The following is a 144,179-nucleotide window of genomic DNA, read 5'->3' on the forward strand; positions in this document are numbered from 1 at the left end:
AGAAGGAAATCAATGAAAACAAATCCAAATTAGTTGTCATTAAAAGTAATCAGGGCTTCCCTGGTGGCGCAGTGGTTGGGAGTCCGCCTGCTGACGCAGGGGACGCAGGTTCGTGCCCCGGTCTGGGAAGATCCCACATGCCGTGGAGCGGCTGGGCCCGTAAGGCATGGCCACTAAGCCTGCGTGTCTGGATGACTGTGCTCTGCAACTGGAGAGGCCACAACAGTGAAAGGCCCGCATACCACAAAAAAAAAAAAAAAAAAAAAAAAAAAAGTAATCAAAGTTCCTGATCTATTCCTGATGAGTTTAATTTAAAAAAAAAAGAGAATTTATGAAAAAAAAGGTTATGGTTGGAGATCTACTCTTAAATAAATATTCAATGACACTTATTAAAGTGGCCATTCTGATAGTTATAAGGACCGCTGCCATGGGATTTTACAGTGGAGGAGAGAGATGGGGCTCAACCCCTAATATAGCATGGGCAAGTGAGAATTTGCAGGGTAGGGGTCAATGGATGGAAAATTACTCAAAGAAAACAATAGGGCTAAGGGGAGTTTTGGCTACATTGACCTTGCAGGATTCTTGCTGAAAAAGGGCCAGGATGATCAGACATCACCTGGGGAGTGGTGAAGGATGAGGAACCTGATCACATCTTGGAGGGGTGGCAGGGGCGTGGAGTGGTTCTAGTTAGACTGACTTAGCAGGGTTCTTGCTAAAAGCGGATTTTACAAGAAAGTGCACATGTGAGCCTAAGAGAAAGTTTCAGGAGCCTGACCGAAGTCTGGCCAAGCAAAGAAACTTTACTTCGAGTGTTTCCAGTCACATTTGTTTTAAGAGCTTTCCCAGGGCTTTTTCAGACCCGGGATCCATTCTAGAAGAGTCTAGTCAACAGTCCACTAATTTCATAGCAATTCTCCCAAACTGGAAGGCCTAGAGAGGGTACAAGGCTCATGCTTGAAAAATCTTACCCTTCCTGATTTCTTTGTATACAAAACTTAGAATAGGGCTTCCCTGGTGGCACAGTGGATAAGAATCTGCCTGCCAATGCAGGGGACACGGATTCGATGCCTGGTCTGGGAAGATCCCACATGCCGCGGAGCAATTAAGCCCATGCGCCACAGCTACTGAGACTGCACTCTAGAGCCCGCGAGCCACAACTACTGAAGCCCGCGTGCCTAGAGCCCATGCTCTGCAACAAGAGAAGCTACTAAATGAGAAGCCCGTGCACTGCAACAAAGGGTAGACCCCGCTCACCGCAACTAGAGAAAGCCCGCGTGCAGCAACGAAGACCCAACACAGCCCACCCCAAAATAATAATAAATAAATAAATAAAAATTAAAACAAAAACAAAAAACTTAGAAAGCTGAAGGAGAGGACTGCGCGCTCACCCGCTTCCAGGCACTTTACCTCCAGCCTGTCTCTTTTACCCCCGCGAGCAGAGAATGGAAGCCGGGAACCCACGCACTCGCACCTCCCGGGTCCGCAGCTCCTGGCCAGCCCGAGAAACCCGAGGAGGGTGGAGCGGGTCACCTTACTGGTACAGGGAGGGGAGCGAAGGGAGAGGCGCCCAGAGAACGTCGACGCCGCCGGGCTCCTTCAGGTGGCCTCCTTCGCCGCAAGTTCTGAAAGACGGCTCCAGAAAGGGCGTGGAAGGGAGCGGAGCGCTGCGGCGGAGGGTCACGGGTTCAATCGGCCGGAGGAGGGAGGATGCCAAAGGCGGCGGCTCCTGACCACAGGGCTCACGTCGGGCCCCGGGATGAGCTGAGCCTCAGAGGCTTCTAGGGCTGCTCACCGGCCTCGGACAGAAGGCCGCCCCCACGCTCACTAGCCGGCGCCCCGCTTCCCCCTCCGCGCGCTGCGGACGCAGGTGAACCGAGCCCCGAAACGCCCGGAGGCATCAGGTGTCGTGGGAACGGCGCCCGCAGCGCGAAGGGAGAGCCCGCGACGTCTCAAGCCGTCGGTGAGACACGGCGGGAGGGTCGGGCCCCGGACGGCGGCGCCATGGAGGGGACACAGGTGGGAGCGGGGTGCGAGCTGCAGCGGTTCGGCCCCGCGCCCCCTCGGCCGCCCGCCCAAGGTCAGTGGCGGCGCCCCCCCGCCCGGAGTAGCCGGTACTCAAGCTGCGGCGCCGGGAGACCCTGACGCGCCACCATCCCCCCAACCCCGGGAAGCCACCTGTGGGCGGGGCCTCGCCTGGGAGGCCTGGGAAAGGGGCGGCCGTCGGCCTGCGGCCGGGGGCCGCGGGAGGGGGAAGCTCGGAGACACTCTGCAGCTTGCACAGCCAGACTGTGCAAGCCAGACTTGACTCAGTGTCCCTTTATTAGAGGGTAGGGGGAGGATGGACTTGGGGCCCAAAGCCGGCGTCCCTGCGCTGGGCGAAAGTAGCTTCCAGCCGGGCTCGGGTCGTGTAAGGAGCTCGCGTCCCTGTCATCAACTGTGAGGCTTTTACTCTTTACACATATTCCTCGGTTTTCTTTAGTTTTCTGCAGTTCATTCCAGTTAAGCCCCTCCTCGCCGTGAATAAGGAATCTCGGTGTGTTTGTAGATTCTAAGACCGGATATAGTATCGCGGACTTTCCTGACCCGCGTCTCCACCGACCCTGCATCCTGCGCTGCCCCCCGGGTGGGTGTACAGGATTGTTGGGCGACACTGTCAGCGGCTAGGGGTCTGGACAGTCTCAGTTTTTAAAGTGCACCTTCAGAAGGCCTTCTCTGACGGTAAACTAAGGTTTGCAGAGAGTTTAGCGGTCAGTCCTTGTGAATGAAACATCTTACGGTTCGGGACAGCTTGGTGCGATGTGCTAAATAAATTAATTGTGGTTGGTTCTTTTTCTCTTTGTTCCTGTGGGTTACTGTTACACGGCGTGTGGCTAGTTTGTTTACAGTTTAATTTTACCTGTATCAAAATACAAAGCGCTGAATGTGACCTCAAATCTGTCATTCACCAACATGCTGTATTATTAAGAGCTTCATTATTATGTTACTGTTCATATGCGAGTTTCCATGAACTCGCGTGAATCATCTTCCTTATAAATCCCATAGGTAAAGTCTCCTTAAATGCTGGTGAAAAATATACCTTTTTGAAGAAGGCAATAAAATGTTCTTGAGTGAAAATCCTAAGGGATTAACTTTTTTCTCGCCCTATGTCTTTATGAGTTATTGTACTCGGACTTTGACAGGCATTTTAATACCCACGCCAGCCATACCTTAATGAGTTCTATCATAATTATTTCATTCTGAAGGTACTGCATATGCTACTGTAAATATGTTTCATGCTCTATTGACTCAGCAATATCCTTCTTTCTTTCTTTTCTTTTCTTTTTTTTCTTTTTTTTTGTCTGCGAGGCATGCGGGATCTTAGTTCCCCCACCTGGGATCAACTCGAGCCCACTGCAGTGGAAGCACGGAGTCTTAACCACTGGACTGCCAGGGAAGTCCCCTATCCTTATTAACCTTTTCATTCATCAAGAATTTTAAAACCTTCCCCATGGATAGTTTTTATAGCCAATATCTACTTTTGCAGATGTTGGGTTTGCTAAGAATGTTTGATTTCAGAACCAGATGTCGGATTCTAGACTTGGAAAGCACCTAGACAGTGACTTGTTAGATATTGTGTTAGTACAGTTTGAATCCTCCACGCACCCCATCCCAGTCTCTGAGTAGAAGTTATAGTAAAAATATCAAACAGAGCCAGCCTTACTATTCTATAAAAAAGAACTCTCCTCTCCGTGGTGGTGTGGGGTATTTCATTTTGAAAAAGTTTCCATAATATCAATATTAGCCTGAGGGAAAATCCAAGACAGTTTCCAGTTTCTGGAGTAACTTCTTTATCACTTTGGATAAGCTGACTATGAAGACAATAAAACCAACCCTATCCTCTGCAAAGGGATTTAAAAAAAAAAAAAGTATGAAGTGCTTTGAAAAGTAAAATGTGCTACATAACTCTAAGGCCTTCAATAAAAAGCTAATACAAGTGATGTTGCTGATCGGGACTTGGACTTAAATTGAGATTCTGAGTTCTCCTTTTCAGACCTCCTTTGTTAAGTCCCCTGAAGCTCACACTGTCTCTTAAGAACCTTGTTGGCTGTTTAGGAAGCTGCTCTGTCTGCTGGGGCTGTAGGGAAAGTGAGGCTGCTTGTTTAGTGTTAGACCCTATGCAAGGGTTTTATTTGCATTTTCTCACTAGAAACACATGAGGGTAGATATTCTTATTCCCATTTTGCAGAAGAGAAAACTGAGGCTCAGACAGGCTGAGTGACTTGCCTAAGGTCACAGAAGTGTCACATTGTAGAACCAGGATTAGAAACCAAACAGGATCTGGTTCTCTACATCAGCGGTCCCCAACCTTTTTGGCACCAGGGACCAGTTTCGTGGCAGACAATTCTTCCATGGACTGGGGGGAAAGGGGAGATGGTTCAGGCTGTAACGTAAGCAATGGGGAGCAGCAGATGAAGCTTCCATTGCTTGCTCGCCACTCACCTCCTGCTGTGTGGTCCGGGTTCCTAACAGGTCCCCGGAGCTTGGGGACCCCTGCTCTTCATCACATCTTTTACCTTTAACTCAATGGTTTAAAAATTTTTTTTTGATAATCTGATGAAACGGTAAGTATCTCCCCAGGAAAAGTGGCCATATCCATATATCTACAAAATTTTGCGTATAATTTCTGAGTCCAGCCTACTCTCTGACACCTTACCAGTGCTTTCAGGACACCCTGCTCTAACTATACCTGTTACTGAATGAGGCAGAAAGCATATAACATTCTCTATATAGGTACATATAGTCTTTTATTAATAGCAGCCCTTGAATTTGGTAGTTTTCAATTGGATAAAAATTCACTCAGTAACTGAAACCAAAAGAAAAATCACGTGCTATGTTCTAACTGATTTTGTAAGCATCAAAAGCGCAGTTTATTTTTTTGTAATTGTAACCACATTCTTTTTATTTATTTATGTAAACCCCACATTTGTTTATTTATTTATTTTTGTCTATGTTGGGTCTTTGTTTCTGTGCGAGGGCTTTTTCTAGTTGTGGCAAGCGGGGGCCACTCTTCATCGCGGTGTGTGGGCCTCTCACTATTGTGGCCTCTCTTGTTGCGGAGCACAGGCTCCAGACGCGCAGGCTCAGTAGTTGTGGCTCACGGGCCTAGTTGCTCCGCGGCATGTGGGATCTTCCCAGACCAGGGCTCGAACCCATGTCCCCTGCATTAGCAGGCAGATTCTCAACCACTGCGCCACCAGGGAAGCCCCCTCTTTTTATTTTTTATTTAAAAAATTTTTGTTTTATATTGGAGTATAGTTGATTTACAATGTTGTGTTAGTTCCAGGTGCACAGCAAAGTGATTCAGTCATACATATACCTATATCTATTCTTTTTCAAATTCTTTTCCCCTATACGTTATTACAGAATATTGAGTAGAGTTCCCTGTGCTATACAGTAGGTCCTTGTCGATTGTCTATTTTGTATATAGTACTGTGTATATGTTAATCCCAACCTCCTAGTTTCTCTCTCTCTCCCACCTTTCCCCTTTGGTAACCCTAAGTTTGTTTTCTATGTCTGTGAGTCTGTTTCTGTTTTGTAAATAAGTTCATTTTATCTTTTTTTTTAGATTCCACATATAACTGATACCACATGATATTTGTCTTTCTTTGTCTGACTTCATTTAGTATGATAATCTGTAGGTCCATCCATGTTGCTGCAAATGACATTATTTCATTCATTTTTATGACCGAGTAATATTCCATTGTGTATATGTACCACATCTTCTTAATCCATTCATCTGTCAATGGATGTTTAGGTTGCTTCCATGTCTTGGCTATTGTAAACAGCGCTACAGTGAACATTGGGGTGCATGTATCCTTTCTAACCATGTTTTTCTCAGAATATATACCCAGGAGTGGGATTGCTGGATCATATGGTAGCTCTATTTTTAGTTTTTTAAGGAACCTCCATACTGTTCTCCATAGTGGCTGTACCAAATTACATTCCCATCAGCAGTGTAGGAGGGTTCTCTTTTCTCCACAGCCGGCATTTATTGTTTGTAGATTTTTCAATGATGGCCATTCTGACTGATGTGAGATGATATCTCATTATAGTTTTTATTTTCATTTCATTAATAATTAGCAATGTTGAGCATCTTTTCGTGTGCCTCTTGGCCATCTGTATGTCTTTGGAGAAATGTCTATTTAGGTCTTTTGTCCATTTTTTGATTCAGTTGTTTGTTTTTTTAATATTGAGCCACATGAGCTGTTTGTAAATTTTGGAGACTAATCCCTTGTCGGTCACATCGTTTGCAAATATTTTCTCCCAGTCTGTGGGTTGTCTTTTCATCTTGTTTAGGGTTTCCTTTGCTGTGTAAAAGCTTTTGAGTTAAATTAGGTCCCATATGTTTATTTTTGGTTTTATTTCCATTACTCTAGGAGACATTGAAAAAGATGTTGCTGTGAGTTATGTCAAAGAGTGTTCTGCTTATGTTTTCCTCCAAGAATTCTATAGTTTCCAGCCTTACATTTAGGTCTTTAATCCATTTATTTGTGTGTGGTATTAGAGAATGTTCTAATTTCATTCTTTTACATGTAGCTGTCTGGTTTTCGCAGCACCACTTATTGAAGAGACTGTCTTTCCTCCATTGTATATTCTTGCCTCCTTTGTCATAGACTAATTGACCATAGGTGTGTCAGGTTTATTTCTGGGCTTTCTATCCTGTGCCATTGATCTTCAAAGGTGCAGTTTAGAACAATGGTGCTTATTTGAAAGCTGATCTTTTGTCTGGACTTCATCAACTATCCTGCAATAGCAAAGAACATAGATGTTGCCTTCATTTACAGTTTTTTTTTTTTTTCCTCCTAGAGATGGCAAATCCTGAGGCTGTTATAAGTAGCTGCAGCTCTCATGAAGAAGAAAATCGCTGCACTTTTAACCAGCATACATCTCCCTCTGAGGAGCTTCTATTAGAAGACCAGATGAGGCGAAAACTCAAATTTTTTTTCATGAATCCTTGTGAGAAGTTCTGGGCTCGAGGTAGAAAACCGTGGAAACTTGCCATACAAATTCTAAAAATGGCAATGGTAACCATCCAGGTAACGATCTCAGATCATGAGATTAGCGAAGTCTTCTTTTACTAACAAAGAGAATTATGGACAGTTTTATTTTTTATAACTTTTAACTGTATGCATAATAAAGAACAATAATTAAGGAGATATGCAATCTTAAACCCTCCCACTTCAATATTTGTGAAAGAAGACTTTGGTTTTTTTGTTTTCTCTCTTTTCCTTCTCATCTTTCATGAAGTTATAATTTTACTCACATAATGTAATTGGTTTGCAGGAAAAGAAAATTTTAATATTTGGCTTCCAATCAAGAAGCTTAGCTGAAGGTTTCTAAATCAACTATGGAAACTAGCTATTGCCCAACCAGAGGATTCTTTTTTTTCCCCTAGTTAGTTTCCTGAGAATTTCTGTCTCTTCAGAAACTTCAGGATTTTTGTTAAGAGTATTTGGATTCTCACGTCCCTGTGATCATGGGAGCCCTGAGGTGGAAGAATGTGGAGTTGATTAAAAGGAGTAGCATAGGTAGTGAAATATGAGACTTCATTTCAGGAGATGTTGAATCTCATTTCCTTGCCTTCTCTTAACATTTTGGGGGGAAATTATATTTTGTGATTCTTTATATATACTTATGATTTACTCTTGTGAAGGTATGTTTTCCTGCTGGTGAGAGTAACTATCTCTTGTTAAAAGCAAAGGGGCAAAAATAAAAGATTTTAATAGGAAAAATAGATGTGATACGTTTATTTTTATTAATACTTTCTCGTAATTTGGTGAAAAATGCATAAGTACATAAACAACTGGTATTCAAGGAGAATTTTTTTAACTCCGAAATTGCTAATCTTAACTGATAATTGAGAACAAATGCTTAAGGTATTAGAAGCTAAGGCTATTTCTACAGTCATATGAAGTTGGTGAAATTCTTGCCTACGTTTCTGATGCTAGGTGTTGTGTAAAGGAAACTGACATTTGAGTGATTATTTTGTTCCAGGACATTATTTCATTTAATTTCAACAATACTTCTATTGGATAAATACTGGAATCCTTTGGTTTACAGAATAAGGAACTGATATTTATAGAGCCACGTGATTAGTACTGACTAGTACGGCCACTGGCGGAATCAAGACTTTAGAGGCACGTGTTCTCTCCCTCTAACATATCAACATAAAAATGGATGTTCAGTTCTCAGTATATTTGGCAAGCTGGAATTGAAATTCTTAACTTCCAGCTGATAATGTGGTGTGTCACAATAGTGAAAATATTTATCTGTGTTATTTCTGATAAGTTGGAGGGAAAGCCTGTGTCAGTCGAACATGAATATTTTCTACTTAGAACGATAGGTACCACTTGTGTGTTTACTGTGTTTCGGCCTAAACATTTTATATCATCACATTCACTTCTTAAAACAAATCAGAGTTAGGTAGTAGTATCTCCATTACACAGATGAAAACACTGAGGCTTAGTGAAGTAAAATAACCTGTCATAGTCAGGAAACTAGAAGAATAGAACTGAGATTCAAACTCAGATTCTATTCCCTCTAAGACTTATGTTCTTTTTTTTTTTAATTTTTAAACATCTTCATTGGAGTATAATTGCTTTACAATGGTGTGTTAGTTTCTGCTTTACAACAAAGTGAAGCAGTTATACATATACATATGTCCCCATATCTCTTCCCTCTTGTGTCTCCCTCCCTCCCACCCTCCCTATCCCACCCCTCTAGGTGGTCACAAAGTACCGAGCTGATCTCCCTGTGCTATGCGGCTGCTTCCCACTAGCTATCTATTTTACATTTGGTAGTGTATATATGTCCATTCCACTCTCTCACTTTGTCCCAGCTTACCCTTCCACCTCCCCATATCCTCAAGTCCTAAAAGATTTAGGAAGCTCATCTAACTTTCCTGTGTTTCCTAGGGTGGTCAAGAGGAAAATTGACTAACAGTTTAAGATGTTAAGCCTGTTAGTAATAAGCATATAAAAGGCATTTAGGTAAGTTTTTTTAGTAACTGAGGGTTTTTCTTAACTGTGATGTTTCCTTAATCTACATTGGAACAATCAAACAAATATTACATAAAGACTCTGTAATTGAGCAAATGAGGGTGACTTGATGACAGATTTCCTCTTTTCAGGGAAAAGACAGTGGTATTTCTGTTAAGTTGGAGATTTTGTGTCTGCAGCAGCAAAAGAAAGATGACTATGATGATAGGCACCCTACTAAAAGTTTCCTTTTCACACTGCCTGGCTCAGTCTCTGAATTATAGTAGTTCTCTCTGCCAGTGTACTCTTGTCTGCCCCTAGGCCCTTGAGGGCAAGAACTGTGTCTTCTAGCTCGGTGCTGGCTTGTGAAGGTATTCATATATTTGAATGAATCGGTAAAAATATCTTTGGGAATTCTCTGGAGGCTTTTTAATCATCAGCTTCGATAGATGTAAAATCCCTGGAATATGAAGCTATCATCTTACTGAGACTTAAATAGGACACAGCTTAAAGAGGCTCTTTAGAAATGAGAGTCGAGTTAGGTAGAGAGTGATGACATGTGTGGGATACAGGGCATACGTCACAAGGGGAGGTGAGAGGCGAAAAGATTGGTCTACTGTCTCTATTTTTCCCTGATCAGACCCTGGATACTTTGTGTAGCATGAGCTTGGATAGTTAGAGCTTGGATTTAGTCTGTTAGACTTGGGTTAGAATTTTGACTATATACTTGCTACTGATGTGACTTGTAAAAATTATTTAACTTCTCTGAGTCTTCATGTATGCATCTGTAAAATGGGTGTATTAGGAACTATGCTGTGGTATTAGTATGAAGAAATTTCCTGCAATAGTGTATGGAACATAGGTTTTCGGTGGTGTTCCCCTTTTCCATATAAAATATATGTTGCCCCCCTTACTCTGCTATCTAAGTTAAAATATATGTTCTAAACTTACAGCGTGCACACACGTGTGTGTGTGTGTGTGTGTGTGTGTGTGTGTGTGTGTGTGTGTGTGAGAGAGAGAGCAAGAGGACAGCTGAGTTTCATGTAAAACTCTGGGGTCAATCCTGCATGAATGTTAAGGATACGTTACGTTAATACATTTTAATTTAGAGATGAGTTGAAATAATATTTTTATTTTTGGCCTTATTGTCACAGTTTTGGTAGTTAGACCTAGGAATATAGTTTGATTATAGGACTTAAACTTATGTAAGATATTTCTTAGGTTGTATTGTACACCTGCTTCAAGACCTTTTTGTTCTACAGAATTCATTTTGAACTCTTCTATTTGCCATTCAAGCCCCTGCACCATCTGACTCCAGTCTTTCTCTTCACATTTTTTCTCACTATTTCTCTCATTGAATTATGCTGGTGTCCTCAATGTCTCCCCAAAGTGCTAAGTTCAACTCAACCTTCTTGGCCTTTCCCCCGTGTTCCTCAAATGTCCCCTGACCAAGTTATGCACATATTTTAGGGTTTCTATTATTCTTTCTTCCTTAGAGAAACCTTCCAACTTCCTTAGTCAGTTACCTTGCTTCTCTGAGCTAAAGAACTCCTAAAGGGCTTCTCTGAACTCCTAAAGCTTTTGTTGGTAGGGAAAATGTCATAAGTGGGATCATACATGAAAATAAATGTTGAAAGTATGCAAAATCGCTTTCTTTTATTTTAAAACTAGAAACCCACCTTATCTTTAAGGACAAATTAATTCACAGCTGCCAAACTTTTAATTTCTATTGAATATATTCAGGATTAATTAGGCATTGAATCTTGAATAGATGAATTGATCATTTTATGCAGAACTTTTATTTCATTACTTTTTGACCCTCTTACTTTTTCTTTTTTTCTTTTAAGCTGATCTTTTTTGGGCTAAGTAACCAGATGGTGGTAGCTTTCAAGGAAGAGAACACTATAGCATTCAAACACCTCTTCCTAAAAGGATATATAGACCGAATGGATGACACATATGCAGTGTATACACAAAGTGATGTATACGATCAGATCCTCTTCGCAGTGAACCAGGTAAACAAACACATGCATTCTTCACTTGGGAAAAAGATTAGACTGGAAAATTGTTAGCAATGTACATAATAGAAACTGACATTCAGTTGCACAAGGGTGAACATTTTTTAATGAAATATGTAAATGACATGTATAAAACAGTTAAATTTTTTTTAACGTTGCCAACAAACTTTAACAGAACTAGAAGTTGAGAAAAGCTTTTCTTTAGTAACAGAAAGACAGAAACTTTAAAGACTTAATTAAAAGAGTCAGAGCTAGGGCTTGGCATGAGAACCTCAAAGGTTTAAAATGATTAACCATGACCTTGGCTGTAAGTAGTCATTAAGGCTTCAGAGCTTATACTTTCAGGGACCCTTAACAAATAATGAGAATATTAACTTTGCAGAGTGTGTATAGTAACCAAGACCTGAAATTTCATTTAAAAAATAAGTAAGGTCTTTATGTCATACATGACAATGATTTTATTGTAATATTGATTAACTGCCTCAAAAAGGAAGCTTGTTTTTCATACAGATGATTCAAGTTTCTATTCAGAGTTTCTGATCAATTTGTTTTTGCTACAAATAGTACTTTCTCAAGTCCAAAATCTCCTATTTTGTGGGAATCGTTGGAAGCTTTCTTGAAGTCAGTATTGCTAACCTGAGTTAGTCTGTAGATAACATTTCAAAAACATTACAACTCTTCTTCAAAAAATTATTATAGTCCAATTATGGCTCTCCTTATCCTGGAGACAAACTATGCACAGTGAGATAAAATACGTATTTGTGACGCTAAGGCTTTCTGATCGCATTCAGATTACAAAAATTGGCCAGAAATCTATAGTAATAGAAGTAAGCTAAATATGTTGTTAAATAGAAATACGCCCTACAATTTGTAAGGTAAAAAATAGTAAAATGCTGGAGATATTCAGCTTTGACATTCTTGTTTTAAGATTATTAAGTTCATCTAAAGCTACGCTGAACCAAATTGGTAGTTTGGTTTTGGGCGGGTAGAGGCAAGATGTAAACAGTTCATTAAATTCCTCCTAAAATGTTTTTACCTTTTTTATATAGTAAGCCTAAGAGCAGTCTTAAAAATATAATATTTGGCAGTCAGGCCATTCTGTTTATCAGATTTCCGTGTTCTTTACAGAATTGCATGTAGATTCCTTGTGCTAGTATATAGGTAGATAATATTAATTGGGGTGGGGTTTACTTAGGGCAAGTGACTCCCTACCATCTTCTGGGCGCTATCAGGCATTTTATTTTATTTTTTTTGAATTTTATTTTCTTTTATTTTATACAGCAGGTTCTTATTAGTTATCTATTTTATACATATTAGTGTATATATGTCGATCCCAATCTCCCAGTTCATCCCACCACCACCACCCCCAGCCCCACTTTGCCCCCTTAGTGTCCATACATTTGTTCTCTACATCACTATCAGGCATTTTAAACTGAAGGTAAAAAGTATCTTGAGGGCTTCCCTGGTGGCGCAGTGATTGAGTTCTGCCTGCTGATGCAGGGGACATGGGTTCGTGCCCCGGTCCGGGAAGATCCCACATGCCGCAGAGCGGCTGGGCCCGTGAGCCATGGCCGCTGAGCCCGCGTGTCTGGAGCCTGTGCTCCACAATCGGAGAAGCCACAACAGTGAGAGGCCTGCGTACCGCAAAAAAAAAAAAAAAAAAAAAAAAAAAAAGTATCTTGATCACAATATTCATAAATAAAGTTTTAGTTGTTAATGAGGTCAGTTATTCTACACGATTCCAGAGAACTGAATAGAGAAAATATAGACTGATATGAAAGAAAGATCTTTGTTTTCTGTAAGGAAATCTCTTGATAGTTGCGGTGATAGTCACCAAGGAGAATGAACAGATAAGACAGTAGCTTCTCAGTCCTTAGAGCTAGTTCCATGACTAATTAGTTTTCCTGAACAGTAGAGCCCTAAAATGCCATCTAACTGCATAACCTCTAGGGTTCATCCTGATCCAACACAGGTTATAACAGCATCACTTTGGTTTAGTATATATGTTTATGTATTTGAATATCAAAGACCTAGTTATTTTTATACTATGTCCTGGCTCTTAGCAATCAGTCATGTTTGGGCCATCTTTACTGGGTTCCTTCTTTCATCCGCCCCTTCAATTAAGGCAGTCCTCAAAGGTTTGTCCTTTTCCTACAGAATTTCCTCCTCTACACAGCCTCAGCCACTGCCAGGAGAGGTGACCCTGAACCATTTGCTCACACTGCTGCATGCAGACAGCTCACGAGCACTTCAGAACCACTCCGACCAAAACGGGTTCCTGTTCTCTTCCCACCTGCTCCCCAGACATGTTTCTCTTTCTGATTACTTGCTTAGATTTAAAGGTCTCAGGGTCTTGGAACCATTTATTCTTGCAGCTCAGACATAGTCTGTATATCCCTACTTCTGGTTGGCTTCCCTCCTTCCCCTCCCTACCATTTCTTGACTGTTTTCTAAAGGATTCATCTAAAATCACAGATTTGATTGCATAATACTCCTCATTTTATACATATAACAGCGTTAAGTGCCACATATTAATATATTTATTCCGGGAAGGTGGAGGTACATCCCAGGCACTCAGATGTTTGTGAATGAATGAAAGAGCTCAAAAGATTCATGTGTTGAGATCAGGTAATCACAGAGGGGCCACAAAAAATCCATCTATAATCAAGGAGCAATCGGTTTTAATCTGCTTTACTTTGGGTGCCACGTTACTCAGGTAAGGATCTTTAACGTGTTTTTATATTGTCTTCCAAAGGGTGACCTGGGGCCCATGGATCTGCGTGAAAAACTACTTCCCTCAAGGCAGAGCTGCAGAGGCAAGTAGGGTCAGATGTCCAGCCTGATTAATGCCCCACAGAGGCCATAGTCAGTTAGGTGCCCCATCAGTCAGTCCTACAGGTCACCTGCCTTTCAACGATAGTCCCACACCACATTCCGGTCCCAGAGTCCTCTGACTCAGGCTCCAGAGCTGCCCTTTAGCTGGACATGGTCCTGCCACTTGCCCCTGAACTGAAAAAAATGCATAACCTAAAAGCTGAGAACTATGTTTTATTCAAGGACATCGCTGCAGACTACAGCCCGGGAAGACGCCTCTCAGATAGCTCTGAGGGACTGTTCCAAAGAGGGCTTTTGCTGAAACAAAACAAAACAAACAAACAAACAAAAATCCATGTAATGAAACATCAAAAGATTACTGCTAATCATAAAAAAACCCAGATATCTCAAATTAATGATTTTAGTGCCTTTCTATGTATGGGAAGATGCAAGAGCCTGGGCTCATGGCAGTTATTCCTTTGATATGCATCTTAACTATCCAGGACCAGTAATCTGTTTTTCTCCATCCTGAATTCCCCTCAGAGCACACCCGTGATGCCACTGCAGTGGCTGAAGGCTTGATGGCAGGCAACACTTATTGTTTATTGGAGTGGCAGGCAACACTCTTTGCCTACAACATCCATCTCCTGCAGGTGCTCAGACCTCCATGAGGAGCCTTATTAAGATAGCAAGGAAGTCTGGCCGTAGCATCACTTATAACGTTAGCATGTACCTGAAGTCCTGCACTTTGGCTCTTTTGTGTCTCAAGGTCTTACAAGGTTTAAGACACAAGTTTCTAAGGTAGGAGGTTCAGATCTTTAAGTAAGTCCTGTGGGGACTGCCTCACAAGGAGCGGGTGCTCAGAAGGGCTACAGGGCCCCATGTAGGTGCGACTGCTTCATGACCCCTGCTTGCCTTTCTGGCTTTACCTCCCAGTACACATCCCCTATTCCAGGCACCCTGGTACTTTACCACATTCAATATCTTTTACGTCTTTTTTCATTTAATGTACTGTTTACCTCTTACTCCCCGACACCCCGATGTAAAACTACCAGTTTGGCTCAGAGTAACTTTATAAAGATTTAAGACACTTATTTCCTTGTATGGAAAACAAACAGCTCAAAACTGAATATCTCCAGCGTTATACTATTTCCCCCTATATGTAGGACATAATGCTGTTTAATGAGTGATGCAGCTTAATTATATCACTGTAGATTTCTGGCTCATTTTCCCAATCCCAATGCTAGCAGAAAGGTTGGTGCCATAATCACAAATCGTATCCTAGGAACTTACCATCTTGGTGTGCATAGATTAGCTCTAGCGAACAAAGATCCACTATCACAGCGGTCCCTAACCTTTTCGGCACCAGGGACCGGTTTCTTGGAAGACAGTTTTTCTACAGACCGGTGGCGTTGGGGATGGTTCGGGCGGTAATGGGAGCAATGGGGAGCGGCAGATGAAGCTTTGCTCACTTCCTGCTCACCTCCTGCTGTGCAGCCTGATTCCTAACAGGTTGCGGACCGGGGGTTGGGGACCCCTGCACTATCATGTTATAGTGATTTTCACCTCACTGTTAATTTGACTGTGTCTCATACTGTTACCTGAAAACTGGGTTTGCCTCTTGGTGGATGTCACACCAAAAGACACAACCGAGCCAAAGGTCAGGAGAAGGAAGGATTTATTACTTGCAGCAAGTAAGGAGAACACCAGGGATCTTTCCCAAAGCAGTGTCTCCTCAAACAGCAAAATTGGGGAAGTTTTAAGCTAAGGGTACGTGTATAATCATGAAGGAGCTTGGGCGGTCAACAGAGTCCAAGTTTTAGTTGATTGAAGTCACGAGGGTCAGAAAAGGTTAACATCATCATCCCTTAGATTTCAGTTGACCTGGCAGTTAAGTGTTTTGGGCTAATCTTTACCATGGAAACAGAACTGGGAATCTTTACAATTGATGTATTATCTTTGCTGTTGTTACTTCTCTTGCCTGTTTCTGCATTCTATTGTTCCCTTAATATTATTAATTACTGAGACCTGTTCAAGGACCAACATTCGATCACAAAAAGGCTTAGGCCAAAAAATGGCTTCTCTTATATCAAGAAAGCCATGCCTGTTCTCTTTCTCCAGGGACCTCCCCTACCCTATCTGCCTACAATACCGTTCTAAGTGCTGGGGTTAGAGCAGTGGACTTGATAAACTCCTTGCCCTGTGGAACTTACATTCTAATGGAGGAGATGGATTTTAAACAAGTTTAGCCAAAATCAGTTGATTTCCAACAGTGATGAGTGCTATGAAAAAAAAAATTAAGTGGCATAAAATATTAACAATGGACTCAGGATGGTCAGAAAAGACCTCTCTGGGGACTTGAAGTCTGGGGAAGAATATTTCAGGTTGAAGGAGTGACAACAGCAAAGGCCCTAGAGGCTAGAAAACATTTAGTATGTTTAAGGCAAGTGTGCAAAGGAGTAAGGGAAGGGCCAGGGATAAGGCTATAGGTCTCTCAGGGCTTAACAGGCCCTGGAAAAGAGCTGTGAAGTTTATTCTGAGAGAGAAGAAGCCATGGGAGGGCTTTCGGTAAGAGAAAATTGCTATAAAAGTGACCAAGCTGTGTTCTTACAAAGATAAAGATTTAAAAAATACATTATTTTTAGACAAAGTTTTGCTGGTTACCCTGGAACAATTTTATCCCATTTCCTATATTATGGTAAAGCAGAACTCTGACTTTATAGTAAATAGTTCAAAGATAAATAAAATTTATATTCACATTAAATGTAAAAGTCAGTTCCTAAACATAGTTCTTTAAAGGAGGAAAGAACCTGAGAATTTATTTAAGGTTAAATTAAGCCTTTAATTTTGCAGATAAGAAAGCAGCAGCTCATAAAGTCTATGACTTGCTCAAGGTCACAGAAATGAGACCTGAACCCAGAACTCTAATTAATTCAAGAGTGCTCTTTGACCTCTGCAGTCCTGGTGCACAGTAGCATGTTAATTACTCTGCATATTAGCGTGCAAGTCTCCACATGGACAGGAGGTGGGAACCTGCCGTTTCAAAGGCAGGGAGGGAGGGGAATCATGGCTTCACTTCCACCTGTCTGGATGTTCCACTTTTTCTGTTTCTCTTTTTGGTTGAAGTACTTGCAGCTACGCAACATCTCAGTTGGGAATCACGCTTATGAGAACAAGGGCACGGAGCAGTCAGCCATGGCCATCTGTCAGCACTTCTACAAGCAAGGAAACATCTGTCCTGGAAATGATACCTTTGACATTGATCCAGAAATTGAAACTGGTGATGTTCTTCTATAAGCTAGAACTTCCATTTTTAACTCCTTGATTTATACTTATTTATAAATCAATTTATACTTATTTATACTAATTTCATCTCTGAAAACATTGATTTGGCCTGTGCTGTTAGGTCATAGTAAGCACTTTATCAGAGTTGTGTCAGGTACTTCACTATAACTCATGATTCTTAAAACAAACAAACAAACAAAAACCCCCACAAAAACCAACGAGGCAAGTTTATTATTATCCTTGTTTTATAGAAGACTGAAGTGTGGCTCAGAAGGTTAAGTGATCTGCTCATGGTGGAGCTAGTAAGAGGCAGTGCTGAAATTTGACCCAGGCCATGCCCTTAGCCACTTTATTCCACAGCCTCTCTGCTGGATAAGCCAGTTAAACAGACAGATATTGTCCTTATAAAACAGTTTGCTTGCAAATTCTTGATGTATGTAAAACTCTGCTCAACAGCACTTCACTATTCAGTGTCTTTGGGGTAGGCTGGGCCTGGGGGGCCGGGCAGGGAATGAAAACCAGAGCTTAGAATAGCACAGCTTATTCTTATTAGCAAAGTTCTATTTGCAGTTTGTATCTAAAACATTAACTTAGGTCATCGAGTCAAAAAGTAAGTACTTTTAACAATAGCCACTGGGACTTTTTCTTTGAGAAGAATAGTAAAGGGTATAGTACTGACTAGTGAAAACCTTCTAATATGCTATCTTCCTTTTTTAAAACAGTGTTTATTGAGGAAAAATTGTCAACATAATATTTTTTTAAAAAGATCCTTTAAACATAGAAAATTTTATCTTAGACGCTACAGATGCTTCAAACATATGCTTAGGATACAAAAAGGAAGAAGGGCCTCAAAGTTTAGGCTTAAAAAGACAGAAAGGAAGATGGCATTCTGTAGAAGACTAGTTAGATAGAGTTCAGATTTTTCTCTACCCCCATCCACTCCAGAAATGTTATAGTCACGTATTAAAAACAAATAAATCACTGTAACCACGTGGTATGGATGTTTAGCTTTAAAAATCATAATTTACAAAAATACCAGAATCTGAATATCTAGTTTTAAACATATGATCCTTTCAAGATGCAGTTTTCTGTATTTATTTTAGGGGCTATATTATGGTTTGTTCCTTTCTGTGGCAGAATGTTTCTTTGTGGCACCAGATGAACCTTTTCACATTGGAACACTAGAAGAAAAACTCAAGTTACTGCTGGACTTTCACAGGTGAGGGAACAGATGGGAGTGTAACTCATGTTTGTGTGTATACGTTTTCACTGCACTGAAGTCTCCTGTCTTCTAGACTCATAACAGTGGATCTGCAGTTTAAATTGAAGGCCATTAATCTGCAGACTATTCGTCATCACGAGCTCCCGGATTGTTACGACTTTACTCTGACTGTAAGTGTGGGCTGGGCTGAATTTGATTCCTATCTAGAGAAAAATAGTTTTATCTAGTTACAGACTTATTTACTTGTATTAAGGGGTGATCAAATGTATAGGATGTTCCCATCCCACTTGGATGTGCACAGGGGAAGCATTGGTTCAGCTAGCTCTATTTGGTTATGAAGTAGTCCCTTCTTATCTGCGGTTTTGTTTTCTGAGGTAAGTTACCCTAGGTCAACCTCAGTCTGAAAATATTAAGTGGAAAATGCCAGAAATAAATTTTAAATTGCATGTCATTCTGAGTAGCATAATGAAAAATTTCTGACCCTCCCCAGATATGAATCATCCTTCGGTCCAGTGTATCCTACCCATGAGTCACTTAGTAGCTGTCTCAGTTATCAGATTAGTTGTCCCAGTATCACAGTGCTTGTGTTCAAGTAACCCTTATTTTACTCAATAATGGCCCCAAAGGGCAAGAGTAGTGGTGCTGGCAATTCTGATATGCTAAAAGATTCCTTTAAGTGAAAAAGTGAAAGCTCTCAATAAAGAAAGAAAAAAAATGTATGCTAAGGTTGCTAAATCTACAGGAAGAAGAAATCTTCTATCCATGACGTTGTGAAGACAGAAGAAGAAATCCATGCTAGTTTTGCTGTTGCACCCCAAACTGCAAAAATTATGTCCAAAGTGTGTGATAAGTGAGTGGTTAAGATGGAAAAAGGCATTTAATTTGTACAAGATATTTTGAGAGAGAGAGAGAGACCACATTCACATAACTTGTATTATAGTATATGTTATAATTGTTCTATTTTATTATTAGTTATTGTTGTTACTCTCTTACTGTGCCTAGTTTATAAATTAAAACTTTATCATAGGTATGTATGTATAGGAAAAAAACATTGTATATAAGGTTTGGTATTATCTGCGGTTCCAGGCATCCACTAGGGGTCTTGGAATATATCTCCTATGGATAAGGGGTGGCTACTGTACTAACTTGTTTACTTGTTATTTATCTGTCTTCTGTACCTCAGTGTAAGTTCTCCGAGGGCAGGGACCTTGTCTTGTTCACTGCTGTGTCTTTAGTACCAAGGTCAGTGCCTGGCACAGAGTAGGTGTTCAAATACAAAAGGAACAAAGGTTTGTAGGCTCTGTATGGTCAGCTCTCAGCAGTCAGTGGCAGTCTGCTTAAGGTCATTGCCAAGGGTTCTTGCTACCCAGTTTCCTCACTGTGGATGTTTGTAGCCTTTGGGTTTTGCTCACAGTGCCTCCCTTGTGCTGCCTCTAATGCTCTGGTTAGCTTCCTCGCCTTCAGCCTACCCTATCACATCTATGTTCTCTGTCTTCCAGTTGCAGATGGAGCTTTTGATGCTCTCTAGGCAGCACAAGATGCCCCTCATGTGAGTTCATCACTTCACGGGGATCTGAGTCAGTAGTAACACAATGCTGTATCGGCATATGCAGGACAGCATTTGATAACAGCTTGCCTTCATGTGGTCCAAATTTCTATTACTTCAGCAGTAGTTTATATCAAAAGTTATGTCCACGATACTCAACTGATTGGCTGTAAGAAATCAAGTTTTCAGAAATGGAGGTTAAAAATATTTTCAGAATATAGGACGATGTAATAATTATGCATATTACTTAATAAGAAAAAGCACTAATTCTATAAGACTGTTTTTATTTGGGCTACAGATTTTGATCTTAATATTAACCAGCAAGTTATGAATTTTCAAAATTACTTGATTTTTAAAAAATTGAGCTATTATACACAGTCTTCTCTCTTCTCTATCTGTATCTCTGTCTGTCTGTCTGCCTCTCTCTTTCTCTCTGTCTCTCATGGAAAATGATACTTTTCAGAAGTCTTATAATCCTTGAAGGCTTTGGTCAACTGACAGCTCCTTCATGGACCCTTTTGTGATTCCTCAGTTAGCAATACATTCTGTGTTCTGAACTCCCAGATTTTGTTTTCATTTTTATATTTTGTATGTCTTACCACCTTCTCCTTTGTTTTAGAATTTTGTAGGTCTTTATCATCAACTCTACTAGACTGAAAGCTCCCTGAAGGCAGGAACCATTTTATCTTTTCATCCCTCAGAGAACATAGTAGGTGACTCAAATATTTGTTGATTGAGTAAACAAAACACTAGATCCTTTGTCATGACTCACTACATCAGTAAAAGCAACTTGGCCTTTAGCCACATGCAAATGTAATATTTTTGCCATTCTTGTAGAATTATCCCAAGCTATATCTGTGCAGTGTGGATTTAGCAGTGCATCTCCCAGAACTGTGGTGGAACTTATATCCTATCAGGTAGTTTGATAATAAAAGCCATTAGTGCAACTTCATTGCCGTAAGTAAACATGAACTGGGGCAGCATGCCTGATATAAAATGCAAGGTCTTTGGAGTCAGACAAGCCTAGATTTTAATGTCAGCTCACCAGTAAGTAGCTATGTAACTTTAGGCAAATTACTTAATTGGTTTGAGCCTCAGTTTTCTCATTTGTAAAACAGAATTAATGCCTACCTACCTGACAAAATTGTTGTTGCGATAGAAGATAACATATATGAAGGACCTACCAAAGTATATGGTATGTAGTAGATATTTGATTCATTCAACAGCTGTTTATTAAGCCTATCCTGTGTGTGCCCAGTTGGATTTATAATGTAAAAGTAGTGCATTAGCATTCATTCATAGTAGTTTGATAAATTCTTTCATCCTGTATTTTGAAGCTCTTTATTAGGTGTATAAATATCTAGGATTCTGTGTCCACTTGAGCTGACTCTTTTATCATTATGAAGTGGCACTCATTAACCCTAGTCATATTCTTTGCTCAAAAACTTACTTTGTCTGATGTTAATATAGCCATTCCAGCTTTCTTTTGATTAGTGTTAGTATGGCATATCTTTTCCCACCCTTTTAAACTTATTTGTGTCATATTTAAAGTTGGTTTCTTGTTAGGCAGCATATAGTTGAGTCTTGCTTCTTTTGTCCAACCTAAAAATCTCTACCTTTTAATTAAGGTGCTTATTACATCATTTAAATTGCCTGTGATTTTTAATATGATTCTTCTTTTTCTGCCTTCTTTTGGATTGAGTATATTCTAGGATTCCATTCTATCTCATATGTTATCTTATTAACTATAACTCTTTGTTTTATTATTTTAGGGTTTCTAGTACACATATATAACTTATTACAGCCTACCTTCAAGTGATGGTATACCACTACATGTATAGCATAAAAACCTGACAGTATATTTCCATGTCTCCCATCTTGGCCTTTGCGTTATTGTTGTCATACAATTTACTTCCAGATATAAACTGGAACAATACATTGTGATTATTTTCACTTTAAACAGTCAGTTATCTTTTAAAGCAACTTAAATAATTAAAAGTCTTTATATTTGCCCATGTAGTTATCATTTCAAATGCTTCATTCCTTTGTGTAGCTCCAGGTTTCCATCTGGTATCATTTTCCTTCTGCATGAAGGGCTTCCTTTAACATTTCTTATAATGCAGATCTGCTGGTAATAAGTTCTTTCAGCTTCTATATGTCTGAAAAAAGTATTTCACCTTCATTTTTTAAGGATAGTCTCACTAGGTATAGAGCTCTAGTTTGACTGTTTTTTTCCCCAGTACTTTAAAGATGTTGCTCTTTTACAAACTAAAAATACAAACAATACAAACTGCTGTCACTGCTAAGAAATCTGCTGTCTTCTTCATCTTTGTTCTTCTGTATGGGATGTATTTTCTCCCCTCTGGCTTCTTTAAAATTTTTCTCTTCATCTCTGATTTTAACAATTTGATTCTGATATGTCTTGATGTAGTTTTCTTCGTGTTTCTTGTATTTGGGGTTCATTGAGTATCTTGGATCTATGGGTACATAGTTTTCATTATATTTGACATTTACTCAGTGTTATTTCTTCAAATATTTTTCTGTCTCTTTCCCCCCATTCTTCAGAGATTCCAATAATATGTATATTTGGGTACTTCAAGTTGTCCCACAGCTCTCTTTCTTTTTCTTTTTCAGTCTTTTTTTTTCTCTTTCTTTCATTTTGAATAGTTTTATTGCTGTGTTTTCAAATTCACCAATCTTTTTTTTCTGTACTATCTAATTTGTTGTTAATTACACTCAGTATTTTTTCTTCTTCATTTAAAGAATTCAGCTTCTTCTAAACCTTACTTAGATGTGATTGACATTAAGCCAAAATTTATTTAATGAGCACCTACTATTTGTAAGACCCTGAAGCTTTTTCTGTGGGAAAAGCATGGTTTTTCCTTGGCAAGGATTTCTGACTCATTCAAATAATACTGAGCATCTTCCTTATGTGAGGCTGTGGGCTGGTTCCCTCAGCAGCTATGGAGATGGACAGACACTAGCAATGTCCTTGGTTGCTTGTCAAGGGAAGAAACTTACAGTCCAACATGAGGAGAAACAGAGTAACTAAACTTATTAAGTTTATTTGAAATGGTATCTGATTACCGCACATGAAGATTTTCAATAAAACTCATTTAAATGACAGACTTTAAAAGAACTTTTCTTTTTCTTTAGGACTTGAGAGAAGAGGCAGCAAAAACAAAAACAAAACCCCCAAACCAGACTAATTTCCTTAGCTTGCCTTCTTGGTGTATGCAAGGGGAAAGTGGGAGGAGCTAGAAGGGGAAGACAATGGAAGAACTATGAAAGGTGTTCTGGCATGGCTTTGGTGCCTGGTGTCCCAAAATGGTTATCGTTGAAGCCAGACATGCTGTTGGTTCCCTGTGACCACACCTTTTGTAATACATATGGTTCTATAGTGATAAAGAAATCTGGTCCTAGAAGGAAAATCAAAAAAGCTCCATTTGAAATGTTTCAAGACAGAAATAATGAGCATCTGTGTTAGTAAGAATTACAACAACATTAAAAATCTATCCCTAGCTGAGGCCCGGCTGGAAGGCGGAGGAAACATACTTGTACTCGCTCTTGCCCATTGTAAGAGGGAATCTAGAGGTGCTTAGAATGGGAAGGAGGGGGAAATTCTTTTGTTTTATAAGTGGTTCAGGGCTTGAATACTGTCCTGGGAGCAGGATTGTAGAGACTAAATGTTCTCTATGGAAGATCTAGTTCAACTTTCTCAGCTCACAGAGAAATAAAAAGAACTTCCCAAGGTTGAGCAGAGTTAGCGACAGGTCAAAGATGAGAGTCTGGGTCTCCTGTAACTTTGGAAGAATTGTTTCCTAATTAATGCATAGAGGCATCTTGGCTTTAAAAACTATAGGTATGGGCTTCCCTGGTGGCGCAGTGGTTGAGAGTCCGCCTGCCGATGCAGGGGACACGGGTTCGTGCCCTGGTCCGGGAAGATCCCACATGCCACAGAGCGGCTGGGCCCGTGAGCCATGGCCGCTGAGCCTGCGCGCCCGGAGCCTGTGCTCCGCAACGGGAGAGGCCACAACAGTGAGAGGCCCGCGTACCGCAAAAAAAAAAAGAAAAAAGAAAAGCTATAGGCATGTTTTTTACCCTTTTCCTGTTCTTCACAGATAACATTTGACAACAAAGCCCACAGTGGAAGAATTAAGATAAGTTTAGATAATGACATTTCCATCAGAGAATGTAAAGACTGGCACGTATCTGGATCAAGTAAGTGATGAATTTTACTAGTTTTAAAGATGGTTATTAAATAATATTAAATGGCTATTAAATTACTTGTCCCAAGGATGTGTGGAACATTAAATGAAAGAATTGGACCATACCCAAGTCCCTAATTCTCTGCAAGTAGATCAATTCATTGTAGTTGTCTGATGTTCCAAGTAATTCCCAAGTTATTAGTAATCACAATGGCTTTTCCTGCCTTCTCCATGTGCCCTCACTGGCCTATTCCTTACCAAAAAGAAAAAAATGCTTATAATCCCCCCAGCAAAAAGAAAATCACATATACTCAAACCAATATTTATCGAGTGCTTATTGCATAAGTATAATACTTCCACCTACATCTTCCTCACTTCAATATTTTAAAATATCTTTGAGGTAGGTAACATCCCTATCTTTACAGATGAAGAAACTAAGGCTCAGTGAATTTTGGTGTGTATGGGGTCATACAGCCAGGGAGAAGTCAGGTAAAATTTGACCCTGAAGTATCCCACACCTTATAATTATCTTCTATCTAGGTCAAAAAAGTAGACGAAATAAGGAAAGGGTGCATTCCTAGAAATATGGACACAAACTCAGGTATAAACTGAATATCACTGAGAATTTTGGAGCTGAACTGGATAAAACTGACTGGGAAGAATTGATCTAATTTCCTAGTCCCTTATATTGATATGTGGTGGTGTGTTGTGCTAGATTTTAATGATTAGGTCAGAGGGTCTCAGATTCTATTGAAAAGAAGCATCATTCTAAGTACCTGCTAAGATGCAGTTTCTCCAGCTTCATACAAGACAGTCTGTAGATCTGGGGGTGAGACCCAGGAATGTGCAGGGAATCCTTATTCAGACCATACTTGTATAATAATTGCTTTAGGGTTTCCTACTAATGGATTCACGAAGTTCAGATGTAGTAATGAGATAGTATGAGTAAATAAAATAAAATAAAATTTCTTCATTCTTTTCACTAATAGGTAACTTCAAATATATGAAGATCTTGAATCACAAACTTTTATTTCAATCACAAAGTTGTTTGTTTGAAACACAAGCCTGTTTTGTCATCTGTAAACATTGTAATACTTCTCCACAAACTTGAGAATAGGGAAAATGAGAGCATATGAAGGTGCCTGGAACATAGGCTTTCTCTCAAATGTTTGTTTCTTGAATTTTAAGTTTTTCTGAAGTAGATTTAGTCCTTCGTGTGACAATTAGATGCCTCTTGACAAAATTACGGGATGCTTCATTTCAGAATAGTCTTGAGTTCTTTCTATCAGCATAGAGCAGTACAACTTGTTAAGTAAAGACATGCTCTGTAAGAGAGCATGTGACGGCCAGCCCTCTGCCCACCTCTCTTCACCTGGCTCTGCTCATGCTGGGAGGACTGATTCCCAGAATCTCTGCATGGGTGGCTCTGCCTTGTCACTCAGGTCTCAACTAAAACCCACTGCCTCTTTGGTGAGGCCTTCCTTCATTGTGCAGTATAAGTGAACCTTTCTTTTCCCCATTCCCCCACCCAAAGCTCCCTCAGCAATGGTGGTCAAAATTTAGTGTTACCTAGAGAGCTTAGGAAAACACAGTTTCTGATTCACTGGGTCTAGGGTAAGGCAGGAGAATGTGCATTCCTAACAAGTTCCCAAGGGATGCTAAGAGCCACTAACACAGAGTGATGGATGCTGGAGACAGACTGCAAAGGTTTGAATCCTGACTTTGCCACTTACTGGCCGTGGAACCTTGGGCAAGTTCTGTGACCTCTCTGTGCTTCAGTTCTCACCTGCAAAGTGGGATAATCACATCTACCTCGTGGGTGTTGCTGTGAGGTGCAAGTGAGTTAAAACCTATAAAATTCTTAGAACTATGCCCAGCAGGAAATGCACTCAGTACATGTTAGCTATTTGGATTTACTTTATTCATATCTCTTACTCCTCTCAGAAAATAATTAGTTCATTTACTTTTTCACTTTTTTCTCTTATATCGCTGGAGTAGAATAGAAGTTCCACAAGGTCAGGGGCTTCGTCTGTCTTGTTCACCCATTATACTCTCAACATGTAGAAACACACCTGATGCTTAATAAGTATTTTATACCTAGATAAGTATATTTAAATAGGATATGCAGGAACCCTAACGGTATTAAGAACAAAAGACTACAAGTTGATAAATAAAGATCTTTGATGGATGGTTGTGATGATTTTTAAAAGAAGGACTTTTAGTCTTTAAATACTCATGGAAGAATCTGTATCAGAGCCTATTCTCTTTGTTGTCTTTGTGCAAAGAATGCTTGAATTATTTAAATTATTCTAAACATGAGTGTGAAGGATCCGTATAAAACTTGAAAATGCTTCTGAAGGATGCAGAAAGACTTGAATCAATTAAAAGGGACACTATGTTTTTGGACAAGTGATTCAACATGATGAATATGTCAAGTCTTCCTAAATTAATCTATAAATTAATTAATGTAATGTAAATTAATCTATAAAATCCCCCCCAAAATTACCTGTAGGATTTTTATTGGAATTTGACAATCTGACCCTGAAGAATATATGGAAATATAACAAGCAAGACTAGCCAGCAGAAATTCTAGGAAAGAGTAATGAGAGGTATTTTTCTTAGGCGTTATAACACACGAAAACGTCAGAAGGGTAAGATATGGTACTTGAATACAAACGGCCATGTGATACATGGTAAAGACGGCATTTCAAATCATTTGCTCTTTTAACTGGCAAAAATTAAAGAATATGGAGCAGATGTGGAGGTATGTGTAGGTATGTAAACTTTCATGATCTTTTTGGAGAGCAATTTCTTAGATCTTCTTTTAGAAAGATGCATATGCCTTACCCCAACAGTTCCATCTTTGGATATTCATCCACCTAAAGGATCACTTGCACCTGTGCACAAAGAGGACCTGGAGAATGGTTTGTAGCAGGGAAAACCAGATTCCAATCCAAGTGTCTTTACAAATACAGTATTGTACATCTATACTGAAGTATGCAATGCAGCCGTTAAAATAAATGAGGCTAAAAATGAAAAGAAAAATAAGAAGTATATGTCACCATATTAATGTTGCACTGCATAAGCAGGTAATCCACTTTCCTTCCAGTTCAGAAGAACACTCATTACATGATGATCTTTGATGCCTTTGTTATTCTGATATGCCTGGCTTCGTTAATCCTGTGTGTTCGATCTGTGGTGAAAGGACTTCAGCTTCAGCAGGTAGGGATCTCTGCTTTCTAGGAATGTGATGGACATTTTGATTGATAGAGAAATTCACTGTGCCTCCCTTCTTTTCCCGAAAGGAATTTGTCAATTTTTTCCTCCTCCATTATAAGAAGGAAGTTTCTGTTTCTGATCGAATGGAATTCGTCAATGGATGGTATATTATGATTATTATTAGTGACATATTAACCATTACTGGATCAATTCTGAAAATGGAAATCCAAGCTAAGGTAAAATTTTTTCCTATTTATGTCATTGTTAGTATCAGATTTGCATGAACGATCATTTATTTTTTCCAAAACGTTAAGAATTCACAGAGTAAATTATTTCTTTCAAACATTTTATTGAGTAAACCTGAAATAACAGTAACTTGTAAAAATCTAGTCCAGAAATCTTTTAGGCTGAGTTTTCCAAAGTGTGATTCACAGTCCTCTGCATCAGGATCATTTGGGTAGTTGGTAAATACCCCACGTTAGACCTACTGAATGTGAACTCTGGGGGTGGGGCCTGTGAATTCTTACACACACCAAAAGCCATACACACTCCAAGGTAACTAAAGTAAAAGGTGTTTTTTGTTGTTCTTACAAGAAATACCAGAATCTTCAACAAAAAGAGTCGGCTGGGGGTAGGTGGAGGGAAGTGAGGCCAAACTACTATTGTGTGAGTCCTTGCAGTTGTTCCCTTTGTCCATTTAAATGGAGAATATTCCCATTTTCCTACTTTTCCTATTTATGTACTACAAGGTTTTCCATTTTAAGTTAGGACTAATCCAGCCTGGATATCAACCCTCCCCCAAAACAAAAATCAAAAACAAGACAAAACAAAACGAATACTGTTCAAACTAACCTTGTTCAAATTTATATTTTTCTAGCCTGACTACAACTAAATATGAGTATGATCCGTGGGGAGCCTCTTATGGTTCAGATTCCTGGGCAGAGACCCCAAATGCAATGGCTCAGTTAAGACAGGAGTTTATTTCTCCCTCATGTAATAGTCAGGGTGGATTTTACGTGCTGGCAAGTTGCTCAGCTCCACACCATTCAGGAATCCAAGTTTGTCCCATCATTTTCTCTGCCGACCATTAAGGGCTCACCCAGACTGCATGATTGATGCTGGGTTGCCTCACAAACAGATTGCAACCCATGGAAGGGAAAACCTGGTATGGTAGTAGGTCTCTCACAGTCTTATAACCTGGCTCAGAATGGCAGCCTTCATTTCTGTTCAGTCCTACTGGATAGAATTTAGTCACATCTAACGGCAAGGGAACTGGGGGAGATAGCCCAGGCATGTACCTCAGAAAGAGAGAATGGGTTTAGGAGGCCATGGAGCAGCTGTCACTATATGTCAATGTAGTATATATTATTAGAATAGATGTTTAACTGTAGGGACCAAAAAAGGAGGAGTAGGGGGAGATTTGCAGCAAATCTTTATTTTTACCAACCTCACCTACCATTAACTTCAATGAGCCTTTAATGGTGTCCAACAATCTTTCTGGATTTTTCTAAGCTATTCATTTCCCCTGTCTTCTAGCTGATCATTTCATATTTCTTCTCTTTTGAAGCTTGTAATACTCCCTGCCCCATCCTCACTCTCAGCTGATGACCTCACTTCCTATTTCACAAAATAATGGAAACAAAATAGGAATTCCACAAATTCCCACTTCACTTATATACCTGCCAGCATCAGTGCCCATATGCTTTGCTTTTTCTCTGCTACTGTAGATATATTATTTAGGTTACTATCCAAGGCCAACTTCTCCACCTCCTGCCTTTCAGATGCCGTCCCTGCTTGCTTACTCCAGGGCATGGGTCCATCTATTCTTCCTCCTTTTCTCATGCATCCTCAATTTCTCATTCTCTACCATGACATTTCCATCAGCATGTTTTTTTTTTTTCTCCTTTCTAAAAAGGCAAAATCTCAACCTATTCTCCCTGCAGCTACTTCCCCATTTCTCTGCTTCCCTTTATACAGCAAAATACCTCAAAAGGGTATTTAATCCTGTTTCTGACTCTGCGCTTCCCATTCCCTCTTGTATCTGTTCCAGTCAGGCTGCCCTGCCACTCCAGGGCAATGTTCCAATGACCTCTCGTGTTGCTACATTCAATAATCAATTACTTATCCTCACTTTGACCAATCAGCAGCTTTTAGCACTGCAAGCACGCCCTCTTTGTTGATGAACTTTTTCACTGGCTGTCACTTACCTGGTTTTCCTCCTAAATCACTGGCTGGTCTTCTGACTTTCCATTGTTGGTTCCTACTCATCTCACCAACCTATGAAAGTGACAGTATTTCAAGGCACGGTGCTTGGACACCTTCTTTTTCTGCCACTGTCTTGGTGATCTCATCCTGTCCCATTGTGTTAAATAATGTCTATTTTCCAGTGATTTTCAAATCTCTATCTCCAGCTTGGAATTATTCCCTGAACTCCAGTCTCAAATATCCAACTGTCTATTCCACATCTTCACTTGGATGTCTACCTGGCCTCACAAATTTAACATACCTGAAACAGAACTCCTGAAATCTCCACCTCCACAGTCCAAACCTGCTTCTCCATGGCCTTTCTAAGTTCAGTTAATGGCAACTCTTTTCCGTTGCTCAAGACGAAAGCCATAGATTCATCCTCAACTCCTCTCTTTCACTAATCCCCTCTCCTCCATATCTCATCCAAGAGGAAATCCTATTTGTCTCCCTTAAAAAAATCACCTCATCACCTTCACTGTTGCCATCCTGGTCCAAGGCACTGTCAGCTCTCATCTGCATTATTGCAGTAACCGTCTCACTCTTCCAACAATCTGCTCCCAACATATCACTCCTGTTCAGAGCCTCAATCTCCCCAGTCTATTCAGAATAAAAGATAAAGTTTTTAAATTACGCTCGTGAGGCCCTAAACTACCTGCCCTCTCACCTCTGTGACTGCACACTCTCCCCCATAGCTCACTCCAGCCAGACTCACTATCTTGCGAGGCGCCCTCCTGCTTTGGGGCCTCTGCCCTTACAGGTCCCTGTGCCTGGAAATCTTCCACAAGATTTTTGCTTGGCTTGCTCCCTCACTCCCTTCATGTCTTTACTCAAAGGCCACCTGTTCAGTGATCAGTCCATGCTATTTGAAATGCAACATACAGCCTTCCCTTATCCCCTCCCCTGAATTGTCTCCTCAGCACTTACCATCAGCTAATGTACTGAGGGTTTTGCTAATGTATTTCTATCATCTCTCTCTCCACACTAACATATAAACTTCACGAGGGCAGGGAATTTTGTTTGTTCACTGCTTTGTCCTTAGCATCTAGAACAGTGCCGACTCATTGCTACTCAACAAATAATTTTTGCCCCAAATGAATTTCTGCTACATAACTGGTTATTTTTTCCACTCTGTTTTAGAGTCTGACAAGTTATGATGTCTGTAGCATACTTCTTGGTACCTCTACCATGCTCGTGTGGCTAGGAGTCATCCGATACCTTGGTTTCTTTCAGAAATACAATGTAAGGAATTCCACGGTTCTCCAAGCTGCTGGTATTTCTCTTTCAAAGTTATTGCACTGCTTTGTCTAAAGGACAGAGGGATTCTAATGATGTCTCTTACTTTCCCAGCTCCTAATTCTCACCCTTCAGGCAGCACTGCCCAACGTCATCAGGTTCTGCTGCTGTGCAGCTATGATTTATTTAGGCTATTGCTTCTGTGGATGGATTGTGCTGGGGCCTTACCATGATAAGGTACTGATAAACAATTTTTTTTTCTTGTTGTTATTAAGCTCTCAGAGTAGTGCCAGTGGCTTGTTATCCTTTTAAAATAAGCTCCTTTTACTTTGTGGCTCAGCCTTAAAATGTTGTAGGTAATGTACCTATTGCCAAGTTTATAAATTGGTAAGGTAAGACCACCTTGAGAGGATAACTGATTCACTTGACTGCCTCAACTCCTTTTGTGGAATATGTCAGATAATTAAGTCTTTCTTACCATCAGCGAAGTCAAACTTGCCAATCAGATTCATCGATATATACTAGAGTGGGCTATTTAGTTAAGTCTTATTGAAATTTGACTTTATTTTAAAAAGTAGTATAGGGAGAAACTTGAAGAAATATTGAATATTTTGTTCACCAGAGTTATAGTCTTGAGTGTAATGCCATCCTCTTAAATGGCATGAACTTTAAAATGAGAAGCATGAGTATGCATGGTTGGGACCTGTGTTTCTCACAGAAGCATTTCAAGGATCTCTTTCTACCAAGGTAAATGGGAGGGTAAAGCTTGACTCAGAAAAGCACTGAAGGTGCAGACCAGCTCTCCTATCTTCAGTTCAGGCTGCTCCTATTAAGAGGAGCGTCTGAAGGAGCTGCTTGTTCCAAGAAAAACAGTAGGCATGTACATGTTACGTACATCACAAGACAAATGCCTGGAGGAATGACTTCATTTTCCTGGGTGTCTCCAATGTGTACATGTTATCAAACTTTGGTGTGATTTTCTCTTGTTAAAAAAAAATGCTTGTGGTTACCCCAGGTTATTTGTTTGAAGGGGTAACTTGAGATATCTAGTCCCACTATTTTTAATATGGTGTCATGATCAAAGTCTCCAATGGGAAGGAACACCTAGTAAAGTGAACTTTTCTTTTTTGTTTTTCCAGTTCCGTTCTCTGAACATGGTCTCTGAGTGCCTTTTCTCGCTGATAAATGGAGATGATATGTTTGCCACATTTGCAAACATGCAGCAGAAGAGTTACTTGGTCTGGCTCTTTAGCAGGATTTACCTCTACTCATTCATCAGCCTCTTTATATACATGATTTTAAGTCTTTTTATTGCACTGATCACTGATACGTATGAAACAATTAAGGTAGGTTCATCAAGAACAAGGAGGAGCAGCATTTTCCTAGAACTTGCAGAGTGGCAATAAAATACAGTACCTGGGGCTTCCCTGGTGGCGCCCCGGTTGAGAGTCTGCCTGCCGATGCAGGGGACACGGGTTCGTGCCCCGGTCTGGGAAGATCCCACATGCCGCGGAGCGGCTGGGCCCGTGAGCCATGGCCGCTGAGCCTGCGCGTCCGGAGCCTGTGCTCCGCGACGGAAGAGGCCACAACAGTGAGAGGCCCGCGTAACGCAAAAAAAAAAAAAAAAAAAAAAACAGTACCTGAGGGGGAGGGGATCAATGGAATGGTAATTTCTTCAGGGTAGAGAAGAAGGATCTCAATTTTAGATACTAAAAACAGAAATGAAAGAGAAATAGAATTTCTAGAATGTTGAAAGTTTTGTCTCTGAGTAATTGTGCTCTTTCAGACAGGGTTTCAAATAGTTTATTAGAATTATAAGGATCAGTAGATACTGAGTGAGTGAAACAGACAGTCAGAATTTTGTGGGAGCTTTTAAAATCCACTTTTCATAAAGAAAAATTGACCTCTTCATTTGGAATGAACCCCTGCATGGGACTACCCCAGAGGCCTGGTCTCCAGAACAGTCAGGGGATTAATGTGTCAAGTACGAGCCATGTGTGTGTTACACAGTCAGGAACATGATTTGAAAAGCTGTTATCATTCATATTGTCACTCCACATTGAATATTTAAAAATCAGTTTGAGCCCTTTGAAATATGGAAAGGCAGAATAAATATCCATATGTATTTAAATTTCTAATAACATTATACTGTTAGGTATACTATTGGCATAGACACTTCCACTTGGGGACTTTTCTTTCTGAGCATGAGAGGGGTAATGAAACATGATGCCATGCGAATGTAAGGAGAAAGACCATCAGGAGTTGATGGATTATGAATTGATAATTACAAATACCTTGCTCACGAAGCCAGGGTTCTGACTTCATTATTACCGAATCAGATGTCAGGAACCGACTGTCCTCAATACTTGCTTGGCAGACTTGCTTAGAGTCACCAAGGAGACTGGGAAAGAAGGTAGTTGTACCTGTACAAATCCCTTTCCATGGTGCTCTAAAAATTCACTACCTTCAACTCTGCATGCAGAGAGCTATATATATATACTATTAGAGGGTGACATCTGAGGTCTCAAAGAATAACATGAGTTGACAGCTCTGGATGACCCAAGCCTAAAACTCGTAGTTTAGATGTTAACCTGCTTCCATGGTCTCAGAGCACTTGTCAGATGGGCGAGTCCTTTCTGATCCTTGCTGGTCAGGGCCCATTCTAGAGATCTTAGACTCCCAAACTGATATAAATATTAGGCCTTTAAATAAATCTGTCTGTCTGGAAGACAGACTCCATAAGGGTGTGCAGGCTGGATTTTACCTGGAAGGAGCTCTCAGATTCAACATGCCCATCTGGGGTTGAATCAGACCCACAAAAGAGAGCAGGGCACTGCAGGATCCTAGACCCACTTTTCCTTAGCCAAACCTAAGACTGGCTCTAGAGGCTACATCCCCACGAAAATACTTGGAAGCAAGTAAACTATCCCTTTAGAAAAATCCCCACCTGTGTAGCTAAATGATCCACTTTGAATTTGAAATAAAGCTGTTTTCAGGGGACTTATTAATGAAAACTTTTTTTTTTTTTATTCTTCTGTATAGCATTACCAACAAGATGGCTTCCCTGAGACTGAACTTCGTGTATTTATATCAGAGTGCAAAGATCTGCCCAATTCTGGAAAGTACAGATTAGAAGAAGAGCCTGCAGTATCTATATTCTGCTGTTGTAAAAAGTAGCTATTAGGCTAATCTATGCCCTGGAGGGAACTATAATGTGTAGCTGAGTTGGGAGACAAAATGGATATTTTAAGATCAGATGTAGTATGTTTGAAGACTATTATTTTGAGCAAATTGATGGCTGTAATTCATCAAGAACTGTGTTTATATTTTAAAGCAATATTTAATGTCTTTGCAGCTTTAGGCTGGGCTTATTTTTTTTTTTAAACCTAACTTTGATGAGGGAAACTGTTGGATTCTTGTCCTGTTTATTTTTGCCATAGCTTTAGAATGTGTTTTCCATACCCTTCTCTACTCTTGCTTCCAGTTATTCTGACTGTGCTGGCTGTGTCATCAGTGGAAACCATGCCTGAACTGACCTCAGACAACTCACCAACCCTGGCCTGGACCATTCTCAGGGGCTGTCCTTGAGAGAGAGGATGATTGCTGTATATCCAGTAATCATTGCATTTTAAAATCTCTTAAAGGAAAGAATAAGAAAGAAAAAAACATCACCAGCTAACAGTCTTGTATTTGGCTATGAAGGACAACTGTTATTTGATACTGCTTTTAGTTCTGGAGAAGATCAGGTTTTTTAGTGTAAGTTTTCTCTTTTCCTTTAGTGTTAAAGGACAAAGTTGAAGGAGTATTCTATACACCTATGAAAATTAAACTGTACACCAAATGCGTATTCGATCCCACAAGGATTGTTTTATTAGTACTTGCACAGCCTTGTGAAAAGTGCATGATGTGCTGTGCCCCTCCTAGGCACATTCAGTCTCACAGAAAAGGGTAGCATTTTTTTCCTCCACATAAACTTCACTGTGAATATTGTTCTTGTCTGCCTATCCCAGAAAATTGTTGCATTTTTACTATTAGCCTGTCTCATGTTTTCTAGACTACTTTAAAAAATCCCCTTCAACATCGTAAATCAGTGAAAGTTTTATATGAAGGCAACCTGCTAGAGAAGTTCAAGAAAGAGGTTTGTAAGTTTAAACTTCCATGTTAGAGTACATTATTGAGCAAAAGATTCTTCTGTTGTTTGGTTATTGGTCATTATAAATGTGAATCAGGGTACAGAACTCTTTGTACTGTCATATACAGAACAGAACATAGACATTTGAAAGGAACAGAGCACAGCACAAAACAATGACTATTACCACCCAGTGAGAAATGAGCCAGGATCTTTGCCATAAACAAATGATTTTTTGAAAGTGAAAAACATAATACCTATTGTGAATTAATTTACTAATTTAGAATTGTTAGATTTGGTGCCTAGAAACTATAATTCATATCTTAGTATGTGTGATATTCACAAATTTCAACGATCTGACTTCAACTATCCTTAAGTTTCATACTCCTCCCCTCTTCCCCATCCCCAGTTCCCTCAAACATGCAGGTGAAATCATTCCTAGAGCCTTGCTATTTAAAGAGTGGTGAGTGGACCAGCAGTACCGGCAACATCTTCTAGTTAGAAATGCAAGCCCTCAAGTCCCATTCCAGACCCACTGAATCAGAGTCCGTTTCAATACCATCCCCTGGCGTTTCATGTGCACATTCACATCTGAGATACTTGGAGCTGCCTTTTACAACTATTTCTCCCTCTATAGTGTTTTATAAGAACTTACCTACGGTTTATTTTTTAAATGATACTTTTATGTCTATCAATAATATATGCATCACCAATTACAGTTATTTATGTACATGTATCTCTTCTCTACTTTGCGAAACTAGTTGTAGATTATTACAGATGTGAAACTGTTTACAGAAACTGCTCCAAATTAGGAGAGCTACTGAAGTGTAGCAGTGGTTAGTCATGCCTTAGCAGTGTAGTGGTGTGGTGAGAATAAAGGTTTAGGAGACTGAAAGATTGAATACAAATCTAGGACCTACTACATATTCTATGGGTGACCTCAGGGAAGTAACTTAAACCTCTCTGAACCCATGTCCTCATTTTGATAGGGAGATGACAGTACACAGAATGCTGAGCATTCAGTGAGATAACGTATGAATCAACCTTGGTACCTACTGGGGCTCAGGGTTTCTTCTGGCCCCTTTGAAGCACAGGGCCCTTGTACATGGTAGATGTTCTTAATAAATGCAACGTTGACAATGGATTTTCCTTTTAACTACCCACTGGTAAGTTATTCAGTAGAATTGCCCTGCCTTTAAAAAACACTTATAACAAGAAGTTTGCTGATACAAAAAGATGTTATCCCAGTTTACAACCCCCTTCTAAAGGGACTGTGGTCCCTAGTGGAGTCCTAGTATTTTGAAGTTAAGGGTTGTCCCTTTATAGTGGCTTTTCTTTGAATTAAAAAGGCTTAAAAATTCTTTAGAATAAAAATTGTATATATAGATATTATATATAATATATATAGTATCTATATATACTATATGTATAAATATAATATTTCTTATACTTCCTCCAACACTCTCCAATGAAGTCACAGTTTGTCTCTTTACACCAGAGTCCACATCCTTCCCACAAGAACAGTGCTGTAACATTTCCTCTCCTTTTCTTCTAAAAAGGAGTCATGCCACCGTGGCACCCACCTGCAGGGACTGAGACTACACAAACGGGAACTTCCAAGCCTGTCTGTACCCAGTGGGCATCTCTGATGAAACGGACTCTAAAATAAGGCATTTGCCTAATAGCCTACTGGAAGTGACTTTCAAAAGGGGGCGTAAAGAAAAAATATGTTGGGACTTTCCACGTGGTCCAGTGGGTAAGGCTCCGCGCTTCCAATGCAGGGGGCCAGGGTTTGATTGTTGGTCAGGGAACTAGATCCCGCATGCATGCAACTAAGAAGTCCACATGCCGCAACTAAAAAGATCCTGCATGTGGCAACGAAGACCCAGCACAGCCAAAATAAATAAATTAATTAAAAAAAATAAATCTTAAAAAAAGAAAAGAAAAAAATGTTGCCTGCCATTTCAGTTTTACAAGGATCAAGCCATTAGCCACTACAGTTGCCCATGGACAGTGCCCCCTGAGGGGAATTCAGGATGGAGAAAACTAGGGAGCATTCTGGGCTTTGTATACACCTAGATAGTTAAGATGCATATCTAAGGGAAAATTTCAGTGACCCCAGATTCTTTTCATACATAGAAAAGCACTAAAATCATTAACTTGAGATGTCTGTTCTTTGTGATTAGCAGTAATCTTTGGATGTTCCAGGACATGTTTTTGTTTTGTTTTGTTTTTTCCCACAGCAAAAAAATTCAGGCATATCCTGGCTCCTCCCTTACCTCGCATCAGCTACTCGGAGCTATCTGATGGACTGTTTGCAGGGCTATAGTCTTTGAATAAAACTTAACTCACAACTTTTGAGTCGTGTGTTTGTCTTTCAGTGGACAGGCGTGTCAGTTATGTATGCTTTTATATACCTTACGTATTTCCAACTGCTTCTACCTGGAGATGCATATTAAAATAATTACCTGGCAGAATATTCTTTGCCTTGTTAAACCCAGAGATCTTTTAAACATTTGCTGATTAAAACAGCCTGGAACTCGCGGACTTTGCTGCTGCTGCTGCCACCAATAGGAATAGGCCTCCCTGGAAAAGAGGCTATTGGCTCGTCGGAACTTCCAAGTCAACATCACCCACAGCTGAAAGTGGCATTTGGGTAAGTGACCGCGACCCTCATCTCTAAGATTCATGTCCCGTTTCCGACAGGCGTCTTCCTTTGAAGTTCCGGGAGGGAAGAGCAGCAGTGGCTGCAGACCAGCACGTGGGCTTACCGAGTCCCAAGGCTCGGGTCTTGCAGGTCTGCGCCGTCCCTCTGTGCCCGCCCCGGCCACGTGGACACTCACTCCCCGCGCAGGAGGCCAGCTTCCCCGCGCAAGCTAACAGCGATTCGTTTCTCTTTCCCTTGTGCGCCCGTAGCACTTTTAACATCTCCGAAGCATGACCCTTGTCACAGAGTTTTGTGATCGTGCACTTCAGAATAAAAACACGTCAAAATGGATGAACTTTTCATTTAACGTGAAGTCCTGGAGGGAAAGGATCTGGTCTTTCTTATCTCGGTGCCCACAGTACTCAGCCCTAGGCTTGGCATTCAGTGAATATGGCCTGTGTCTTGAACGCATCAAAATACAAATGACTTTTAAAATGGGCAAAGGAATGGATGTAGGAAACAAGAAAAGAATGCCGAAATCAAGGAAAGAATGTAGAGTCAGGAGCCCCGCAGGGCAGGGAGTGCACAGCCCGGCCGCCCGGGGGCGGTGTGGAGGGCGCACCGGCAGCCCAGTGTTCCACCGCGTGGGCCCCTTTTGAAGGCGCTTCTACCCGGCCCTACAGCCCGGCCGCCACCCAGGAGGCCTCCTTCCCCCGTCGCTCCGGGCAGCACCATGGCTCGTGGCGTGGAGGCGCTGGACCTGCAGGTGTGGAGCAGAGCCTCAGGTCCGTCCCGGGGGCCTCAGTGCAGGTCAGTACCCCAGGAGCGATCGCCGTGGGGCCCCCCTCCATCCCACGGCCGTTCCTCTGGCGCCCACCGCCACCCCCTTCCCGGGCTGCTTTCCTCCACGGGTCTCCTGACGCGCGCACCTCTGCTCTATCTCCCACCGCCCGCCGCCTTCCACCTGCCTCCCGGGGCTCACAGAGGCCAGCTCGCTGACTCGAGGAAAAAGTGCCCCAGGGCACCAAGTTGAGACGCTCTCCTCAGGCTGCTCAGCCCGGGCGGGAGGCGACTGGGGGGAGGTGGGGACTCGGGGCGGGGCGGGAACGCCCGGCCACGAGCCCCTTCCTCGCCGGCGCGCAACGACCTGCCCGGCAGCCCGCCGCCACCGCCGCCCGAGGGGGGCCAGCCGCCCCCGCGACTCGCCGCGCCTGGCAGAGGGTCGGGGTCTGCGCGCCCCGGGCGGCTGGTAGGAAGGGTAAGAGAGAGGCGCTAAGAGGAGGGGGGCCCGCCTAGGAGGGATCCGACTTCAGGGGAGGCGTTCCCGGCAAGGCTGAAACGCGTGCAGTGAACGGTTTCTCCTGCTCCGAATCCCGAGAGCCGTGGAAAGTTTTGAAGGCGCAGGCCTGGCCCGGCAGCCCCGTCCTTTTCCCCAGGCCAGGAAGCAGAGGAAAGACCAGGTGATTTCAGGTTAACTGTCAGATGAGGCGCCTGAGCTGTGTCTTTCTGGGTATTGGACTCTGGAGAAACCCTCATCAAGTGGATGGCTTTCCTGTTCTAGACTAGAGCTTTCTTGCTGCCTTGCTTATAGTAACTGCTTGCAGTTAGTTAAATCAGGCTGGGCTTTGCCTTCCGGAACAAAGAGGCCTTTTCCTCAGGTGGGAGGGTGATAGCGTGTTTAACCCCAATTCCTCTGCCTTTATGAAAAGGCGTACAGTTCAGCCCGGTGGCGCTGCCCGTGGGCCCCAACTTCTTGGTCAAAGCTCCAACCACCCAGCCGTGCAGCTGAGCCGGGGGTGGGCAGTGCGTACAAACAGGCCTTCGCTCCCCTCTTAAAGCTCGCAAAACAAATACAGTGGTGGGTGGTTAAACTTTCTTAAAATAGCGTGGAGACTTTCCTGCATAGCGCTCTCGGTATTAAATACAAATGAACTTAACGCTAGCAAGGAAAGCCAGAATTCAAGAGGAGGATTTATTTGATCTCTGATCACTGTCCAGATAAGTATTTAACGAATACTTATATGTTTTTTGTGGTATATGTTTTTTAGACTTTTGACAGACCAATTTTGAATTAGAAGACAAAACTTTGGTGCAGCTTTTTTGGACAACTGGATACCTGTGAATGTCACCTCAAAATGACTGGGTATCGTGTAATTTATAAAGCATCTCTCTTAATGCTAAGTGTTTATTTTTAATAGAGCAGAGGGGTAGAAGTTATACACTGCTTCCATCTACTGTAGCCCTAAAATCACTGTCCTAAAAGGTAGGGAGCAAATTGACCCTGGGTTTATTTACTATCTTTTGCTTGGACTGATAAACAGGCTTGTGCTTCTGGTAGGTATGGTGTGTATAAACTTTTTTTTTTTTTAACTTGAATTTAGGTTTTTTCTTAGCACATTTCCTCAGGACTTAAACGGTTTTATCATGTCCAGTGAGTATCTTCAGAAGCTACCATTCTTAGAGTAGAGGAAACACACTTGGGTGTGCACATAAGTAGGTTTTGAAAGATTCTAATTTTAAATATACATATGTCCGGTTGTACAGTACCAGTGGGAGACAGGATTTTGTTTCGTCACACACTGAGAATGGAATAAGTCCATAAGAAAGAGGTAGGAGAGGTTGCCTATGGATGTTAGGATGCAAATTCTGATACGTAACGTTGAGGGAATCAACTATATGGTTCTCCCAGACATGGGATGTGGACTTCACACTTCAGGACCCGCTCACCATCTCTGTGTCCCAGACGTGGGATGTGGACTTCACACTTCAGGACCCGCTCACCATCTCTGTGATGCACTAACCACACAGCACAAGTTTGGGGGATTCTGGTAGCTTCTTCCTGTTGAGTCAACATTCTCAAGATTTTAGCTCATCTTCCTCTAAATACTTTAAGGTGAGTTAAACTCCCATTACTGTGAACTCTCCCTTCTTCTTTAGCAAACCTTCTGTAAAGCAGGTTCTGTGGCTTGGATCCTTTAAAAACATGCACATTTCCCACACGTCTCCTGACCATTTCCATGCAGAGGCCATCGTAATAGTGCCAATTGTATTTAGTCTCCTGCACATAAAAACGGGTAAATCCTGATGAAGTGTTTGAGGGGGCCATGTTCTTTTCTCCCAAGGAGGAGCATATAAAATGTGTTGTTTTTAACAATAAAATAGTGCATATAACATGTCTTAATGAAGCAAGTAGGAAGAGTAGGGAGACAAATTTTATACAGAATGGCAGAGAATACAGAACTGAAAGTCAGGGATGATTGTATATGGCAGCTAATCACTTTGGCTAGGTCTCAGTGAAGTGAAACCCAGACTAAGACAATTTTTGAAACTTAATGAAAAAACAGGTGTCTTCCTGTGGCTACAGTTTTTAAAGTGGCCAAAATTGTGGCCAAAGAAAGCCTTTTTGGCTATGAAAATTAAATGTGGAGTCTTCTCTGAGGCTGAGCTGTTCTCTCTAGCTGAGGCCTGGAGTCCAAGCCCCACCTGTCAGTTCCCAGGAATGAGATCACCCTTCAGTGAGCTCTTACATCATGTGTTCTGGGCTTCATAGAGAAAAGTAATCTTATTTCCAGGCCTCATTTTCTTTATCAAACTGCAATATTCTTTTCAGTATCAAATGCGTAAAGCCATGTTTTGGTCTGTTTACGTATTTGTTTGCTTTGGCAATCTTCTGGGGCTTTTCCTTCCCACTTTCCTCAGCCTAACCCTAGCTGAGCTTTCTACTCTGTTTTGAGCTTGGACCCCATTTTCTCTTCCCTGGTGTGAGGAGAGAGCTTTCGGGGTATGTTGCCCATAGATATTTCTTTCCCCTCAGTTGGGGGGACCGCTTCCTTTTTTCTCCTTTGAAGGTTGTATTTTGTTATCTCCCCTTGAATACATCTAGTGGTTTCAGCTTAAAAAATCCTGTCAGGCAAGAATTGGTGACTAGTGAGGCTAAAGATTCTGGAAAATTGTCCTTGGTACAATTCCAGAAGACCCACAATTTAAGGGGTGAGCTTTAAAAAAATCCTGTCACCTATAGCAACTAGAGGGAATTGCTAGAGATAGTGTGCATCTAGGGGTTCCCCAACTGGCCATGAGGTGGGCTTGTCCAAAGATAAGTTAAACTCATCCAATGGTTTGAGGAAAAATGATTAATTATAACTTTATTTATCATTTTATAACTTTTTTTATGTTCCAATAAACCTTGTTTACAAAAGCAGTCTACTGGCTACATTTGGCCCTTGGTCCATAGGCTTTATACCTTCTCTTAATTTTACTTTTCCTTAGGGAGAGTCATCAGTATTATTGAAAAATTGAGCACTTATTGAAATTGAGCACTTACTGAAAGTGTTAGAGAAAGCATGCCGTAATTCCAGTCATCTTCTCCAGATTTAACTGCATTTGGAATCCTGTATTGCTTAGAAATGGAGTTTTGCTTTACTTTCCTCTCTGATTCAGGGAGCTGATGCTTCAGGATATGTTTTCATAGGAGGTATGGCTTGTTCAGAACGAGCACTTTTAAGAGGTCAAGTCCTAGTTCTGCTTTCCTGCTGGCCTGAGGCAGCAAAGTGCTGATGAGAGATGATTTTATAGGAACTTGGTGGCACAGTTGTCTTTAGGGAAATTCCTGAAAGTTGTAGCATGCTCATCTTTTAAGGGTGGCTCCACAGGAAAATGAAAAGCCCCTACAGTCTTTTTTCTGGGTATTTCTCAGAGTTAGAATGACCATGTCATTTATGTTCTGAGAGCTGTGCTGAGAAGGTAACTAAGGTTTCTTTCTTTGACCTTTTTTTTTCTTCTCTTTAACTTCCTTTAACTGGGGCCCAACTACCCAGAGCCTGAGCTATCTGAACATTTTTCTCTCTCTCATGAGATTAGCAAACCATGAGAAAATCAGTTCATTGTAGGAACTGGAGTGAAAAGAAAAAACAAAGAAAAAACCCATGTGGGAGTTTGGGATTGGGCTAAAATCTTCCATCCGCCAGATTGCCCTGGGACGTTCACCCTACATGATCATTGCTGTAGAAACACCGAATTTTAGTCTCTGAATTTACTTCCCCTGACTCTTCACTTCCCATCCACCACACACAAACTAAGGACAAGGAAATATTTGATTACCTGATATGTATTATTAGACTCTGTGAAATAGCTTATTTTAACTCATAATGATAACTCAAGAATTCATGTTAATCATCCAAAATCAAGAAAATATGGAAAACTTGAAGAAGAAAATTAAGATTACCTATGATACTACTTCACAGAGATTACCAAAAAATTTTTTTCTGGATTATGTACTTCTAGACTTTTAAAATTTCTACATATAGAAATCAATGTCCACATTTTTGGAAAAATGAGATCTCAAGGTGTTTATTTTGTAACTTTGAAAAAATTTAACAATATATCATAGACATGTTTGAGTCAACACAGAGTTACAAATAGGTTTGCAATGAACATTTTTGTAACCATCCTTTTGACTGGTTATTTAAACACTTGTAAGATAAATCCATAGATGTTTGATTCCTAGATCACAGATACTTTTCTGGTCTCATTCTCTTCTACTGCCAAGTGCCCTTCAAAAATTTACATTTCCCTTCAATAGAGGTTTTTTTTTTTTTTTTGCGTTATTGATAAATAAAATTTAAGATAGGTAGATTTTCACCATTCTGACTGTTAGTAAATTTGTTGTTAAACGTTCATTGGCCTGTTTGGGTCCTTTGTATATAACAGGATAAATATTCAGTTGACTTTCTCTTATTAATAATTTGGAACTCTCTACAGGTAATGGATAGTAAACTTTTCCCTGCTTAAATATATTGTAGACATTTTTTCCCAGTCTGTCTTTTAACTTTTTGAAGTCTTAATTTTTGTTAAGGTCTGTCAGTTATTTTCATTGGCTTCTGAATTTTCTCATGCTTAGAAAGGCATGTTAAATTATATTTTTAAAAATTCTAAATCCTATGCGTCTATCAATTTTATTTTTTAAATGTGTCTAAGTTTTATTTTTGCATTTGTTTTCAAGGAGGGCTCTAACTTGCTCTCTCCCCAGTGGATTGCAAGTTTTCATAACAATTCATTGAATAATTCATTCTTTGGAAAGACTTCAGGAATATTAATTGAAACAAAATAGGGTTTTTATCAGCAAACCAAGCAACTAAATTACCTAAAACCCTCTAATGTATCTTGGCTAAGCAAGACTTTTCAGTATATTTTTAACATAATTTTTCATGTCAATTATTTTAGATTTTCTATTGTTTTGTTGTTTTTATTATATTTGTTGTTTTATTATTATAATTTGATCTCAATGGGTACCGGCTAAGGAAAAGTTCACATAGTTAGGGTCGTCATCTTTTTCACTGACTCATTTCTTTTTTCAAAAAAAATTATTCACTGAACACCTATTATGTGTTAGGTAGTCTGCTTTATGCTGGGGATATAGTCATAAGTGAGACCAGGCCTTCATGGAGTTCCCTTGTAGGGAAGACCGGCAAAGATTGCAGTCTCAGTTATGAAGGAAATTGATGAGAGAGGCTGTGGGAAAGGCCTCTTTTAATAGAGTGATCAAGGAGCCTGCTCTAAAGAGGTGCCACTTGAGCTGAGACGTGACGGTGAGAAGGATCCGGACATGCAGAGCTGGGGGAGTAGCAGTGGGGTAGATGAAACAGCAAGTGCACATGCTCAGAGCCAGGAAGGAGGTGTAGTGGGGTAGTGAGGAGGGAGAAGAGAGGGTATGGGAAGGAGTGGGCAGGAAACTTTCAGGCCATGGTAAGAGGATTGGATTTTAGTCTAAGAGCAGGGGGAAGCCATACGGGGTAGGGAAGTGATGTCTGTCTTAACACTTTTAGAATTACCCCTCCGGCTACTATGTGGAGAATTGGGAAACTGTTGCAGTTGTCTGGTGAGAGTTGATGCTGCTGCTGGGACCAAGAAGGCTGCAGATGTAGAGAGAAGGGGACCACTTCATGTTGTGTTTTGGAGGAAGACTTGATTGAGTGGGTGTGAGGGTTGAGGAGAAGGGGAAATCAAAGCATGACTCTGGAGCAAAAGTTCCTGTACTTTGCTGCACATTAGAATCACCTGGAAAACTTATCAAAATCTCAATGCTCAGGGCTTCCCTGGTGGCGCAGTGGTTGGGAGTCCGCCTGCCGATGCAGGCGACATGGGTTCGTGCCCCGGTCCTGGAGGATCCCACATGCCGTGGAGCGGCTGGGCCGGTGAGCCATGGCCGCTGAGCCTGCGCGTCCGGAGCCTGTGCTCCGCAACGGAAAAAAAATCTCAATGCCCAGCTTATACCTAGGCATCAATTAAATCAGAATGTCTAGGGTTGGAAGCCAGACACTGAAACCTTTAAAAAATTCCCGGGTGACGACTATGCAGCCAATGTGGAGGACCATTGACAGAATGAGGGATTGCAGCTGAAACATGTAGATAAGAGTGTGTGATCAGGCATTGAGCAGATGTGCAGAGAAGAGGGTGGAGGGTTGGTATGAGAAACCTATTAGTCATGTGGGTGGAGTTTCAAAGAAGAGGTCAGATAAGGGAGTCTGTTCAAGAGAGAGATTTGCCAGAGGTGCAAATGTGAAAGTCCACATCCTGTGGATAGTATTTAAAGCCACAGGACTCCATGAACTCTTCTAGAAGGGAGGATAGAGGATACAAGTGCCCTGGACAGTCCTGAGGCACTCTGGCATCTGGAAGTCAGATGGAAGAGGAGCGAGTAAAGGAGAGCCAGAGAAGCCCAGTGAGGCAGGAAGCAAACTAGGTGAGTGGGATATCCTAGAAGTGGAGAGATGAGGTTGTTCCAGGGACGTGGTGGGTAGCTGGATCAAGTGCTACGAAGCCACCAAGCCGAGACCTGAGAAATGGCCGCTGGAATCTGCAGCCGGCGATGGTTCCCTCTGAGCGGGCTTAGAATGGAAACCCAGTGTTTGCTGTGGAGAATCTGAAGAACAACAGTACCTCGAGGAAGTTAAATGCTGGATTCATTCCATCATGGCTTTACTTGCTTTTTCCTTTTCCTTTCAGTAACATTTAGAAGTCTCCTGAATTTACGGACTAGGATGCTGTGGTCTGCCAAAGTATCACACTGTTTTAAATAAGAGAAATTATGTTGGAAACATTTGTTTATTTGAATGTAACATTTTTTTCCTTCATTCGTGACCATCTTACAGGCCAATGCCCTTTAAGAAATATTAATTCAGGGATCAGAAGGAACACTGGACAAGGATTCTTATTGGATTCTTGGATCCAATTCTTATTCTAAATTGGATCCTTATGGTTGGGGCAAGTCGCAACCTCAGGGCACCTTAGTTGCCTCGTTTGTAAAATGAGGAGATAGGAACAAGTAATGTCTAAGGTAAGGATTTCAAACTGGATGCACGTTAGAATCACCTGGGGAGCTTTTAAAATACCCTCATGCCCAGGCTGTGCCCATACCAATCAGGCCAGAATCTCTGAGGGGAGAAGCAGGGCATCAGTACTTTTTTGAGGCGCCCCCGGTGACTTGGTGTGCAATCAGGTGTGAAAACAATGATCTGAGTTCTTGTCTAGCTCTAATACTTTGAGTTATTCTGTCCTGGGTATAAATACGTTCCTGGGGCTTCCTTGGTGGCGCAGTGGTTGAGAGTCCGCCTGCCGATGCAGGGGACACGGGTTCGTGCCCCGGTCCGGGAAGATCCCACATGCCGCGGAGCGGCTAGGCCCGTGAGCCATGGCCACTGAGCCTGCACGTCCGGAGCCAGTGCTCCGCAACGGGAGAGGCCACAACAGTGAGAGGCCCGCGCACCGCAAAAAAAAAAAAAAAAAAAAAAAAGTACGTTCCTGCCTTAGACAAAATCAGGAAGAAGGGAGGAATGAATAGACACTGGGTGGCAGCTAGCAGTGTCTGTCATGGGAGGTCTCAAAATTTACCTTTCAGACTTCCTCTCACAGGAAGGGATTGAAGGATACTCTCCACAAAAATGAGGGAGTAAAAAAAGAGGTGGAAATGGGATCCAGGAAATGCTTCTACTTCTAGGGCTGCTACATCAATACATGATACCTATATGGGCCTGATAGGAGAATGCAGAATCCAATTTAGGAAGGAGGTGAAGGGAATTCCCAAACTGATGGCCTTGAATAAGGATTAGAAAGCAACCCATGTAGTTGGAACAGGAGGCTGAGGGCTCCAGGAATGATGTCCCTAGGAGAAGGGAGTTGACAGGATGCCCAGCTTGGTTGACTGTACTGAAAGGAGCTGGCAGATTCAGCTGGAGTTTCGTGATAAAGTCCTGGTTGGTATATGGAAAACCAAGCAAATGGAGAAAAAGGCAATTAACTCCAGAAAAAAATTTTTATAAGAGAGAATATAAAATCATAGTGTACTGGGGGCTTCCCTGATGGCACAGTGATTAAGAATCCGCCTGCCAATGCAGGAGACACGGGTTCGAGCCCTGGTCCAGGAAGATCCCACATGGCGCAGAGCAACTAAGCCCGTGCGCCACAACTACTGAGCCTGTGCTCTAGAGACCGTGAGCCACAACTACTGAGCCCGCGTGCCACGACTGCTGAAGTCTGTGCGCCTAGAGCCCATGCTCCGCAACAAGGGAGGCCATCGTAGTGAGAGGCCCGTGCACAGCAACAAAGACCCAATGCAGCCAAAAATAAATAAATGAAATAAATTTATTAAAAAAATATATATATATAAATAAAAATAAAATCATAGTTGTACTAATAGCTCAACTCTGAAGAGTATTTGCATGTTCACTTCATAAGTTCTGAATGTTAATTTATCTGAATATTTATTATCAAATTTTTATTAAAACTTTGTTGGGACAATGAGTGGGGAGGTGAAATGTGTGTGTTGGCTGGGGAGGGCAGCTATAAGAGCTACATCCCTATGTTCCATAGGAGGATATAAATTGATAATATACTAAAGAGGAAAAAATAGTGAAATGGTATTATTTAGAAATGTTAAATAACAACATCAACAAAACAGATAAAAGTGGTTGCCCCTAAGGGGCAGAAATCAGAAGAGGGGTTCATTATAGTCCATTTCAAATGAAGTACACACTTGAGTTTGGGGGGGAAATGACAGTGGGACCAGGTCATGCAGAGCTACACAGATGTCGGTTCCGAGAAGGCAGCCTGGTGGTACTATTCACTGTGATGAGGATGCAGGAAGAAGAACAGATGTGGGAACTGGTTCACCCTGCTTCCCCTGCCCCATCCTCTGTGACTAGGAAGTGCTAGTTGTGGATTAGAAAAAACATTCTACTTCTAGTGCTACTACATCGGTACATGATACCTATACAGGCCTGATAGGAGAAGGGTTGCCTATCAAGATTATTTTCCATTTATTTGTTGGAGCTGGGGGAACAGACACCAATTTCTCTCTAGCTAAGGAGTTTATAATATCAGCTGGGATAACAAAAGAGAAACCACATCTCAGGTGTGGCTGCAGTTCTGAAACACCAGAGAATTAGTCCCAAATATTTTTGATAACTTATCCCCACCAGTTAAAAGAACATCTACTCTCTCTGAATGGATATTTATTTGTATACTGTATGTAAAACCATATATACAATAGAACAGGTAAAATGAACATTTTAAGGGCTGAGATAGATGAGGATGTTAAGAAAAAAATGCTAAATGCAGTGACTTCATAATATCATTATGACTTCACAGTATCATTACCTAATATCTTAGGTGCAATATATACACTTAGGGCAAGGTTCAACAGTAGTAGATTTAGTCAATACTATACGTACTTTCTTGATAAATCTGGGTTTTTTTCTTTTCGGTTCAGATTTGCTTTTCATTTCTTTTTAACTCATGGCCAACAAAGGTTGTATTAGGGTAGTATTAGCTCTCCCATTTTCTTGATGTTAATTTAGGCTTATGTTAGTTCTACAAGGAGTCTAACGATTTGCGAGAATCTTTATGTCCATTTTGTGAGGGTTAGCTAAAGTGGATAATATACTCTAACAAATGCTTAAATGGGCCTATGTAAACCCTAAGTGATGGGAATCTGCTGAAAAGCAATGAGGGCACCATACTTCGGGAACTTGCACTCTTCCCCCAGATTGCCTTGTGCACCTAATCGAAATACAGGCATCTGGCTTTCTGACCACATGAGGGTATGTTAGGTGTATAATTCATACATTGAAGCTTGTAAATCTTAACTTACTTTTGCTTGGTTAATAGAATTAGAAGCCCTAGCCCTGTCTTCTCACATCCCATTGGATGGTCTTGCATACCCGACTTGTGTGTACGCACCCCACTTTGGAGGCCACTGCAGTAGAAAACAAACTTTCATCCCTCTTTTTGAGTAGGGTAAGGGTCATACAAGCTGAAAATCAGTAGCAGTCTGAGTTGGTTAGCTTATTTGCTAAGTAGATCGTGCTAATGGGAACAAGGTACCATCACTGAAACTGATGTGTGCATTTTTCTGAGGCAAAGGTCAAAAACCTTCACAAGTTCCTTGAGGTTAAGAATTTTCAGTAATTTGTTCAGTTTTGCTTTTTTTCAAAACTTCAAGCTTCCATAGACTCTTTTGGTCATTGATTTGATAAAGCTGGAGTTGCCCTTTGGTCATATGATAGGCAAAGAGTAGATTTTCTTAATAACTGATGGTAGCTCTGATGGGCTTCCTTCCTGACTTCTCCCCACAGTACTAGTGTCAGGCTTCCTTCCTACGTCCAGCTTCTCTAGCTTTTATTTAGCCCACTGTGTGGATGACTTTCCATTCTATTCCAGATCTTGCTTTTACTCTTACAAATACTGTGTTTTTTTTCCTTTGATATTTGGGTATTTGTGCCATTTATTAAGCTGATACAAATCTATGTTTCCTATGGTTTCGTGAAACAAAAATAATCCATAAGAGTCGTGATTGCTCTTATTTATTTCCTGCAGTTTCAGTTGCGTGACTACCCTGCAATTGATGGATCAGCGTAACTTAGATCTTCATGGATTTCTGTTCCTTAACTGTTTTTATGGTGTAGTCACTTCTCCTGGTTGTGTTCCCACCACTTAGCAACTCTCTGTCCTTTTCTAAACCTGTTGGTGATTTTCATCGTTTTTGATGGAAGTTGCAATATTCCTCCTGCTGATCTAATTCTTGCTTACCAAGTTGTGATTGCAGCTTTCAAGCCTCCTGTACCAAACATCCAGCCTGGTGCTCAGCCCTAGAGGGTGTTGGATAAGTATGTGTCAAATGCAGGAATGTTTTAATGTTTTAGTCTTATGATATTGTCCTGTCTCTCTTTTGTTTTTCAGTGTCCCCTCTTTTCACTTGGCACTTTTTTTTTTTTCCGGCACTGTTGTATTTTTGATATAGTGATAAGATGTGTGGTTGTGTGTGCACCTGTGCATGCCCATGTTTAATACCCTTCATCTACTGGAGAACTAGGGAAAACCCACAAATTGAGAAGAGTGGGGCAGTAAAGTGCCTTCAGAAATGTAGAGTTTAGAAAGCTTACACATTTGCATTTTCCTTGAGATACCAGAATTTTTGAACCAAAATATCATTAATATTTTTTCTGTATTTTTATCGTTGTATCATCAGTTGATCACATGTGACTAGTACCATCCTATATTTCAGCTATTGGCTCCTGCACGCTTGAGGGGAAAGGTTTTCATGCTAGCTTTTTCATTTTTCTTTTTATTCTCCACAGTGGTATGAGTACTGCAGCTGTTCTCTAAACACCTAAGTGAAAAACTTTGGGAGGTTTTTAAATAATTAGTGTAAATAATTTAATACAGTGAGTGATCCCCATGTGCGTTATCTGCTACTTTGCCTTTTTTTTTCTTGGTCGAGACTTACCTTCCTAATCAAGTTTCTTAGGGTAATATTAAGAGCAGTTATCATTTCCTGATCATGGAGTGGCCATGTTAGTTGAGGAAACCAGCAGCTGGAAGAATTACTTGAAGCCTCTTGGAGCAATTGGGCTGCATCAATTCCCTTCTCTCTGTTCCAGGGCCCTCAAAGCATACTTCAATTATATCACTTGACACATTTTATTATAGTTTTATCTCTTCACATCTCTCCCTTCCACTGGACTGAGCTCCTGGAAGGCAGGAAAATGTTTCTGTCAGAGCTTGGCTCACAAGGTGTTCACCAAGCACTTGACCTACTACCCTGTGTTTCCCGCCACTGTTTTCCAGGAAACAACTTCCTCTTTCTTCAGTACAGTGTTCCTCACACTAGAGGCCGAGGGTATGTTGGGGGGAGGAGTTTCCATGCTTTATTCTCAGGGTTCTATCACAACTTTTCAGATGTCCTTTTTATCTTACTAAATGAAAAGACATTGTGAATCACCAGGATGAATACATTAGCAACCCAGATCCACTGAGGTAATGGTGGTTAACGCTGAATTTGGTATCACTCAAACATGCCCGCGAAGCTTCCACAGGCGTGTTCTCAGGGGTCTGAAGGTTCATATTGGAGGATGTGGCTCTTAGGCACAGATAAGATGCCACCTTCTTCTTGGAAATGCCTCCCTTGATCAATGCTCTTCATCAAGTGCTCCGTAGCACCTGCCACTCCGTGTATTAGGACATGTTACGGGATTCCCCCTCTGGCTCTGAACCTGTCTCCCCAGAGGCAGACCCCTGCTTCCATAATACTCTGTATACTTATGGTACAGCAGCCACTGAGCTATTTGATAACCTGTGAATTTGCACTCCCAAGTCTGTCTCTCCTACTGGACGCCGAGCATCTATTCAGCTTTGTGGCCCGAGCACCCAGCAAAATCGCTCAGCACAGGAAGTGTTCAGTAAGTTGGTTAGATGAAATCAGGAGGTAACTATAGCTGCTGCAGGGCAAACACATTTAAAAAGTCTTCTTATTCTTTTGAAATGAGACCCCTTTGGGTCATTGATTTTTCATTTTTTTTTTGTTTTTCCCAAGGTTTTCTTATAGGTGTTTTTACCTATATGTCTTTAAATATGGTAAGCATGGTTGTTTTCTAATCTGCCTCTGATTCTGATATGCTTGGCCCTGTTGCTGCTGTTTCTGAAATTAGCTGACTGCTTCGTGCTACTTGGTTTCTTCGTGGGCCTGGCATGTATTAGTACCCGTTAGTCAACGTGTTTTACAAGTTATTTGTTAGAGCTCCCCAAGTCCTAGGATGAGCGTCTGCTAGGAGACGAGAGCAATTCCAGTCTGGAGCCCCCTGAACTAAGCAAGCTCACGGTGTAACATTCCCTGGCTCACCCAGGCAAGAGGCTCAAAGGGCTGGGTTGTGACCATCATTTCTCAGTATGGGTCCTTCCCTTCCTTTCCCTCTCCCTCCCTCCCTCCCTCCCTCCTTCCTTCCCTCCCTTCTTCTTTCCAGCAAAATAAACTGGCCTACTAATTCTGGAAATAGGAGGTCTAAATAATAACTTAAAAATAGAAAATCATTAACAACTGAGTATAAGGCTTAAAAAGTCTTAAAATGAGCCTTAATATAGTCTCTATTTTTATTTTTTCTTTGAGCTTCTTTTAAATTTGTTAGTCAAGCTAAATGACATAGGTCCTAAGTCAATATAAAAATGTCATTAAGATATTTTAGGTGAAAACCCCCAATTATAAAAACTTTCTAAGAAATGAGTAACTTGAATGATCGGCTAAACTTAATAGAGTTTATTCATTAAACTTACCATCAAGATGCTTCCTGTTTCAAGAAACGGAAATCCAACTGAAACAGGCTTAAGGTCCAAAGAGTGTTTATTGGCTCAGCTTGAAAGTCTTGGAATCATGGCTTCAGGCACAGCTAGCTCCAGGAACTCAAACATTGTCATTAGGCAATCTTAACTGCTCTTCTGTGTTAGCTCCACTCTTTGGCAAGCTCTCCTATGCTGGCTTCCAGGCGAGATGGTGAGATGACTTCCAGGAATTCCAGACTCAGCCTATGCTTTAAGTCTGTGATCCCCAAACTTTGCTGATTATGCATTCAACAGTAAAAGTTAAGCACATATCCCCAATGTGTATATATTATTTATAAATTATATGCTACTATAGACCACTGTTATTTTATATGGTCTATTATTAGCAGAGCTCGTTTTTCTGTTTGTTTGTTTTTAAGATAAAGAATAAAATGGAAGTACTAATATTTTCTATTCTCCTAGTGGATTGTTTTGCACACCCCATTTTGGGGACTACTTGGTGGAAAGACCACATCTCTTCCATTGGTTATAATTACAGTCTTGTGACCGCATTTCATTGGTTCCTTTTGGCCTAGCTTGAGTCATGTGCCCATTTCTTAGTCCAGAGTCCTTGAAATAGTAAAGGCAAAATTTTGCTAATATATAGGATGACACAATTATATGATTGGGCATAAATAGAGAGATGCTATTTTAACTTTAAAGATATTTATAATTTGGGATCTCATAATCACTGATATATCATGCAAAAAAAAAAAAGACATAATCCTTCTTTCAAGGATCATAGAACAGAGAGTTATAGAACAGAGATTCTCTATTTCCGTAACAATTTAATTCCATTAGTCTGTACTAAATTTCTGTGATTTCACACCTAGCATATCACAAAAGTATCCCACCTAGTTTTTGTTAATACTCCAGTGACAAGTGAATGCTATCTGTTAGGCTGTAGGAATTGACAAGTCTTGCAAATAAAATCCTATTTTTATAATTTTGGTAATGGCCACTTGGAACAAGATGGGTAGCTATACGTAAAGGCAGGTGATAGAAGGTCCTGAATCATTTTCAGATTTCTAAAGTGAAAAGGACTTCACTGGCTGGAGAGAGTTTTGCTTGTAAGAATGAATAAAGCATGTGAATGGAAAGTATTAATCAGGAGCTTTCTGATGGACAGGCTCTTTTGTGTATTTAAAAATTAATCTTCTTTGGCAGAGATGCAATGGCTCATCTTGATTCTGAGATGACAGAAGAATGTCTGAGAGAAGACCTGAAGTTTTACTTCATGAACCCTTGTGAAAAATTCCGAGCCAGACAACAGATTCCGTGGAAAATGGGCTTGCAGATTTTGAAGATAGTCATGGTCACCACACAGGTAAATTATATTATCAGTTCATTTGTTCTTTTTCTTACCCCAGGATAAAACTGTTTTCCCATGTTCTGCCACTTGACTTTTGTCCTGAAAAGGCCACACTCATGTTCATAAACCTGTAAAATTATATTGATTCTGGAGGGCAGGTGGTAGGTCGAAGTTCAGTTTAGATGCCGACTTTGTTTTAATGAGGGACTCTGAGGTCATCTCTCACAGGTTCTGTAAATATAGATAATACTAGATCTGAAGGGGGTGTGGGGTTTCTATATCTGAATGAGGCACAGGGCTCGTGAAGGCTGCCCAGTCCAAAGTGACCTGTGTTCTTGAAATCTTTTATCTTTATTCAAATACATCTTATATAAATATACTTTGGAAATCTGCATTTTGGACTGTTTTGATTTTGGATTTATGGAATGCTAAGTTTTCTTTTCATCAGTAGCTAAGTGCTTAAGTAAATACTCCCCCACCTTACCTACGCCCCATCCCCTTTCCCAGGCACTATAAGGAGTGTCTAAAGACTACACTGGGACCTTTTGCTTAAATTCATATTGTTAAGCGCTTTATTATCAGTTGTCATCTAGTTTTTGGGCCTGTGCTACTGAACCAGTTTTAGGGAGGCTTCTCTGTAGGTAACTGTATTTGAAACATGCGGTCTTTTAAAAACAGTACTAATTTGGGATATTAGGCTCCATGGGAAAATAATTATTCTGTCATCAATGTAACAACTGTTTGTAAAGATGTGATTTCTGGAACACAAAAGTAAATACCTTTCTAAAAATCACTTCCTTACAGTTTTAGAAATGAGAGAGGTGGCTCCTGCCATAACTGAAGTTGCATCTTTATCCTGTGTTCATAAAGAGGTCTTGTCACTGCATGACATGCTGTACCAGCTCATCACGTTTTAGGGTAAACAAGTTACTTCCAACGAGACAAAGATGAGAGGCAGGGCCAGTGTTAAATGTATATGCTTAGCTATTTTCTTTTTTTTCTTTTTTTTGCGGTACGCGGGCCTCCGTGGCTCACGGGCCCAGCCGCTCTGCAGCACGTGGGATCTTCCTGGACCGGGGCACGAACCCGTGTCCCCTGCAGCGGCAGGTGGACTCTCAACCACTGCGCCACCAGGGAAGCCCTATTTTCTTTGAAAATTGTTTCCATTTTAATTCTTGGTTTTGAAGTTTTAATTTTGGCAACCTGCCTACAAAGCAGGTGCATTGCTAGTATTGTTTGGAAGAAGGAGAAATAATGTCCCCTTTTGTTATTTGGTTAATTTTAATTTTTCCCCAATTACTTCTCTTGCCAAACCAGCTGTCATTTCAAGTTTCTGATCTATTAATGTTATTAAAATTGTAACTTACCTAGGCATAAAATACCATCACCCTCGTTGACTTACCTTTTTTGTCCTGCTAACTACTAAATCCCATGGAGTCTTCCTTCAAAACTGTATCTCTTTATGTTTTGCCATATTCACTATCTCCTCTCTAGCACAAACTCTTACATTGTTAGTTAATTAAAAATGTGTCTGAAGCACCTCATATGCTCTGCATTGTCTTGGGAGTATAAGCTGTGAATGTGTTACCACTGCTGACAGCTCACATGTAGCCTAGCCATTCCATGTGCCAGGCACAGTAAGTGCTTCATGTGTGTTAGCTCATTCCATCCTCACTGGAATCCATGAGGTAGGTTCAGTTTTTACCCGCTCTGTATGGATGAGGAAACTGAACCAAAAAGAGCTGAGTAATTTGCCTATGGCCATTCAGCCAGGAAGTGGCAGAGCCGGGATCTGAGCTCTGGCAGTCTGGCTCCAGAGTCTGCACTCTTATTCAAATACTGTTTCTTTCTAGATGTTGATCTTCAGAGTTTGCACTCGAGGAATACACATAAGTTAACTAGGCTGCTTCTGGAATTCATCTTAGGCCTACCTTTTTTATCTCCATATGCACCAGTCCATTCAATACACGTCAGATTAATTTTTTCTTAGAATGCTTTTATTGTGTCTCTCCTGCTCAGAAACTTCTGTAAAGCCCTATTTTCCACAGAACAAAATTTTGACTCTGTGGCCTGAAATTCACAGATTTCCACAGTCTCCTTCAACTTGCCTTTCCAGCAGCTTTTCATCTCCTGTTTCCTCCCCACATCCCAGACAGATGGACCCACCCAGTGATTCTCATCCCTGCCCTGTTGTCTCTCCAAGTCCAGAGGGATTCTTTTTCTCTCTCATCATGCAGGTGCTATTTGAAATCCACCTCCCCTGCAAGTCTTGCCTGATCACTCAACGTGTAGTTTTTTCTGGGTTCACCAGTACCCCTTGCTGGCCACATCACTGATTTCACTTTTAATAGAATATTTCTGGGAATCGATCATTTACTTTTTTGTGTAACTGTACCCGGCCTCCCCTAACAAAATTGTGGTGGATTAAACTTGTGTTCCCCTGTAGGGTCCTTCTAATAAGTTTTGCTACTTGGGTGATATGTAATTGGAACAGATTTCTCAACTATCTTTCTTTCCTTCAAATCCCACTTTTCCCTTCTCCTCTTTTTCTGTCGCTTTTAGCACTCCATCCTCAAGTCTAATGGGATGGGTTCTGTTTTATCACAGTTGACGGGAAGGAAACTTTTTTTTTTAGACATTCCTACCCTGCATTCTGCAGTGATTTATAATCTTGAGAGAGGTGTCTACATTCTTTTGCTAGATCTGCTCTTTCTCTCCCATATTCTTTGTATATTATTAGAGTGGTATCTTGTTTTTACCTGGTACAGAATATTTTCTCCTCCATTGATTTCATAATCAGGTCTTAAATTCACAATCTTTGCCAGGCTGCACTTAATGTGTAATTATTTTTCTGTCTTATAACCTCAGCAAATCTTAAGATCTAGTTAGTGGGGCTAGAATGCACTTTTCTGTCACCCCCTTTTTTTTTTGGACGCTATTCCTTAAGCTAGAATCCTCCTCCTGTGTCTACCAGGGAACCGTTTCTCTCCCTCCTTCCTTTCTTTTTTTTTTTTGCGGTATGCGGGCCTCTCACTGTTGTGGCCTCTCCCGCTGCGGAGCACAGGCTCCGGACGCGCAGGCTCAGCGGCCATGGCTCACGGGCCCAGCCGCTCCGCAGCATGCGGGATCTTCCCAGACCGGGGCATGAACCCACGTCCCCTGCATCGGCAGGCGGACTCTCAACCACTGCGCCACCAGGGAAGCCCCTGTCAGCCCCTTTTAAAAAATGAAATTATTTGACCAATCCTCCATCATTTCTTCACTCTTGCTCTGTGGGGGTGTTTCGTTCTGCCATCGCAGGAAGGGGACCTCATGATCTCTCCCTCCAGGGTTTCTCTCCTCTGCTGAGAGTTGCTTGGAAAATCCTACCCCTGACCTGATTTGGGGCCATACGTGTGGATCTTTGCTTGTTCTGTGAACAACAGGATGGGGAACACTTCCTGTTCTTGATGCCAGATGGGGGTGGTTCCAGGCAGAGATTATACCTCCATGTTCTCTCATTCCCAAAATGGAGGTAATGAGCTTTGAGTCTACATAAGGTGGTAGCTTAAAATAGCAGCAAATTGAATGCTGCTGTCTTGGTCGAGTTATTCACTCCCCATTCACTTTTTGGGTTTCTTTAGCTTAGCTAGGAGCGTGGGAAGAGTGGCTCTAATATTCCCCACTTCTAGAGTTAAGTTGGCAGCATTTCAGTTTGAGAGGTTGTAGGCCATGTGGTCAAGAGAACAGGTGAGTCAAACAAACCTGGTTTGGATCCCCGCTCTCACACTTTTTTCTGTTTAAACCTGGATAAAGTGTCTGACTTCAGGTTGCAGGTGTATAAAATGGGATGGACAGATTCGGTATTTGACTCTGACATTGTGATGGCCACTATTCCAGTTCCTGAGCCCATGGTAGTGGAAAAAAGAAAAGAAAAATCCCTGTCCTTGTGGAGTCTAATGTAATATCTCCCTCAGAGGGTATTGGGAAATTAAGTGAGACATAAAAGTTACAAATTTTAGGCACAGTGCCTGGCACTCAGGACGTAAGAGCTGTTATCCAGCACTATGCAGTGTCAACCTTGTCTACTTTGTATCCCCGCTTGGCACAGAATAAGCACTCAGTAAACTTCGACTGAAGAACTTGATTCATGTGTGTGTACCAGTTTTTTTTTCATTTGTATGTCAGTATTTGATAAAACCCCCGAACAATCATGTGTGTATTGTTTCCCTGGTTTGCTTTTTTAGCTTTTGAAAAGCCACGTGACCTTTCCTTTTCTGGCAGTTCCTACAGGCACCATTGATAGACATCACATGCTTGAAAGAATCTTTAGCCTTTGGTTACTTAGCTTTGAGCACAGGTTGGATGTTGTGGGACTTCTTATCTGATATTTTCCTTAGAATAGCTGGGTTAAGCAATGGCTCAGTCCTTTGACTTGGTATTTGAGGAATGTGATCTGGTGAGGCTACGATGCTAAAGAGTGTCATCTATGCACATTCTCAAACAATAGTTGCAGGTCTGGAAAGCTGGCACCTACATTCTTTAACAGGAGTCCTGAAGTCAGATTTTTCAGCAGATGGAACTCCTGTCACATAATAAAAATGACTTTGGATTTAGGCCTGGCTTTCATTCTAGTTAGGCGTCTTGGGCCGTGTAATGAGACTGAATCTCAGTTTCCACATATGTAAAGTGGGGTTAACAGTATTAACATTTTCATAAGATTGTTGTGTTAGTAAGGGAGATAGTGCGTGTAAAGCAGTTAGTACAGTGCCTGGAGTGTGATAATTGCTGAAAAGTGGTAACTATTTTTAATTATTTAGCCTTTTAAAAAAGTCAGGCAAAATTTAAAAGAGAAAAAATACAGGGACTTCCCTGGTGACGCAGTGGTTAAGAATCCGCCTGCCAGTGCAGGGGACAAGGGTTTGATCCCTGGTCCGGGAAGATCCCACATGCTGCAGAGCAACTAAGCCCGTGTGCCACAACTACTGAGCCTGCGCTCTAGAGCCCGTGCTCCTCAACAAGAGAAGCCATTGCAATGAGAAGGCTGCACACCACAACGAAGAGTATCCCCCGCTCGCCGCAACTAGACAGAGCCCGCATGCAGCAACGAAGACCCAACCCAGCCAAAAATAAAAATAAATGAAATAAATTAAAAAAAAATACAAATCACTAAAAAAATTATGTAAGTTTGCAGGTGCAAATTAACATTTGTTTCATCTGAAAAGTCTGGTAGTTGAACCATGGAGTGACAGCAGGTAACACAAATGTCAGGGTCATCTTGTTGAACTTGCTGGTTTCATACATGATAGCAGAGTCCCAACTTGTTTTGGTGACTTAGCATGGTGAAGGTTTGGGTTAAGTTTTCTGGACTCTCATTGTCTTATAAAGCAGATGAGCAGATAAAGTGGGTAGATGGGGAAGGGTGTGTGGGACAGGGTTTATAAAGGTTTGACTTCTGCCATGGCATGTGTGTGTCTGTATGTGTGTTGATGTGAGAAGGAGAGAGAGCGAGAGCAGCAGAGCACATGTGAGGGTGTACGTGTGAGAGAGAGTGTGTGAGAGTGAGTGCGAAAGAGTATGTGACAGAGTGTGAGTTTGAGTGTGAGTGGAGAGAGAGGCTGTTTGTGTATGGAATTTCCTGGGTTTGAGGGGTAGACATTTAGTGCCTGCTAATTTTCCCTACTTGTTGGATTCCAAGAAGAAAACTTAAGGGCAGAAAGAATACATTCACTCCTGGTGAAGAGAACCCTTGGCATCTAACCCTGTACTGTGATAAGTATAAGGAGGGATAAGTAGGAGTTTTATCACAAGAAGGTGGGTGCGTGGTGACAATGTTTGGGTAGACATCATGGAGGTGGAGTGACCCCTGTTATCCTTTGTGGTGCTTTGATGCTGTAGATCTTGGAGACAGGAACTCTTAGGTGTAAATCTCATACGAGTTCTTGCAGAGCTAGAGGAATTGAATTCTTTTGACGGCAATTACCTCTTAGCTGGAGGAAGTACTATACAGGCCACTTTTCAAAAATGTTCTTCAAAAGCCACGTGCAAAACATTGTTATGATTTTTTAAAATACTTACAATTTCTAAATGTGAAATCATTTAGAGTTAACTGTCCAATAGCAGTCAAGCACATGAATTAGTGGTTTACTAAGCACAGTTGACCCTTGAACATAGCAGGTTGGAACCATACAGGTTCACTTATACGAGGATGTATTTCCGTAGTAAATACTACAATGCTACATGACCCACGATCCACGGTTGGTTGAATCCTCGAATTCGCAGGTCGGACTATAAATTATACTTGAATTAATCCCCGCATTGTTCAAGGCTCAAATGTCCATCAGTTTTGAAAACAATAAATTTGAAATGCAAGTATAAGAAAAATAGATTCAAATTAGATAACCAACCAGGACCTACTGTATAGCACAGGGAACTGTACTCAATATCTTGTAATAACCCATAATGGAAGAGAATATAAAAAAGAATATATATATATATATATATATATATATATAAAATTGAATCACTTTGCCATACGTCTGAAGCTATCGCAACATTGTAAATCAACTATGTTCAAATAAATTTTTTTGAAAAGAAAAAAATAGCAGAACTATAAAAAAAGAAAAAGGAAAATGGATTCAGACATAACTGACTTGGATTCCTCCTTCCTCTTCTTCTCCATCATTAAAGGCCAGTAAGGTTGTTAGTTGCTGGGAGTGCTCATTTCTTCTAATTTTATGCTATTTTGAATTGCTGATTTAGCTTGGTGAGGTTATTTCTGGGGGGAAAGAGTTCCTGTATTTTGACATTGATATGATTAGTAAAAACCAAAGCAGTGAGATTTTTCTGGCTGATGTTTATAGGTGAGGATTCATGATAATAAGAAGGCATTCGCCTCCCCTGGTAAATGGTAAAATTCATATACTTCTGTTTGATTTTCTTTCCTAGCTTGTTCGTTTTGGTTTAAGTAACCAGCTGGTGGTTGCTTTCAAAGAAGAAAACACTGTTGCTTTTAAGCACTTGTTTTTGAAAGGATATTCCGGTGTAGATGAAGATGAATACAGTTGCAGTGTATATACTCAAGAGGACACCTATGAGAGCATCTTTTTTGCTATTAGTCAGGCAAGTATTTTGTTGTGACTTACCTATACTTTGAGAATATGTTGATCCTTGACCTTGCTGTCTTAGCAAAGAAAAAAATTATACATATATTAACATATTCTGATTTAAGTTTTGCATAGTCTGCCAAAAGTTTATTGCTTTTTCCGTAGCTACATTTCCACACAATAGATTTTGCCTATTTTAAGTTTTTCTTTAAGATTTATGTTTGTATTTATCCCTTCCCACCCGCTACTATTGGGAGATTACCGCAGATCAAATAGCCAAATAGCTAAAAGTAGGTTTATAATCTCAGAAGGTTTGATGAATGAGAGACCAAATCTAAGATTCTAGCATCTCAATTTTGATGTCTTAGCATTAATAAGCCTAGCTGAACTTTAAGAATATGGAGTAGGATATGATAATATTTGTGTCTAGGTAGTATTGAGAAACCAGATTGGTAGGCCTGAAGAAAATATTTAAAGGAGAGAAATTCTTATTCTTTCTTATTCATTCATTCATTCATTTACTCATTCAGTAAATATTTGGGTACCGAGTATGTACCAGGTACTGTTCTAGACATTGGGGATATAGCATGAATAAAACAGAAAAAACTCCTGTCCTTATAGAGCTTAATTCTAGAGGGGAGAGCCAGACAGATGAAAAGAAGTGAAAAATATAGTACAGAATGCTGACTCCTTGAAAACACCACCAAAACAAACAAACAAACAAACAAACAAAAAAACACATGTTGGGAAGCAAGACTGAGCTCACTGCTAACAGTGGTAGCAGAGATGGTCCCTTGACCATTCTCTATAGGTTGTAGAGTGCAAAGTCTGGCTATAGATTTTGAAGTCTGGTTTAAGGCATGTCTTTCAATGTGAGGGGAGCTGGATAAGAACTGAGTAAAGATCATCCTATAATAGTTTAGGATTGGTGGGCATAACAAGATGAGGGTTTTGGTGGGGGATGTTCAGAGAGTCTTGGGAGTTATTAGACTACATCTTCAAAATGATCATCTATTTAAATGAGGTTTTGGGCTGTTCCTGAAGTAAATAATACACTTACTTGCAATTTTTATGTTCCTGGGCAAAAGTTTCCTGGAATAATAAATTCATATTAATGAAGATAGGGGCCAGTAAAGCCCTGGTAGTACAGATAGGCAGATGGTAAAGCTGTGTTAATGTAAGCGGTGGGTGTGGATGGCTTGGGTCCTCAGAGGTATGTTGAAAATGATAACTGGAATAAAGCAGGGGAGGAGACTGGACTGCCTGGTGGTGCCTGTGCACTGGAGATGGATGTTTGCAGTTTTCTTTGGGTGGTAAGGAAAGGCCTCATGGAGGCGGTAATATTTGAGTCAAGGTCTGAAGACGTGAACCTTGCAGATAGGTACCTGGGCTTCTAGGCAGAGGGAACAGCAAAGGCCCCAGGCAGGAGTGTGCCTAGAGAGCTCCAGAACTGCCTGGAGGTCAGTGTGGCTTTGGAGGTGTGGGGGGGGGTGGTGGAGCCAGTGGCCAGTAGTGGGCTGGGAGTTCAGAGAGATAGGCAGGACCTTGACTTTGGTTCTGAGTAGGTGGGAGCCTCTGGCTGCACTTTAGTTTCGCGTTCTGTGACGCCGTGTGTTTCTGCTCAACCCAAGAAAATTACCTTGTGGTGTTTTACATTGGGGAGTTCTACTGAGGTATATGAGACAAACAATAAAAAATAGCTAAAAGTATATTCCATGTGCTGTAACTTCTGATGAAACTTGTTAAGCTCATAAATATCTTTATTTAACTATTTTTAATAGTTTCATCGGCTAAGGAATTTATCTCTGGGGACCCTTGGTTATGGAGAAAATGAAGACAACAGAATTGGATTAAAAGTCTGTAAGCAGCATTACAAGAAAGGGACCATGTTTCCTTCTAATGAGACGCTAAATATTGACAGCGACATAGAAATAGGTAATACAGTGATAATTTCATTATATTTCTTTATCATCTTCTGAGGTAAGAGCAAAAAACACCCTCGTGTGCCGTCAGCCCAAATGAAACAACTTTGCTTTTGTGACGGCTGACCTATCTGAGGCTTTAACGTTTGCCTGCAAAGAGCTTTGGCTCAGGAAACTATGGGTCTGCTGTGACAGGACCAGGAACATTTGTGCATCTCTTTGGTGCAACTCAAGGTTTTTGGTTTTGGGGGGTAAATGCACAGGTGTTTCCTGTTTGTTTAATTTTTTTCCCTCCGTGAGGGGGGGATTAGGCTTTTTGAAAAAAAATGAGACTGTATTTGTTAAATGAAATAATGTGAGTGAAAATGCTGGGTACTCTTGCTTTTATCATTTGTTAAATATATTAATGCTCTTCAGAGGTGAATTGTGATTAATAACTCATTTTCTCTGTTTGGAGATTGGCAAAAAGTTAACATCTAATCAAGTAGAATTGTTTTGTGACATTCTGTTAAGAATTTAAAAGCATTCCATATATAAATGCAAAGTATCTGACCTGAGGCTCGGGAGGTTTTGTCTTTCATTCAACAAACCTTTGGTGTACAGTTATCACGCCTAAAGCACTCCCTGTTTTATGAACTGGGGTTGCAGAGATTAACCAGTCATGGCTCCTCAAGTAGCTAACAGGTCAGAAATCCGGGTCCTAGTAGCAGTGTAAATTTGGAGTGGTTTTATTAAAAAGAGAGCTCCAGAGTTCATTTGACCATATTTCCTATAACCCGATTTTAAGGTGCCTTGGTAATACAATAGAAGAACATCCCTGTGAAGTAAAGGTTCTAATTCATTTCCCACAGGCTACCTGTTTAGAATCTTTTCATGAGTAAATGTGTCCTACCCTCTTGACTCTAAAAGAAACAGCCCATAAGCCAGCACTTGTCAGGGTCCCCAGGTTGCTTCCAGAGACCCATCAGTAGCTTGGTTCTGTGGCCAGCAGCCTTGAAATGTCCCTTATCTTATTGCCCTGCAGGCTCTGCTATCCTGAGATCTGTGTGGTAGTCAGTCTGCAGGGGCGGATCCAGTTTCACCCTGCATGTTTCTCCTGCGCTGTCAGCTGTGCTCCCCGCCATGGGCAGTTCCTGTAACTGGGAGTACTGAGAGGTGGAGCTGAAAGCTTGTGCAGTGACCCTCTGCTCCAAATGAGCCATGGCCACTTGTCCTCTTAAAAATGTGAGCCTTAATTGGATGAATCATACGACTATTTTCCAGTGATTCATATGTTGTTTCCCTCAACTGATTTTTCTTGGAAAATTGATTAAAGAAATGTGGCCAAAGTCAGTATCAGTGGCTAGGCGAGACAGAGCAGAAAGCAGGATTTATTCCCTGACCATTGGACAGTGGTGTCCTCGGTCATTTCCTTTCCATCATATGGAATATTTTTAACCAAATGGAGAGAAGTTGACTATTAATTTGACTTTAAGAGAGACTGTTGAAGCAAGCTAATTATATTTTTTGACTTATTAAATTAAATATAACTTATCAAAGAGAACTTTTTGATGTATCTATTCAAAAGGTGTAAAAAATAATCTTAAAAATGCTTGATACTGGATTTTAGACTTTCTTGTCTTGGACACATTGGAGAAAGCCTGCAGGCGGTATAAATAGGGATTGAGTTTGACTTCATTGGTGTGGCATTATAGTTTAAATAGGTGAATTAGCAGAAGCTGTTCTAGATTACCTATTTATGAATTTTGCGGTATCTTTATGATTAAGAGAAGCATCCTTCAGTGTGCTCAGCGCAGAGATCTGCCTGTGTGCTGCTTTCCTGGTGGGTTTATGTTTAGCTGCACGATTGATTGTACAGTTCAAGCTAAGGGTTTCCCCTAATTCATGCTGAGGGCATATCCCTCTGTCCCTGCCTCTAGACCTATAGCTTTACAGTTCAGCTTCACTGGGGGTACTGTTATGAATCCTGTTAAAAAAAATTTTTTTTTACAACATTTAGATGGATATCATTCTACTACAGTGTTTCACTTTCTATAATGCAGATTTTGAATTTCTTATCTTCTTTCCATGTATTCTTAGCATGAAACATTTCAGCATTTTACCTGTCATTTTAAGAACATATTGAATCCACCCTCCCTTTGTCTCTGAGAGGGTTGTTATTTCATTCGCTGGAGTGTTCTGCCTTGTAAATGAGATTCATTTGAGTGATGAGGCTGCTACTCCAATATCAGTTTGTTCTGTTTGAAGTTTGATGTTTTACTCGGGGCTTTTGCCATTCTTTAAAAAAAAATCTCAGTTCTTAGGTTTTGCTGCCACCAAGTGCTTGGTGGCCTCATTAGCAATGACTGTAGCATGAGATATGGCAGACTCCAGAGAGTTCTGAATGTGCGTGTAGCTAAAGTGTAGTTCTCCTATTACAGTTACAGAATCTGAATAATCAAATAGACTTTTATAAGGCAAATTTTACAGATAGTGTAACATTAACTAACATGTGCTGTCATATTTCTCTGAATCCGTCATCAATTTTTAAAAAACGCACCTGTTTTATAAACATTTGAAAGTGAAAAAACTTAATGTCTTTTTTCATTTTAAAAAAATTTTTTATTGGCGTATAGTTGCTTTACCATATTGTGTTCGTTTATACTGTACAGCGGAGTGAATTCATGTCTTAGAATGAATGAAATACAGGAGAAGAAGACCTAGGACAGTATCTGGCACACAGATTTTTAACAAATTCCTCCTTCTTTCAGAATACAGTCATTTGCCCAGATAAGTTTAATTTAAATATTATTTTTTCCTTTTCCTTTACTTTAGAATAAGAATGTTGAAGGTAGAAGGGCCTTAAATAGCCTCAGTTTGGCCTTCACTTTACAGTTGAGGAAACTGATGTTCAGTCAAGCTTGGTGACTAGGCCAAGGTCATGCAGCGATTTAGTGACCGTGGGTCTTTGCTACTCTAAACCCGGTAACATGGGCATCACCCAGGAGCTTGTGAAACATGCAGACTCTCCAGGCCCCCCCTAGACCTGCAGAATCCAAATTTGCATCTTAACGAGATCCCTGAATGACATAGACGCACATGAAGCTTGGGAGGCGCCGGCTCAGTACTCTGCAGCTGCGGTCTTTGACTTCGCACAGACCTCTCTCTCTTTTACCAGCTTCACACATTTTATACTGTCCATCACCATCAGCCTTCAGTGCCCCCTGTACCAGCTTGGACACCTCTGTCCATCAGTATCACTCCCTTACAGAAGCGGTTCGGGCACTTGCCTCTCCCTTCTTTCTCACCTGGATCCTGCCAGCCGTCACCAGGGTCTTCTGTGGCCGAGCCCCGGTGTCCCAGCTGCTGATACCTCCTGGAGAAACGGGCCAGAGCAGAACACGCTCACACTGCCACACATCTGCAAACCTCCGCACACAGGACCTCCAGCAGGCTTCCCGTCAGCCCGGTGCTGCAGAGGCCAGGCCGTGGCCAAAGGCCTCCCACAGCACCAGGGCCCACCCCTTTCAGCTCTGCGAAGTCGCCTCCCTCTCTCTGCTCCCAAATTCGCATCTCTGAGCTCCGTTCCTCCCTGAGTTCCAGACTCCTCCTCCATTCAGCCGGCTGCTTGACAAGCCACTTGACAACCCCCTCTGTGACTCTAATAGGGATTTCAAACCTGCTGTGTCCAAAACAGAACATCTCAAGCCTCCTCCACCCCCCACCCCTGGCTCAACCTGTTTCTTTCTACTCTTGCCCATCTCGGAAAACGAAACCAAGATTTTCACATCATGCCATCATATTCCCAGTTGCTCAAGCCCCAAACTTGAATGTGTTGGTTTCTCCATTTCCATTGCCACCTCTGTAGTCCAAGCCGCTGCCACTCTTGCTTGGACTGGTCTCTACCCCCTGCCCTGCCCCTCAGCAACCAGAATGATATTTTTTTAAAAATTGGCTAAATTGGGACATCTCATTCCCTGGGCTAAAAACCACGAGTGGCTTCCCATCTTTTTAGAATAAAACCCACAAGTCTCTGTAGGACCGGCCACCCGCCTGTCTCTCCAAGCCCCCGCTTCCCTGGTCCTGCCTCCTTGCTGTTTGTTGAACAAGTCAGGCTCTTTCTTGCCTGGGACTTAGTGCTCACTTTTGTCCTGCCCGGAGCGCTCCCCCTGGATCTGTGCTCAGCTGGGTCTCCTTCCTCCCTCAGGTGTCGGTTTAAACAGCCCCAGTGCCTCAAAGCCCTTCCCAACAGTCCTCCTCAGGTTGGGCCTCCCCACCCACTTAACCTCCATCACTTCACTGTGTCTTGGCAGTACTGTGCACACCGTGAAATTGTCCTGTGTATATTTTTTTTCACTCTTGGTTTATCTCCCCCACTACAGTGTGAGCTCCATACAGACCTCGTCTGTCTCGTTCATCGCTCTACCTTCAGTGCCTGGCACAATGCCTGGCCCCTGACAGCTTTCAGTAAATATTTACTGAATAAGTGAATGAGTCAGGTAGGGAGCCTGGGCCTTTTGAGTTTCCGAAATAGGTGCTCAGAGGTCAGCCTCATCAGTGTACTGGTGAAGAGCTCAGGCTCTGGAACTGAGCACATGTGGATTTAAATTCTGGTTGGTTAGGGGCTTCTTCCTGGTGGCACAGTGGTTGAGAATCTGCCTGCCGATGCAGGGGACACGGGTTCGTGCCCTGGTCCGGGAAGATCCCACATGCTGCGGAGCGGCTAGGCCCGTGAGCCATGGCTGCTGAGCCTGCGCGTCCGGAGCCTGTGCTCCGCAACGGGAGAGGTCACAACAGTGAGAGGCCCGCGTACCGCAAAAAAAAAAAAAAAAAAAAAAAAAATTGTGGTTGGCCACCAGCTAGCTGTGTGACCTTGAGGAAGTTTCTTGGCCTCTCTGTGCCTTGGTTTGTCCATCTATAAAATGGCAACAATAGTGTATCTCTCACAAGGTTGCTTCGGGGGGTTAAACAGGATGATGCATTAAATGAGAGAACCTATAAAGCCCCGAGCACAGTGCCTGGCAGAGAGTAAGTCCCTGTATGTTTTTGCTATCTGTATCATCCTATCTTTAGTTTCCTATAAAAAAAGCTTCTTTTGATCAACTGCCCTCACTGTATCAATCAAGGCCCAGTCAGGAAAACCAACATTGAATTGTTTCTTGATACTCATGGTCCATTTGCCAAACACAGGGAGGCACCCCCTCTGACACCTGCCTTTCTTAAATACTGTGGCTGTTGAGCTGTCCATTCAGCTCCGTGTCCTTGTTTTTGGCCCAGGATACCTGATTGTCATAAAATGTAAGTGTGTCCTCCATATTTTGAGTGTCCTATATGCTAGGCAATGGGTGTTCAACGGCCACAGCAGTTGTGCCCTTGCTCTCAAGCACCTTATCTTCTAGTTGAGGAGATAGATAAGCAAATAAAGAGTCAAATTGTGAGAGAAGATTCTCAGAGAACAAGCCATAGGGCCTACCCGGGTTCTCAAGCACCTACTGAGTGTCAGGCACTGCAGGAGGCCCTGACTTTTCCATTCTTGAGGAAGCACAAAGGGGCCAGCAGCAGCCCAGGTGAGAGTCAGCCAGGCTGGTTCACACCAGTTCTGGCATCAGGGCTGAGTGACCTTGAAGGGCGTTGACCATGAAAGGTGTTCATTGTCTCCAGATCTCCTCGGTTTCCTGCCAAGGTGTTAGGCTACACAATAATGAGACTAATTTTTATGTGCGGCTCTTGGAATCATTCTTTTATAGTTTACAGCTCATGATTTATTTTTATTTGAATACAATCTAAGTTCCTTTCTTTCTCTTATTTTTTATTTTTTTTGGAAAAGTATCGGACTAAACAGAAAAGTTGCCAGATAGCACAAAGATGTCCTTGTATGGCTTTCGTCTAACTTTCCCAAATGCTAACATTTTACCACATTTGCTTTATCATTCTTCCTACATAAAAAAATTTCTCCTGAAATCTATGAGACGAAGGTGCAGACACAAGGCCCCTACCTCTAAATACTTGTGTGCATCTCCCCAAACAAGAACGTGCTCCTCATAACCACCGAACAGTGCTCAAAAGCATGAGTTAACGTGGATGTGATACTATAATCTACAGACCCTATTCATATTTCATCAACTGCCCTAACATTATCTACAGCAAAAGCCATGCTTAACCTGCCTGGTCCAGGATCACATATTGCATTTAGTTGTCATGTATCTTTAGTCTCCTATAATCTGGAGAAAAATTGGGTTCTTGGCTTTTTTTTTTTTTTTAAATGACCTTGACATTTTTAAAGAGTAGAATGTCCCTCCCTTGAGTTTTCCTGTTTTTTGTTGTACGCGGGCCTCTCACTGTTGAGGCCCCTCCCGTTGCGGAGCACCGGCTCCGGCGCAGGCTCCGGACGCGCAGGCTCAGCGGCCATGGCCCACGGGCCCAGCCGCTCCACGGCATGTGGGATATTCCCGGACCGGGGCACGAACCCGCGTCCCCTGCATCGGCAGGCGGGCTCCCAACCACCGCGCCACCAGGGAAGCCGTGTTTTTTTTTTTTTTTTTTTTAATTAATTAATTTAGTTTTGGCTGTGCTGGGTCTTCGCTGCTGCACGTGGGCTTTCTCTAGTTGGCGGCGAGCGGGGGCTACTCTTCGTTGCGGTGCGCGGGCTTCTCATTGCCGTGGCTTCTCTTTTCTGCGGAGCACGGGCTCTAGGCATGCGGGCTTCAGTAGTTGTGGCGCACGGGCTTAGTTGTTCCATGGCATGTGGGATCTTCCCAGACCAGGGGTCGAACCCGTGTCGCCTATATTGGCAGGCGGATTCTTAACCACTGCGCCACCAGGGAAGCCCCTAGTTTTCCTGTTTCTTTGTGCCTAGATTGAGGTTATGCATTTGGGGCAGAAATACCACACAAATGGTACGTTATTTCAGGAGGCACATGATGTCTCTTTATCTCAATCCTGGTGATGTTAACTTTGATCACGTGGCTAGGGTGGGATCTGCCAGGTTCCCCACTGTAAAGTTACTGGTCTCCCTGTTGTGATTAACAAGTATTCTGTGGAGAGATGCTTTGGAACTTGTTGAGTCCTCTGCTCTCATCACACTTCGGCCCACTGGTTTTAGCATCTGATTCTTGCCTGACAGTCACTGTGGTTTTTTCATGGCCCTAGACTGCATTCACCTAGACCTCCAGACCCTCTCCAAGAACCCTCAGGACTGGAAGAACTCATCATTCTTCAGACTGGCATTTTATCGGTAAATATGCTTTCGAGTCTCATTGCCCAGGAGACGCAGATGGGGAAAGGAGAGTAGGGGAGGAAGACTGTGGCAATTTATACCTTGTAATATTTTCTATTCAGCCTCTTGCAAGTTGAAATCTCCTTTCATCTCAAAGGCATTGACCTGCAGACGATTCATTCCCGAGAGCTACCAGACTGTTACATCTTTCAGAATACGGCAAGTGTCTATTTTATTAAGCCATTTTATCATTTTTCTCTACTCCTTTTGTAGGTGCAGAGTGCAAAGCACCTCCGCCTATAGATGTGTTTGATGCAGTTGTGTTTAAAACAGTTTTAATGCCACTTTATAGCATCGTTGGTCCAGAGGCCGTGACTTCTAAAAATGATACAAGCCCATTCCAACTTTTTAAAACTAGATTTTGGGGTTGAGAAGAGTTTTCAAAGTGGACTTTGACTTCCTACTCTCCAAATACATTTTTAAAAATGGCTTATGACCTGTGTTTTAAGTGCCTATAATGTTTTTCCCACCTTCGAAGGAAGGTCTTTGCAAATGTTGTAGCAAATGTTTTCAAACCTCAAGGCAGAAAGTGCCCCCTTGGTCTGAAGGCTAATCTGCAAAGGATCAATTGCTGCAGCTTTTATTTTGGGAGGGGCAGGCATGTGCCATGGACTTCCTTCCTCCCTCCCTCCTTCCCTTGCTCCCTTCCTCCCTTCCTCCCTTCCTCCCTTCCTTCCTTCCTTCCTTCCTTCCTCCCTCCCTCCCTCCCTTCCTTCCTTCCTCCCTCCCTCCCTTCCTTCTTTCATGTTTCTTGATGGGCAGAACTGAATGCTCAGTTGGACGTTATATGTAGCTGTTGTTTTAGCAATTCAGAAGCATGCTTCATTCAACAACAATCGCTGAATGCTCAATGAGTCCCTACGAGGCAGCAGGCAAGTTGCCATGCTCTAGAGGTACCATGGCCCTCAGGAAGCTTACAGCCTAGTGGAAGAGATAGAAAAACAAGTCAACAAAAAAATGAATTATAAATTGTGATATGTAGTAAGGAAGAATGTCTCCCCCAGAGAGTAGCATGATTAATCTCCCTGGGGTGACCCACACATTACAAAACGCATTATGAAATCCAAGGCAAGGCAAAGCTTGGAGAGCTGAACGTGTATGCGATCTATGATTAAACCCACAGGTGCCTGAACATCTTTGAGCACAAGCCACGGGCACATTACACATTCTCAGTGTAATCTATGAATATCGTTATGACCAAACCAGAGATTTGAGAATTAAGCTATACAGACCTCATTTCTATACCTATGAGCTAGGACCAAACTTCACTAGCCCTGGCATTCAAGGCCTCATTTCCCCCCAGGAAAGCCCCTAAAATACGCTGCATATTTCACTTATAAACTTTAAATGCTTGAAACATAATGTGGAAGATTGAGGGCATTTGGAAATCTTAAATTCAACCCATAACCCTGGAGCAATCTTTGCCACTTCTGAAAGCCCATGTGGCACTTCTCAAAACATATATATAGCGTTTGAAGCAAATAGAAAAATAATTTCTAGCCTAGTGAAAATCTAGAGTTTCATACCCAAAGGACTAAATTAAGGCAAATGCTTGTAAATTCCATTCAGTGTAATAAACGAGGTCTTTGTGTTCTCTTGTCAAAAATTGGTGGTGAATTCTCATGTTTGTTCTTTGGACTGGTTGGCTGTTTTGCTTTAGAGTTTCTCTGAATCCGAATGTGCTTTTAGTAGAATTTCATGTATTCCCCCTTTGGACCACATTTTTTCATTAATAATAGGCAGTTGTGGAGGAATCATGGGATGAGGACATTTTCATCAGTCTGACTCTCTTTGGATCGGCACGCTATCTGGATGCCATTGATATTTTAAGCAGAATTGATCTAACCAGTCATACTTTCTGCTGGGCCGTAACCTCTTCATCAATTTGTGTCTCCAGATTATCTTTGACAATAAAGCTCACAGTGGCAAAATCAAAATCTACTTTGACAGTGACGCTAACATCGAGGAATGTAAAGACTTGAACATCTCTGGATCTAGTAAGTATGTTATATGCTTGCCCATGGTGGATTATGGAAGATTTTTATCACTTCATTTTAGGATTTGGGGTCTATAAATGGTTTATTTGGAGGATGATAAGAATAAAGGGCTCCGAAAAACCACATTTTGAGCATTCGCTTCTGTTAAGCATACCCCGAAGCTTTGCATTTTTGTTCAGTTCAGCAAATGTTGATTACAGACCTTGTAGGAGAGGTCGTGTGGCCCAGCGGTTAAGAGCAGTTTCTGGAGCCAGACTACCTGGGTTCGAGTTTTGGTTCTGTTTCCTGTACCTGTGATCTTGGACACATGGCTTAACCTCTCTGTCTCAGGGTCCTTCTCTGCAAAATGAAGGTAATAATAGTACTTACCTTCCAGCATGTTGAGTATTAAATGAGTATGAAAAGCAGAGCACTGAGAACAACAGTTGGCACACAGTATTCGTAGGCGCTCTGGAAAAGAAAGAAAACGCCTTCGTGAGGGGCACTGGCATGCTTATAAAATCTCTAGCGTGTCCTGACTAGGAGTAAGTGGTGGAGGCACAGAAGATATGAGCATCAAGAAAGCAAAGGTTCGTTTTGACAGGGACAGAGTGAGACATAGAGTCCCGCAATGCTTCTTGGAGAAGGTATGATTTGATCTGAGCCTGTGACAGTGGAGTGGGATTAAGGCCTTCAGAGCCCAGAGAGCAGCCTGGACAAACCTGGGTCATTTACTCAGTCATTACTCAGGAAATACCTCCTGATCCACAGACTAAAGCGGGCTACTCAGACCCCATTCTCACTGCGGGGGTTGGGATGATGTTAATGATGGGTGATCAGTATTCTTTCATTTACAAGTTTTGTTTAACTGAACCTGCCTTTGACCAGATTATCAGAACAAAATAAAATGTAAAATACCTGGGATTCCTAACTATTTTATATTAGTTTTAAATTAGACTCAATTTGTGGCCTGTTGCTTTTCGGTTGCCTAATATGTCCTGATGATTTTGAAGTTTTGGCTTCTTTTTGTTTTGTTTTTTTTGGTACGCGGGCCTCTCACTGTTGTGGCCTCTCCCACTGCGAAGCACAGGCTCCGGATGCGCAGGCTCAGCGGCCATGGCTCACGGGACCAGCCGCTCCGCGGCATGTGGGATCCTCCCGGACCCGGGCACGAACCTGTGTCCCCTGCAGCGGCAGGCGGACTCTCAACCACTGCACCACCAGGGAAGCCCCCTGAAGTTTTGTCTCTTTAGTCCCATTAGCTGACTCCAGCCTCTCATCAGAGTACACAGTTTTAGTTTCTGTTTAAAAGTGGGTATTCTTCCGCAGCAGACACACTCTCCCCAGCAGAAACGCGCAAGTCAGACACGTGTCTTCCAAGTCCGAGTGTAGGCTGCAGCCATTTTATGTGATAAAAGCTAACCCTTGTCAAATAGGAAATGTGGTTTGGTATAGTCATTTGACCAAATAAGTTAGTCAGTCAAACACGTTTGCCAGGACAAGGTTTCCTTCCTCTCCACGGGCGTCCTTATAAATATTGGGGAGCTGTCCTCGCCTTTGCTCAGAAGAGAGGCGCTCTGGCTCCCTCCTGTGGCCAGTGAGGAGAAACACAATCTCACAGCTAGAAGCACTGACATTTATATATGCTTCTCCCAGGGCTGCGCCATCACTAGGAGAGCACAAATTTAAGATGATGGGACAAGTCTTAAAAAGCTGAAGTTTGGAAACCAGCTTAGGAAATGGATTTTTTTTTTTCTTGTATAGGAAGCTGTCTGATGGATTGATTGCCCTGGCTCTGGGGAAGTAGAACAAAGGCAAGGGTGACAGCTGGTGGGATCCTTGTGCTATTTGCAAAACATTCTGAGGTTCATACACATCCATGTGCTTACCTTGAAGCTTCTCTCTCCTTCTTGTCGTTACCTATGTTACCTCAAGCTGAAATATAAGGGAGTGCGCATTTTTACATACAAACTTGAAGTTGCCTTTTCTGACTTCTAATACCCATGCCCAGTGTGCCACTAATCTTCACATTAACTTGATTTTATAAATGTAGCCATTTGGGCATGGGAGCTGGAGGAGGTAGGTACTGATGGACAGGACTCCCCACTGATGGGTGATGTAAACGTATGTCCCAGGGAAATGGGGTTTAGTAAGTGTGGGAAGCCCACAGGCGGCAGTGGTGGTGTGTGTGGGACTTCTCAGGCCCCTGGAAGGACTGGGTGGGGTAGGATTTTCTTAACTACATTTCCAGAGGCATCTCTCTGGACTAGTGTTATACAAACCCAGGTTTAGGAACTGTTCCTGTGAGAATAACATAATTTCAGTAGAAGAAGAAAGCAATTATGATGTTTATAAGATACTTTTTGTAGCCACATCAAACTAGTCTTCTCAATAAATCAAACTGAAACAATACAGTCCTGATTTCTCTGTTAGGAGGGACGGTTTATCTTCCTAGTTCTGGGCCTCAGTTTTCCCATCTGTAAATAAGGCCCAATTCAAGTAATCTTAGAAATTTTGTTCTAGTCATAGGTCAGAAAGGAAGGTACTCGAGGCTGTTCTTGCATTTTTTTAAGATTGCGGTCCCATCTTCCCAAGAACTGCCCCTCTTCCCTCTGCCTCATTCCATGGCTCCTCCCCCCAAAAATGGTCTTGGGTTTTGGTCAGGTTGTTTTCTTACCTACCCATTAGATGGTATCTCCAGATAACTTAAACTTGTGAAGGATAAAATGGCCAAAGGTGGAGGTAAGTGCTCCGTACGAGGCACTGACAAGCACTCAACAGGGATTGTTTGACCTGATTTCCTGACAGCACTTGAAGCTGGTACAGCTATGCTCCCATTTGGTACCCAAGACATCTGAAGCTTAGCAAGGCTAAATAACTCGCTCAGTGAATTACATTTCCTTGCTGGTCATGCTCCTAACCCACTTAGGGTTAGGATGAGCTGCCCTCAGACACCCGTGCCGCTGTTATTTCTAAATCCGTGGACACGCTCCCATCTTTCTCTTAAATGCCTTCTCTGCGGAGGTGTCGCTGTGGAACACCCTGACTTTAGACTCTCCTGAAGGTTGCCTGTCCCCAGCGCTGCTTCCTTCTCCCCTGGCCTTTCACCATCTGGTTCCTGAGTGCATCTCCTCTCCTAATTCCCAAACATTGCCACCCCCGCCTTCCCATCCTTCCTAGTGTGCATTCTGCTCTGTCATCTCTCTGACTGGCTGTGTCCACATCCATGGTTTCAGCTGCCACCAAGTTGTCCGCTCTTGTCATGAATGTCCAGACTGAGCTCAGTTGACCCCAGACAGAAAGGAGTCATTCTTGGTCAGTCCTTCCTTACTCCCTAAGTCCCATTAAAGACCAGGTCGAGTCTCTCTTCTTCATCTTTCGCCACTTTGTGCCTCATCTTTGTGTGCCTTCTCTGCCTCTAACTTCGCTCAGACCTTCACGAGTTCTGACTTAGATTATTCAGTGGTCTTCCTGTGCTCTGCTGGGTCTCTGCACTTACCTGTAAGCGTACTGAAGCATTATGGGGACACACATAAGCACAGGCACTGTCATGCTGAATAAAACACACCCGGTCCCTGCCTCCCAGAGCCAATCATGTCCGGGAGGAGATGGACATTGAATGATATGATAACCACTGAGTTTGCTGTTCTTGTGTGCATGGGGCTGCTCCAAGTGCTTTCATGTGTGAACTTATTTAACCCTCACGACAGCCCTATAATATAGGTATTCTTTTCATTCTACCCATTTTTTGGATGAGGAAACTGAGGCAACTTCCCCAAGGCTCCACAGCTTCTGAGTGCAGGCTGGAGATTCAGACCCAGGTCTCAGGCTCCAGAGACTGTGTCCTTTTTCATTTCACACTGTCTCTGTGCTCCTTGCTGTGCTGTCTTTGAAAACACAACTATAAGTTCAGTGACCATCAAGCAGAGGGGAGTAAATGGAGATGTAGGTGTGTATACGTATGGACAGGGCTACGATAGGGTATTGGGGGGAGGGCTGATGGGGATGGGAATTTAGAGAATTGTCCTGTGCTGTTCTGGGGAGGAAGATACTCAGTCTGAAACCCAAGGCTGAATAATCCCCATGTGTGATGGGGAGGGGTGCTGTTCCAGGCAGAGGGATCAGCATGTGCGAAGTCCCTGAGGCAAGAAAGAGAGAGAGGAGAGAGGGAGGGAGAGAGCTCCAGCGCCTGGCAGGAGCAGGGAAGGAGGAAGAGAGTGGCCTCAGGGTGGGGAAGCTGGGGGCCGCGAGAAAGCAGCAGAAGGCAGCTGATGAGACCCCAGCGGGTGAGCAGGGGCCGGGCAGGGGAGAGCCGTGGTTGGGATTTGGGACAATACCATGAAGTCTGAGAGAAGTGAAGGTTACAGTTTCATCTTCTTCCAGTACCTTCCCTGTGTTACTGTGTTCCAAGGCAAAAATCTGATGACTACTCTCCTTACTTTCACTCTGAGAAGTGATTTTTCCCACATGCAGAAAAAGCATATTGAATTGGCACTCTTTGCTGGGAAAGTACAGAGTAAGGTTGAGAAGCAGAAATGGGGATTCTGAGTGGTGGGACTTTAAAACGTGTGTTCCCCCATTAACGGAGAACTTGATGTTTGTTTTTATGTGCAAGAACTCAGAGTATGTCAGTAGTTTTGCCTCTTTTGAATGGAGCCCAAATGGACCACCTCCTACTGAATTCCACTCTATAGTAAATATTTATGAACACACTTTAGTACATCTCTTAAGAATTTATATGTTTTGAAATGTATACCTCGACATCAGGGAATGATTACCTTGTTTGTGAACCTCTGAATGAGTGCAGTGTGATTTGTTTCTGATGCGTTTATCATTTGATCTTATTTTCCAGCTGCCATCTTGTTTGTAAATTATTCCCAAGTAAGGTGTGTTTGACATTTGAATTCTGTTTTCGTTTCCCAGTTCAGAAAAATACTCAGTATGTCCTGGTGTTTGATGCATTTGTCATCGTGATTTGCTTGGCATCTCTTATTCTGTGCACAAGATCCATTGTTCTGGGTCTAAGGTTACGAAAGGTAAGTGTGTGTCGGAATTTCCTCCCTCCCTTCCTGACCTCCCCCTGCAGTTTGTCCAAACAGTGGGGCCTTGACATTGGGTCATCCTGCCCTTTCTGGGGCCCTTGACTGAACTGGATTCCTTTGAGTGACTGTCCCGCTACGAGGCATTATCAACCTGGGGTGTAGAGAGTGAGTCAAAGCTCCCGGCATGTCAGGTGGAATCAGACGATCATACTGCTTAAGCCTGAGCTAATAAGCACAGATACACAGTGGCGAATGGTCAAGCTTTTGAATGCTTCCAGAATAAATGAGACCCTTTTAAATTCAGGAGTGATCTTAAGAACAGAGTAATAACATGGGTGGGTTTCATCTTTTGTCTTCAAATCAGAGTTCATTCTGACAGGGAGGCATGGTAAATGGGTTCTAATGAAGCATAAAAGACTTTATTCTATTATTTAAACTAGTTTAAAAATTCTTCCCTGAGTTTCATTTTACCTTTTTACCCTTTAGGGCTCTTGTGAATGTATACTCTAGCTCACCACAAATCTTATTCTGGTGTGTGGCATGTACGTAAATACAGACCGGGGTCAGTGGACATAGGAAGTCATCAGAACACCATATGTAGAGGAAAGCCCTATTTTTCCAGGGCTTGGCCTGTGTCGATTTGTTTTGTAAATATACACTTCTCTTAGCCACCCTCCCGCACCCCACAAGCCGCTTGACATTCTGAATCCAAAGCCAGGGTCTGGGTTCTGCCGATGCGAGGGTGGCACATTGGGAGCACACGCTCGGGGGCCGGACTGCCTACACTCAAGTCCTGGCTTGGCCGCCCCATGTCTCAGTTCCCTCCTCTGGAAGGAAGTGTCCATGGTGCCTAGTTTGTAGGGTTGTCGCCTGGTTGAATGCGTTGAAAATATGTAAAGTGTTTGGAATGTTCTCTGTGTTAGCTATTTCAACAAGAGTCTGTTGGAGTGAGAGCACAGCATTGTGTGTTTGAGTCACTTAGTTAACTGGCATGCTCACCTCTAGCCGGGGTGGATGGTGGAGGAAGGTGGGGGCTGTAATCTCCACCCTCCAAGTGAGGATCCATCGCATTGGCAAAGGCAATGCCGTGTCTTTAGACAGGCGAGAGCACTGTTTCGCGCTTTTCTCCTTCCGGAGGGCAGTGTGGTTTGTAAGAAATGCTTTTTAAAATGTTTGCCGCAGAGATTCTTAAATTTCTTCCTGGAGAAGTACAAGCGATGTGTGTGTAACGCCGACCAATGGGAGTTCATCAACAGATGGTATATCCTGGTGATTGTCAGCGACCTAATGTCAATAATTGGATCCATATTAAAAATGGAAATTAAAGCCAAGGTAAGCGGCAGCCCATGGTAAACCTTCTTTCTGTTCTTCTGGATGGTCTCAAATACGGTGAGATATGCAGTGCCTCCTCTGACTTGGTTTCTCATGAAGGGAAAATGAAGAAGCGGATGTTCTGTGGAAGGTGATACTCCTGTGAATAGCCTCTAGGTAACTTGACAGCATCTTCAGAATAGGAACTGAAGTTGGAGAAGACTGGTGGTTTGGGTGGGCTTTGTTTTTGTTTAAGTTGCAAAAGCAGCAGCTGGCCCCTGAACCCATCGCGTCAAGAGCCGAGGTGCCCATCCATGAGCGATGGGGGCTCTGCTGGGTGGCGCAAGGGCAGGAATACTTGAGTGCCTCTAGGCGCCTGGCTCTTTGGGTAACTTAGTCGATGTAGCCTCCTGAGTCTTGACTTCTCTCCTCCGTGCTCTGCCGTCAGCTAGCAAATCTTACCAGCTTTCCCTCCTGACCTCGAGGTACCTCCGTCTTGTCCAGCCTGACTGCTTCGGCTTCCTTCAGGCCGTCTTCCTCTCTGACCTCGATCGCTGCAGCTGCCTCCTTGCCTTCCCTTCCCGCCCTCACTCTCCCTGACCCTTCAGTGCCGCCCCTCTGGCCCGTCTTGCGAGCTCTCAGCACTGGGCCCTGTTCAGCCTCTCTCCGTTTGCTTGCAAGACTCCCCTAGCCTGTCCTCCAGGCCCAGCACTGCTCAGGGGTCACGCCCTCGGGAAACCCTCCATGACAAGCCTGGCGTTGTGTCACTGCACACAGCGTATTGTATTAGAATTACGCTTGTGTGTGCGTCTCCTCAGTTAGAGTCCTTGAGAGCAGGAACTGTTGGCAAATCACGCTGGAGCGTTCTTTCAAAAGTAGCTGAAAGGTATTGTTTGATATTTAACAGACACCATTAGTTTATGTGCCCATTAGTTTATGTGCTTTAGTGCCTAGGTCAGTGGTAAATGCAATTTCTATTTCAGGATACTATTTGACTAAGAATTCAGTTCAACCAATCTTAATACTAAAAGGAAATGAGGAACACATTTGGAATTTGTGCTCTGTATTATTTCCTTCTTCAGTGTGAAAACTCTCAGAATCACTGTAGAGGGGCAGGCGGTCCCTTCTTGTCAGTTTAAAGTGAGATTCATAAGCTGAGTGGAGTAGAATATTTTACTCATGCCTGTTTTTTTCATTCCCTAGAATCTCACAAATTACGATCTGTGCAGCATTTTGCTTGGAACATCTACGCTCTTTGTCTGGGTCGGCGTCATCAGATACTTGGGTTACTTCCAAGCATATAATGTAAGGATGTGGCTGTTGGGTAGCACCACTGGGGTTGAGGTCCATTTCTTTGGGCTCTAGTAGCTGCTTTTTAATTCCCCCCCATTGTGCTGACTTTTTTCAGGTGCTCATTTTAACAATGCAAGCCTCACTGCCAAAAGTTCTTCGCTTCTGCGCATGTGCCGGTATGATCTATCTGGGTTACACCTTCTGCGGCTGGATTGTCTTAGGACCATATCATGACAAGGTGTGTAGCCTCATTCTTCCTTCTACACGTGAAGCACTTGAGACCCTTAAATGTGGGTTTCCAGCACTGACCTTCATCCCACTTTTCTCCAGCACATAACCTGGACATCAGTAAGCATGTATCTTTGCATCGGTTTTCTTTTTCTTTCCCTTTTCCGGATATTGAAGTGGCTTCGAGATATTGAAACAAGAACTGCAGGGAACCAGAAAGCACATTTCCTGGTTGTCTGGGTCTGGCTTAAGGGGTCACATATGAACCCAGCCTGTCACCAAGTAAGAAGTGTTTGGACGTGAGATCACTGTAATAAAAATGAAAATTAAATGAGGAAAAGTATTACAAAATCTTTCTAATTCAAAGTATTAAGGTTTTCATCCAAATTAACTGAGGAGACTGGAGGAGGATAAAGACTGGCCAGAATGACCATGTTAGGTTTATGATTAAAATGATAACACATCTTGCCTTTGCAGGTGGTTTTGATTTCAGTGTCCTCTTAGTGCCTTATTAAAGGTCAGTATCTGAATTCTAAACTATTGCTGGACTTCAGTCAGTATCATAAGCTCAAGGACATCAAAGTTATGTTCAGCTGTTCTTGTTTTAAAATGATAAATTTGATTCAAAGATATAGCAGGAAATGAAATTAGGTAGGCCTTGTTTTCAAACCAAAAAAAATAAAAACAATGACTGCATCTCACAGTTTTTCTTCCATGGGCCTCTGGCAGTCGGAACAACAGAAACAACAAAAATAAAACTAATAGCAGCTAACACTTGATGCTATACTAAGCATTTCTCTCTTCTCTCTCATTTAATCTTGTCAATAGCCCAGAGTACTGTTACCTTGGCTTAGGTGCTCTACCAGGAGAGAAGTAAAAATATAATGATGCTGGTATAACAGCTCAGCCTTAAGTTTTGACCTTGATCGTTGCGTTAAACAAAACATAGTCAAATCTAGTTTACAAACTCTTCACAAAAATCGAGCAGTCCACAAAACTCAAACGTTCGGTATTATCCTACTAAAATAAATCTTAGTAACTTGGCATCCACCCAGGCTTGCTCCTCTTTAAGTGTTTCATTTAATATGTCCAAAGAGAATTACCGTTTTCCTATCTGAGAAACTATAATCAACAAAGTGCCAATCTCTAGGTTAATAGTAAATCTTGGTAATCTTATTGCTTTCCAGTTCTATTCCACTGCTTTAAAGGTGACTCATGAGTAAAAATTGTTCTTCGATGTTATCTCTCTGATCCGGAGAACTGTCTTAGTGCCCAGGAAAATGTACGTTTTTCTTCCTCGCTTGTTTTATGGTCTGGATGCTTTGCCACATTATTGCCACTAGAGGGCAGTGTTGCGCCACGCGGCATAAATACTGAGCCTCCGAGGCCAGTGAATCAAGTGGTCCTATCTCCGCTGCCCTCCGCCTTCCCTACGCCATCATTATTTTGGAGGGTACTCAGAAAATGTTGCTTGAATTTCACTAAACTAGCTACCATTCTGAAGTGCTGTGTGCTAGGTAGATATGGTGCCCATGTTCTTTACCTCCCTTGCTAGGTTAACCCTTCCAGTAGCCCTGTGGGGAAATATCCTTTGACAGAAAATAGCGATCTTAATATGTTAATTTTCCTGAGGTTGTATAGTTAGTGAATGGCAGAGATAGGGCGCACACCCAGGTCTGCCTGACCCTAATACACATGCTTTGAGCAATACCCCGTAGGGCTTTTCTTCTTTTCTTGGTATTATCTAAAACAGACCATTACAAGAGAGCATTCAGTCTGACTCAAGAGTAGATCAGCCGTGAGAGGAAAGCCAAGTAATCAGTCTTATTTCTTTGCATCAAGGTTACCTTGTGAACAATGATGTTGTTTGCTTTGTGAGTCTGACTGCATTTTCATATGTTCAGTTCTGTTCGAGCCATGTCTATCCTTTTAAGTTTTCTAGTAGTCACATTAAAAAAAGATTTTTAAAGAAACAAATGAAATTGATTTTCATTATATATTTTATTTAACCCAATATGTTTAAAATATTACTTCAGCCTGTATGCAATATAAAACATTGAGATATTTTACATTCCTTGTTTTAGGTACTTAGTCTTTGAGATGTGGTGTGTATTTTATCCCAACAGCATATCTCACTTTGGACCGGCTGCGCATCAGATGCTCCGTAGGCACCTGTAGCTGGTGGCTGCCATATTGGACGTTTCACCTCTTGACTTGTGTCTCTTACTTAATGCCAGCCTTTCACTTCTCCCCCCGAGGAGTAGAGAGATAAGAACTGTATCTCTGGGGTTGTCTAGCAGGTCTGTTTATGGCTTCTGTCTCCCAGCTCTAGCCAGGCTGATATATAGCGGAAATGGAGTTGAGTTAATTCAGTGAATGCACTAGTCAGTAGCATGAGAAAACCTTCAGTCTGGATCTGGACTTATGTGCTTTTCTTCTCTGTGTTACTTCTTCTTTGAGTCTGAAGTTAGAAATGTTTACTGCCCCTGCACGTCCCTCTCCAAATTAACCCAACTTGTCGGAATTTTCAGGTTCTGCCAGTCAGTCAGTATCTGTTGAATCAGAAGACCTTCAGGATTGCCTGGAGCCTTGAAAAACAGCACCATAGTGAGCATTTTCTAGAATTTCTAGAACCACAGCTAGCTTGGGTGTGGAAGCGAACTCTTTCTTTAAAAAAACAAACAAAAAACTCTGAAGAGGAGGTATCTGGAAAACTAGAATTTCACCCTGCTGTTTGTATGGCAGCAGGAATCTCACATTTCAGCTTTGAATTTTCCAGTTAGACATCAGATTTCAATGGTTCAACTGAAAGAGTATAAAAATACAAGAAGTGTCCCACCAATGTTGACTCCAGCACTAATGGGTGTTGGCACAGCGCCCTTTCAAAATGTCTGGGCACGGCGGGCTGGAGACTGTTGATGTTTAATAATTCAAGATGAGGGAAGGAGGAACATTACTCTCATGTGGCTTTGACGTTTCCCCGAGGACTTTCCGAGGAATAAACCATTGTCTTGCGTTCATTGTCCCCATTTTACAGATGAGAAGGCAAAGCACTGAAAAATCGTTGGACTTGCCTGATGCCCTCGGTAAAAGTTCAGCAGCACCCGTGTTACATTTGTGCTCTCAAGGCCTCTGCTTTTAGCCAAGCACCTCTCTTATTCAAAACAACTATTAGCTGGTTAAAACGTTTTATCTGAATGCTGCATGAGGTTCTTAGCCCCAGCTCTTGAAGCAAATTTTTATGTCATTCTCTGACATAAGCCATTGCAGGTTATGTTTTCATTCAAATGAAAGTTCTTTTTGGCTCAACTGCAAAATTATCATTTGTGGAACAAATGCTTGGGTTCTCACTATGTTCCTCTGGAACCTGGGAGGACCCTTTATGGAGATATTCATTTAATATTTATTAAATGTCTACTATGCACCAAACACTGTCGGGTTCTTCTAGCCCAGGTTCTTGGAGGGCAGGGACCATGGATTATTGCTCTTTGTATTGCCCATGTTGAGTGTGGTGCATAGAGCATGGTAAGGACTCAGCAAGTTTGCTGAATGAACCAGAAACAGAGACACAACAGTATCTGCTTTCCAAGGACTTACAAGCTTGTAAGAACCAAAAAACAATTTCCTATGAATGCAGTCCTTCTAGACCAGAAGCGCATTAGGACCTTATTTCTCCTTACCTTGGGTATTTTTTTTTAGTCTCTAATTTTTTTTATTGAAGTATAGTTGATTACAGTGTTTCAGGTGTACAACAAAGTGATTCAGTTACACACACACACACACACACACACACACACGTATTCTTTTTCAGATTCTTTTCCATTATACATTATTATAAGATATTGAATATAGTTCTCTGTGCTATACAGTAGGTCCTTATTGTTTATCTGGTTTATATATAGTAGCATGTATCTGTTAATTCCAAATTTCTAATTTCTCCCCCGCCCCGGCCTTTCCCCTTTGGTAACCATAAGTTTGTTTTCTGTGTCTGTGAATCTATTTCTGTTTTGTAAATAAGTTCATTTGTATCATATTTTAGATTCCACATATAAGTGATATCATATAGTATTTGTCTTTCTCTGTCTGACTTACTTCATTTAGTATGATAATCTCTAGGTCCATCCATGTTGCTGCACATGGCATGATTTCATTCTTTTTGATGGCTGAGTAATATTCCATTGTATATATGTACATCTTCTTTATCCATTCATCTGTCAATGGACACTTAGGTTGCTTCCATGTCCTGGCTATTGTAAATAGAGCTGCTATGAACATTGGAGTTCACGTATCTTTTCGAATTAGAGTTTTCTCGGGATATATGCCCAGTAGTAGGATTGCTGGATCATATGGTAACTCTATTTTTAGTTTTTTAAGGCATCTCCATACTGTTCTCCACCTTGGGTATTTTAAAAGCTGATTTCTACTATGGATTTTGGCCACTGGAACTGGCTCACAGCCACTTCTTGTGGGACGAAATGATAGAGTATGTTCCAATTACTTACCTTATTGGGTCTCTGTTTAACTTTTTGGTGGGTTAAAATAAATCTCACATGCCCAGAGAAGAGGGAGCTGAATAACATTAATGCTGAGATGGATTTTGTGTCTAGACTGATTCTAAGTAACTACACAGGAAACTAAGGGATGAATTTGCTTTGTGCCCACCAACTTGCGATTCTGGAACCCGAAACACAGACTTGTAGGGGTTCTTGACACTACAGAAAAGAATTGGCCAGATTCCAAAAGAAACTGAGAAATATGAATTATTACTGGTGCTGTCAGAGTTGTAATTGACGTCCATAGAAACCAACTTGAATTTCATAGTCTTAAGGCTAGTGGTGGGGATGGAAACTATTTAGTCTGGGAACTGGCTGTCTTACTGGTAAATTATCTGCATATTAATAAGTGATTTGCTCAGATGGATGTTCCCTCCAGATCTCTGTAGAGAGCGACTTTAGTACTGCTGTTCAGAGAGACCATGGGCATGATTCTTGTTTGGGGTACATTTATGTACTCTCCCTTGGTTACAGACTTTACCCCATGCCTCCAGCCATGGAGCAGGGAGGGTAGGACCTGGTGTTTGCTTGTTGGTTGGGGTACAGAGAAGCGTGTAGAGAACAATCAGAAGACCAACCAGTAGTTTCCTCTGTGGTTCTTACTGACACAGAGAGCAGACTAGAGCTGCCAGGGCAGTCTGTCTTGATGCAGACTTTGAAATGGCCCTTCAACGTTGGCTTCATCGGACATAGACAACAACGAACATACCAGATGAAGAGAATAAATCCCATGATTTAAAGACAGAGAAGATGGCTGGGTGTTGTGAGAGAAGGGGACACACACAGGATGTTAATACTGCCATGAAGGGATGGAATGAGGCCACACAAAGGAGGAACCTTACTCCAAACTTCTTGGTTTGGATTTCTGCTTTGCCTCCACACTTTGAATATTGTTGAGCAAGAGACATGACCTTGAAGGCTATATTCTCTGAAGTTTAGATTTTACTGCAGCTTGGACTGGAAGCTGAAGAGGCTGAAGTAAAGAAGGCTTCCTTGGAGGTTTCTGTAATAAGTATGTAAGTGTTGACATCAGAGTGGGGTAGAAAGAGCGGGTCACAGAAACATCATAGGAACGGACAGACCTTATTAGATTGTAGAGCAGGGAAGATAAATGGATTCAACGTACAGCATTTTGTTTTATAAATTCATTTATTTATTTATTTTTGGCTGTGTTGGATCTTCATTGCTGCGTGCAGACTTTCTCTAGTTGCGGCGAGCGAGGGCTACTCTTTTTTTTTAACATCTTTATTGGAGTATAATTGCTTTACAATGGTGTGTTAGTTTCTGCTTTATAACAAAGTGAATCAGCTATACATATACATATATCCCCATATCTGCTCCCTCTTGTGTCTCCTTTCCACTCTCACCATCCCACCCCTCTAGGTGGTCACAAAGCACCGAGCTGATCTCCCTGTGCTATGCGGCTGCTTCCCACTAGCTATCTGTTTTACATTTGGTAGTGTGTATGAGTCCATGCCAGCGGTGGCTACTCTTCATTGCAGTGCGCAGGCTTCTCATTGCAGTGGCTTCTCTTGTTGCAGAGCACGGGCTCTAGGCACACGGGCTTCAGTAGTTGTGGCTCATGGGCTCTAGAGCGCAGGCTCAGTAGTTGTGGCACACGGGCTTGGTTGTTCCACGGCATGTGGGATCTTCTCGGACCAAGGCTTGAACCCGTGTCCCCTGCATTAGCAGGCGGATTCTTAACCACTGTGCCACCAGGGAAGTCCCTTTTTTTTTTTATGGAGTAGAACGAGTGGGTCAGAGAAGCATCATAGGAATAGACAGACCTTATTGGATTGTAGAGCAGCGAAGATAAATGGATTCAACACACAGTTTTGTGTTTTTTAAATTGAAATATAGTTGATTTGCAATATTGTGTTAATCTCTGCTGTACAGCAAAGTGATTCAGCTATACATACATATATATATATATATATATATATATATATACATTCTTTTTTCAATATTCTTTTCCACTATGGTTTATCACAGCATAATGAATATAGTTCTCTGTGCTATATAGTAGGACCTTGTTGTTTTTCCATTCTCTATATAGTAGCTTACATCTGCTAACCCAAACCTCCTACTCCATCCCTCCCCCTTGGCAACCACAAGTCTTTTCTCTATGTCCATGAGTCTTCTTCGTAGATAGGTTCCTTTGTGTCATATTCTAGATTCCACATATAAGCGACACACAGTTTTAAGCACTTGATTATTTTGGAGTAATTTTTCTTTGGTAGGAGACTGGAATCACTGACAGAAATAGGGAAATTTGGAAGGACAGCACGTTTTCTGGGTTCAGGTGGTAGGAGGTTTTATTGTGTTGCATGTGAACTAGTAGCACGACTGCCAACTGGAAATGTCCCAGAGACATTCGTGAGGGACTTGGCTGCCCCCAAAGCCACGCTTACTGACTTGATGGATGTATAGGCCCCCACCACTAAGGACAGAATTGGTTCACAACTCTACAGTAACTTGTTGCATCTGCGTTTCTGAAAACTATATTGCCTTTTGCCTATTAAGTCATTATCATTCTTTACATAGAAGTTTTTGGCATTCATCTAATATTTAACCCTCTGACCCCAGAGATGTTCATTCATTAAGCACCTGCTGTTTGCTTTTAGTCGATGTGGCAGTCATTTGTCAACCACGTAAGCCAGATGGGGGCTGAGGGATTCCGGGGACATTCCACACCGGCCCCTGCTCAGCTCTGCCCCTCAGGGCTGTCACGTGTTCAGTCAGCCTCCAGCTAACTACCTCATGTCACCGCTTCTACCTGGCCCCTCAAACTCGCCTCGTCTAGAACTGAGTCCAGCAGAGATCCCTCCCCCGCCCCCTTCTGGACTTACTTTCTCTCCAGTTTCCTCCTCAGTTTCCTGTGGATTCCTTGCAGTCCTGGGCCCCTGCACTCACTCTCACTGGCATCCAGGCCCTGGGCTGTTCTCATTCTAGGAGATCTTCAAAAGCCGTGGTTACCATTTAGAAACCCAGATTAGATACTGTCCCTTGTCTTTTTTGTTGTTGTTGTTCTGGAATTTATTTTTATTTTTTATTTTTTTAACATCTTTATTACAGTATAAGTGCTTTACAATGGTGTGTTAGTTTCTGCTTTATAACAAAGTGAATCAGTTATACATATACATATGTCCCCATATCTCTTCCCTCTTGCGTCTCCCTCCCTCCCACCCTCCCTATCCCACCCCTCTAGGTGTTCACAAAGCACCCAGCTGATCTCCCTGTGCTATGCGGCTGCTTCCCACTAGCTATCTATTTTACGTTTGGTAGCGTATATATGTCCATGCCACTCTCTCACATTGTCCCATCTTACCCTTCCCCCTCCCCGTACCCTCAAGTCCATTCTCTAGTAGGTCTGTGTCTTTATTCCCATCTTGCCCCTAGATTTTTCATGACCTTTTTGTTTTTGTTTTTTTTTAGATTCCATATATATGTGTTAGCATACGGTATTAGGTTTTCTCTTTCTGACTTACTTCATTCTGTATGACAGACTCTAGGTCCATCCACCTCACTACAAATAACTCAGTTTCGTTCCTTTTTATAGCTGAGTAATATTCCATTGTATATATGTGCCACATCTTCTTTATCCATTCATCTGTTGATGGACACTTAGCTTGCTTCCATGTCCTGGCTATGGTAAATAGAGCAGCAATGAATATTTTGGTACATGACTCTTTTTGAATTGTGGTTTTCTCAGGGTATATGCCCAGTAGTGGGATTGCTGGGTCGTATGGTAGTTCTATTGGTAGTCTTTTAAGGAACCTCCATACTGTTCTCCATAGTGGCTGAATCAATTTACATTCCCACCAACAGTGCAAGAGGGTTCCCTTTTCTCCACACCCTCTCCAGCATTTATTGTTTGTAGATTTTTTGATGATGGCCATTCTGAATGGTGTGAGATGATTTCTCAGTGTAGTTTTGATTTGCATTTCTCTAATGATTCATGATGTTGAGAATTCTTTCATGTGTCTGTTAGCAATCTGTATATCTTATGAGAAATGTCTATTTAGGTCTTCTGCCCATTTTTGGATTCGGTTGTTTGCTTTTTCAATGTTGAGCTGCATGAGCTGCTTGTAAATTTTGGCGGTTAATCCTTTGTCAGTTGCTTCATTGCAAATATTTTCTCACATTCTGTGGGCTGTCTTTTCATCTTATTTATGGTTTCCTTTGCTGTGCAAAAGCTTTTCAGTTTCATTAGGTCCCATTTGTTTATTTTTGTTTTTATTTCCATTTCTCTAGGAGGTGGGTCAAAGAGGATCTTGCTGTGATTTATGTCATAGAGTGTTCTGCCTATGTTTTCCTCTAACAGTTTGATAGTTTCTGGCCTTACATTTAGGTCTTTAATCCATTTTGAGCTTATTTTTGTGTATGGTGTTAGGGAGTGATCTAATCTCATACTTTTACATGTACCTCTCCAGTTTTCCCAGCACCACTTATTGAAGAGGCTGTCCTTTCTCCAGTGTACATTCCTGCCTCCTTTATCAAAGATAAGGTGACCATATATGTGTGGGTTTATCTCTGGACTTTCTATGCTGTTCCATTGATCTATCTTTCTGTTTTTGTGCCAGTACCATACTGTCTTGATTACTGTAGTTTTGTAGTATAGTCTGAAGTCAGGGAGCCTGATTCCTCTAGCTCCGTTTTTCATTCTCAAGATTGCTTTGGCTATTCGGGGTCTTTTGTGTTTCCATACAAATTGTGAAATTTTTTGTTCTAGTTCTGTGAAAAACGCCAGTGGTAGTTTGATATGGATTGCACTGAATCTGTAGATTGCTTTGGGTAGTAGAGTCATTTTCACAATGTTGATTCTTCCAATCCAAGAACATGGTATATCTCTCCATCTATTTGTATCATCTTTAATTTCTTTCATCAGTGTCTTATAATTTTCTGCATACAGGTCTTTTGTCTCCTTAGGTAGGTTTATTCCTAGATATTTTATTCTTTTTGTTGCATTGGTAAATGGGAGTGTTTTCTTGATTTCACTTTCAGATTTTTCATCATTAGTGTATAGGAATGCCAGAGATTTCTGTGCATTAATTTTGTATCCTGCTACTTTACCAAATTCATTGATTAGCTCTAGTAGTTTTCTGGTAGCATCTTTAGGATTCTCTATGTATAGTATCATGTCATCTGCAAACAGTGACAGCTTTACTTCTTCTTTTCCAATTTGGATTCCTTTTATTTCCTTTTCTTCTCCGATTGCTGTGGCTAAAACTTCCAAAACTATGTTGAATAAGAGTGGTGAGAGTGGGCAACCTTGTATTGTTCCTGATCTTAGTGGAAATGCTTTCAGTTTTTCACCATTGAGGATGATGTTGGCTGTGGGCTTGTCATATATGGCCTTTATTATGTTGAGGAAAGTTCCCTCTATGCCTACTTTCTGCAGGGTTTTTATCATAAATGGGTGTTGAATTTTGTCAAAAGCTTTCTCTGCATCTATTGAGATGATCATATGGTTTTTCTCCTTCAGTTTGTTAATATGGTTTATCACATTGAGAGATTTGCATATATTGAAGAATCGTTGCATTCCTGGAATAAACCCCGCTTGATCATGGTGTATGATCCTTTTAATGTGCTGTTGGATTCTGTTTGCTAGTATTTTGTTGAGGATTTTTGCATCTATGTTCATCAGTGATATTGGCCTGTAGTTTTCTTTCTTTGTGACATCCTTGTCTGGTTTTGGTATCAAGGTGATGGTGGCCTCGTAGAAGGAATTTGGGAGTGTTCCTCCCTCTGCTATATTTTGGAAGAGTTTGAGAAGGATAGGTGTTAGCTCTTCTCTAAATGTTTGATAGAATTCGCCTGTGAAGCCCTCTGGTCCTGGGCTTTTGTTTGTTGGAAGATTTTTAATCACAGTTTCACTTTCAGTGCTTGTGTTTGGTCTGTTCATATTTTCTATTTCTTCTTGGTTCAGTCTTGGAACATTGTGCATTTCTAAAAATGTGTCCATTTCTTTCAGGTTGTCCATTTTATTGGCACACAGTTGCTTGTAGTGATCTCTGATGATCCTTTGTATTTCTGCAGTGTCAGTTGTTACTTCTCCTTTTTCATTTCTAATTCTATTGATTTGAGTCTTCTCCCTTTTTTTCTTGATGAGTCTGGCTAATGGTTTAACAATTTTGTTTATCCTCTCAAAGAACCAGCTTTTAGTTTTATTGATCTTTGCTATCGTTTCCTTCATTTCTTTTTCATTTATTTCTGATCTGATCTTTATGATTTCTTTCCTTCCGCTAACTTTGGGGCTTTTTTGTTCTTCTTTCTCTAATTGCTTTAGGTGTAAGGTTAGGTTGTTTATTTGTGATGTTTCTTGTTTCTTAAGGTGGGATTGTGTCGCTATAAGTTTCCCTCTTAAAACTCCTTTTGCTGCACCCCATAGGTTTTGGGTCGTCGTGTTTTCATTGTCATATGTTTCTAGGTATTTTTTGATTTCCTCTTTGATTTCTTCAGTGAACTCTTGGTTATTAAGTAGTGTGTTGTTTGGCCTCCATGTGTTTTTGTTTTTAACAGACTTTTTTCTGTAATTGATATCTAGTCTCATAGCGTTGTGGTCAGAAAAGATACTTGATATGATTTCAATTTTCTTAAATTTACCAAGGCTTGATTTGTGACCCAAGATATGATCTATCCTGGAGAATGTTCCATGAGCACTTGAGAAGAATGTGTATTCTGTTGTTTTTGATGGAATGTCCTATAAATATCAGTTAAGTCCCTCCTGTTTAATGTATCATTTAAAGCTTGTGTTTCCTCATTATTTTCATCTTGGATGATCTGTCCGTTGGTGAAAGTGGGGTGTTAAAGTCCCCTACTATGATTGTGTTACTGTTGATTTCCCCTTTTATGGCTGTTAGTATTTGCCTTATGTATTGAGGTGCTCCTATGTTGGGTGCCTAAATATTTACAATTGTTATATCTTCTTGTTGGATTGATCCCTTGATCACTATGTAGTGTCCTTCTTTGTCTCTTGTGATAGTCTTTGTTTTAAAGTCTATTTTGTCTGATATGAGAATTGCTACTCCAGCCTTCTTTTCATTTCCATTTGCATGGAATATCTTTTTCCATCCCCTCACTTTAAGTCTATATGTGTCCCTAGGTCTGAAGTGGGTCTCTGGTAGACAGCATATATATGGGTCTTGTTTTTGTATCCATTCAGCCAATCTATGTCTTTTGGTTGGAGCATTTAATCCATTTACATTTAAGGTAATTATTGATAAATATGTTCCTATTCCCATTTTCTTAATTGTTTGGGGTTTGTTATTGTAGGTCTTTTCCTTCTCTTGTGTTTCCTGCCTAGAGAAGTTCCTTTAGCATTTGTTGTAAAGCTGGTTTGATGGTGCTGAATTCTCTTAACTTTTGCTTGTCTGTAAAGGTTTCAATTTCTCCATCAGATATGAATGAGATCCTTGCTGGGTAGAGTAATCTTGGTTGTAGGTTTTTCTCCTTCATCACTTTAAATATGTCCTATGACTCCCTTCTGGCTTGCAGAGTTTCTGCTGAAAGATCAGCTGTTAACTTTATGGGGATTCCCTTATGATTATTTGTTGTTTTTCCCTTGCTGCTTCTTTTTTTTTTTTTTTTTTTTTTGCGGTACGCGGGCCTCTCACTGTTGTGGCCTCTCCCGTTGCAGAGAACAGGCTCCGGACGCGCAGGCTCAGCGGCCATGGCCCACGGGCCCAGCTGCTCCGCGGCCTGCAGGATCTTCCCCGACCGGGGCATGAACCCGTGTCCCCTGCATCGGCAGGCGGACTCTCAACCACTGTGCCACCAGGGAAGCCCTCCCTTGCTGCTTTTAATATTTGTTCTTTGTATTTAATTTTTGATAGTTTGATTAATATGTTTCTTGGCGTGTTTCTCCTTGGATTTATCCTGTATGGGACTCTCTGTTCTTCCTGGACTTGATTAACTATTTCCTTTCCCATATTAGGGAAGTTTTCCACTTTAATCTCCTCAAATATTTTCTCAGTCCCTTTCTTTTTCTCTTCTTCTTCTGGGAACCCTATAATTCGAATGTTCGTGCATTTAATGTTGTCCCAGAGGTCTCTGAGACTGTCCTCAATTCTTTTCATTCTTTTTTCTGCTCTGCAGTAGTTATTTCCACGATTTTATTTTCCAGGTCACTTATCCGTTCTTCTGCCTCAGTTATTCTGCTATTGATCCCTTGTAGAGAATTTTTAATTTCATTTATTGTATTGTTCATCCCTGTTTGTTTGCTCTTTATTCTTCTAGGTCCTTGTTAAACGTTTCTTGTATTTTCTCCATTCTATTTCCAAGATTTTGGATCATCTTTACTATCATTACTCTGAATTCTTTTTCAGGTAGACTGCCTACTTCCTCTTCATTTGTTAGGTCTGGTGGGTTTTTATCTTGCTCCTTCATCTGCTCTGTGTTTCTCTGTCTTCTCATTTTGCTTAACTTGCTGTGTTAGGCGTCTCCTTTTCGCAGGCTGCAGGTTTGTAGTCCCCATTGTTTTTGGTGTCTGTCCCCAGTGGCTAAGGTTGGTTCAGTGGGTTGTGTAGGCTTCCTGGTGGAGGGGACTGGTGCCTGTGTTCTGGTGGATGAGGCTGGATCTTATCTTTCTGTTGGGCAGGTCCACGTCTGGTGGTGTGTTTTGGGGTGTCTGTGGCCTTATTATGATTTTAGGCAGCCTCTCTGCTAATGGGTGGGGCTGTGTTCCTGTCTCGCTAGTTGTTTGGCATAGGGTGTCCAGCACTGTAACTTGCTGATCGTTGAGTGGAGCTGGGTCTTGGCGTTGAGATGGAGATCTCTGGGAGATTTTTGCCATTTGATATTACGTGGAGCTGGGAGGTCTCTTGTGGACCAGTGTCCTGAACTTGGCTCTCCCACCTCAGTGGCACAGCCTTGATGCCTGGCTGGAGCACCAAGAGCCTGTCCTCCGCATGGCTCAGAATAAAAGGGAGGAAAAAAAGAAAGAAAGAAAGAAGATAAAATAAAATAAAGTAATTAAAATAAAATATAAAAAATAATTATTAAGAAAAAAAATTTTAAGTAATAAAAGAAAGAAAAAAAACAAACGGACAGTCAGAACCCTAGGACAAGTGGTAAAACTAAAGCTATACAGACAAAATCACACACAGAAGCATACACATACACACTCACAAAAAGAGAAAATGGGAAATATATATATATACATATATACATATATACATATATACATATATATATATATACATATATATATATATATATATGTATATATATATATCATTGCCCCCAAAGTCCACCTCCTCAGTTTGGGATGATTCGTTGTCTATTCAGGTATTCCACAGATGCAGGGTACACCAAGTTGATTGTGGAGATTTAATCCGCTGCTCCTGAGGCTGCTGGGAGAGATTTCCGTTTCTCTTCTATGTTTGCACAGCTCCAGGGGTTCAGCTTTGGATTTGACCCCGCCTCTGCATGTAGTTCACCTGAGGGCGTCTGTTCTTCGCTCAGACAGGACAGGGTTAAAGGAGCAGCTGATTCGGGAAAGCCTGCAACTAGAGAAAGCCTGCATGCATCAACGAAGACCCAACGCAGCCAAAAAAAAAAAAAAAAAGTTAATTGCTTAGACCCAGTAATAGGAAAAAAACATTATGCTAAGAAACGTGCATTGCATTGTTCTTTATAATAGCAAACATGATTGGCATGTCCAGTGAAAGGGAAATAGTTAAATTTGACATTTCCAAGGAGTGGTTCCATTATCTAACAAATGCTAAGTATGCATAACATAAGACTATGTTAAATAGAAAAGAAAGACGAATCTGGATCCAGAATTGTTAGATGATATGACCACAAATATAAAAAGTGCAAAGGAAAAAAACTGAGGGAAGTGTCAAGAGATGATCTTTGTGAGTGTGGAGGAAAGTTTTGAGTAACGCTTTCCTACGTGTGGTATTCCAGATTCCCTAAAGTGAATGTTAATAACAATGGCAGCAACAACTTCAACAAAACCAGCTAACTAGATACTTCTCTGCTTCTTTGGCTAATATGTCTCAAAAGCTACTTTTGGTCTCCCCCGCAGTTTGAAAATCTGAACACAGTTGCTGAGTGTTTGTTTTCTCTGGTCAACGGTGATGACATGTATGCGACCTTTGCTCACATCCAGCAGAAGAGCCTCTTGGTGTGGCTGTTCAGTCGCCTGTATTTATATTCCTTCATCAGTCTTTTCATATATATGATTCTCAGCCTTTTCATTGCAATTATTACAGATTCTTATGACACCATTAAGGTAAGCAGTTATTATTTCCTGCCAAAAAACGATTGCAAATTCTGTATAGATCAGAACATGGGAAAATACTATAATATTTTACTTACTTAAAATACTGTAGTTTTACTTAGATTTTGAGGTTTTGTAAAAAAGAAACTTTTTAGATGCTGGAGGTTAATTTAAATATGCATTTAGGACATTGTCCCTGGTGCCCAGTGGATTGGTTTGGAGGTGTGGTGGGAAAGAGAAAGGAAATGGGTAAAGATGGGCTGAGTTTGGTAAATCAAGTAGCTGGGCTGTCGGTCTTGGCACTGACAGGTGTACCTGCCTGTCCCGGAACTTAGACTTTGAGTAGTAAGTTTCAGTGATAAGGGGTGACCGTCATCCTGACAAGTGTCCGGATATTGGCACACCTCATACACTGGATGCCGCTTGTGTGGTGCAGGTTTCCTTTACATTTTAAAAGTTAAGGCTTTTGTGGCTGTTTAGCCTCCTGCCTTCCTAAGCCACCTGGTGGGTTGTGTGTCCTTTCAGACTAGGTCCGTTTAACTTATGTGTAGCATGAAGGAAGCTCTGCTGCCTCGGGGGCAGTGGTGTCTCCGCAGCAGATGGTCATGCTCAGAAAATCCTGTTTCGGGGCCAGCATCTGAGCAACCAGGGGTGCCATGTCCGTGTCTTGGGGTGTTGTCCTCTTCTTGAACCCTTCTCAGACTATCTCAGAAGAAGCCAGTCCATTGGAAGTACTTCTGAGCACTTTGTGCGCAAGGAGATGCGTGTTCCTGTGGGAATTGGTGGTTGGCTCCACAGCGGGGCTGGCCGTGGGGGGATGAGCAGTGCCCTGCTCACCGTGGGAGGCTGTCCTTGACGCGGCCGTGTCCCCGTGAGTGCGCCAAGCCTCGGTGACCTGGTGGATGACCTCACTAAGTGTGAGGGGAGGGGTCTCTCAGGGTCTTTATGTCTGCTTGGAGGGACCTACTGCCTTCTACCTCACTAAGTGACCAACTTCTACAGAAGTAGAGGAAATAGGGATTACTTCCCAGCCAGACTCTATGGGCAGTGTGGGGAAGAGGAGGTCTTACCTGGTCTTGCAATTAACGTGAAAGCTTTAGACTTCTATTTCCTTCACTCCTTTAATTAACACACCTCTCCACTGCCCCACCACGGCTTGATTTCTGGAGTTTTCCTCTGGATGGCTCTCTGTTCCCATGGCTCTCTGTTCAAGCCATGGTGACCCTGGCTTGGCTTTCAAGGGACTGATTGATTGATGATTGATCATTGTTAATGTCAGTTCTTGGATCTGTGCTAGCAACGTGGGAGAGTTTTATTTTAGCAGAGATGGATTTGGTTTGTTGACAAGAAGCAATTTCTCTCATTATAACTGAGGTAACAACACTGTGTACTTTTTAAAGAAATACCAACAGAATGGGTTTCCTGCTACGGATCTTCAGGAATTCCTGAAGGAGTGTGGTAGCAAAGAGAAGTGTCAGAAAGAGTCATCAGCCTTCCTGTCCTGCATCTGCTGTCTGAGGAGGTCAGTACTGTGTTCAGTCGGGTCTCTGTGCTCCCGGGATGAGACGCCCTGCTGCCTTAACAAAGGGTCCTCCCAGGTCAAATGCTACACTCAGGAATCAGCTGACTGGGGGAAATAATGCATCCCTCCTTGCTTTCCTCCCACTGTAATTGACTTTAGAAATGAATTGTTTCTTATAGAACAAGGTAGAAAGGTACATGACATGGTTGAAATCTCTTGGGAATATTATGAGACTGTTTTGAGAAGGCATGAGCTATGCCCCTGAAGTCGAGAGGGTGAGCTGGCCAAAGGAAGAGGTCAAAGCCTTTCTTTTTAGAGATGGAGTTGTGGGAACGTCAAAGGTGTTTTCCCCTTTTCGCAATCTGTAGTACAAATAACCTTCCTTGAGCAGAGCAGGAAACCTGCTTGAGAGGAAGCCATACGTGTCCTTGGCTGCAAACAGAAATCAGCTGATCACCTGCTGTTTGCTCGCCATTCATCAGTGCACGTGCAAAAATAGTCTGGACCTCAGTGGCAAAGCCTCCACATAGTGGCTTGGGGACTAGAAAGGGGGTCAGATGAGGATAATTTTCTTAATTATGCCCATGTTTGTTTTCGTCTGAAGTCAGGAGTAGGGGTTGTTAACTGCAAGTACCCCCTACTCATGTGTTTCCAGAAGGATTCTCTAAACCAGATTCCTGAAGGAAGATGGGAGAACATAATTGCTACTTAAAATTGCAGGATGTATTTTCCGTTAATCAATTCATACTGCATCTTGGGATTTGAAATGGTATGTTGGAGCATTTCCAAAGAATGTCTGGTAAATATGAAATGAGGTCTTCTGAGAAGAGTTAAGTTTTTACAAGCACAGTTTATCCTCTCAGAGCATTGAAGTGTTGCCATGGAAGCAAGGATAAAGGGAAATTACTTTTCTTTATAGGCAGCTGCCTCCTAGGAGGCACCTTGTATTATAAGGAAAGTCTCTCAAAGTTGCTTTTCTAATATGTAGTTAACTGTAAAGAAAAAAATAAAAGCACTTGAGAATGTGGTTGTGAATTCTAGAAAGTAATGGATAGGTTTTGGTGTTTGATTTTTGGGCCTCAGTTTATACCACAAAAAGCCCTGGGAGGTTGTTAAATGGTTTCTTTGCAGCCATATGGAATGAGTGAAAGATTTAAGGAGTGAACTTGGAAGACTGAGTGATAAGATCGGACCTGAGTGGTGAGAAGAACAGAGCAACGTCAGCAGACAGTCTTCCCTAAGACATGCTAAGGGTTGTAGAGAGGGTGCCTGGTGCGGAGGCAGGTCTGCCCATCGTGAGGAATGAAAGGATTAAATGGAACAGAAGAGTCCACCAAAGGAAATCAGCTGAAGAACTAAGATGCTGAAAGTTTTGAAAAAAGAGGATATCAAAAATAAAAACAGAAGTGGCTGAAGGTGGTCATGGGTGAAGTCAGCTAGATCAGTTTTAGCTGAATAATCAGATGAAAGCCTGGAACCTAGGGCGGTCTGGATGGACCCTGCAGAGAGTCAATGAGGGTCATAGGGCCTGATGAAGGAAATGGGTTGTACTGGGGCCTTGGAACAAGTGATGGCTTTGAAATCACCAAAAATTAAATACATCTGGATGTGTTTAACAGCCAGAAACTAAGAATGGAATAAAATTGAGGAAGGCTATGAATGGAGAGTACGTATTGGAGACAGACCTCACTGAGGGAACCTGGGGAATAAGGGCATCATAAGACTTGGTGTCTGGGCCCCTCTCCAGTGCCCATGACATGCAACCCAGCTATCACAGCTCCACCTACTCTGGAGCATGGCCAGGTTGCTCTTTTTCAACCAGGCAGTCCAGCAACCACCACAGATTCCATCTCCCACAGACTGATTCTCCCTTGAATAGTTGACTGAGCCCCTAGCCTGATGGTCAGAACACCTGGGTTTTCATTTTGGACCCTGCCAATTACTGAATGTGTCCCCTGACCTTTCCTAAACCTCTTGGTTCCTCCAGTGTCATCAGAGTGGAACAGGTAGCCTCTGCAACCTCTTCTAGTTCTAATGTGATCTGGTTCTTGGAGAGATGTGCTTGGTTGAGCAGATACAGAGTTGACCTTTCTTCTCTACCACAAGGAGGAAAATCTGCGGTTCTAGCCATTGAGAAGCTTTGTCAAAGGGAGATGGAGGGTAGGCAGCTCCTCAAAATTACCAAAAGCATCTAGTCAAACCCCCAATAATGTAAATTGTCCTTCTTAAGTTTTCTTCCTCTTAAATGTCACACTCAGCATGCCAATAACCTATGTATGCCTACATGATAGAGTATGTATTCCTGTTCCATCTCAAAGATTTTTAAGCCATTGTTCTCTTTTCTCTTTCCTTGTCTTCCTTTCTATTACAGGAATGGAAGCGATGACCACTTGATGCTTATTAACTAAAATCCTCCTGCTGAAGATAATCGGGTTTCAGGTCTCCGTATCAAGTGACAATGAAGAGGGCCCCCAAATGGCTTGGACCAGCACTTCCAAAAATACTGATTGTGGTGTGGGGAAGAGGACTGGCTCTGAGCTGTCTGAACAGAACTGAAGTTTCAAAATTCCTTTTTATAAACTTGGATGATGAATAGACCACAGTCAACTACTGGGCATTGGTGTAATAGAGCAGTGCTGGTGAAATTCTGTATTAGTCTTTTAATTTATGACATCACAATGTTGGGATGGAAAAAAATCACATTTCAGAGTATGCAAAACAATGGTGTTTAAAGCCATGCATTTGAAGATATGAGTTTATCATCAAATACGGGTTTGTCTTAAAAGTGATTCTTGGGTTAGAAGACATTTGTTAATTCATGGTCTGCACAAAACTGAAATTGGTTGCAATAACAATTTAGGCACTCACAGCTGGAGAACTGTTACGCCTTGTGAAGATTACACTTAAATCAACAAAAAGACCTCTTGCAGTGGACATTTCTTGGCTTATTTTCCTGTGGTCCTCTTCTCAGCATGATATGAAACTGTTGGCAAAGTCAGTGGGATAAACTGGAAACAGTCATTTGGACACCTTGTTACTACTTGTGCTAATTGTTGATTGTACACACATGACGTGTGGACATTATACTACAGCAGTGGTCACTCATTTTAACAACCAAACTCCACCGTGGTGGGGATTTACCCTTGTCAAGCAAGGAAGATGGTATTTTTTCCCAAATAAATTAAATTAACTTTTATCATAACATATGGAACTCCTACTACTTCTTAAAAATGTATTGTCTCTTAACATCTGCTTAGTGAAAAATTCGGATCACATCTCTATCAGCTATCTGGTCTCCAAAAGGGATTTCCCACTTTCTTAAAAGCAGTGAAGGAGATATAGGGGCTAGTTATTCAAGAAATATTTATGAGAATGACTTCAGATTAAGATCACTTCATGCATAGATTTAGTTCATACCTGAGCTATTTTAGGGGTCAACTATTTTAAATTTACTGGTGAAGAGTAGGGTTTGAATTAAGTAGGACTCTCATCCCAGGGCTCTCCCTCTTTTTATCCTCCTCCCCACCAAGCCCCTGCCAGAGTCCCTCTGGTGCCCCACTCCTCTCTCCATGCCCCCATACTTTCTTCATGTGCCCACACCAAATCTAGGCCAGGAAAGTCTTCCAGTTAAGGCCATTAAAGTCTGTAGGTGGGTGACTCAGGTCTATACACAAAACACTTTGCTAAAATTATCATTTTAGTTATAAACTACTTACCAAAAATGTCAAGAATTATATTCAATTTTTTTTTTTTTTTTTTTTTTTGCGGTACGCGGGCCTCTCACTGTTGTGGCCTCTTCCGTTGCAGAGCACAGGCTCCGGACGCGCAGGCTCAGCGGCCATGGGTCACGGGCCCAGCCCCTCCGCGGCATGTGGGATCTTCCCAGACTGGGGCACGAACCTGCGTCCCCTGCATCGGCAGGGGGGCTCTCAACCACTGCGCCACCAGGGAAGCCCTCAATTTTTAAATTAAGAACCATTTATCCCGTGGTTCTAGGGTCATTCCCATGACTCCAAAATCAGTGTGCAGTCAGATCACTTATTCACCTCTGAGTATACCCCCAGTACATCGTTTATCTCTGAATAGAATTGCTATTAATGCCTTTTATGTAATCTGCCGCTGTGACTACCATTTGAAGTGAAGATTAATGACGGTCTTCTATGCTTATATTTTTCTTTTATTGGCTTTCATGTTTCCTTTTATTTCTTTTCCCTTCAGCTGGACAAAACCCTTTCAGGAAGAAAAATCTTTTTTCAAGTTTACCCTGTATCTGTGGAAACATTGTTTTCTCTCTTTTTAATAATTTTAAACAATTGTCACCTTGCCAACTGTATTATCTATTTGGATTTTATTGAACAATGTTTTCTCATAGCTCCTCTAATAGACACATCTGGGACAATCCACTTTCTCTCCTTCCCTAGGCCTCCACTTGGAGAGTTCACTGTGAAAGTTAGGAGACACATTCTTTCTGCCTATTGGTTTCATTATGGGATCTCCTGTTCTTTTCGAACGTACCTCCTTGGCTTGCAGTGACTTGCTGAAAGCCAGATGCAGCATCCTTAAGCCTGTTGACTTGGGATGGTAGAAAAGATCATGGGCGTGGAGGACATCTAGACAGACTTGAGTCAAAATCCCAGTTTATCCTGTAGCTTTGGGGCCCTGGGCAAATTACTTTCTGCTCCTAAGTGATGATGACAAACCTTAAACTGTGGGATTGGCATTTAAGTCAGGTAACTCATGCAAAGCCTGGCACTGAATTGAAACTTGAGCCATTCTTTTGATTTTCTGCCATGTTTGTAAGTAGGTTCCATGGGATTGTGGAGGAGTGAAGATGTTAAGACATTTAGTCTGCCTGGGTACCTGTCCTCCTACTATTCAAGTCTCCTTGGACAGGTCATACCAGCCTCAGTTTCCTCATCTGTAAAGTGGGGCTTGCAAGGATTAAATGAGTCAAATTTAAAGTGAGTAGAGCAGGGCATGACTTATAAGTGCTCAGTGAATGTTAGATCTTCAAAAAGCTTTTCTTTCACGGTCTACAAATGTACAAATCTATCACCTGGGCCAGCCAGGAAGATCTTTGCTTTGAAGTGAGCTCATCACACACTTTTGGTGGACTTTGTTAGGACTCTGAGTGTGTAGACACCCATATCCAGCCCTGTCCTGGAGGCAGTGATCAATTCAGTGTCTAAAGTTCACGCAGTTGTACAGGAGCCTGTGGACATGAACAGCCTAAATGCCCTGCCTTCAGGGGCAAAGCTGTCAGTCCTGATGAGAGGTGTACAAGTGTCACGAATCCCCAGTCCTTCACCTTGGGTGAGACCCTCTGTCCTCAGCTAGGAGCCCACTGTCTCAACCAAATTTGTCAGAATGTGTGAAGTACAGGTCAGCTATTGCTGATCTGAGGTAGCAAATGTGAAAAGGTGAGAAAGGGTATTTAGGAAAAGGTCTTCAAGAGATTCCAGTCACCGTCTCCAACCCCTGCCGAAGGCTCACATCATAACCATCGTGGGAGGGTTGCCTGACCCACCCTCCTGCCCGAGGAGGCCTAGGCTTAGCATCTAAGGTTTATGAAAAGCACAGTGATCCAGCCTCTTGATTTAGAGGTTACTAGCTAGTCACCCTATAGTGCCCGAGGGCCTCCCTGTAAAAATAGCCCAGCACTATCACTGAGGTTCAGGGGCCCTAGAGTCGTTGGGAAAGTATGTTTCCCGACCTGCTACTATGGTCTTGGCCATGGATTGCTCCTGACGATATAAAGAGCCGTGATGCTTAGAGATACGATCCCGGATATCTGTATCACTCATGTGTGTCGGCCACTTATTCCAATAACATTGAATAACTAGACCCCATTTTACTACTCACTGGTTCACCTTTATTTTTATGTAACTTGAGCAAATCTTGTTTTGCTGCCCCTGACTTGATGTTCGAACATCTCGACCACGGTATTCCAATGACGTAGAGTCTTCCTCTAACAAAGATTTAGAATTTCACATAACTATAGAACATGCACGAAGTCGCTCTTGTGTGACAGGATGATTGAGGACCTCACAGGCGAAACCCCCAGCGCAGCGTCCGGATCTTAGGCGCTTCAGGAAGGACAGTGAATGATGGCCTGGGAACTGGTGCTGGAGCTCGTGCTGAACACCTCTGCCTCCCCTCCTTGTTTTTTTCTAATTGAGAGGTTCCAAGCTCTCAGTACTGATAAAAGGCAGCTTCGTGGCTGTGTGACCTGTGCATCTGAAAAGGTTTAATGCTCTGCCCTCAGAGTCTTGACATTCTCAATATTTTTTTAACAGAGGGCCTCACAAGTGATGGAGCAAATTCTGATGATGGGACTGTATAACTCAGCGACTAACAAAATGATTAAAGCATGGCCTTGTAGGAAAAGACTAGGATCCCAGCCTTGTACATTTTCTTTAAAACAATTGAAATGTAACAAAAGGAAAGAGTGAAGCTGAGTGGGAATACTTTTTAACAGACTTTTGGGTGCACCATTTTTCTCAGTTTCTATTCTCGCAAGTAAGTGGCTGTGGGGCTTCTTCTCATCTCACATCTTTGTTTCACAGATTAAACTACTGTAGTTGGTGATATTGGCCAATACCATTTCCATGTCACGCTGGCAGGTTGGAGCTGGGCTGCTCACCTTTACCCCCTTCCCTGTGCACCACCCTGCCCCCTACCCCCCATCAATGAAGAGCCTCATTTTCCGAATTTCCACTTCATGTTTTTCCCTTGACAGAGAATCAGCTTAGGGTGGTTCTTCTAAACTCGAGCATGTGTGCCTAGTTGCCATATGACCTTCCACCTTGCTCAGCAAAGTCCTTTGGGACCGGCTCCACCCACTGGATAGTCAAGCCCTCGCTCCAAGGTCTTTGCAGTCATTTGCTTTTAGAACGAAGGACCCATCTTTGAATGGGAAGCCGTAGAATTGTTCAGCATGCTGTGTATTGGAGAAAATAACATAGTAGCACTGGGAAGATTTCAAGATGAACCACATCTCAAAACAGACACTCAAGCTGTTAGGGAAAACAATACAACTCATGGCAATTCTACCATAGGCTCATTTACAGCAAATGAGGCTGCAAACCAGAGGATGAAACTGATGGCCAATGTTTCTCTTGCCATCTGTCTCTGCCAGAGAACCAGGGAGTGAACGAGAAGATAAATGGGCACACGAACATTTCCACACCACCTTTTGTAATAAGGACAGCAAAATTCTGACTTCTTAAAGATCTCTGGGAGCTATCAGCTGTGGTGGATGGAAAAGACAATTTGTTAGCGTGATATATGTTCCTTAGTTTCTAATGATACATAAATTATCCCATGAGCCATGATACATATGGTCTACAGAGAATTTTAAATGAAAGCAATTTTTTTTTTCTAGCAACACTAATTGCCTAGCAGCAGTAAATTACTCATCCCCCGCTTCCTGTGGGCTACAGTCATTACTCTCTCCTGGCGGTTGAGCCCATGTCCCCCAAGAGAAATGTTTGCTATGACAAAGTGAATTTACATTCTCACTTGTGAGCCTGCCATGCCGGGTCTACAGAAGGACAGGGTATTAATAATGCCTGATTTCAGACCTAGCGCCGAGTGTTTGTGTTATCCTGCACGTGTTATCTATGAAAACAGGACAGTGTGTTGGGTCTTAGCTCTTGGCTGCCTTTGGAGAAAAATCAGGGAGCTGCTATCAATATTTAATCTTTTCCAGCTTGGGGGTTTAAAAGGTAGACTTAGATAAGAAACATGGACATTTCCAGGATGACAAGTTAAGCAAGGGAATTGAGAAGCACCATTAATTTTGGGAAATATTAGATAATGACGTGTGTAGATGGAAAATGGTGATGCTATTAAGGTCTGTAATTCAATACATATTTGTTGATTTCCAACATTGTGCTGGGAACTTAGGAAGTAAGGAATGAATGACACGATCCCTGCCCTCACGAAGTTTGGTGTCTAGTGGGAGGGACAACCATGTACCAAGCAAGGATAATACAAGGTCACCCACGGTACTAAATGAGAGCAGAATGGCAGTAGCTCCTGCCTGCCTGGAGTATAAATGAAGGCCTCTGAAGGAGAAGTAGACAATGCTAGAACTGAGACTTGAATAACACATTTTATTCGACTAGATGGCCATGGTGTAGGGTGGGGGGGTAGGGCTTTCTGGCTAAAAGGAACGGTGTGGCAATGGCTTGGACATCTGAGAGAGAACCCAGCCAGTTAGGGAAACTATGTTTTGGGGTGGTCAGAATATAGGTCACATGTTGGGGAAAATGATAGAAGACAAAACTCGAGAAATGGCAAAGGAGGGCTTTAGACCTGGGAGGTACATGACCAGAGAAGGCAGAACTGGGAAGGATGGATCAGGGTGGTAGGAGATAAGCAAGGAAATCAGTTACAAAGTGACTGCAATCATCCAAATTAAAAAAAAAAAAAAAAGAAAAGAAAGTGATGCTAGTACCCTGTAATTAAACTCAAAAACAAACACAATGAGAAACTTTGCCTGAAAACTGTCTCTGAGGAATATACCAGCTCTCACATATATGTGTTATCTATCTGTATGTATATTTTTTCTTTCTTAAGAGGTTTCTCTGCTAAATACCCTGTCATTTTCCTGAGAGTTTGTGCTTTTAGACTATGCATTTAGAGGGAGGGTCTCTTTTCATAACTTCTATTATTGAGAAATGTATTTATTAGGATGAATGGGTTGAATGCATATTTCTATCACATGGTATTTCTCCTTCCCACATATTTAAAAAGAAGCTTAGGGCTTCCCTGGTGGCGCAGTGGTTGAGAGTCCGCCTGCTGATGCAGGGGACACAGGTTCGTGCCCCGGTCCGGGAAGATCCCACATGCCGCGGAGGGGCTGGGCCCGTGAGCCATGGACGCTGAGCCTGCGTGCCCAGAGCCTGTGCTCCGCAACGGGAGAGGCCAGAACAGTGAGAGGCCCACGTACCGCAAAAAAAAAAAAAAAAAAAAAAAAAAGAAAGAAGCTTATCTAAGACTGTCTCCACATCATCCCTCCCCATCTATCCTACACACACACACACACACACACACACACACACACACACACACACACAAACCACTCTGCAGCACCCTGAACTTGACCAGCCACAGTTTGTGTCTGTAAAGGTGGCGAGACTTGTAGGTGTGACCGCTTACAAAGCCAGCCTGAAGTTTACGGGTGGCACACAGACTTTTGGAAGTTTCCATCTCCCTGCCCCCTACCCAGGACAACCATCAAGATCACAAAGGTCAGACTGAGTGTGGCCACCTGGGAAAGCGGTGTCACTGGGAAGTACTGGGAGGTGCTTTGCCTTGATGTCTCCTTAGGCTAGGAAAGCGTGGCAGAGGGGTGTGGAGAGGTTGAGGGTTAGGGGATGGCGGGGTGAACTGATTAAAGGACTCTGAGAAGAGACTGTGTGATTTGGAGGTCTGTAGTGAACGTGGTCATGTTAGAGGAATATTCCTGGGCTCAAGTAGCCTGAGACTGGGAGGAGAGCCAGGGCGGAGCGGGTGGCATAACTTCCATCTCACAAATGTAGAAAGCCTGGCATGTACAAGTGCCCAGGTGCACTCTTTCCTTCCAGACCCCTGCAGAGAAGGTCAGCAGTTTGTGCTGAGACCAACCCCAGTCATTCCTCCTTTCAAGGTCTACCTGCTCCAGTGAACTCACCTCATGAGGACTAGAGGTGGGAGACTCTTAACACTTCCTTAATTCATGGAATGGGTGAGGGGCAGGGAGTGGGAACCCTATCAGGGGTTTCCTCACCTCTCAAAGTAGGAGGTCAGGGAAGCCAGGCTGGGCGTTGGTGGTGAGAGAGAACTCTCGAAGCTCTGCAGGCTGGGCATCCTGAGGGGCACAGTGGGTAGCCTGGCTCGGCCGCTGGAGGATCACCCTCTCAGCATGCCCAGAGGGCCAAACCGTGATCTTCAGGCACTCTACACCAGCACTGTGACCCTGGGTGACCAGCAAGACACTATGCGGGCAAACTATCTTGTTCACAGCTGTTCCTGGACAGTGAGGCTGCCCAGCCCGAGTCTGATCTCTGGGGAAAATGCATTGGAGTTTCCAGGCAGACTAACTCGGAGACTGTTTCCTGTATCTTTTCTCAGGAAAGTCAAGTTCCTGGAACAGTACTTAAGGAACCATAGTAATGGACTGAGGAAGGGATGGGTGGATCAGTGATGATTCTTCTACTAGACTTTTCTCTCCCTTGCATAAATGGCTCCAGAGTCCACCTGGGAAAGATGTGCACATGCGAAGAGATGACAGGCAGGTGAGGGAAGTTTGTGTGCAGGCATGGTTATGTCTAATGGGTGATGACGGGGCTTGATCTCTCTCACACTTTTCTCTGGGCTTCAGGAAGCCCTAACCTTTAGCCCTTATGCAAAATATTCTGTCACAGTTTTCACATGCATATGATTGAGACAAAAGAGTTGACATTTGTTATTCTGCATTAAAAATGAAGCAACTAAATGGGATAAACTCCGTAGATATATATTTCTACCCCATGGGCCTTTTCCAAGAAGGGCAATTCACGTTCACAGCAGGCAGTTCAGACAGTAAGTTATTGAGATAGAAATGCGTACAAGCCAAATGAGCTAGTCTCATCAACCAGCATCATCAGGAATGTGTCTTAAAAAAAGATAACCTTGCAACCATGTAGCCAAATAAACTCTGGATGGATTAAAGATTTAAACATGAAAAATGAAGCCTGTAAAAAACTAGAAAGAAATATAGATGAATATTGATCTGACCCAAGAAGTAGAGAAGGGCTTTCTGAGTTTAAAGCTGCCAATAAACCATAAGAGAAAAATCAGACAGATTTACTACACAAAAAGGGAAAATTCCTGAGAATTAAGAATATAAACAAAAATTGTAAAGTGCCCTGGGAAAAAAGAATTGCAGCATATATGACTGGCTTAATATCCTTTCTCAGAGAAGAAACATTACAAATTTCTGGAGGGTGAGCCCCAAAGGTAAGGACTAAATTTTTTGTGTTTCTGTATTTCATGTGTATAGCATTTTTGCTGACGAGTAACAAGCACACAAAGAACAGTATAGTTTTGAAAAGCTATACTCAGCTGGATGCCTACTATATACACCTATTATTGCTACTCATCCCAACAAACTTACAGCTTATGTATCAGGATTTCCACTTTCCTGAAGAGAAAACTTCAGATTAGGTAACAGAGCCTGGCTTCAAATCCAAAGCCTCCGACTCCAAAGCTCTCTCTCATCTCCCCTTTCTTTTGCCTGCTTTCTAAATAATGCTTGCTGAATAGAACTGACGGCAGGAAAAAAATGTTTATCCTCCTTAATGAGAAATGTGACTTCTGTTTTCAAACAACACCCTGTTAAGCAACATTACTTGAACTCACACAATGCTGGTGCTAGTGGAAACTAACCCGTATCTTTGTAGGAGAGTTAAAAGCTCCATAGGAGTTCCCAGTTCTTACATTAAGTTGCCAAGTGATTTAAACAAGTTGTCAAGATGCTCGAAACCTGAGAATCCTTATCTTTAATACAGAGATAATAAAATTGAGACTACAGAGAGGTCAAGTAACTTGTGCAAGGTCACACAGCAGTAATCACCAGAGCTGGGACTCAGACCCAGGCAGTCCATCGTTAGAGCTGGCTAGCTCACAAAGTTGATGTAATGTCTAGGAGATAAGGGATGTCAGCAAGGTTTGAAAAGGATAAACTGGACACATTGGGTGAACGGAGATAAAAATTAAAGTTATAAACCTGTTTTTTGTGTGTGCAAGAATTGTGAAAATAAGAGCTTGATAGGGACATCTCAGATGTCTGGGTGTGTCCTTCTTGACCTAGTATCTATTTTAAAATTTCTACAGCTTAAAATGTACACTGGCAGTCTGATCATCCCCTCCCTCCCATCCCCTTTATGTAAACCAGTATGGCAGTACTGATTAATGGATTAAAGACAACATGCCCACACTTAGAATCGTACTCAACTAGCTTTTTCAAAACAAAAAAGAAAATGAAAATAAAACAGATAATTGCATCCACTGGGGTGGAGTTTCTGGCATGTGCAATGATGAATCACCATATAGTTGTGATTGAGAAAAGATAGCCACCCCATAAAACCTCGATTCAGCACCTCTTTCATCTCACTGGCGGGAAGCCAGGAGAGTCAGTGTTAAAACCTGTTTTAATATCGCTCATGTGATTTTCATGCCTCCCTGCAGTATTTGATCATTGACAAAGTCAGCAGTTGTATGTGCATCTCAATCAACGTACCTTTCGGAAAACACCTTTCATATTCTGTCTCTCTAATTTATATGATTTAGTTTTCTAAACCATTTGAGGGATAGTTGTATATATTATGTCCCTTTATGCCTTAAGACTTCAGTGTGTATTGCCTAAGATCAAGAATAGCCTCTTATATACAAGGATATATTGTACAACAAAGGGAATATAGCCAATATTTTATAATAACTATAAATGAAGTATAACCTTTAAAAATTGTGAATCATTATGTTGTACACCTGAAATTTATATATATTGTACATCAACTATACCTCAATTAAAAAGCAAACAAAAAACAAAAAGAATAGCCTCTTATATAATCATAGTACAATAATTAAATTCAGGAAATCTAACATTGATACAATGCTTTTATCAAATCTACAATCCATATTCCAGTTTTATCGATTGTCCCAGTGATATTCTTCATGACGTTCTTTCCCCTCCGGCACAGAATCCAATCCAGAGTCTCTACTGAATTTAGTTGTCATATCTCCTTAGTTCCCTTTCATCTAGAACACTTTCTCAGACTTTGTCTTTCATGACACTGAGATTTTTGAAGAATACTGGTCATTATTTTACATACAGCCCCTTAATTTGGATTTGTTGATGTTTCTTCATGATTACATATAGGTTATATATTTTTGGTAGGAATACCACGGAAGCATTGTGGTGTCCTCCTCACGGTATCATATCTAGAAGCACATGACACTGGTGTGCTCCTCATGGGTGATATCTATTTTGATCACCCTGTCAAGATGTTGTCCGGTTTCTCCATCATTATAGTGGCCATAAAAATGCACAACTCAGATCTCCCAGCGTGAGAAGCCTAACTGATGACTGTCCCGGCTGCTGTGCACAGAATCCATCTGTGTGGAGATCCCACTTTCCACTGACTGCTCTGGCCAATGAGTGAACACAGCAACAATCATAAGGCAGGCCCTTTCCTGCCAGACGGGGACCCCTCTGATGGGCTCCCAGCAGCCTGGCTGAATTCCTCTTCGAACTGGGTTGCATCTAAGACTCTCCTACCCAGCACTTCATCTTCTCCCTCCCTCGTGAGGTCAGACTGGCATTGTCTGCCAGCCATCCTTGCCTCCTGTGGCTCACTCGCCTTTTTCCCTCACAGCCTCTCCCTCTCCCTGCAAATTCCTTTGCATTTCCCGGCATCTGCCTCTTGGAGGGTCTGAATTAACAGAAATTGATACAGAAAGAGGTGGTTGAAAACAAGTGTTAAGATGGAGATTTGGGACTGGTTAACTCATCGCTGGTGGGTGAAGAGGATACCTTCCTGAGTGGAAGGTGGAACACACATAGTCTCTGATATAAGGTGGTGGCCCAGTTGCCTAAGATTTCACTACCGGTGACCTGGGAATGCGTCCCTGTGGTCAGGAATGCCATTGCAGCTGTGATGATTCAGGATGACTCAGTCATTTTGAAGATATGGGGAGAAGAATGCTTACAAAGACAGTAGAGTTGGCTGATTACTTCTAAGTTGACTGGCCCTCTGCAGAGAGGTGAGAAACTAAGGCTGAGAAGTAGTTAAAGGCCTAGTGTGAGAGCCAGAGGTCTTGGTGGTAGCTTACAAAGAGCACTTGATCTCCTGAAGTGCAAAAGCAGACAGCCTGAGCTGTGGATTGAAGACCCTGTTTAGTAGACTTTCTTATCCTTATTTTATATATGGGAAAATGGAGGCTCAGAGAGATGGAGTGACTTGCCTTTATTCACCCAGCTCCCAGCTTTTTGACAGGTCAGCGCACCTACTCTTTCTGCAGATATGTTTGTGTGAATCCACAGACTTCACAGAAAGAGAAGGCGGCCATTGCTTTTGGAGGGAACACTGCTATATCATATCCATGGCATATTCCATCTCACCCCCTCATCACTACTATTTTGACCACTTTTTTTTTTTTTTTTTTTGCCAGACTCATGTCTCCACCTCAGAAATTCAGGGTCACCTAAATAAGAATGATGGGTTAGATGTTCTAACCAAACTTACAAGAGCTACAAAACCAACCACTAAGAAAAAACACTTCTTTACACTAAACACTGAAACAAGTTTTCTTTCTCTTTGGCATACATGTAACTCCAATGTATGCATTTCTAGTGAGAGAGAGATGAATGGTGAGAATTGCTTTACTGGGCCATGATTTGCTTATATTTGTGTAACTGTATGAAAGGGAATAGTTTTACTCTTGAACATTAGACAAAGCACAATAACAGATAATTGAGATTTTACAGGCATGTTCAAGAAATGGTGAGTAAAGCTAATACTAGGTCCATCCTAGGACCATGGATTCATAATAACATCTTACATTCAATAGTAAATACTAAAAGGTTCGCAAAGGGCTGTCACATGTATTATTTAGTTTTATTCTGACAATAACCTTGCACTAGGTAGAGCAAGTTTTATTATCCCTATTTTATATATGGAGAAATTATATTCTTTCACAAATAGAAAAACTAAATAAAGAAAGTTAATTGAAATGCTCATGCATTATAAGAAATGCATCTGAAACCTGGCAAAAGAGGAACTCAGTTTCTGAAACTACCTACTGTTCTGCCTGGAAACTTTCATTTCTTCTATAATTTTTAATATTTAATATAATTGCTGATACACTATAGTCAGTGTTCCCAACTTGCAGAGAACCCTCACTTAAACCTATAATTCCTTTTGCTGCTCTTTGTAATCAGGATTTAATGAATAAAATAATACGAGCACTCAACATGATTTCCTTTTCTTTTGACATTGCTGAAAATTGCAAGCAGCTTAAAACCTTTTAAATTGCCATGGGGTTAATTTAAAAAGAAAGATAAAAGAACTAAACTTAGCAATTTCTAGATCTAATTTATTTGGGAGGTGGGATGGAAAGGGGTTATTATTACTATTTTTTTGCAGTAGAAATACTTCTCTAAAGGTTGCAAGGGAAGTTAGGAAAAAAACAGTTTTATAGCCAAAACTGTGCTTTTTTTTTTTTTAACATCTTTATTGGAGTATAATTGCTTTACAATGGCGTGTTAGTTTCTGCTTTATAACAAAGTGAATCAAAACTGTGCTTTTTTATTTAGCAAAGTAGTTTCTTGGAGAATAATTTATGTATGTGAGGATTCTCTTTATCTCAAATACTTTTTGCCTTAAGGTCTCATTTGTTGGATATTGATAGAGTTACAGAGGCTTCCTTTTTTTTTTTTTTTTTTTTTTTTTTTTTTTTTGCGGTACGCGGCCCTCTCACTGTTGTGGCCTCTCCCGTTGCGGAGCACAGGCTCCGGACGCGCAGGCTCAGCGGCCATGGCTCATGGGCCCAGCCGCTCCGCGGCATGTGGGATCTTCCCGGACCGGGGCACGAACCCGTGTCCCCTGCATCGGCAAGAGGACTCTCAACCACTGCGCCACCAGGGAAGCCCCAGAGGCTTTCTTTTGGTTAATCTTTGCTTAGTGTATATTTCTTATCATTATGACTTAAATATATCTCATTCAAATAGCATGTAGCTGGATTCGTTAGCTCAATCAAAGCATCTATATTTAAACTGGATAGTTTATTTTGTTTACGCTGCCGTGACAACAGACATATTTGGACGTATTTCTACAATCCTAATTTTTATTTTTCATAAATTATGCTTTTTTTTTCTCGTTTCTTTCCCCCTCCTTTCCTTCTGTTGGATTAGTGGAGCTTTTCTTTATTCCCTTCTATTTCTTTTCTTTTAGTATTTACTCTTAACTTTTGAACCTTTTACCTGACTTAGAAAAGTCTCAAGTTAATAAAATAAATTTTTAAAAAAATATTCATTGGGCTGCACTGGATCTTAGTTTTATGTCACGTGGGCTCTTAGTTGCATCACGCAGGATCTAGTTCCCTGACTAGGGATCGAACCCTGGTCCCCTGCATTGGGAGCATGGAGTCTTAACCACTGGACCACCAGGGAAGTCCTTCAAGTTAAACAAAATTTTAATATTACTCTTTAATTGCATAAGAACCTTGGCCTTTTGCCTCAGGTCACCCTCATTTTCCATTTACTGTCTGTCTTACATGATTTTCTTGTCTAGTAATTTACTTCCTTTTTCTATCTCCTTTCCCTCATTAATTGTTATTTTTACTTATTGTCTGGTACAGGCAATGTTTATTCAGATTTACTCATAGTTTTACCACTTGCCTTAGTAAAAATGCTTTTTGCAAACCACTTCCTCTTTCTGGGTTTAATTTCCTTTTTTCTTTAGTAGGTCTTTTATTGAGTCTGTCTTCATTTGAAAAACATCTTTATTTCACACTCGGTTGTCAATATGTAACTCTTTAGCTGGAAATTAAATTAAATGGTAATGGTATTCCACTGCCCTGGTCTCTTGCTGTTGAGCAATGTTATCAGTCTAAGTAAACTGTCTTTTCTCACTGGTTGCTTTTAAGATTTACTCATCTTTAATACTTCAGCATGTGTGTGTGTGTGTGTGTGTGTGTGTGTGTGTGTGTATTTTTAAAATTTACTTGTTTGAGGTAGTCGTGGTTCTTGAATCAGAAAATGTATGTCTTTCTTCAATTCTGAAGGATACTGAGTCAGTAGTTAAAAAAAATAGTATTTCTGGGCTTCCCTGGTGGTGCAGTGGTTGAGAGTTCACCTGCCAATGCAGGGCACACGGGTTCGTGCCCCGGTCTGGGAAGATCCCACATGCCGTGAAGCGGCTGGGCCTGTGACCCATGGCCGCTGAGCCTGCGCGTCCGGAGCCTGTGCTCCGCAACGGGAGAGGCCACAACAGTGACAGAGGCCCGCGTATCGCAAAAAAAAAAAAAAAAAAAAAAGTATTTCTGTCTGCCCATTCTTTCTTATCTGGCTTCCTGAAACTCTGATTATAAACCTATTGAACCTTCTCTTTTTGGTATCTCCTAATCTTTCTTTCATATTTTAATCCCCCCTTTTTCTTTCTGCTACAGTGTAATGAATTTCTTTAGGTAATATCTTTCAGTTCATTAATTCTCTCTTCAGAGGTTTTAAAATTTTTGTTCAAGTGGTTCATTGAATTTTTTTGAAATTCAAATGACTCAATTTTTCATTTCTAGAGGTTCTTTCTGGTTCTCTTTTTTTACTGTCCTATTTTCTTTTAAAAGTGTCTTGCTATATTTTCAACTTCTTGTATGAGCAGGACTCATAAGATATAAACAGATTATAATTGTAATCTTTCCCCAAATCCCATTTAAGCCTGCTGTATGACCAGGCCTTTTCCCTGCCTTTTAGGTGAAGTCATAGGCAAGTCTCATAAATGTCCTACCTTTTATTAGATAATTGGGCATCCTGTGATTACTTTTAGACACAAGAGTGATAATAAAAAGACAACCCAATTTTAAAGTGGGCAAAATACTTGAACAGACACTTCAACAATATAAATGAATGCTAATAAGCACATGAAAAGATGATCAAAAGTCACCAGGGAAACACAAATTAAAACTGCCAAGAGATACCACTTCACACACACTATAATGACTAAAATTAGAAAGACTAAGGATACCAAATGTTGGCAAAAAGTGAACCAGCTGGGAGTCTCATATATTGCCAAGAAGAGTATAAAATGGTACAACCTTTTGAAAACCTATTTAGCCATTACTTACACATTTAAACATACACCTGCTCCATGACTCAGCAATTCCACTTACAGTTATTTACTTAAGAGAAATGAGAACATATGTCCACAAAAAGACTTGTTTAGCAGTATTCACAGCAGTCTTATTTGTAGTAGCTAAAAACTGGAAATAACACAAATGTTCATTAACAGATAAATGAATACATTTTTAAATATCCATACAATAGAATACTACTCAACAAAGACAACAATAAGTAATGAACTACTAATACAACAACAACTGGGGTAAATATCAAAAGCATTAAGTTGAGTGAAAGAAGCCAGATATAGTATATGATTCTATATATGAAGTTCTAGAACAAAGAAAGCTAAGATATAGTGATAGAAATCAGAGGGTCAGCGATTCACTGGAAGGGGCTCCAAGAGAACTTCTGCTCTTCTTTTTCTAGCTTTTTAAGGTAGAAGTTTAGGTCATTGATTTTTAAACTTTATTTCCTTCTATTATCAGTAATTAAAGCTATAAACATCCCTCTAAATACAGTCTTGGCAGCAGCCCATAAATTTTGATATGTAATGTTTTCACTATCATTCAGTTGAAAATATTTTCTAAATTCTCTTGTGATTGCTTCTTTGACCAACAGGTTATTCTTCTATATGTTGCTTAATTTACAGATGTTTGAGGATTTTCTAGATATCTTTTTGCTATTGGCTTCTAATTTATTACCATTTTGGCCAGAGAATAATTTCAGTCCTCTTAGACTTATTGAAACTTGTTTTATGATTCAGAATATGGTCTATGACTGTTACATGTGCACTTAAAAATATATGTATTTTGTAGTTGATGGGTCTAATGTTTAATAAATGCCAACTAGGTCAAGTTGCTCGATAGTGTTGTTCAAGTAATCCATAATGTAATTTTTTGCCTACCTATCCCATAAATTACTGAGAAACATATATTAAAATCTCCAACTATGACTCCCTCTTGTGAAAGCACCAGAATCACAACTAACTGCTGAACAATCATCAACAGGAAGACACTGGAACTCAGCAAAAAAGATACCCCACATCCAAAGACAAAGGAGAAGCCACAATGAGACGGTAGGAGGGGTGCAATCACAGTAAAATCAATTCCCATAACTCGTGGGTTGGTGACGCACAAACTGGAGAAGACTTATACCACAGAAGTCCACCCAGTAGAGTGAAGGTTCTGAGACTCACGTCAGGCTTCCCAACCTGGAGGTCTGGCAACGGGAGGAGGAATTCCTAGAAAATCAGACTTTGAAAGCTAGCGGGATTTGACTGCAGGACTTCGACAGGACTGAGGGAAACAGAGATTCCACTCTTGGAGGGAAAACACAAAGTAGTGTGTGCATCGGGACCCAGGGGAAGGAGCGGTGGCCCCATAGGAGATTGAAGCAGACCTACCTGCTAGTGTTGGAGGGTCTCCTGCAGAGGTAGAGGGTGGCTGTGGCTCACTGTGAGGACAAGGACACTGGCAGCAGAAGTTCTGGGAAATATTCCTTTCTGTGAGCCCTCCCAGAGTCCGCCATTAACCCCACCAAAGAGCCGGGTAGGCTCCAGTGTTGGGTCGCCTTAGGCCAAACAACCAACAGGGAGGGGACCCAGCCCCACCTATCAACAGACAAGTGGATTAAAGTTTTACTGAGCTCTTCCCACCAGAGCAACAGCCAGCTCTACCCACCACCAGTCCCTCCCATCAGGAAACTTGCACAAGCCTCTTAGATAGCCTCATCCACCAGAGGGAAGACAGCAGAAGCAAGCACTACAATCCTGCAGCCTGTGGAACAAAACCCACATTCACAGAAAGAGAGACAAGATGAAAAGGCAGAGGGCTATGTACCAGATGAAGGAAACAGCTAAATCAAGTGGAGGTAGGAAATATTCCAGAAAAAGAATTCAGAAAAATTATAGTGAAGATGATCCAGGACCTCGGAAAAAGAATGGAGGCAAAGATTGAGAAGATGCAAGGAATTTTTAACAAAGACCTAGAAGAATTAAAGAACAAACACCTACAAGAATTAAAGAACAAACAAACAGAGATGAACAATACAATAACTGAAATGAAAAATACACTAGAAGTAATCAATAGCAGTATAACTGAGGCAGAAGTACAGATAAGTGACCTGGAAGACAGAATGGTGGGATTCACTGCCATGGAACAGAATAAAGAAAAAAGAATGAAAAGAAAGGAAGACAGTCTAAGGGACCTCTGGGACAACACTGAACTCAACAACATTCATATTATAGGGGTCCCAGAGGAGAAGAGAGAGAGAAAGGACCTGAGAAAATATTTGAAGAGATTATAGTCTAAAAGTTCCCTAACATGGGAAAGGAAATAGCCACTCAGGTCCAGGAAGCATAGAGAGTCCCAGGCAGGATAAAACCAAGGAGAAATACGCCGAGACACATAGTAATCAAATTGACAAAAATTAAAGACAAAGAAAAAATATTGAAAGCAACAGGGAAAAATGACAAATAACAGACAAGGTAACTCCCATAAGTTTAACAGCTGATTTCTCAGCAGAAACTCTACATGCCAGAAGGGAGTGACATGATATATTTAAAGTGATGAAAGGGAAGGACCTACAGCGAAGGTTACTCTACCCGGCAAGGATCTCATTCAGATTCGATGGAGAAGTCAAAAGTTTTACAGACAAGCAAAAGCTAAGAGAATTCAACACCACCAAACCAGCTCTAAAACAAATGCTAAAGAAACTTCTCTAAGTGGGAAACACAAGAGAAGAAAAGGACCTACAAAAACAAACCCATAACAATTAAGAAAATGGTAATAGGAGCATACATATTGATAATTACCTTTAACGTGAAAGAAATAAATGCTCCAACCAAAAGACACAGGCTTGCTGAATGGATACAAAACCAAGACCCATATATACGCTGTCTACAAGAGACCCACATCAGATCTAGGGACACATATAGACTGAAAGGGAGGGGATGGAAAAAGATATTCCATGCAAATGGAAATCAAAAGAAAGCTGAAGTAGCAATACTCATATCAGATAAAATAGACTTTAAAATAAATAATGTTACAAGAGACAAGGAAGGACATTACATAATGATCAAGGGATCAATCCAAGAAGAAGATAAAACAATTATAAATATCTATGCACCCAACATAGGAGCACCTCAATACATAAGGCAACTACTAAGAGCTATAAAAGAGGAAATCGACAGTAACACAATAATAGTGGGGGACTGTAACACTTCACTTACACCAATGGACAGATCATCCAAACAGAAAATTAATAAGGAAACACAAGCTTTAAATGACACAATAGACCAGATAGATTTAATTGATATTTATGGGACATTCTATCTAAAACGAGCAGATTACACTTTCTTCTCAAGTGTGCATGAAACATTCTCCAGGATAGATCACATCCTGGGTCACAAATCAAGCCTCAGTAAATTTAAGAAAATTGAAATGATATCAAGCATCTTTTCTGACCACAATGCTATGAGATTAAAAATCAATTACAGGGAAAAAAATCATAGAAAACACAAACACATGGAGGCTAAACAATACGTTTTAAAATAGCCAAGAGATCACTGAAGAAATCAAAGAGGAAATTAAAAAATACCTAGAGACAAATTACAACGAAAACATGACGATCCAAAACCCATGGGATGCAGCAAAAGAAGTTCTAAGAGGGAAGCTTATAACAATACAAGCCGACCTCAAGAAACAAGAAAAATCTCAAATAAACAATCTAACCTTACACCTAAAGGAACTAGAGAAAGAAGAACCAACAAATCCCAAAGGTAGTACAAGGAAAGAAATCATAAAGATTAGAGCAGAAATAAATGAAATAGAAACAAAGAAAACAATAGCAAACATCAGTAAAATTAAAGCTGGTTCTTTGAGAATAATAAACAAAATTGATAAACCATTAGCCAGACTCATTAAGAAAAAGAGGGAGAGGACTCAAATCAATAAAATTAGAAATGAAAAAGGAGAAGTTACAACAGACACCGCAGAAATACAAAGCATCCTAAGAGACTACTATAAGCAACTCTATGCCAATAAAATGGACAACCTGGGAGAAATGGACAAATTCTTAGAAAGGTATAACCTTCCAAGACTGAACCAGGAAGAAATAGAAAATATGAACAGACCAATCACAAGTAATGAAATTGAAACTGTGATTAAAAATCTTCCAACAAACAAAAGTCCAGGACCAGATGCCTTCACAGGTGAATTCTATCAAACATTTAGAGAAGAGCCAACACCCATCCTTCTCAAACTCCTCCAAAAAATTGCAGAGGAAGGAACACTCCCAAACACATTCTACGAGGCCACCATCACCCTGATACCAAAAACAGACAAAGGTACTACAATAAAAGAAAATTAGAGACCAATATCACTGATGAATATAGATGCAAAAATCCTCAACAAAATACTAGCAAACAGAATCCAACAACACGTTAAAAGGCTTATACACCATGATCCAGTGGGATTTACACCAGGGATGCAAGGATTCTGCAATATACGCAAATCAATCAATGTGATACACCATATTAACAAATTGAAGAAGAAAAAACATGTGATCCTCTTAATAGATGCAGAAAAAGCTTTTGACAAAATTCAACACCCATTTATGATAAAAACACTCCAGAAAGTGGGCATAGAGGGAACCTACCTCAACATAATAAAGGCCACATATGACAAACGCACAGCAAACATCATCCTCAATGGTGAAAAACTGAGAGCATTTCCTCTAAGATCAGGAACAAGACAAGGATGTCCACTCTGGCCACTATTATTCAACATGGTTTTGGAAGTCCTACCATGGCAATCAGAGAAGAAAAAGAAATAAAAGGAATACAAACTGGAAGAGAAGAAGTAAAACTGTCACTGTTTGTAGATGACATGATACTATACATAGAGAATCCTAAAGAGGCCACCAGAAAACTACTGGAGCTAATCAATGAATCTGATAAAGTTGCAGGATACAAAATTAATGCACAGAAATCTCTTGCATTCCTATACACTAATGATGAAAAATCTGAAAGAGAAATTAAGGAAACACTCCATTTACCATTGCAACAAAAATAATAAAATACCTAGGAATAAACCTACTTAGGGAGACAAAGGACCTGTATGCAGAAAACTATAAGACACTGAGGAAAGAAATTAAAGATGATACAAACAGTTGGAGAGATTTACCATGTTCCTGGATCGGAAGAATCAATATTGTGAAAATGACTATACTACCCAAAGCAATCTACAGATTCAGTGCAATCTCTATCAAATTACCACTGGCATTTTTTTACAGGACTAGAACAAAAAAATCTTAAAATTTGTATGGAGACACAAAAGACCCTGGATAGCCAAAGCAGTCTTGAGGGAAAAAAACGGAGCTGGAGGAATCAGGCTCCCTGACTTCAGACTATACTACCAAGCTACAGTAATGAAGACAATATAATACTGGCACTAAAACAGGAATGTAGATCAGTGGAACAGGATAGAATGCCCAGAGATAAACCCATGCACCTATGGTCAACTAATGTATGACAAAGGAGGCAAGGATATAAAATGGAGAAAAGACAGTGTCTTCAATAAGTGGTGCTGGGAAAACTGGACAACTACATGTAAAAGAATGCAATTAGAACACTCCCTAACACCACACACAAAAATAAACTCAAAATGGATTAGAGACCTAAATGTAAGACCGGACACTGTAAACCTCTTAGAAGAAAACATAGGAAGAACACTCTTTGATATAAATCACAGAAAGATCTTTTTTGATCCACCTCTTAAAGTAATGGAAATAAAAACAAAAATAAATAAATGGGACCTAATGAAACTTAAAAGCCTTTGCAAAGAAAACTACAAACAAGATGAAAAGACAACCATTAGAATGGGAGAAAATATTTGCAAATGAATCAATGGACAAAGGATTAGTCTCCAAAATATATAAACAGCTCATGCAGTGCAATATTAAAAAAACAAACAATCCAATCCAAAAATGGGCAGAAGACCTAAACAGACATTCCTCCAAAGAAGACATAATAAGATGGCCAAGAAGCACATGAAAAGCTGCTCCACATCACTAATCATTTGAGAAATGCAAATCAAAACTACAGTGAGGTATCACCTCACACCAGTTAGAATGGGCATCCTCAGAAAATCTACAAACAATAAATGCTGGAGAGGGTGTGGAGAAAAGGGAACCCTCTTACACTGTTGGTGGGAATGTAAATTGATACAGCCACTATGGAGAACAGTATGGAGGTTCCTTAAAAAACTAAAAACAGAATTACCATATGACACAGCAATCCCACTACTGGGCATATACCCAGAGAAAACCATAATTCAAAACGACACATGCACCCTAGTGTTCATTGCAGCACTGTTTACTATAGCCAGGACATGGAAGCAACCTAAATGCCCATCGACAGACGAATGAATAAAGAAGACGTGGTACATGTATACAATGGAATATTACTCAGCCATTAAAAGGAACGAAATTGGATCATTTGTAGAGACATGGATGGATCTAGAGACTGTCATACAGAGTGAAGTGAGTCAGAAAAAGAAAAACAAATATCATATATTAATGCATATATGTGGAACCTAGAAAAATGGTACAGATGAATCAGTTTGCAGGGCAGAAATTGAGACGCAGATGTAGAGAACAAACGTATGGACACCAAGGGGGGGAAAGTGGCTGGGGAAGTGGTGGTGGTGTGATGAATTGGGAGATTGGGATTGTCATGTATACACTAATATGTATAAAATGGATAACTAATAAGAACCTGCTGTATAAAAAAGTAAATAAAATTCTAAAAAAAGAAAAAAAAAACAGCTCCCAAGACCTGAAACAGGATCAAATTGCTGGAAGTTACATATGGAGACAGATCTGGCCCTACATAAAGAAAACTCTTCTAACATTACATCTGTTCTTAAATTGGATGTCCTGACTTATCATGTCAGGAACTTTCCAAGTTCTGGTCACCTTCAACCGGATACTTGAGGCCTAGAATCATCCTTCAGGAAGAATTTCTGTCCTGGGCGGGAGGTTGGAATAAAAGTCACCACCTAACTCTTAAAAAAAAAAAAGAAATCTCCAACTATGGTATGGATTTCTCTATTTCTCCTTTTAGTTCTGTTAATTTTTATTTCATAGATTTTGAAGGTCTGTTATTTGATGAATTGACCCTTTTAACATCATGAAATAACCCTGTTTTATTTTTCTAGTAATAATCTCATCTTTAAAAAAATTACTATAGTATAATATTTCTTGTTAATTTTCACTGCAGTTTGAGGTAGGTACATTATTACATTTATAGTTTTAAAGACTGAGTGAAACTGGCCAAGTTTGTATAACTAGTGAATATGGTAGAGTATACTAAAGTTTTTGAACTTGACAGCAAGTCTCAGAAGTTATAGGTACTTTAATTCAAATAATCTTCTATGATAAAGTCCTATAACATGTCTTTTAAAAATTCTTTGGTTTTCACAATATTTATTTATTTAATATTTATTCCTACACACGAGTCAATATTCTTCTTACTAATATTCATGCTTCTTTCATTGTTCTTTGCCTCCACTATGTTCATTCCCACCATAACACAACATAATCAAAGTAAACCATGACCCAGAAATTAAAAGGAGCTGAGAATTGAGCCTTCTAAAAAAATCTTCAATTATAGCAAAATAATGTATCATGACGTATTTTCTTGTTTGTAAGAAAGAAATATTCATTAATGATTGTAAAAAGTATAAAATTATGTGATGTAGTTATTACAATGTGCTTCTTTCATAAAATCACAGAACCCGATGTTATTTTATATTTTTTGGTTTCAAAGTTTACTACATTAAAAAAAAAAGAATGAAAACTTCTCTTGATCTTCTATTTTGAATGAATCAATCCTCTGTTTCAAATTGAGTAAAGGTTAATAGCTCAGATGGTTTTTATAGTCTACTCGTGTCTCAGTCTTCTGTATTATTATTCAAATTATACATAAAACATTAAATATTAACCCAAAATCCAATTGAAACTATCAATCCCTGAGATGAGAACGTTAGGGTCATATTACAGCTTTCCTTTGCAAAACAAGGAAAAAAAGTTTAGTGCATGGAATGCAGAAAATCCTGACAAGATTTATTTACAACTATTTGCTTTTTCTTTTTCAGGTTACCAGAATAAATATTTGTGCAGCTGAAAGTGTTGCTAGTAGCAGGTTCTTGATGGCTTCTCAGACAGGGCAAATATCTAGTCATAGCTTGAGTGTCAGGTTTGGGAGCAAAAACTGGCCTATTATATAAAGTGTTCTCATTGTCCATGCATGGCTTTAGCTTTGCCGGCCTAGACTCTCAGCACCCCGCAGTGGTTGAATATATGCAACCTCCATGATGTGTTCTTTTTTTTTTTTTGCGGTACGCGGGCCTCTCACTGTTGTGGCCTCTCCCATGGCTCACAGGCCTAGCCGCTCCGCGGCATGTGGGATCTTCCCGGACCGGGGCACGAACCCGCGTCCCCTGCATCGGCAGGCGGACTCTCAACCACTGCGCCACCAGGGAAGCCCCATGATGTGTTCTTAAAGTATCTTGGTGTAGTATGTACACATTTCTCAGGCTGCAAATTGAGGCAGGCAAACATATAACTATTTTTCTAAAAGTGGATTTAAATTCTATCTTGAACCTCCTATTTCTATCACTGACAGGCAAATTCAGCAGTCTTGGTCATTTGAAGTTTATACTTAGGCTTCTGCTCCTCGCATTTTCTCCCTGTTGTGACATCTGAGACCTGAACGGACTTATTAGTATTCAGGTGTTGGGGTTGAATGGGTGGGTAATGAACACATAGTATACATTCTTTTAAGAGGTGAGTCTTTGGATTCTGGCTCTATCCCTGGTGCACCCACTGCCAGTATATGTCCCTTTAGGTACTTTTCCATACAGAACTGACTTCAGTATTTTTCTGCCTCAGTCTGGGGCCCACAGAAAACTTAGACAGTGGTTTCAGTTCCTCCTATGTCTAACTATGCCGTGTCACCACTTCAATATTGCTGTTCCCTTATCACCATAGCATGGAGCACACACACAAGAAAGTTTCCTACCCAAGTCTCAGATGGACAGCAGGGCACAGTATATCTCTACTTGTATTAATGAGGATAAGTTAGATTATGATGTGGTGACAAATGCTCCCCAAATCTCAGTGGCTTAAAAGGACAAAGGTTTATTTCTCACTTGTATGTCATTCCTGGGTCAGGCATGGTACTGCTGGTCCATGCCCTCTTTACTCCTGGATCAGGTAACTGGATGATGGAACTGTCTCTGTCTGGGACATTGCTGATATCAGCATAGAGGAAGAGAGAAAAGGAGGAACTTTGTTCTGGCTAGTAGTCCAGCTCACACTTTATTGACCAAAGAAATCAAATGGATAAGCAGAGAAGTATAATTCTTCCCCAGGGAGGGGTAGCTTATGTTTTTAAATAATACACTCTACCACACTATTCCTGGGTTCATAACTTAAGGGAAGGATCTACGTTTCTCTGATAATTTAGCTTGAGGAATGATGAGGAGTCAGCTACTTCATGCTCAAGGCTATCAGTGTTGCTTCTTCTCCAGCTCAGTTCTCCTCTCCAGTAAGGGAGAACTTTATCTAGTCTCCAGGGAGGGTGGTCTGGTTCTTCATCTGCTTTCTTTTAGTTGATTGGTTATGGGAAAAAAAAGTTTATGTTCAGCTTCTTTCAGCATTTAGCCCTTTGGAGCTCAAGAGCAGTCATCTTTTGCAAATCACAAATCTGGGTCCCGGGACATCCTAGTTATGGTTTTATAATGTATTTTCATATCTGCTAAAGCAATATCCCCATCATGACTTTTATTTTCAAAATTGGTCACTCTTTTTGCAAACATAAAACTACACAGAATTAAGTAGTGATGGGATGAATATTTAAGAAGTATTTTTGAATGATTCACACATGTCATATGAGATGGTTTGCTCAATTTAAATGAAATCGAAGTTGATGTTGAATTTTGGTATTTGGGGACTATTACTGGGATTTTCAATATGGCTTTCCACTTGAAGTTACATGCAGTTGAGAGATACTCTACATGGCCATCACCTTGCTTGTGCCATCTCTCTTTTCCTTTGGTTTCTTTAGAGTTAACCTTTTGCTCAGGCTTTCCTCAGAACCTTCTAGAAAACTGTTATTTCGAGTACCACTCACATCTCACTTTACAGCTGCCATTCCACTTCCTCATACCATTCACCTGCTGTAAGCATCCTCATTGCTAATTAGTACAGATGAGCAACACTGAACAGTGATTCAGTTCATATACTTCCCAAAGATAAGAAGAACAAATCTGTGAGCTCCTGCCCTTACACTTGGAGGTCCCAGCTGAGTTGGGGGCAGAAGAACATGAACCTCTTTTCATAAACCCTGAGAGGGAGAAGTTGTGCCTCTGTCCCACATTGCTTCTCACCGTGGCAGGTGGCTGGCCTGTTTTTAGTTTTATTTGCTTATTTATTTATTTTGCAGCATTTATTCCCTGCCAAGGAAATGCTGGCTGACACAAGTTCTCCAAGGTCATAATTGTTCCTTCAGCCATCGCTATTCCTTTCTATCAAGCACTGTAGAATTCCAGCCCCCTTCCCCTTATAGAAACAATGTTATAAATCTTCACATCTCCAGGAACACAAAATACAACACTTTGTATACAGGAAGCTGATCAGCAAATGTTTGTTGAAAAAGTTTTGAATGATTTTCCAGCCAGTGCACTTGAAGGCAAAGTATACCCTCAGGCTTTGTGTTCACCATTTTTTGATGTTAATTTTAATTTGGTTTTACTGATTTAAAAAAAATATTTGGTAGAGAAGTGAGACACTGTAGACCCTATGAGGACTTAAAGAAAGTTCTGGTGGATAATCCCTGAGTTTCTTCCTAAAAACCAGAATTGGGGGCCACATCTTTCTCTTTACTTTGCCTCTTGTCTTCTTTTTCCTGTTCCTGCCTGTAGGTCAATAAACTGGATGTTCTCTCTGCCCCCTCCCCTCTGCATCTCTTTCCTACATCACTTCCTTGTCTTCTGCTAAGATCTGAGCCACATTTGTAGAAAACCATCTAGTTAGAATGTCTTCTTCCTTTTGCAACACAGCTCACCATGTTTCCTTATCCTTTCTTCCTTTTTAAGGATTCATACATTAAAGGTAATCGCATCTGGCTCTACAGAATCCAGTTCAGGAAGTTCTCAAGTTACAACATAATGTGTTGCCAAAGTGCCTTTGCTAATAAGTTGTTTGGAACAAATTTCCCAGCAAAAAGTAGGCTCCAAGTGGTACTTACAGTTCCCAGTCCAGCCTACAACAAGTTACTCACTCAATATACTACATATCTGTTGAGTCAAGCATTTGCTATGTGCTGGTGGTTGAGAATTTTTGTGTTCACTACATTGCCCTTCAGCACTGTGCTATTTGAGTTGAGCTGTTCACTCCCCTGGCCTCATTCTCATATATATCATCTGCAAGAATTTTGCTTGTGCGGGTGAACATGATCGTTCTTTAGCATTAACATTGTAAGTTGTATCTCTCTCTACGCAGTTCATCTGTAAGACAACAGAGTCATTTTCTGCACACCCAGGTGAAGCAACAATAATTTGGGCACATGTTGATCAAAATATAGCCTCCCTGTGAAGATTTGAGGCACACCACGCTGTCATGGCCTGTGGGATGAGATCCATTGCACAAGGAATAAAGCATTATAAAAACATTATTTTCAGAGAGTGGAATTTCTTTGATGGTAAAAGCCAGGTCCAGATTGTTTCCTGGGATATGGTTCCTAGTTGGCATACAGAAAGACCTAATATCAATACTGAATGATGAATGAACGAACGAATGAATGGCAAAGGGCTACAGGAAGACATCTCCCGCATATGCTCTCAGTTTTTCCCAAGGTTTTAAAGAATGAGGAGGAAGGACTCACAATATTTCCCTCCTGAGGTCACCGGGAGAACCCAACTCTCTGCACACCTGTGCCCTCTTTTTGCTTTGCAGAGCTCAGAGAGAACAAAGTGTTCACGACAAACATTGTTTTACTTTGCGCCTTTCTTCTTTACCAAATGCGGGTCAGTGGAGGCTTTATATTTCAGCTTTGAAAAACAAAGTATCCAAGAGTATTGACCCCAAGAGACCCAGATTTCTCTTACAAGAACTTAAAATATCTTTTGTTTCCTGTTTCAATAAAAAGGTGCCCAGGAAGGGTCCCAAGCCAAATGTCTGTGAACACCTGTGGCCTCTGGGGGCTGCCTGCTCCCTCAGATAGCTTTGGAGCTGGAGTTTTAGAGCAAGCGGTCAGCCTGGCGGTGAGCTTGCCTCACACGTGGGCTGTACTTCCCTGAAGCCACTTCAAACAAATCTCTCCCCGCAGTGTGAGGAGAGTGAGGAGAGGGACAGGAGGACAGTGATTAATACGGGGCTCCGAGGTACGGCCCTGTAGGGACTGTGGGTGCTAGCGGTCCTTGAGTGGGCGCCATCTCCCCCTGGAGGCCGGCCACACTCCTGGGGACCAGTCCCGGGCAGAAGGGCATCAGCAGAAGAGCCCCCGAGCACCGATCCGTGCCTCGCCAGTGGGGGGCGCTCTCCCGTGGGAAAGGTCGGGCAGGGCGGGGAGGGGCAGGGCGGGACTCGGCCCCTCCTCCCCCTTGGCGCCACCCCTCGCTCTGCCAAACTTTCCTCGGGTTCCGGGCGGGTCTCAGCGTCCGCTGGAGAGGAGGCGCGCCGCCGCCTGCCCGCTTGCCGCGTCGCCCTCGGCTGCTCGCGCCCGGCCCCCGGTCTCCCTGTCGCGCTCGGCCCCGAGGGCATGCGGCAGCAGCAGGGGTCTACGCTCCCGGGCTCCGCGGCGCGGGCGAGCGTGAGCGGTGAGTGGGTTCCCGGAGGGGCGGCCGGCCGGGGCGCATGGGGAGGCTTTTCGGGGTTGCCTGGCGTCCAGCCCGGGCCCCAGACCCATTCCGAGTACCTGGGACAGCCTTCTTTGGCCGGTGTGTGGCGCATCTTGCCCTTTCCGCCTTCTTTTAAAAATTTTTTTTTATTTTAGGAGGGAGAAGCAGTCGGGATGCAGAATCCGCGTAGCGCCCGCCCCAGCTGTGGGCTGGTGGGCTGGGCGCAGAGGAGCGCCGAGCGGGGCGCAGGCTCCGCTCTGCTTTTGCACAGGTGCTTCTTTTCCAAACTCGGTTTTACAGCCGTCGATGGTGAACTGAGGTTCTCTAGTGGAGCCTAGGGATATAACATTTTCCAGCCTTCAGTTACTCCCTAGCCTGTGGTGTGTTAGGGAACAGCTCGAACCAAGCAAGGCATCCAAAGATTCGGGAAATGGTTATTACGAACTAACTAGTGACACTGTTGGGGGTTGTGCTTTGAGAGTAAGTGACGGTCCCCGCGGTCCCCCTCTCACTACCGGCAGACAAAAGTGCTTTGTTCTGTAGCAGCGTTACTTTATTGCTTTCCTTCAACAAGTTGCGACTACCTAAAATGGCTTAGAAATTTCTCAAGCAAGTACTTGGAGGAGTGACTGTGAGTATTGGAAACAATTTAGTCTTATTAAGGTCAACATTTAAACTGCCCTCAAAAGCATTTTTAAACTGAGTATTTTCCACGAAGTGTGTTCCTGGTGCTTCGTTACTGTCATTGTCGTACACTTCTCCCTCCTCACTTCTTTGCTGCCCTGAGTATTACCTGGCCTTGGAACGTTACTTTAGAAGTTAAGGGCCTCTTAGCTTCTTAAGGTTCCTACTTGCTTTTTGTAAGTCGGAGAATAAAGTAAATGCCAAACAGGTGATCTCTTTACAAGTCGCTTATTATTTCATGCACTGCACAGCATGTCATTAATGCATGAACTTTTGTGTTGCTAAGGAGAGTTGTTGGGTTTTCCAGTGAACTACCTATCAGTGGTTGCTAGCCCAGCTTACAGTGAGGAATTGCATCCAACTTTGTGTGGTCTGAGTCCTGGGAATAGAGTTTTCCTCTTTTTTGAACAGAAGTGATACAGTTAAAAACACACAACCTTGGCTCTATTAACACCATGCTAGTCTACACAAACTGGTCCATTCTAAAAAGACCAGCAAGCAAACCCTACCAGTGGGGTTTATGTACTTGAGATAAGCTTCTGGACTTGTTTCTTGTGCCATGAGACTGTATGACTGTATCATGTAGGGACTGGACATCCAATCATCTGGATGTAACTTATATTGATTGTTAGTACCAGGTAACTAGGACAATGGATTATTTTGGCACATTTTCAGGTTTTCTTTTGTCTTTAGAGTTCAAAACTTTGTAGCTTCGATTAAACAAGAAATAACACATTTCTTTTCTAAATCTGACAAATGCATAAATAGTAGTTACCAGCCTCTTTATATTGTTAGATCAGATCTATTTTAGGTATCTGGCTGTTTTACAAGATGTTTGATAGAACAGATCTGCATATGTTTTCTCTGAATGAAGACTGAAATGAAAACATTCCAATATGGGATTATTTTCATGTATGTCCATCAGAGCCTACTTGAAAATCTACATGCTGATTCTCTCTCATTTTTCCAAAATACACAGGCACAGAGGAACCACTGCACACACAGCATTGTAGCCAGGCAGCAGTCAAGGTACACATTCTCAAAGTGGTGTACACATGCCCAAGGCTGCCTGCCTCTCCCCCAAGTTTTTCATCTTGGAGCAGAAATCCACCATAACCTAAGCCCAGCGTCTTATTTCTTTGGGCCGTGGCAGGGGGAATCACTGTAACTTGAATGGGAATTACTATAACTCGAATTACCCATTAACCATTCTCCTTGGACTGTACATTAGTTCAAAATGCTCTGTAGCCTGTGATTATAACCAGCAGAGTGGTTAAGTCTGATTGCAAGGTTCTAAATGGCAGAGCGCAGGCCTAAGGTATTATTAATGTGGTGTAAAGAGAAGGGCAGGGCTTTGCAGAGAGACCAGGCTTTGTTCCAGGCCAGGCTTCGTAACCTTGTATACTTTGCTTCACCTCTAAGCCTTAATTTCCTTGTCTGTAAAAATGAAGATTATATCCACCTCCCAAGATGAAAAGAGAAAACACTTAGCAGGGTCTCTGATATACAGGAAGTATTCCTTATATGTTGGTTGCCCTCTTTTCCTCCTAGATAAAGTATTGACATTTCTATAAACATGGTGCAAATGCACATTGCAGTGGTGAGAGTGCAAAGGTAGATTGCCAAGTCCTTGGTGATTTAGAGATGTTCTGCTCGCTTTCCTTACTTGCTTTCCTCCTCCCTTGCCATGGTCCTTTTGCTCTTCCCTCCATCATTTCGCCTGCAGGTACTGAGCTGCCTCCTGTCTGGCCTTGCTGATCCTTTGTCCCTCATCCTGGATTCTGTGTTTATGTGGAGGAGACCCCTGGAACTTAGTTCTACCGTGGATGGGAGAGATGGAGGTGAGGGGTTTAGAGCTGTCTGCAGAAGCCCTGAGAGTTTGTGCTTTCACAGTGCTGGGTTAGAGAGGCAATTTGGAGTACAGGGGTCTGGGTTCTAATCCCAGCACCACTCCTGTGAGCTCTTGTGACCTTGAATAAATCACTTATCATCTCTGAATCAGTTTTCTCATTCACACGATGGGGATAATAATTCCTTTTCTAGCTACCTGCATGGGTTGTGTTGGGTCCCATTAAGTCAGGCATGTGAAAGGGCTTTGTACCTGGTGAGGGCCACATAAATGTTGGATAAAGAGACAGGGCCTCCAGATGTGGGACACCCCAGGCAGGCTGTAGGGGGTGGGAGGATCTCCATGTGGGTGTTGGACATGCTAAGTGGTCATTGCTGCCGTCTCTCCACACCCCTCTTTCCTGCCTTCTGATGGCAAATGAGATTTTAAGGAGGAAATCCTGCCAAAGGTTGAGAAACTGCTCTGTGGGAAATATGAAAGGAAGAGAAATTTCAGGGCTGAGATTACCTAACGTTGTGTGATCGAAGGCACAGGGCAAAAGGTCCAAAGAAGTTTTAATTCCCTCTTAGAATTACCTGTACTGTCTGCTCATCTCAGTTCTTAGTGGACAGAAACATAGGGTTAACTAATCAGCCAATGAGACAGAGGAGAGTGGTACTGGAGATCATCAGACGTTGAATTGGGGTGCCCTGTGCCGTCCTCACTCTCCTGTGCCTTCTTGCTAACTTAAGTCTCTGAGGTTCACTCTGCAAAGCACTAAACTGACTCAAGGCATCCCCCCACCCCCCCACACAAACAATTAAGCTAATTATTTAATTCAGTCTGAGAGGTGTGTCTTGCTCTCTGCCTGACCTGCCTCGTGAGCCAGGAGAGTAGTGACCAGTGAGAGGAAGGTCTGACTTCCTGGATTGTCCCCGCCCCCTCTTTCCCAGACTGATGTCAATCATCCTTATTCCTCTTCATCTCCTGGCCTGGCCTCTGCGGCCCCTGACCCCTAGCCTCTGGTCCTGTCTGCCTACTTCCTTGAACTCCATTGCCTGTGCCCCTCCCTGCTCCCATGGACCTTGCTTCCCCTCCTCAGATGTGAATCATTCATATACTTTAGTCCAGGCCAGACTGGGTGTCGCTCTGGAAAACAGCCTGCCCAGTATAGCCTGCCTCACCCCTTCCAACAATGTTAGTCAGCCCCGTAATTACTCATCAGCTAGTCCTATGTCTTTATTGTTCCCTGGGACATTAGGCTGCAGGACCTACTAGCCCTGGTTTTGTTTTGTTTTGTATTTTACGCAGGCCTCTCACTGTTGTGGCCTCTCCCGTTGAGGAGCACAGGCTCCGGACGCGCAGGCTCAGCGGCCATGGCTCACGGGCCCAGGCGCTCCGCGGAATGTGGGATCTTCCCGGACCGGGGCACGAACCCATGTCCCCTGCATCGGCAGGCAGACTCTCAACCACTGCGCCACCAGGGAAGCCCTAGCCCTGGTTTTGACACAGCCGTGTGCAGATTCAGTGGTATCATCAAGGGTGGCTTGGCAGGTGCCGGGGGTGGGTGGGACGGCACTTTAGCCTCCCCCATAAGTGCCACTAGTTTGCCCAAAGGCTCTCCAAACAAACATGCAGTCTAAATAAAAGCAGTGTGCTTGCTTTGCAAGTGCAGCTTTAAGGCAAGCCCCCTTTCAGTCAGTCTGCCCCCAAACCCCTCCTCTTCAGAAATTCTGGAGCTGTCTCCAGATGGACTCAGACCATGTAAATCAGAGGTGGTCAGTGGAGTCAGTCAGAGGCATTCACTTCCCAAGGAGAGCTAGAAATTTAACATTAAGGCTCAGAGCCCTTGAGAGTAACTAGTTATTGAAGATCAAAGCAAGGCATCAGGTATAGAACATCACTGAATCATTTCCTCCTGCCCTGGTTGATTTTTTTTTTTTAAAGGAAGAATTCTTTTTTTTTTAAATTAATTAATTTATTTTTGGCTGTGTTGGGTCTTCGTTTCTGTGTGAGGGCTTTCTCCAGTTGCGACCAGTGGGGGCCACTCTTCATCGCGGTGCGCGGGCCTCTCACTGTCGCGGCCTCTCTTGTTGCGGAGCACAAGCTCCAGATGCGTAGGCTCAGTGGCCATGGCTCACAGGCCCAGTTGCTCCGCGGCATGTGGGATCCTCCCAGACCAGGGCTCGAACCCGTGTCCCCTGCACCGGCAGGCAGATTCTCAACCACTGTGCCACCAGGGAAGCCCCCCTGGTTGATTTTTAATAGGCCAGTCCTTTAAATGGGAGCCCTTTCCCTGAACTAAACTGTCACATGGGCCTGGCAAAGAGAAAATACATATAATTTTTTTCTATAAAAATGGCCTTAGGATTAGCGTTCTCCAAAGAGATGGAACCAATAGGACATATATAGCTGTTTATAAGAGGAGGTTTATTATAAGAATTGGCTCATGGGATCATGGAGGCTGAGAAGTCCTGCGGTCTTGCCATCTGCAAGCCGAAGAACCAGGAAAGCTGGTAGTGTAGTCCAGTCTGAGTCTGAAGGCCTGGGAACAGGAGCTCTGATGTCTGAGGGCAGGAGGAGATGTACAGCCCAGCTCAAGCAACCAGGCAAATTTGCTCTTCTTCTGCCTTTTTGCTCTATTCCGTCTCTCAGGGGATTGGATGATACCCAGCCACATCGGTGAGGCTCATCTTCTTTACTCAATCTACAGATCCAAATGCTAATCTCCTCATGGACACACCCAGATAATGATTTACCAGCTACCTGGGCATCCCTTAACCCAGTCAAGTTGGCCCATAAAATTAATTCTTCCACCGCCAAACCAGGAAGTTGACACGGGTACAACACTACCGTCCACAGAGCCCATCCATATATCATCAGTACTTCCCCAAGTGTCTCTTTTTCCTGTCAGATCTAGGATCCATGTTAAATTTATTTGTCATGTCTTTTGTAAAATAGTTCCTCAGACTTTCCCTGTTCCTAAAGTCCTTGCAGTTGTACAGGTCTTAACATTTTGTAGATAAGTCTCAACCTGGGTCTAGCAGGTGCTTCTTCAGAACCAGACTTAGGTCATATGTTCTTGGCAGGGTACTCTGCTCTTGTCAGCACATCGCATTAGAAGGTACACAATGTCAGCTTGTCCACCACTGGAATATTGGCCTTAATCACCTGGTTATGTTGGTGTTTTCCAGATCTCCCCACCTTAAATTCACCATTTTTCCCTTTGAAACTTATTGGTATTTGTGGGGAGGTGTTCTGAGGTTATGCTAATAGCCTGTCTCTCATTAACCATCCACCTCCAGCCTTATCATTCACTGATGACCTCTGCCTGAATCAGCCACCTCTCTGAAGGTTGCCAAATGGCGATTCTTTATTTCCATCACTCCTTCCACATTTGTTAGTTGGCATTCTGCTATTAGGAAGAACTTTCTTTCTCCTTCATGCATTTATTCATTTATATTAGGAAGTATTCGTGGGTTCCTTTTGTATACAATATATTGAGATCTCTTATTATAATTACTTATTTTGATGCTCAAATTGTTCTCAGTGTGACCAGTGGGAGTCCCTTTGAACTGGCTCCTTTGTCCTTTTGACATCCTTATCATCCATTGAACATTTAAAAATTTTCTGTCACCACAAGGCATCCCAGGCTTATCTTGTACTTTCCCTCTCCTGGTTAGTCATCCTTTTTGGTAGAGAATGCTATTTAGAAACCAAGATACAGAAGGTTGATTGTGTCCATTTTTGCTGGGGTGTCTTAGATCTCTCAAAGGACAGAGCTAGGAAATATATGTATATATGTATTTACACATACACATTTATATATTTTCTGCATTAGGCCATATATTGTAAAATCATGAGTTCATACTAATACCTCCAATTCCAGTCCAACACCCAAGGACCTTTCTAGTCTTATCGCTTTATATCTTTTTACATATCTTCTCTGGCAGTTAGAAACTTGACTCTCATTACCTTCAATCTTTTTACTTATTTGCTCAGAGTAGCCCGCCTCTCAGCCACAAAGGCCATCCTGCCTCCTCTCTGTCCATCTCTCTTCCCACTGCTGCTCATCTTTGGTGCCAGGCCTGCTAACCCGTGTGTCTATGCAACTTTATTATCAGCCTGCAGTCCCTCCAGCTCACTACTCTGTGTGGCTCCCCAGCCACAGCCCATGCTTCTGTGCAACTCCCCAAACTCTCTCCATCATACTGCGTTCTCAGCCACATGCTGACCCCCCAGTTCTGGGGAGGGAAGAAATGAGAAGGCAGAGGAAGAGAGAAGAAGATGGGAATGAAAGAAAGCAAAGATAGAAACAGCATATACATTTTTAAAGGTTTCCATGGATTGCTACTAGGTCATTACTAGCCTTTCTCAGTTAATTTCCAGCCTAATTTCTATAGTCAGATAATTGATGTCTGTGGCCTAGTTCAACTGGTAGTCTCTATTTTGTTGATGGAAAAAGTAAAATGCTTTAGGAGAAACTGTTTCTTACGTTATATCGTTCAATATGTTAGAAGTAAACTGGGTTGCTTGCTCTTCTGAGCTTTCTCTGAAGCAGGCAAACTGACTAATCATCGCTATTTTCTATCGTGTATTTAGAGTTTTATTCAGTCCTTTTCATTTGATTACGGATTTTTCCCATAAACTCTTGTCAACAATTCTAAGTAGAGATACATTTACAAATTTTTATTGACATTTACCACAACCACATTATATTACGTCTAGAATCACTAAATATTTGCAAAAGGCATTAATGTCATTATGGAGAACAAATCTGCATTTTTATTTCTCTTGGGGTTAGAGGATTAACTAACGAAAAAAGGCTCCAGTGGTCAGGGTGGTGAAAAGAGCCCTGGGCTAGAAGGATGAGAGCTGGTCAAAGTGAATCAGTGTCTCCCAGTTTTAATTTTCTTTGTAAGATAGAGAAAGCTACACTGCCCATCTCACCATGGGATCAAATGGGAAGAGAGACATGAACTCACTTTGAAGACTGTTCAGTGGTATATTAGTGAATATATTTTGATGATTACTCTACGATCCAGATAGAGTAGTCCAGAGGAAGCATGGTAATATGATTAGAAGGTTAAACATCAGGTTTCCAACCCCACTGGCTAAACTCCTTTTATACTTATTCTCTGGGACTAAGTAGTTTCAACTGATAGTGAAAAACACCAGTTAGTGACCCTGGACAGGGTGGTAGAGGGGAGAAGTTCTTGGGGTTGTAATGCCGGTGACCCACCCTGTCTGAGGGAGGGATTGCCTCCTTTGACCTCCCCTCCCTGGTAATCTCTCTTGGGACCCCCTCCCCAACCTATTGGGAACAGACTTACCCTGTTGCTTTACTGGACTTGTCTCACTCCTCTGGACCTGGCAGTGGGTTGAGGACTTTACATTGGCTGTTTCATTCACTTTGCCCCGGTAACCCAGTAACCTGACAAGTTAGATCTTGTCTCCCTTTTGTAACAGAGGAAATTGAGGCTCAAAGAGGTTAAGTAACTATCCTCAGGCCCCACTGATAATAGCAGTGATGAAATTAACACTCTGTGTCAGAGGCTATTCTAAGCACCTTATTTAAATCTCCCTATAGTCTTAGGAAGAAGGTGCTGTTGTTATCCCCATTTTATAGATGACAGAATTAAGGCACAGAGAGGTTAACTAACTTGCTGGTACGTAAGGCTTCACACTCAGGCCAATTATCTCCAGAGGCCATGCTCTTTTGCTCTTTTGATATCCAGTTTCCCCAACACCATTTGTTGAAGAGACCGTCTTTTCCCCATTGTATATTCTTGGCACCTTTGCCAAAGATGAATTGATCATATATGCATGGGTTGATTCCTAGGCTCTCTATTCTGTTCCATTGATCTATATGTCAGTCTTTATGTCAGAACCATACTTTTTTGATTACTGTAACTTTGTATTACTATTGCTTTGTAGTATATTTTGAAACCAGGAAGTATGAGGCCTCTAGATTTGTTCTTTCTCAAGATGGTTATGGCTGTTTGGAATCCTTTGTGTTTTCATGTGAATTTTAGGACTTCTTTTCTATTTCTGTAAAAAAAAAAGATGCTGCTGAGATTTTGATAGGAATTGTTCTGAATCTGTAAATTACCTTGAGTTGTATAGACATCTTAACAATATTAGCTTCTAATCCATGAACACAGCATGTCTTTCCATTTATTTATGTCTTCTTTAATTTCTTCCATCATTGTGTTGTAGTTTTGAGTATACAAGTCTTTTGCCTCCTTGGTTATGTTTATTCTTAAGTATTTTATTCAGTGTGATGCTATTGTAAATGGGATTGTTTTCTTAATTTCCAAAAAGCTTGTTCGTTGTTAGCGTATAGAAATGCAGCTGATTTTTGTATGTTGATTTTGTATCCTACAACCTTACTGAATTCATCGATTAGTTCTAACAGTTATTTTTTGTGGGATCTTTAGGATTTTCTACATATAAGATCATACCATCTGCAAGCATGATTTTACTCCTTCCTTTCCGATATAGATACCTTTTATAGCCTTGTCTTGTCTGGCTAGGACTTGAGATACTTTGTTGAATAGAAGTGGCCAGAGTGGGTCTCCTTGCCTTGTTTCTGGTCTTAAAGCTTTCAGTTTTTCACTGTTGAGTATGATGTTCATTCTGGGGGTCATGCTCTTTAACCACTCTGCTTACCTGCTTATCTGCTAATATTTGAACGCAGAACCTGAAGCCTGTGTTCTTCTGCCACACCACATTGTCTCTCCTCTGCTTCCTCACCCACTTCTACACTCCTGCCTCCCTGCTTTGTTTCAAGCAACAGAAGAGGGAAGTGGCAGTCTCTTAAGCCTAGTCACTGTGGCTCTAGGCCCATACTCTTAGGCAGGAGAAGAGTCTTTCCTGGACTGTGGTTATTTTAGTGTAAGTATAGGATGCCTTTGTTATTTGTCCTTGTTAAATTGAAGTGTTAGAGCATGAACAGTTAAAATTCCAGAATGCCAGTTGTATATTCTATTGAATTTTGGGGAAATATTGAGTTAATTTTCTTGGGAGGTACTATCTACCATTTATTGAGTACACCCTATGTCCTAAGCATCTTGCTATGCACTTTATATACATTGCTTTAATTATCCTTTCAACAATCCTATATAGTTGTTGTAGTTATTTTTAGAGAGGAAGGAAAAGTCTCTGGCCAGATTGGCAGTATGCCAGGTTAGAGCCATCGCTGAAAGTGATGAGCCTACATCTGACCCTGGTTCAGCTGACGCCAAAGCTTCTGCTCCTTTTCCCCCCCACTACGCGGCCCTCCTATGTGTCACAGCCTGCCATGCTCTCCTTGAAAGTGTTTAGGTGACCAGAGCTCCACTGGTCTGGCCTTCCATTCTCTAAACCCTGTTTTAAATACCCATGCTAAAATGTCCATTTCTTTATTTATTCTGGCCAACGAACGTCCATTATGCACTGGAGGAATAGAAATAAGCAAACCACAGCAAAACAAAACAAAACTCCTGTTCAGAAGAAAGGGAGACATGCAGCAGACATGATGGAACCCCGCTGGGCAGCAATTAAGACTTCCCTGCCCTGGTCCCTTCCCTGCTGTATGTGAGAGGCTTCCTGGTGGTCCTGACTTTGACTCTGTTCCCTGGGAAGTTCTTCTTTGTCCATTACCCTCTGTGACCATATCTGAAATGGGTGTTGGAAAGTGTGAGCTCCAGGCCACTCTGTGGCTTCCACAGCAGTATAATTCCTTAAAAAGTTTATAGGCTTCTGATCTGTTTGCTTCTAGTCAGTTCCATATACCAGTTACCACATCCAAATTCTATTTTGGATCAAGGTCTTAGGCATTTCTTTTTTCCCAAATTCTATGCTGGGCCCATCTCTCTTTTCCTCTCCTTAGTGGTTTCTGCCCTGAAGTCCTCTAAAACATGGACTTGGGCAGGAGAATGCACGCTTACTCTTTACTGTCGGCCTGACTTCTTTGTTCCAATGCCGTGTTTTATTGAGAGGCCTTTGAGAAAGGCTGTGAGCAGTGATACTCTTTTCTGCTCTGTGGGGTCGCAGAAGCAGTTCACTTTTCTAATCTTCCAAGGCCTCCAGCTTCTGGTTGCTGACCATTCTTTTCCACCTTTGCTTACAAACGATCCTTGCCTGAGCTCATCTCTTTCTGGGAATGCCTTGCTAAAAGCTGCGAGAAGCAGCCAGTGCCTGCACCTAGAGCTGCCGGCTTCTTAGGCAGAGAGGCCTCCAAGTACAGTGATTTGAAGACAACAGTTTATTTTTCTCTCTTGTTAACAGTCCTGAGGTGAGTGGTTTGAGTTTGAAGGGCTTCTTTTATCTTGTTTTTCCACTATCCACCAGGGCAATGTTTCTCAAACTCCCTTTGTTTCAAGACTGGATTTTTTTTATTGCCAGTGTGCCGAAGACAAATACTTTTGGTTTATACTCCACAGATCACACACTTGTATTTCACAGCAGTGTCAAATTGTCGCAAACATTTCTAGGTGTTTATTCACAGTTTCTGGACTTATCTCCTCATTAATGGAAACTTGTCCCTGGACTACTCGGAGTTGTGCTTCTAGGGCTTTGCCCTGGTCTGAATGTTCGGTGCTGATCACAGGGCTGCTTGAGCTCTAGCTTGCAGGAAGGTGAAAGAGCTCGGAGGCACACATGCTATTTCAGGGCTAACCTGGAAGCAGCGTACTTCATTCGTGCCAGTCCGTTGGCAAGAAGTTAGTCACATGCCTCCCTGTAAGGAGGCTGGGAAATAGAGTTTTTTACTCTATAAGGAAAGGAAAACATGGTTCAACACTTTGTGCCATAGACCATAAAGCTAAACAATGATAAAAGAAATATTTATGAGAGAACTCGCAGGGCAGCAGACAATCATGGGCAAATGAGTTAGAAGAACTGTTCTGAGTTCAGTGCCTTGTCACTCAGGACAGGGCCTCTCGGAAATAGAGTCTGGGGTCCTGCTGGCCTTTTCACGCAACCAGGGGGTCAGAGGCTGGTTGTGCAGTGAGGTTAACAAGAGGGAAGTTCATGCGAGAAGAGGCTGAGAACCATTCTCAGGAGGAAATCTAGAAATCAAATACCCAGGTTTGGAGCTGGAATCCACAAGGTGGTATTCAGAGCGCTTGGGGCAGGGGCAGATCTGAAGGCTTAGGACACTGCAGCAGTCAGGATCAGTGGGCATCAGGAAAGGGGTTCCAATAGTCTACCCTGAGCCCAAGCAAAGCACCGGAGGAGGGAGGACAAAAGGTCTTGGCCAGTGTGAGTCGGACGAAGCCTCTTCAATCCCAAATCTCTCTGCCAGCTTGCAAATGCTATGCTGCAAACAGCTAGTGAAGCCCGAGGCCACCATTGTTTTAGCCCCTGCATTAAAACCTGGTGCTTAAACCTCAAACTCTATTCCTATCCCGACAACTGAACTGAGGGAGGTTTCATGTCCCAGCCTGCATACATGCTACCCTTATGGTGACTTTCTTCTTGTTTATCTTGAAGGCAGTTTGGGAGCTTAGCATGAGGGTGAGAGGACATGAGCGGTGTCAAGGCTTGAGCTAGTTCAGGAGTCATGCACATAGAGGAAAAAACTTGAGCAATCATAGCTCTTGTGGAAGAAAGTTTAAAGGGAAAAGAAGAGGGGGCTGAGAGCCAAGTCTAGGAGTATGTACACTTCAAGGCTGAAGAACAGCCTTGAAGAACAGGAGACAGAAATACTGAGAACAGTGGGAAAAGAACCAGGAAAAAGTAGGGTCACAGAGGCTTGGGAGGGGAGTTACAAAAAGAGAATAACTCTCTAAGCGTCCACAGTGAAACCAAAGGAAAAGAGGACTGGAAACAAAGGAATTGTTATTGAATTATTCAATAAAATTGAACATATTTTTATTATGTGCTGATTACAGGCAAGGTTCTGTGTTTGTGCCTCAGAGAACAGGGAGACAGAAGGATACTAGCTCTGCTTCCAGCAGGTTTGGAAGTGAGGCTAAGACGAATCAATATTTAATATGATGTGTTGAATGCCACAGGAGAGCTACCAAGTATTTGTCAGCCAAATTTCTTGGAAGAATAGCCTATACTTTCTTTCCACTTCCATATCACCCAAGCATTATTCAATACAGTGTGATCAAGTTTCTGTCTCTTCTGCTTTCAACCAGTGAACTAAAACTAACCAACACGTGAACCAGACACGCGTTGTCCACGCACCTATATTGGGCATCCGGTGCACAGACATGAGTAAGAAACTGTGGTGGCCCTTCAGAAGCTCACAGTGTGGTAGTAAAGGCTGACACTGAGGCAGAGGCTGCTTCCACAGTGCAGTATCAGGGGAGTCCCCCTCCAGTGGCTAAAAGAGAGTCCGAATTTAGTAAATAAAAAGTCACCTTAGGAGAATGAATATACACATCTCTGAAAGTTCCAGGTATATAGATGTGTACAGGTTCCAGAGTCAAGGACCACCTCCGGTCTCCCACAAGTGCGTTTGTATTAATTTACGAAGAGTAGAGGTGAGGAATGCTAGAATAAGATGAGACTGTTGATGGAATAGAAATGAGTTTATTCCTGACCTCCCTCCCCCCAGTGCCTTGAGCCCCCATGCTTCTTTGTCTACTCAGTGACTAAGTCTAGCTTGTATCCCCAGGGTCTAAAGGTCATCTGCCATTATAGCATCTCCACCTAGGTTGCAGCCTGCAGAGCTTCTCGGAGAGTAGCGCTTATCCAGCATCTCCCACGGCTGGCCCTGCCACTGGAAATGCCACTGTGGAGGATGGATCAGTAGTGCCACCAAAAGGCAGTCCTCGTAGTGATGGCTGCGTGGCCTTGCATCGGGCTGCAGTGTCCCCTTTGGCTCAGGTTGTCATTACCCTGACCCCCTCTGCCCTGCTCTCCTCACAGCACCTTAAGGAAAACTCTACTGCTTCTTTCTCTGCAGTGTCTAGATTCAAACCTGGCTAACCTTAGGTCCCAATAAACACTTCAACCCATGTCATTTATTTCCATGGTGTACAAGAGCACAGAGTTGGCACTGATCCTTGATTACACTGGAGGACATCTGTGAGGTAGACTTCAACATGCAGAGATCTGTTGGAATCCAGTGCAATCATCTTTATTGTATGTAATGCCTCTAACTATGGGCAAATCACTCATTGACTGAATCACTTACTGTGTGTAGTGAAATTTACTAGGGTTCTGGTACTCTAAGGGGACATAGGGGGCATCCAAAGAATTGTGATACTGGCCCATGCCTTTGGGAATACGGTTTATTCCTCTTTCCTTCTCTGAGAGTTGTTACACTTAGAGCCAGGAAATATTACGTGTACTATATCTTACTGAAAGATTTAAGAAAAATCTATAACATAGTAACACCTTACAAATAACACTGTTGTATTACAATGTCCTTGAAGATATCTGTATTGCTCAGAGTTCCACAGGAAACATGATATCGTTAATTTGGTATCTGGAGCAGGGGATGGTAACTTGGTAGCTGGGGGAGGGCAGAATTCATGGAAACCAAGAGATGGTACAATGACCCAGAGCTAGAAACAGCAAGGAGCTTTTAACACCCCTCAACCTGGAAGCCAAGGGGAGGGAGAAGGAGAGGCTGCCTGCCAGGTACTAACCCAGCCAACCCGTAGCGACCTGGCAGGGAGGGAGCAGGGGAATCAATGTCTCAGCCTTGCCCCACCCACTCCTTACCTCTCGCTGTACCTCTCAGGGCAGGAGCTGGAGGGCAAGGAAGCCGGTTGATTCAGTCCTGCAGGGAAAAGAGCAAGTGGAGGAGGTTGGAGAGGGAGCTGGAGGGACCAATGGATGAGATCAGGCACAGCGTTCAAATGCCTTTTATATGCATTTCCGTGACCTGGTTACCTTCATACAGATGTGCTGTTTTACTACGAGACATGCATAGGGTGGGAGAGGGGGGCAGGATGGGGATGGCTACGAGTTCCTTGCTTTAGTGATGAAACAGCAGTACCCTCCTTTGGAGCCTCTGAAGCCTTCATTAAAACAACCATTTCCCACTATAGCCACATGCTTTGAAAATATGACTGTCCTTTCTGTATAGAGTTTCAGAATTCAGTCAGGCACTAACCTGAGCTGGTGTGCTTTCCAGAAGCAAGGAGGGGTCACTGCAGATCACTATTCACCTATTGCTGGGAACAGCGGGGGATTATTTAGAACAAGAGGCTGTTGAACATCCTTCTCAGGACTGGTGGCAGGAGACTGAGTCACGAAACGGAGAGTGAGCCAAGGAATGAATGCAGTTCATGGTTAAGTCAGGACAAACAGTTTGGACCCAAATTTTCTCTGTTGTGAATTTTATAATGTAAAGAAATCTAATTTTCTTCTTATGGGAAGTCATTGGCTGTAAGTAGGAACTTTGAAATTTCTGAAAATATATTTGCACAGAATGACGAAGTTCTTTGTACAAGAAGAATATCTCTTTCAGAGATGAATGTCCACACTTTAAATTTTGGCATTCTCTCCTCCTTCAAACATGTGATTACATGATGATCTAAGGATTATTTGGTATATAATAGAACATATGGGGTTATATTATATATAAATATTATTCATTTTAAGCATTTTGATTAGTGTCTTTACTTTTAAGAGGGTCAAAGGACAAAATGTGTCTGTCATCTTTCCAGCCTAATGAATTAGATGAGATTAAAATCATATACAATTGGTAAAGTAAACACAGTTAAAGATTTACATTACATTTGGATAAGCTGAGTCAGGGAGTTTGCTGATCGTACAAAATCCCTGTCTCACCTCGTTTATTTGGTTTAGTTCTGTATGTTTTCAAGTTTGCCTTCCTGTTTAACCAAGAGGTTTAAGAGGTCTTCAGTCATCAGTGGCATCTGAGGAACAATACATTTGATTATAGTTGTTTATTAAACAAGTCCTAGGGTAGCAGCTGTTTGTATATACCATGGCCTCTTGTAAATCCACCCACTCAATGGAGAGAGAGAAAGCAGTGGTTGAAACAGCTGACATGCAACAGGCGGTCCTCCCTACCTACAGGACTCAGAAACGTGCCCTGGCACAATAACCTGTTTATCCTGCTGAGCTCTGACTGCATTTGCCCCTGTGTGTCATTGAGCTGAAGATGACTTGAGGCATGGAAGTTTCTCATTTCCCAAGCGCACTGGGTGTGTGCCTGCTTCTCCTCTGTGGCTGCTGTCTTGGGAACTTTACTACCAGTAGAAGCACTCGGTGTGCCGTGGGACCTTGTTGCTGTGTGGCGAGCAGGGGGTCACAATCAGAACAATTTTATGTGCGTGAGTTTACCATTCGTTCTTAAGAAACAGAGTAATGAAACTTTAACAAAGTTGAGTTCAGCTTTCTTAAGAGAAATGGTCTAGTATATTAAGATAGGGTAGCAGACCTGTAAAAGCCCTACACTTAACAGGTACCCCTAAAGTAAACGTATTAGCTTTACCCAAGAATATCGAGGATCTCAATACCCTGTCATAGATAATATCTGTTTAAGTTGAATCTCCAATAGGTGGCTACTCCTTTGTGTTATTTTACCACAGCAAAGAGTAAAATAACTGCTTATGAAACCTGCAGGCTTTATTTATTTTGAAATTACTGTGGTATAGTAGAATTGATAACATCCTCTCCCCTCTCTCTTTTTCAAATCTATTTTTAATATTTATTTATTTATAAGACCGTTTTATATTTACAGAAAAATTGAGCAGACAGAATAGAGAGGTCCCATGTTATACTCCCACTCCTACACACGGTTTCCCCTCCTATTATTAACATCTTGCAGTAATATGGTACATCTGTTACAGTTAATGAACTGATATAGATTCATCACTATTAACTAAAGTCCCACTTTATTCAGATTTTCTTACTTTCTACATAATGTTCCTTCTCTGTTCCAGGATCTGAGATACACATTATATTCAGATGTTATGTCTCCTTAGGTTCCTCTTAGCTGTGACAGTTTCTCAGATTTTCTTTGTTTTCGATGACCTTGATGGTTTTTGAGAATGTCTCCCAACTGGGATGTGTCTGAGGTTTTTCTCAGATTAGGCTGGGGTTATGGGTTTTGGGAAGGAAGATTACAGAGTAAAGTGCCATTCTTAACATATTTTATCAAGGTTACAGACTAGCAACATGACTTATCACTGTTGATGTTGACCTTGATCACCTGGCCGAAGTCATGTTTGTCAAGTTTCTCCACTGAAAAGTGAGCCCCGCCCCCTTTCATACTCTCCTCTTTGGGAGGCAGTCACCATGCACAGTCCACACTTATGGCGTGGGAGATATGTTCCCCTCCTTTAGAGTGGAATATCTACATAATTTATTTGGAATTTTTCTGTATGGGAGATAGGTCTCTTCTTTTTCACTTATTATTTTTTTCAGTCATTTACTTCCAACACTATGGACTAATAGATTTTTAAAAATGCATTGGGTTATATAGTCCAATCCTACTTTATTTATTTTGTTGCTCAAATTGTTCTACCTTGGCCATTGGGTCTCCCTTTCTTTGGAAGTTATGTTCAAAGAGAAGTCATAATTTCTGATGTCCATACAGACAGGGGGTTGGGGGGTCTCTACGGTGGGACCGCCCTTCAGACCACCCTGTCTTGTCTGCTCTGGTAAAGCCTCTGTTCAAGGGTGGCAAACACCACTCCTCACACTTCTCAGCCAGCAGGGCTTGGAGCCAAGTCTACAGAAGAAAATGAAAGAGTTCTGAGACCCAAATTAGAGAGTATGCAGCAGTAGAAGAAAGTAAGAATGCTCAGTTTGGGAAGGGGGCACGTGTGCCCAAGGATACTTAATTTAATTCTACATTTAACTGGTATTTACTGAGTGCCTACTGCGTGCTGGGCATTGTTCCATGTGCTGTGGATGTGCTACAACAGCACAAAGGCCCTGACTTCCCAAGCATATGGGGGGGACAGACCATAACCCTAAGCAGATGGTGTCAGGTAGTGAGAAATGCTGTAAAGAAGAATAA

The 144,179-nt window shown here is 41.8% G+C and overlaps 2 protein-coding genes across 7 annotated transcripts; both read left to right on the forward strand.

Annotated features, from left to right (window-relative positions):
- Window positions 1-2,001: 2,001 nt before the first annotated feature.
- On the forward strand, window positions 2,002-33,986 carry MCOLN3 (mucolipin TRP cation channel 3; the record flags this gene model as incomplete). 2 transcript variants are annotated; one of them, XM_082861963.1, is made up of 13 exons in its annotated part: window positions 2,002-2,077; window positions 6,847-7,076; window positions 10,865-11,032; window positions 16,976-17,129; window positions 18,272-18,353; window positions 18,430-18,526; window positions 24,024-24,123; window positions 27,220-27,332; window positions 27,416-27,565; window positions 30,714-30,815; window positions 30,924-31,046; window positions 31,949-32,155; window positions 33,852-33,986. In XM_082861963.1, the coding sequence occupies 13 exons, from the start codon at window positions 2,002-2,004 to the stop codon at window positions 33,984-33,986; spliced, it is 1,737 nt and encodes a 578-aa protein (XP_082718089.1). The 2 variants fall into 2 exon arrangements, with proteins under 2 accessions (XP_082718089.1, XP_082718090.1); XM_082861964.1 differs by lacking the exons at window positions 2,002-2,077; window positions 10,865-11,032 and having other exon boundaries at window positions 6,692-7,076.
- A 4,332-nt stretch (window positions 33,987-38,318) lies between these two features.
- On the forward strand, window positions 38,319-99,136 carry MCOLN2 (mucolipin TRP cation channel 2; the record flags this gene model as incomplete). Of its 5 annotated transcripts, XM_082860509.1 has the most annotated exons (15): window positions 38,752-38,843; window positions 40,329-40,478; window positions 53,399-53,558; window positions 60,471-60,644; window positions 62,410-62,563; window positions 69,679-69,763; window positions 69,868-69,964; window positions 71,703-71,802; window positions 76,705-76,817; window positions 78,006-78,155; window positions 79,338-79,439; window positions 79,543-79,665; window positions 94,242-94,448; window positions 95,837-95,958; window positions 98,330-99,136. In XM_082860509.1, the coding sequence occupies 13 exons, from the start codon at window positions 53,406-53,408 to the stop codon at window positions 98,364-98,366; spliced, it is 1,617 nt and encodes a 538-aa protein (XP_082716635.1). In that variant the 3' UTR covers window positions 98,367-99,136. The 5 variants fall into 5 exon arrangements, with proteins under 5 accessions (XP_082716633.1, XP_082716635.1, XP_082716637.1 ...); XM_082860507.1 differs by lacking the exons at window positions 38,752-38,843; window positions 40,329-40,478 and adding an exon at window positions 38,319-38,395; XM_082860511.1 differs by lacking the exons at window positions 38,752-38,843; window positions 40,329-40,478 and adding an exon at window positions 39,022-39,045.
- Window positions 99,137-144,179: the final 45,043 nt, after the last annotated feature.

This window comes from Leucopleurus acutus (genome assembly GCF_964270905.1).
Source record: "Leucopleurus acutus genome assembly, chromosome: 2".
In the NCBI taxonomy this organism is placed as follows: Eukaryota; Metazoa; Chordata; class Mammalia; order Artiodactyla; family Delphinidae; genus Leucopleurus; species Leucopleurus acutus.